Source organism: Vicugna pacos, unplaced genomic scaffold, assembly GCF_048564905.1.
Source record: "Vicugna pacos unplaced genomic scaffold, VicPac4 scaffold_19, whole genome shotgun sequence".
NCBI classification, from domain to species: domain Eukaryota; kingdom Metazoa; phylum Chordata; class Mammalia; order Artiodactyla; family Camelidae; genus Vicugna; species Vicugna pacos.
Genome location: NW_027328740.1, coordinates 63,843,384 through 63,987,562, shown reverse-complemented (window position 1 = coordinate 63,987,562; position 144,179 = coordinate 63,843,384). Strand labels below are relative to the sequence as shown.

At 42.3% G+C, this 144,179-nt stretch overlaps 1 protein-coding gene and 1 long non-coding RNA gene across 5 annotated transcripts; both read right to left on the bottom strand.

The window, feature by feature from the left end:
- Window positions 1-80,510: 80,510 nt before the first annotated feature.
- Window positions 80,511-140,154, bottom strand: LOC140693131 (trafficking protein particle complex subunit 9-like). 4 transcript variants are annotated; one of them, XM_072957207.1, is made up of 3 exons: window positions 139,638-140,154; window positions 108,197-108,320; window positions 80,511-80,796 (listed from the first exon to the last, which is right to left on the bottom strand). In XM_072957207.1, exons 1-3 carry the CDS (start codon window positions 139,883-139,885, stop codon window positions 80,773-80,775), a joined length of 396 nt encoding a protein of 131 aa, XP_072813308.1. In that variant the 5' UTR covers window positions 139,886-140,154; the 3' UTR covers window positions 80,511-80,772. The 4 variants fall into 4 exon arrangements, with proteins under 4 accessions (XP_072813308.1, XP_072813307.1, XP_072813309.1 ...); XM_072957206.1 differs by lacking the exon at window positions 80,511-80,796 and adding an exon at window positions 98,730-98,957; XM_072957208.1 differs by lacking the exon at window positions 80,511-80,796 and adding an exon at window positions 106,109-106,380.
- LOC140693196 (uncharacterized) lies at window positions 136,942-138,181 on the bottom strand. Its single transcript, XR_012068912.1, has 3 exons — window positions 138,086-138,181; window positions 137,730-137,793; window positions 136,942-137,209 (listed from the first exon to the last, which is right to left on the bottom strand). It is a non-coding gene; the product is annotated as an uncharacterized lncRNA (long non-coding RNA).
- Window positions 140,155-144,179: the final 4,025 nt, after the last annotated feature.

The following is a 144,179-nucleotide window of genomic DNA, read 5'->3' as shown; positions in this document are numbered from 1 at the left end:
CAGTAAATGACTAGCTGCTGCTACAATTCATATGGGAATTCGAGGGTCTCAGTAACAAAACAAGAACAATGTGAGAGGACTTGTAATTTTCAATTTCAAACCTTACAACTGTAACTCCAGGTGAGATTAGAGGCCATTTTTAAGTTATTACTGTGTTTATCCTTATTTTCTAAATTCTGTACCATGAATATACCTGTTAGAATAAGAAAAATAAAAAGTAAGATATATTTTAAAACATGCACAACAATTGATTCATTGGGAAAAAAATTATTTTAACTATAAAGAGGTAAATAAATATCAAGTGAAAAAGGACTACTTAAAAACTAGTGTGCATATACAATTTTCATAATTTGAAAACTGAAAAGCACAAACACATCAAGTTTCTAGGGAGACCAGTGAAACATACTAATAGTTATTTTCAAAAATTCTAATTGAACAATGAAATCTCAAGAAAGGCAAAATCCTAATTGGCAGCCAACTGCAAACACATGGAGAGCAAAGGCCTAGAAATCACAGCTCCTTTAACTCTGCTACTAACTCAATAGGAGAGGAAATTCCTCACTGAGGGGACAGTGGAATCCCATGCATAAGACAGGATACACAGTACAAACTGCTGTATTAGGGGAGTGTATTTCTTAGGAGAATTCTAAAGTTACAACATTGCTTAAAAACTATAAAAACACTGTCAGACAGATTAAAACACACAATCATATATATTATATACAAACATATGAAGCCTTCTCTCATGTTGCATAGAAATACAAACATATTTGTTCATTTATAGGCACTGATTAAATTATCCCAGTTGGAATATTTCAACTAAAACAAATAATCAATACTACACTCCTCTTGTCAAATCTACTTGATAAGTTATTCTGCTATATAACCACAAATTGTCTAAGATAGATCTAAAATTATTGAAAAAGATCTTTGTATGGTTCCTTGAATTCTTCTCAAAATTCCAAGCTTAATTTTAAAATAGATCTGAGCAGTATTTCTATATTATCTATTCCCTTATAAAATAAACAACACAGTCTATTGTCAAAATTCTGTCCTTACAATGATTCACGAGCACCGTATCCTCACAAAATTGCTGGACTGAAATGCACTATCCAGACACTGTGACCGAACCAATGAAACACAAGGAAGACAGTGACCCTATTCTGGAGGGCTTATAATCTGTGTCAACACCGGGGTTTTTATTTGATTGGTTTGATTGGGTAGCAAAATAAAATCAATCAAATACTTCCTTCTTTGAGCATTCTGTAAGTCATGACTGTTTTTAGTGTCATGAGCAGGAAAGACTTAAGCATGACTTGATTAGATCAACTAGCAACAATCATCACTGGAGAGTGAATAATAAAGAAGTTAACTGATAGCAATGCTTCTGCCTACATGAGACCTAAAATAAACCTACACTGGTTTCCGAAACGAAAATGAGGAGATGAGGTCCCCAATGAGAAAAGAAACTAACAAGAAATCAAAAAAGGAAAGACGTTTTCATTCACGATTCCAGGCAGTAGTGGAGCATGGTGGTGAAGAGCACAGTTGCTGGGGACAAACATGAGGGTCTGAACTCCCACAGCACTGGGTAGCTGTGACACTGATATTTCAGTGAAATTTTCTGCATCTCAGTCTTCTATCCATAGACTGGGGAGAACAACCACACCCATCTCCTAGAACGGTCCTACGAATTAAGTCATTTTAGATATACAAGTTTAAATGAAATAATTCAGATTTTAAATAATACCCCAAAAGCACAAGGAACAAAGAAAACAGAGATAAATTGGAGTTCATCAAAATTTAGAACTTTGCTTCAAAGGGCACCATCCAGAAAGTGAAAAAACAACACACAGGAGAAAACTTTTTCAAATCATTTATCTGATTAGGAATTTGTATCTCCAAATGTAAGGAAAAAAAAAAACTCCTACAACTCAACACTAAAAAGGCAACTCAATTCAAATGTGAATAAAGGATCTGAAAAGGTATTTTTCAAGGAAAATATACAAATGTTCAATAAGCACAATGAAACGATATTCAATATCATTAGCTGTAAAGGAAATGAAGTCAAAACCACTAGGAGAAACCGCTTCACACTCACTACAATAGGTTATAATAAAAAAAAGAATAACAAGCACCAATGAGGACACAGAGGAAGCGGAATGCGCAGCCCTTGCTGGTGAGGACGTAACACAGCGTGGCCACTTTGGAAAACAGCCTGGCAGGTCCTCAGAGAGTTGAACATTTGGTTTCTGAATGAACCAGAATTCTGATGTCTGGGCACACACGTAAGAGAACTGAAAACAAATGTCCACATAAAAACTCCTAAAGGAATGTTAACGGCAACACTACTCATCACAGCCAAAAAGCAGCAACAACCCAAATGCCTATCACGTGATGAATGGGTAAACAGTGGGGCCCAGCCATACAGTGGAATACTATTCAGGAATAGCGAAGCATAGAGCACTGACCCAGGCCACAACCTGGACAAACATTGAAAACGCTACTCAGTGTGAAAGAAGTCAGTCACAATAGACGGCTCCACTTACAAGAAGTGACTCGATTTACATGAAATGTCCAGCTCAGGCAAACCCACAGAGAGAAAAGTGGCTCCTTGGGGCTGGGGGAGGATGGGAAGATGGGAATGACTGCTTATGCATATGGGGCTTCCTGTTGGGGGGATGAAAATGTTCTAAGATTGAATGGGATGCACAATTCTGGGCATAGAGTAAAAACCGCTGTACATTTTAACGGGTGAATTGTATTAAAACTGTTAAGAAAAAAAGCACCTCTGGCCAGTACCTTCCATAGTAAATGCAAATTGCTAACTTTTGTTAGAGGAAGAAGAAACTGTCCTCAGCATGATAGCAGGAGATCAGCAAATGTGAGCTAACCGGAGTTGGACAAGAGCATTTCACTTGAAACAGTAGCTGAGTGTACATGAAATATTCAGAAATACGAAAATCAGTTTGACATTACGAAGAAACATTCTGCTTCAAATGCAGATCAAGTATTGGGCAAGCCCAGCAGCTACAAAAGTACAGAGAAGAAACTTGGTTCTTAAAACAAGCACCAGAGCCATCAAGGAAATCGTGGTGAGGAAAGCAGGCGGCAGAAAATCTGGAACAGTTTGCTACAAATAATTTCTCCACTGAAAATTTAAAAATAAAATGAAACTGATGAAATTCTCTGTTGACCTCACGTGAATGGGCTTCCTCTGGTGCTAGACTCTTCTGTAACCCCGATTGAAAGACTCAGGAAAATCAGCATGGCTCCTGGGAGTCCCCAAAGGACTGCCCATCAGCACGCTGACCACCATCAAATCTGCCAGCGTTGTATTACAGAGAAGAGACCAACTTCTGAAAGGCACAGGAAATGTTGAAAAGGGAAGAAAAGGCTGCAGTCAGTCCTGGGACAGAGGCCCTCTGAGCAGAGGCCAGAAGGCTGAAGGTGAACTGCAGTGGCCCTGGGGCAGGAAGGGACCACGAGGGAACAGATCTCAATTCTCTTCTCTGTCTTCATCTGGTAGGAGAGATAAAGCCTGCATCGTTCTCACCTGGAACTGTGGGTTCTGGCTGGCAGAAGTCTTACCGATATGGAATGATTATTCAAGACTCTGTGGAAAAAGTCAAGAAATCGAGAGGGAGTAGGGAGTCAACTCCAAGAGACTCTCAAATGCTCCCATATTTATTGTGTATAATCAAAGGAAAATTCATTAGCAGTTTTGTGATAGTAAGGAGGAACTTCGGGAAAGACAGGGTGAGGCAGAGATTGTAGAATACACAATGAGTACAAAGGATTAGTTTAATTTTAAGGAAGTAATGGGGTGAAGGGAACAAGATACATTTTTAGATATGTGAATTACAAAGCAGACCACCAGACCAGCCAGGTCCTTGTTTTGGGGATAATTGACTTTCTAACAGCACACAAGCCCAGCGTTTATAGCTGAGGGCCTCGGTCCTTGCTTTGCAACCAGCAGAGTGCTATCTAAAACCTCAGCTATTCAAACAAAGCATTGTCTCTGCTTTTTAAGGCAAGGAGACTGCAGTGAGGATGCACAGGTACTTGCTTACTAAGCAGTTTCTAAGCATACTTTTCTCTTCTTAAAGTTCACAGGCGGCTGGGGTGTGTTACAATTTGTTAACGCAATCATGGGCTCTCACATGGAACCATTATGGAGGACAGCCTAGGATGACAAATCCTGGCTGTCAGTCTTTTTCTGCCAGCTGCAGCCACTCTAGCAGGGACTAGACACATCCGTGAATAACGATCCTACATAACCACCGACACACTTAACTCCTGGTGCTTGAAACTTAATAGTAGCTCTACACAACTTACCGAAGAAAAGTTTCAGAAATAAAAGTTATTATAATCCCATTATATCTCATCATATTACTGATTTTTCTGATGGCTCTAAGCTGTTTCTACTTAGTAAAGCACCTAATTCTGCAGGTGAATTCAGTAATTCCCATTGGGCAAATCTAGCCAGCTTGGGCTCGCTAACTCCTATTAGTCAAATTCCGATAAACGTAATTGATTTCTTTGTTTATCAATTTCAGCCGGGAGGAGAGGAAGTGTCACTCTCTTCCTCAGCCCACCCTCAAATCTTTTCTCATCAACTCAGGCCTCCTGAAAACATAACAAAGAATTTTTTTCCCTTCTACTCTTTCCACAAACCCAACAGGAAACATTAGCTTGGAGAAATAATTAAACACAAATGTTAAAACAAAAATCTATAAACCTGAAGCAACCCCATCTCCGAATCATGATACACAATGACATGAGAGTAAGTGTGTCAGGCACAAAGCATGCGGGAGCCTGACCACCTGATTTTTTTCTTCAAAGGAAGGAAGGTTTTCGTATTTTTTATTATAATTCTTTGTCATTGCTTCTGATTATGCCAAAAAGTAGTTTATGAAATAATTATGCACTGCAATAACAGACATTTATTGTATAAATTAAAGAAGGCATTCAGAGGGGTAGGAAAACCCACCTCTGTAAAAAATGCAAAATTTCTTCCCTTGTTAAGAACACGTATACAAAATACAACAGAGAATTCAAATTCTTGTGGAGAAGAGCAAAAGTCACAGAACCAAAGCAAAGTCATTATAATGAGTCAATTCAAAATTCACTGGACAAACATGCTCAATGCATTCAAATAATATTAAAGGCACACTGCTAACCATTCACTTAATGATCTGCAGGCTACAGGAAGAATTTCCCTCTATAACAGACAAAAGAAATCAATAGGTTGCCCCAACAAACAAGGACCAAATAACAATCAGGTTTTTAACAGTTCTGATAAATCAGCATGTTCTAAAGATCAAAATCCAGAAATTTTAAACATTCATTCAAACCACAATGAAACAAGCCCTTAAAAAAAAGCCATAGAAACTAAGCACATAGATCATGTACATAGATCAATGAGAATTTCTTGTGCTGCTGGAAGAAAGAACAGGCAATAGCCTTTTACTTGAAAAATAAAACTACTTTTAAAGATAACTGCTAAAACACATTTCATCATTCATGTTGCCTTGAAAAATCTGAGGCACTTGTATCTGATCAGAAAAGCAATTCTGAGTAATACTAGGTTACAATTCAGTACCAATTTGCTTTAGAAGAAAAGAGAAATGAAAAGCTACTGTTTCTCATATCCTGCACAAAGTGTGTAGTGCCTCCTTGACTCTTTCTCCTCCCATTTTCTAAGCTCATTCTCCCCAAACATTCTGAAACAAGTATGAGAAGCTCTTATTCCCAATAATATGCCAAATGACAAACAATATCAATTTATTTGTGTATATATATGCCTAAACTTTGAACTGGAGGAGAAAGGTATCCGAAGCCTATATGGAACTTATTTCTACCTTCCTGAAATCACACACACAAACGTTCACACAGACACAGACACTTACCCCTGGATTACTGGGCACTTCACAAGCTTAGTACTTACAACTTCTAGAAGATAACTTTTTAGTTAGTTTAAAATACAAAACTGTCAGCTTTTGAAAGACTTGATCATCTGCTAAACCATCCAAATGCCAAAGAGACCCAACTAGCCTTCTCTGTAGAATGTAATTTCCCTTGATGGCAAAACAGACCCTAAGAATTACTGGATCAAAGATTCGTGTTTATCACTACCTATGATCGTTTTTAAGCACATTAACAGATTCAGAAATTATTTCTCAACAACAATTATTCTTATTAAAATAGCATACATGTTCAATTGTCTATACCGAGACTAGGTACCTTGATGGTGTTTAAGAGCTATTTTGTTTATTGCAATAGTTATTTTCAAGTGCAGACAAGGAGGGTGTGTATTACTCAGTTGTAAAACACCTGCTTAGCATGCACAATGTCCTGGCTTCATTCTGCATTACCTCCAAAAAATAAATAAAAATAAGTGCATATTTAAAAATAATAAAGTTATAAAAAAATGCAGACTAAAAACCACTGCAATCTATGGGCTACAATTATACAAAAAAAGTGTTTGTATCAAATATTGACTATATGCCAATCACAGAGACAACCACATATCACACCTGACCACCATCACGTGTGATTCTCAGCAACCCTACTAAGTAGACACGGATGAGGAACCCGGCTCCGCGGATGAGGAGATGGAGCTCGGAGGAGCCGGGGACGCTGACCGTCCTGCTCCCCGTGACGCCGCGTCAGCCCAGGGCAAGCGCTGACAGAGCTGCACTGAGGGGACACCCAGCTGCACGGAAGTTTGGGGCACTGGGGGGCCCCAGAAAACACTAAAAATTGTTCAGTGGAAAACCAGCTCAAATATATTACACTGTGCCGCATCCTTTAAAAAGGGAAAATGACTGAGACCTTTTTGATGCCTCCGTGTCCTTTCTGCCATCATCAATTATTTGCCCTCTCAGCATCACAAGTGATGAACTGGACCCCATATGAAGTGCACTCAGATAGAAGAGCTTTTAAAGTTATTTTATGAAGTTTGTAAGACTCTGTCTATGCCTCACACAGGCGGTCATCCAGCACTTCTCACCTGTGTGGACGTAAGACCTGAAATCACTCCTTTCTGCTTTTTAAAATCCCTTCATCTACTCCAGACTTTTCAACAGCAAAGAAGCAGCTCAACCACAGACAGTGGACAGCTTTTCACCAAACGGACTCGAACATCCCATCAGACAACCTGGAAGCCCTTTTCTTCTATTAAACCCACTTCTAGGTACTTCATCATTTTCTGATTGGTGGACTTGGCCTCTGACTGGCTTACTCAGAGAGCACCCAGCCTCACATCCGGGGGTGGGAGAGGACCCCACTGTTGGGGGAAATCAGTGCGGTTGGTGAAAATCCTCCAGCCAGGTCTGCTCGAGTTGAAGTGACACACGTTCTCAGAAATTATACCGTCAGCACCCCTGGGCTCCAATGGACTGATTTCACATTAACCAAACTCATCACACACTGATGAAAGAAAACCAGAAACTTAAATTACTAATGTAACAGAAGATGTGAAACTATGAACCAGACTGAAATATCAGAGTTCAACCATGAGTACATTTTCTCCTCCACCGCCCAATCACGGGCAGGCAGTCACATGGCAAACATGGACAGAAGCAGAGCAGGAAGGGATTCTAGATTAACTCAATGGACTAGATTTCTGTTATAAGAACTGATGTACTGCCTGGAAAACAATTAACGCTAATCACAGTGCACTTTCCGTGGACAGTGGCCAAGATACGACTATGAGCACCTGTGTAACTCTCCTTTCCCTGTCCTTTCTGGGCTAACTTATGCACAGGGGTACATAGATTCAGGGATACAGATAACGCTAAACACCCAAAGCCCATCTCTGGTAGCCTCAAAACAAGACAGCCAGGGTTTGAATACCAGCTCTGCCACTTACTAGTTCTGTGACTTTGGCCAACTTACTTACCCTCTGTATGCCTCAATTTTCACATTGTAAACCTGGGACAACAATCAAATCTTCCTTACTCGCTTGTTGAGAAGATTGAAGGATTCATTTCTGTAAAACTCTCAGAAAAGAATGTGGCACACTTTTGGTGCTCAACAAATGTTAAATTAATATCAAAGTGATTTACCAGTCTCACTTCTAATCATTTATGTGTTTCCTGGTTAGTCTAAGTCACAAAGAAAATCCTTATTTCTACTTTTATAAACTCTTGGGGAGCACCTTTTTCTTCTATCTCACCACCTGTTAAAACCGTGTGAGGGGATGCCTCCTAACCACTCCTCTGGGCTATGGAGAGTGCTTCTCCCTTCACACCCCTGGCCCCTGGCCCACAGCTAGCCTTCATCACAGTAACAGAGTGAGGTGTGAGTCTGGGAAGACAAGCAGAGCATTTGAAACCCTTCCTTTCCCTCCAGTGTTTGTTACCATTGGGAAGCACCCGGGATGCTCAGTTCCATGGCAGTAAAGCCCTGTGCATGAAGGGGCAGGTCCTCTCAAGGGAAGGCTCGCTGTGGCCCAGAGATATCTGGGACAGCGTGAGTCTCTAATTCTGGGACACAGTGTCATGACATGCATTTCCCACAGCCCTGAAGTTCATGGAGAATGTGGCTTCATCAGTAACAAAGAAGACATTTATAGCATGCCTACTTTTTTGTGTCATCTCTCAGTTGGCTGCTGGAGAGAACATGTGTATAAGTATTGGATCTCCTTAGGCCCCAACATATATGAAGTAACAAATAATTCTGTGGCTTAACGTTGGTTCAGGACGACTGTGTAACATTTCTTACTATGCTGATGCTTATTTATGGGTATAGGAAATATGGAACCTCCTCAAATATCTCTCATCATAAAACCAGCTTTTCTTATTTTCCTGTTTCTTAGTAATTGCCAAAGACTCTCAAATGATGGCTTCACACAAAACAGCAGCTAAAGTTTTTGAGCCCTCTTGACATACCAACTGTGGTAAACACTTTACAAAATTTCTAATTCTCACAATTCTACAAAGCAGATATGAATGTCCCCATCTCACAGATGAGGGAAAATCTCAAAATGAACTGACTCAGGCTCACGTGGCTCAGTGGCAGCGCGTGCACGCAAACCCAAGTCAAAAACTACACCCCTTCGTAAATGCACCAAATCTCCTACCACCAATTAACACACAGGGGCGGAGTCAATACTCAGGGAACTCAGTACACTTTTCAGCTTTAACGTGCTCCAGAGGCCGCTTCTAGCTTCTTTATAAAATCCCAGCTCACTGGTTTCTAACACTGGAAGACAAGACGAATTTTGCCATTGTTTGCAAAGCAAGTCTGAAATGTTCACAGTGACATGACAGAATAAAACTAAGATATAAGCAGAATAATTTTTCCAGGTAGACAGACATAATGGACATTGGGCTATTCTGAAACATTAAGCAAAGAAATCAAAATAAAATAACGTTGTTTAAGCCTTCTTTTACAAACAGGAAAATCAAGACTGTAAGAAAGTGCAACAGCGCCACCTATGGCTAAAAAGACCTTCCAGGTTGCCGGGAAAGATGCAACAAAAAAATTGCCTGTAGGATCAGAAACGAGAATCAGATAACTAAAAGCTTATGTAGCACATACTGCACTTTGCTTCCGGGGAAGGGAGGGGTATTCAGTATTTAATCTGATATTGCTAATACTCCTGAATATAAACAAAAGACATAGGCTCATGGAAACTCATCTTAGAAAAGGAAAGAATCCAGTCCAGCCACTTCATTTTACAGGAGGGGAAACTGAGACATGGGATCTGTCCTCCTGGCAATCGGCAGCAAAGCTCTCCTAGGCCTCATGTCTTGCACTGTAGCAAAAGCACTGTACTAGGCACTATATTCATAAGTCACGTTTGTATTTTTCCAACAGTAGGTTATCTAAGTATTTTGCAAAACACTTCTGAAAGAGCCAGGATATCATACAAGTTTATTGAAATACAGAAACATTTATTTGCATAATAAAACAGCATGAGCTTTATTCTCTCTATTAGAAAAGTGACAATGTCAAATCAATATTTTGATATTTTAAACCTGTTAAGAGTGCAGGAAATAAAATCAAAATTTAATCGCAAAAGAGAGAAGCTTATTCCCTAAAAATGATCAATGTGTATTTTACTAAACTTAATGGATCTGGTCAGAATCCCAAGAATTTAAATGTCTGAGTGGATGGTTACACGGCAACATAATTTCTCAGTTGTAACAATACATATTCAGTGTAATTAATCTTCAAGGTCATCTGATTAAGGCAATTTAACTAGTCCCTGTCTCACTAGAATGATACAGATTTCATTAAAACTTCATACTACACTAAAAAAAACTGAATCCTTGTTACTTTAAACCATATTCAAATATATCATATATACATATTGAATATGCATCAGAAATAAGGAAAACTCTTTAGTATTCAGAGTTGATCCTTCTAAAATATCTGTCATTGTGACAGCACACTTTTATTAATCACCTCTTAGGTTCTTTGTATACAAGGCTCCTAACTCTCACAGTCAGACAATTTAAAAGATATTACTCAAATTTCACAAATGAGGAAATGTACTTAAGCCATGAAAACAATTTACATTTTCATCAACAGGAAAGAGAAGAGTAAAGATTTTACTTACAATATTCACTGACAATCTTTTCTTCCATATTAAGACTACATAAAGCAACTCAGTCTTTGTAAGTATTTCTGTCAATAAGGGCCACTAGAGAAAAACAAGTAACATCCTTAGCACTGGTTGGACTTTCAAAGCCCTCTTCTCTTTTTCACTATAAGTATTTTTAATGTTGGGTTTTTAGTGCTTACAGAGCACTAAAAAAAAAATAATTAACTTTTTATATAATTACCTGAGAACTAAACATTTGTGAAAATGTACAATTTTAATTTATGCCACTCTGTCTCACATTCTCAATGGTGTCTCTCCTTTGAAGTCCTCATCTGGCTAAGATAACTAAAATCGGCCATTTATGGAGCCACAGGAATAAGGGTAACCACTTAATGGGAGGCTGATTAGAGGAGCAGTTGAGAATGCATAGTGTGCAGCCTGGATTCCAGCACCGAGCTAGCCACTGCCAGCTGCGCGTGATTCGGGACAAACTGCTCCATCTCTCAATCCCCCAGCTGCAAAAAAGGAGACACTGATACCTACCGTCAAACACCTGCTATGAAGTAAAACACGAGGATAGCATTTTAGACTTAGGTAGGTGTCCACTCAGAGCGAGTTTGGTCATTATGATGATGAGGATGGCTGTTAGTAAATTAAGCTAGGCCAAAAAGGAGAAATCACCTTAAAGGAGAAACATTTTATGTCAATGAGCATTTCTTTTTGGATGGATTGCAGAATATTCTATTGATTTTTTTAATAAAACAAGTTTTGTCCATTAATTATAGATTTACAGGTTCATGACAAGTCCCCAGAAAAAGAATTAGAGGCCTCTAACCTCTGAATACTAAGACAATAAAGTTTAAAAAAAATTACGGGGGAGATTATACCTCATTTTGGAGAGTATGTGCTTAGCATGCATGAGGCCCTCAGATCAGTCCCCATTAACTCCATTTAAAAACTAAGTTTTTTAAGAAATGGAGAATTAAAGCAAAAAGATGGAGGATTACAGAATTTTTAGAGACTCATCTCAGATTTTAGATTGGGAAGAAACCATCCATTTCTCAGAAGAAATCTTGAGAACTATGTAACCTGGATCTGAGATGTCTAGTCTTCTAACATTATTCATGAATTCATATTATCAAGTCTTAAAACTACCTGATAACCCACAGTGGTGATACTGATCATAAAAGCTGCCAATGCGGATCGAGCTCCGGCTAGGACTGCTCTGTTCTGACATCTCTGCCCCTGAGGCCTCACCAGGCTGAGAGCACTAAATTCGGTCATACATGAGCATCTCATGTAAGTCCTCCATTTGCGTTTCTCACTCTCCCCTCACCACTCCCTCTAAGGGAAGCACTGTTATCATCTTCCCCACCCGCATACAAGGCCACTGAGGCACAGAGACTAAACCCGTTCCAGGTCACATTGGCATTGAAGGACGTCTGTATTTCTGCTGTTTTGCTTTTGACAAAGGAACCTGAGATATCAATTCAAGGGAGACTGTTAAATAATCAAGTCTGTCAGGTCTTCACCTCAAAGAGCAGATGCTATAAATTCCTGATGTAGGATGAGGCTGCTGCCACAAAATGACTCAGCTAGAAATTAATATCCAAGATGAAGCAGTGGATACACGTAAATATTCACGACTGTCAACTCCGCTCATGGGTCTGGGCCCTTCACTGTCTGAACGGGGGTGAAATCCCCACCCGTGTCCGGGAGGGAAGCGTGGCTCTTCCCGGTCTCACCCAGGATTCACGGGCTATTTCCCCACACACACTGGCCTCAACGATTAAAAGCTGTCAAGATTTTTACACCATGCAAAACTAAAAGACATTTCTGCAGATGGAGCACTTCCTCAGGCTTAAATCTTTTTTGCCTACACTCAGCAAGGGGGAAAAATGAAACATGATTCTACAAAGTCTCTGGCCCTCACCACTCACAGGAGTAGAACGGCCACAGCACAAGATGACTCTTGACATGGCAGGATGAGAACAAATTAAAGCCGCCCTACAACAGGCACAACCAGACACAGCGCTCAGCAGTCTTCTGCACACTCACGGTTGTGCAGCCCTCACCACCATCTATTTCCAGAACACTTCATCACCCCAAAAGAATCCCCCTTTCACTAGCAGACACTTCCTAATCCCCCTCCACCAAGCCCCTTGCAACCATCACCTGCTCTCTGCCTCTGCATGTGCCTATTCCGGGCATTTCAGATCACTGAATTCAACAGTATGTGGCTGTTTGTGTCTGGTTCCTTTCACTTAATGTGCTGTTATCAAGGCTTGTCAACTTTGAAGTGGTATCAGCGTCTCTCTCTTTTTTTTTTTTTTTGGAAAACGTTAAAGATTATTAGAAGGTGGTAAGTACTATCAAAAAGAGTAGAGTGGAGCATAAGTGATTGGGTTTCAAAGGGAAAAGGGTGGGTTGAACAGTCAGGGTGGACTTTCCAAAACAGGTGGCCCTTTTCATTTTCCTCTTTTTTTTTCATTTTTATTCACTCTTACGTGTGAATAATGTTCCACTACATGGAGATACTACATTCTGTTCATCCATTCAACAGCTATGTATGGACGAGGTTCAGAAGAATGAGTGTAAGTGGTGACTAGCAGGGATGGCATTTAAGCAAAGGGCAAAATGTGCTTTCAAAAAAAAAGCCAACCAACAGAGGCACAAGGAAATTCACTGCGTTTCTGAGCAAAGTGCATGCTTGCTTCGGCAGGACTACCGTGCAGGGCTGGGGCGGATATTGGCAGGAATCACGGTGTGGGAGTCACCTGAGAAGACTCCTCACTGCAAGCAGCTCAACCAATTCTCCTCCCTCATCCTGTATTGTTAGAGCAATGTTTCTAGGTTACTCTTATTTCAAGTAATAGCAATTTACTGCACATCTGAACATCTCCATCAGACCGCATTACCTCCAAGCCACAGAAAATCATTCACGGACCAGAGCAGCTCCAGGATATAACGGTGATGGATCAGGGAGTCTTGCAGCATTCCAGCATGCAGGCACAAACCCCATATGTGCCCTGGTGATGTCCGGAAAATAAAATGCATGGAAATATCTCACTGCTGATACACGACATCTGCCCTCAAATTGCCCCAAAATCATGCTGGCAAAGCAGTACTCAACCCTCTCAGTACAAAAAAAAAAAAAAGGTAAGAAGGAAAATTAAGGCTCTTCCATTGAAAACCAGCAACCATCACTGCCAGTATCTGAGCTGGAATGCTCCTGACTTCGAAAACCACTGCGCATTTACTATTCAAACGTGAAACTCATATATGTATTTCACGTAGATGATATTGCAGTAGGATTTTTCTTTTCAAATTTTCCAGTTGCAAAATTAGCACAAGAAAGTTTATGCTTCAGGTTTAAAAAAAGTCAATTATCCTCCACTTTCTTAATTTTGAACTTACTATTATTTTATAAATGGGGCTATGCTGCGGATTTTAAACAAACTGTTTGATTTCTGCAAACAAGACCTTTATGATCTCACTATTTCAGAGCAAACTTTAACGATTCTTTGAGAGGTGAGGCCTGGGGGGCTCACTGACAGCTCTTTAAATACTGACAAGGATGTGCTATTAAGTAATGCAAAGGCTCTAACTCCACAGTAGCTCAGAAAGCAAAGAAACTACACCAAAAACTTACTTAAACAATTTTATATATTCCTATTCTTTCGAATATTAAATTTCTTAAAAGATATGATTTTTTTTGAAAAAGACAACAGCTGTATTAAATTTCCTCTCACCAAGCAATCTTTATCAAGAATAAAAACCCCTTTGGAAATCAAAATGACAGGACGTTTCTAGCTAAGTGAACATACAGAACTGAACACAAACTTAGATCCTATCAGATCTCACTCGAACGAGCTCAACAGCATCCTGGGCTACCCTGGAAATTAGCTCTTCCAAATTTCCAAATGGAAATTATCAGTTCCAAATGTTGGCTGAGCTAAGATCATCACACAAGGCAGGGAAAGAGAGAAGAGGGAAGTCCAGCTGGCGGCCTCCATCAGTTTTCTTGCAGCCACAAGGTTCCTCTAGGGCGGCCCCGCTAACAAGGCCCCCCATAAGGAAATCCGGCATCCACACTGCCCCTGACGTCCCCAAGCAGCCCCGACGCCCTTCTCCGAGCCTGTGAATGGTCTTCTAATGATCCCCCAGTTGGTGGCACCCTCCACCTCTTCCCCGCTACACACACACACAAAGCCACGACAGCCTTCCCAAATCACGAATTTGATTACATCACCCCACTTCAAACCATTCAGAGGCTCCCTGGTGGAATTCTATCCCCACTCCAGACCTTGCTCGCCCAGCCTCACCTCAGTACCCAGGTCCCCAGTGACCTCAGGGGCCCCCTGACCTGCTCCTACTTCCCACTTGCCTCCAGGCTCATTTTGACTGTTTCCCAAGGAAGCCTTCCCTCCCTCCAAAATCCACAATTTGTTCCTCTGTTCCTAGAATATTATAGGCTTAAGTAAACTTCTGACAATGCTAAGCTCTCAAGAAGCAAATACATTTTGCTTACTAATGTGGCTACATCCTCTCTCCCCTAGACTCAGAGAAGTGCGTGTGTTATGAATAAATAAATGACGGGGTGAGTCTCAAAGTGACAGACATAGCTACTCTCGCCCATCCCGACCCTTCTGTCTGTAGAATATCAGAAGCAAAACCAGAAGTACCTTTCCTAAGGGTCACTTTCTGATGACACCCTTCACTGTATACTGTGTCAGTTCTAGTAAAACCCAACCTCTTCCAAAGCTCTCCACCCCAGACTCTCTCCAGTGTCCTCCCCAGCAGGGGAACCCTCCACTCTGGACCACACAGGGCACTCTCCCCAGGTCCCCACGCCAAAAGCCTCCAAGCGCCTGCCCGGGCTGCACCTGCGACCTGAGCCACATTCTTGACTCCTTCTCCTGGCTGATTCTTACTCTGTCATCACAACTGAATGTAGAGCACATTTCTTCCAGGAAGTCCTCTCTGATAATGTCCTTTAGGTCTTGGCTGGGCTCCGTCTACAGCAGCAGTACATGGTGACCAACTGGGTAGTTGCCCCCTCCTTTGAGACCACGAAATCTTGGGGGCCACGTGGGAAGGAGTGAGAGATTGCAAGAGGGCTGGGGGAAGCAAAAAGCAAAAATCACAGCCCAAGTCCCAAATTCAAGGACAATTTCTCAGAAAAAATATAAACTATTTCACACGTGTGCAATTTGGCTAATATTTTTGTGGCTTGTGGACAGCAAGAACTTGGTGTTCTAGTCCAGAACCAAGGTTTCATGCAAAGAAATGTATACATTCATATCCAAAGGAAACCAGAGCTGCTCAAAAACAGTTTGCAGTTAGAATTGAAAGGAACTTTGATAAAGACAATCTCTCTCTCTTCTTTCTTTTCTGGCATCATATAATTTTAGAAGTATTTGCGAGACTAAGAGATGGCTACAGCCCGTGATTATGCACTGGAGTTTTTGAGGCTGAGGAAGCCCAGATTACATGCACTGTGTAAATGCAATCACACCAACACACTGATAGGTGCCGTGGTGGCGGAGCTGATGTTCCAAAGCAGGCAGCCTTATGCTGTAAGAGAACACTAAATAGAAAGGAAGAAATGCAATGTCCTGTACTCAATTTCATTTGCTATATGGGCCATTAACTGATAGTATATCTTGACTAATGAAACCCAAAAATAAATTGTCATGTCGATTTTCTTCATCTGATCGTTTTATGCTAAATTTGGATATTAAACCCTCACTCCATAAGTAAAGCTCAGGCTTATGCTGCAGCACAGCTACAGCCCGTGGAATAAAGCCAATCAAGGGAGAACTGGAGAGTTTCCCTTCAGAAGCTGCTAAGTGTGGTTTTGCACCTGTAGGTCATTTGCAACCACGTCATCGACCTAGGAGTAAGACCTAACCTAACATCTGTGGGGAGAAAAGCACTGCGGTGCTTCCGAACCAACAGAGAACACTGAGCTTTGTGAAACAGTCCTGAGGCACTTAAATCATACTTTTTCTGAAAGGCTCCAAAACTGACCCACTTCACCATTCCAGGTTCAACAGGGAGGTACCGGAATTAATAGAGAGTACATGCTCTTGAAGTCTGACAAGGCCATGCTTGAATTCGGCTACAGCACTTACTAGCCACTAAATGGACAAATTTCTGAACCCTTCTGAGAAGGCTTCCCAATCCGCAAAAGGGGGCTGCCACCGCCACCTGGGAGGCATGGATGTGAATGCAACACGCAAGTAGGGCGGCCGACTGGTACCTGACACGGGGCCTGGCTAGTTGCTTCCGCTGCCCTTCTCCCCCTTTGAAATTACACTGTTCCCCCGGTAAGGATCAAGCCCCCGGTACAGACTGCCCGTATCTTCTGTGTATCCCCGGATACATGCTTTACCCTTAGGAGCCAAGAAAAACAACTGCCTCCTCCCAAGACACTATCAATGTTCTTAAGGGTCTGGGTATTTTTTACTCTATTTTGCAGGGAGAGTATTCGAGAACTTTCCAAGCACCATTCTCCAGGTTGGCTCCCCTCACAGCGCCCATCCCTTCTCACCTCAGATACTTTGTATGATTGCCTTCTGTTCATGGGAAAGCAAGTCCGGTAGGGTGGGACTCCATAGGCCTCCATCCCTCCCTCACAGGTGAGTGTGACTACCTTGTCCCCACTCCAAATCCAGCTTCTAAGAAGTCTACCCTCCCGGACCCTGCAGCCTCTGCACCTTCCCAAGACACACACATAGCCACGACCCTCCCTTCAGATTTCTTCCTGGCTGGCCCTGCCCACCGCCCGGCCCCTTAAGGATAAACGCCATTAGTCGAAAAATCGCAAACGCCGCTGACTGACACAGCAAAGCTGCATGGTCCGGGCTTTCCTCCAAACCAGGCACAGCCCTGCCCCCCACAGCCTAATTCTGCACCTCTCGAGATGATCTAATTCACATGCAAGGCTGTGAACACCAGCTAAGAATGACGACCCCCAAAGTGTGTCTCTAGTCCGGCTCCTTCAACTGAGCCCCAGTCTCATAGACACCAGTGTCTCTTTGAAGTCCTAACTTGGATGACAAATGGCACCTTAAAAATGCCTCACGTCCACCATTTACTCTGGAATTTGATTCCTGGCATGTACCTCCCAGACTCCCCATTTTAGTAACAGCCCCAGTACCCATCTATGTGTTTGAGGTCACATTCAATTTCCCCTGTTCCCTCCCCCCGGCCCTGCCATGGAATCTGTCATGTAATTTCCTTCACTAAGCCCATCTCAAGTCTAGTTCTGCAGGGACCATGGCCGGAACCCCACAAGCTCACAGCATGGTGCAGTGAGTCACAGTCCTCCGTAGGTTACTCCCTGGAGGGGGAGGCATCTCCTGGCACGGGTCACCTCAGAAGGCACTGGATTCTCATAAAGGAGGCCCAGGAGAAGTTCTCACGTGGTCTGAGCTTTGAAGGGCCCGAGGTCCGGGGGAGCTCCTAATTAGCAGACACATTTGCCAGTGAGCAGGTGAGGATGCAGGAACTTAGGCAAGACTGTTCTCACTCCGACCCCTGGGCTCTCGGGAGCCACGGGAAGTGCCTGTGTCCAGGGTAGTACAGCCCGGCCATCACAGATACCAGTCTGCATTTGCCAACCTGGACAGCATAGACTCCATCTACTTGCGACACTTACTTCTGTTCTGTTCCCCACCCAGAATGTGATGGACTCATTCAGATAATCTGTCCTGACCCAAGCGAGACAAATTCAGTGAAAAATGAAGTGTCCACATTTGGACCAGAGCATGAAAGGAGCAACAATGTCTCATGGTCAGCATGATGGTGGTGGCCAAACCCTTCCACCAGGTGAGAAGAACCATGGTGGGGGTGAGAATCCAAGGTCCTAGGTCGGCCAAAGCATCTTCCTTCACGGTTGACTGGGGTGTTGGAGACTGACTACCACAAACTAAAAGAAGCCGTCAGTGGTGGACGCCAACTGCAACAGACACGGATTCAGCTCTTTACTGCCAACATGGGTTAAAAGTAAAGGCCACAGCAGGGAGGTCTGCACGGCTGCTGAGGCAAACCACAGACCCAGCTGTGAATGCCCACTGGCTGGAGCAGAGAGGAAGCTACGGCCCTTTTTGCAGTCCCTGTGTCCAAAAGATCCAGGTGAGCCAGGTACTTAGGAGAAGGTCATGTTGTCCTGATACTCAGAAAAGCCAGCCTCATAAAGGGAACAAAAGAGTGGCATGGATTTTAGACCCACTTCTGCCCCTTTATGAAGGCAAAGTAATGTAAATGGCATGGGGAAGTTGAATGCAAAGGAAAAAAAACTGACTGCTTCCTCCAACAGCGTCCCCTGCAGCTGTTCCATCCCGAGCCTGCCACTTCCTCATCAGTGACCGCCGGCCAGGAAGCGCCGTCACGCACGTCACACAGCGACAGCCAGGAACCGCGTGCCGAGCACGTTTGTGTAAAAGCAGGAATCGAGCAAAATGCTGCAGAGTTTGACCTTACAAGTTTAAATTCTCCATGAAAAGAATCCCTCAGCAGCCGCCTTAATCAATTCGCATCTCACTTCTTCAAAACAATCAAACAAGTTTAATAAGGGCGCATTTGTCACCAAATATAAGGAGGACCAAACATGTCCCTCAAAGCAAGGATTTTAACAGGTATCAAACACCAGTGGGTGATGTGCTAACAAAGCAAATATTCCAAAAAATTAGAAATTAAAAAGATGACTAGGATAATACACGGATCAAGGCATCTGTTAAGTTTTTGCTTTTTAAAGCGATGGAGACAGCACGAAGGGCGATCTGGCTATTCCCAATGCAGCGTGTGCACAGCCCACATTTTCAGAAGCAACAACATGCTCACTGGGCAGTACAAGAGAAAAATGAACGAAGAAAAAGGAGAAGAGGAACAAGAGATAATTAAAAACACACAAGAAGAAAAATGATTTTTACAGCATGTACATGAATTTACGAGAGTGTGTGAGGCCAGGGACGCGGGGACGGTGAGACCCACCCTCACCTCCTGCTCCAGGGGAGGCAGGGGCCTGAGGGGAGCGGCGCTGCCGGGGGACCCAAGTGTGGTCAGCGCCCCTAACCAAAACTCCAACTACATGCATCTAGGCAGCTTTTGAGCTACAAATTGTGGTCACATTTCAGGCTCACTTCCACCACGAGTAGCAGGAGAGAATTAGGCTCTTCTCCTGAACCAAAGCATTGCTTTATAAATTAATGACTGTGGAATAGAAAAAGCAACAATGGAATAAAATGACTGGAAGAGAATGTGCTTGACCCGAGCTCACTGGTCGCGTTAACTCACTGACATTAAGATGCTGGCTGAGCCCTTATGGTACCAGAACAGAAAGACCCACAAGGAGGGAGGTTTAATGCGCTGCTGTATTTGATGCCTGGAGCCATGCGTGGTACACGAGGTTCTGGGTAAACAATGGTGACAGTGTCTTCCACTATGGGCTAAGCACATATCCAGGTACTCCGCCAAATCCCAAGGGCAGACTTCAAAAGTCAAAATCAAGCTGACATTCTCTGGTGTGTTTTTAGACTCAGGGCAAAGCAGTTGCTGAGCAAAAATGTCACCAGTGCCTCCTATGACAAAAGAGGGGGCACTGGCCTGGGGGCTGGGGAAGGGCTCCGGGCTTCGACTGCTCACCCACCAGTCTGTCCAGGGGGAGAAGGTGGTCCCTGCTTATGTTGCACCGATGCACCTACCTTGACTGACGCCTTGGGACTCAGCAGGTGGTGACAGGTGAGGTGAACGGAGCCAGCCTTGGTGTACCATGGTGCTGGCAGCTATGCTCTCAGCAGTGCCCAGGTTCCTAAACCTGACACCTCATCTCCAAGGAGAAGAAGGGGAGTGCGGGCATGTAGATCACAGGGCCCTGTGAGGACAAGCACAGATCATGGACACGAAATGACTTGCCCCTTCCTTAAGCCATAGAGGTATGTTCGGGAGGAACAGAAAATTCATCCAGAGCCCAATAGGCACCTCACGCAGGTGGGACTCGGGTCCCCTCTGCCTATCACTCACAGGGCTGGTCTCGACATTCTTTTTATCAATTATCTGGCATCTTCTCCTCCAACTTACCAACAACCAGAAAGTAGAATCTGATCTTAGTTAAGTTCAAGAATCACAGAGCACCGCCTCCACAGCGGGCCCGGCAGCATGTACCAGGTCCTCCGACCGTCACCTGTGGGACCGCCATGAGCGATCTCCAGACTCAAGGACCGAGGCCGTAGGCTGGGGGGACACAGCTTCTCTCACTCTCCCCAGCAAAGGGGGACCACCTCTCAGCAAAGGCATCTCACCCTCTTCTGCATGAGGGACAGCACGATAGATACACGGGGAAACAGAGCAGAAGGTGGGAAGCCCAGAAGAGCTCGTCTGCACTTCCAAGGCAAAGTGGGGCCGTTGACTTAATCACAGTGACAAAGTGAGAATGAGCATTTCTCTGTTCTCTACCATACTCCGTGATACGCCTTTCCCTGCATTAGGAGTTAATTCGGAAGTCCCTGGCAGTGTTTCTGATATCCAAACCTGGCATGGTGGCTGTCGGGCAGGAAGAGAGGGCCTGAGCCTAACAGGTGCTGGGCCTGGGGGGCAGGAGACACTGGCTCCAGCCCCAGCTCAACCAGCGCCTCATTCTGCCTCTCGGGATTCAGCATCTCATCTATAAACAAAGGGTTGACACTGTCTCAGGACAGGCTTCCCAACAAAAATGAAATGAGAGCCATGTAAAGAAAGTTTCCCAGTTGCCACATTTAAAACGGTAAACAAAGAAACAAACCAACAAACAAAAAACAAATACTAGAAACAGATTTTAAGAACAGATCTTACTTAATCTACTGTATTTAAAATACTAACATTTTGACATGTAATCAATATAGGAAGTAACATGATAGTTAATATTCTTTTACTAGACAAGCCTCAGCGTCTGATGTGCATTTGACCTACAGCACATCTCAACACAGACCAGCCTCCTCCCCAGTGCTCCTAGCATCAGTGACTGTGGCTACTATATTGGACAGCAACTCCAGGGGTCCCACCAGTGGTCCTGGCTGAAAAGCGGGAGTAAGTGTCCACACTAACCCTAAAAGGATCTCTCTGAAACAAAGGCAGATTCACTTTTAAATGTCTGTAAACCGGCGGGCTGCCCCTCCCTCCCCCCTTGGCTACAAGACAGTCTTCTTCTTTGCTGATCCCTTTCTGGATGTAGGGAAGAAACCTGGCACACAGCCAGGGTGGACTGGTCTCCAGGGAAACTTACCTGCTGTCTGTCTTCAGTCCCATGACGTCCTCCTTCTCAAACGGGATGCAGAGGAGGGTGATCTTGTTCCCAGATATGTCGGGGGCCCCATCCAGCTACTTGGACTTGGGCAAGATGAGGAGTGACTCTGTGAAGTCCTCGATCCTCTTCTCCACCACCCTGCAGTCCTCGTAGATTGAAGGCCACGTTGGTGAGCGACTGCTCGGCTACCTCCCCATGCAACACAAAGACAAAGAGCTGAGAGTCATTAAGCGTGGTGTCATTCAGCTCCTCTGCATGTGGAGCTTCTCGAAGCCCTTGGCCGAGTGGCAGTCAGTAATGGTGACAAGGCCCACGACCTTGCAGTGGGTCTGGAAGTCGCTCCACCCATTCTCGGGCGCATAGTGGTGCCTGTAGTGGATACAGAGTGCCCACTGGGAGCCGCACGGGCTGGTCTGGCTCACCGAGGAGATTCGCTTATAGATGCAAAAGAAATTCTCCTCTGAGATGATCCCCACGGGTTGGAACACCACGGGAAGAGTCTCATAGTCCTCAGCACACTGCACGTAGTCAGGGATGCTGATGTTGCAGGCCCTGCTGAGAGGGGAGAGGAGATCGAGGTACATACTGTGCTGTGGGCTGTGGGCCCATCTGGGTTGCGGTGACCTGGTGTGTACCAGTCACAAGTCAAGGGAAGCCAAAGCAAATCCGGGGGTACAGTTTGTCCTCAGAGTCTGCACATGGCTACCGTAGCTCGGATCACATTACCCAGCTTTTGGTCCAGGCTTCCTGCCCCTGCAGTGTAGGGTCATTTCTTGTTTTCTGTTTCCAAGCACCTATCAAGGCCCTGATGGAAAATCACTGCTCAAAAATGCTGAATAAATAAATGAACAAAGGAACTGCTTTCCCCAACCCCCTTCAGCAGAATATAAAGAAATATAAAGATCAAAAGATCTGGATTTCTATCCAAATTATTTGAACTCCTAAGCTGCAGAATAATGGATAAGAAAACTCTCCTTGGGGAGGAAGGTACAGTTCAGTGATAGAGCACAAGCTTAACATGTACGAGATCCTGGGGTCAAAGCCCAGAACCTCATTTTAAAAAATTAAACAAATAAATAAACCTAATTATCCTTCTCAAAAAAATTTTTTAATTAAAAATTCAAAAAACACCTTCAATTGACACATCATTGTAAACTTGAATAAACTTCAATTAAAAAAAACTCCTTGACTTACAAGAATATATCTGGATTACACAAGTTTGCAAATGTAAAATGCCTAGGGTACCACCTTCATAAAAAGGAGGGACTGTACAAATTTACTATCTCTCCTTTATGAGCTATATTTCCTTTTGGGGGGATTATAACCTCTCAGAGTTAATTTTCTCAGATTAAAAAACAAACATTACCTGATTCTCAGTACTGCTGAAGAATCAGATAACCCTAAGAAAGCATCTGACACACAGAGGTTACTCAATAAATGTTTGTTGAATGAATGAATAAACAAACAAAGTGAATGCTGCTCCCTGCCACAGACCATCATAATGGTAATACCTGGAAATCCCAGGCCCACGTTCCACCCGACTCTACACTAACCCTGTGTGTTTCTCTAAGCCCCAGTTTAATCGTGAATAGAAATGAGGGCAATAACACAAACCTCAAATTGTTACTGAGTCAGTAATGAATTGTACCCCAACATTGCAAGATGGAACCATTAAGGAAAACTGGGCAAAGTGTCCATAGGCCCTTTTCATTTAATCTCTTAGAATCACATGGGAATCTACATTACATCTCAAATAAAAAGTATAATTTTTTAAAGAGGTTATTGAGGTTAAGTGAGCTCACTGTCTCAAAAAATGAACACACAGTACAAATAGGACAATGCCCAGCCCATGAGATACACTCGGTTAACATTCCCACTGAACCCACTGGTCCCTTCAACTTCAGAGCACAAGGATGGGTCCTCGTGGCAATAGGCCACTGCACCTGAAGCTAAGAAAGCTAATGGTGCCCACTACCAAGAGCCCCAGTCACCACCCTTGTTCTAATTTTCTATTTGTAATTTTTTTTATTAAATAGAAACTCCCAATTGCATAGCCTTCACCTGACCAGATATCATGATTGCAGCCCTTCAAAACCTGACCACAGAGAACATGATGGCAGCCCTTCTTGGTGAAACAATAAAATGAAAAGCCATTTCCACAAGATCTCTGTGTAAATCTACTAGGGAACTTCATCCTGGACTGAGGAAGAGGACTGGGGAGGAGGGGGCAATCTCAGGCACGGAGAACTATGGGCCACCTGTCCCACGATGGACTTTAGACTCAACCCTCACCCTCCAGGAACTTCAAAATACACACCGACAGAGTGCTATGGACAAGATTATTTTTTTTAAACAAATCCCTGGATCCCTAGCAGGTCTTTTTTCTACCAAGACACAAATGGCTTATGTGTATAATGTTTCACAAAAGCCCTAAAAAATTATCACCCCAACTTGACACATCAAGAAACAGAGGTAGAGAACTTTATCTCATTGTACAAGATTAGAAAGAGGCCATGTCAGACACCGTATTTAAATCGAAGCCCCTGCTCCAGTGCTCAAACTAGAAAGTGTGACATACTGCCCCTTTCCTGCCCTCTCCCTGCAATAAATCTCTGAAGAGTCTTTTCTGTGCCACCTGGAATCACAATCACATCAATTTTCCACAAAGAGCTATGTCACCCCTTGGAGGAATTATCAAAATCTAAAGGGTTGGTTTGAGAGAAGAGATTTGCATTTTCTTTTTCTCAAAGGAAACATGGCTTTAAAAGAAACTGAAAAGCACTTATCTAGTCTAAGCCCTCATTGTGCAGAGAAAGAAACAGAGTCTCAGAAGAGATGAGGAAAGGGCCTTATTAACAAATATAGCCTCATTGCAGCACCAAGCCAGCACTGGGCACTTCTGGAGGAGAATCTGGGAGGCCCAGGAGAATGAGTGTTAGAAATAGGAAAGAGAAGAAGCATACAAACTCCTGTCTCTACACCACCATACCATGAATTTCCACCAAATTACCCAGTATGGGTGCACCAAATATTAAGGTGGGCTAAACAGGTTATAGAAACCTGGAATTCTCAACCATAGTGGAAATTCCAACATTTACTATGCTTTTTCCCCAGTTCAAGCATCAACTCAGTGGACTCTCTGTACCAGGGACTACATGAGGCCTGGAGTTCTCCCAAATACAGATCTCTATTACCACGTGTGCAAACCACATAAAGGCCACCAGAAGAAAAGTGCCCACAGATAAGATGGAATTACTGAAACTGAAAACTGTTAACCAGCATATATTACTAGCAAAAGCGGTGCTGCTAGAAATCGACTCATGGACATAGAAAGCAAACTGTGGTTAGCAGGCAGGAAAGGGAGGATTAATGGATACACATTAATAAATATAAAATAAATGACAAGGACCTACTATATTGCACAGGGAACTATATTCAATTTCTTGTAATGAGTTTCACTAAAAACACTCTAAAACAAATGTATATACATATGCATATGTTTATAACTGAATCTCTGCTGTACACCTGAAACTAACATTGTAAATTGACTACACTTCAAAAAAATAATTTTATATAATAAGTAAAAATAAAAGCAACTCCATTAAGAAAAAATAAAAGAACACTCTATTCCCCTTAGCTGTAGGTGGTGGAGAATTCTGGTTGCAAGCACCAACTCCGCTGGATCATTCCAGCAGTGGCTGTCACTCTTTCTGACCCTCAACGAGACACTTGGCTTCACTGAGGTTACTTTTCTTTTCTGTGAAGGCTACAGTTGCAACTAACAATGTATAGAATCTCATCATTCACAAGCCCAACAAATAGCGAGGACTTCCCATGGGCCAGGCTCTGGACAAATGAAAAGATAGGGTCCCAGATATATTCATGGGTAGAAGAATTTTATTCCATAAAGACATTAATTCTTCCTGTTTTCATAGGCAGATTCATTGCAATTCTGATTAGAATTCCTACCAGATTTTTCATGGAATATAACAAGTTAGTTTATGGTCAGGAATAGCCAAGAAACTTCTTTAGAAACACCACTGGGGAGGGGTGGATAGGTCATTCATGTCCACTGGTCTTTCTGAAGTGATGAAAACGTTCTGGAATAATAATGGTTGCACAAATGTGAATATGGTAAAAGCTGCTGAATTGTACCATTTAAATGGATGGACTTCATGGTGTGTGAACTATATCACAATAACGCTGTTATATGAAAAAATATTTCCTGACAATTATTTTTCTGTTTATACCACTAGTCTGCCTCACAATTTAAGAAAAACAAAAAACCAAAACAAAACAAACTGTGCCAGGAGCTCTTTAGGACTGCAATGTCCCTGGGTCTCCAATGCCTCTGGTGGTGCTGTTCCTGTTAAAACACACTAGCTGGGCTGGGCTAGTTAGAGACTGTAACTATCTTTTTAAGATCTACGGTCTCACGTTTCACCCTGGGAGAGGGAAGGAAGGAGGATGTCACAACCTCATGCCTTCAGCTCATTTTTAAATGAACCAAGCCTTGCTTTCAACACTGTAAACCCTCGCAATATAAAAACACGTGACATCAACAAGCACCGCCATCATAACATCTGAAAGTGTTCAAGGTACTTACCTGGGGCAGAAACACTAAGGGAAGAGACCGAAGCTCGCTCAGCACTGACACTCCCTTTTCCGGACTCCAACTGGAGAAGCTGGGCGTCACAGCCTGAGGCTCTCAGCCCAGGGAGCAGCGCCCACGCCGCTGATCTGGTCCTCGGGGAGCGGGAAAGGGAAAGCAGAGGCGGTGGAAACGCTGTCTGCAGCCCCGCTCGGAGGCCAGCCCAAGCCCCAGCCCCAGCCGCCCGCCCCAGTCCATGTCCGCAGACACTGCCCGCCCGGGACACAGCCGGCCCAGGGGCGGGGACGGGCCGGCGGCCGAGGAGAGGCAGCCCGGGAGGAGAGGACTCACGGGTGGGAGAGGGGAAGGGGACGCCAGCCGCGGATTGAGGGGAGCCCGGCTGGGTGAGAGACGGCAGGGGCACACCTGGCCCTGGACAGGTGTGACCGAGGCGCCGGGGCAGGTGGCGCGGGCAAAGTGGTCTGGCCTGAGCAATTCAGCTGAACACAGGCTAACTGGCGCCCTGGGGGGCTGTGACAGGCGGACCGCCCTCCCGCAGCCTCCTGACCCCTTTCCCGGGGGCCCCCCAACTTGCAGTTCCACAGCCAGAGTCCCCGGCCCCAGGCAGGAGACAAAGGCCTTCCGGGTGACACAGCTGAGAAGCCTTTGGGCAGATCCCTGGCTTGGAGATGGAGCTTCCAACCAGCAGACCAGATAGCACCGACTGCGCATGCGCAGGAGGGCCAGCAATGTGCTCTTGGTTCTGTGAGAGAAGGTGGGACAGCGAGGGAGGGAGAAGATGAGAGCGGGTGGAGAGGAGGGTAACAGTGGGGGGAGACAGATGGACAGGAGGAGCAGAGAGAAGGGAGGACTCTGGAGAGGGGAGGGTCATAGCGGAGATGGAGAGAAAAAGATTTACCTCTGGGGCACCCCGAAGGAGGCAGCAAACCTGCCTCTGTACCCTTCTGTAACCCTTCAAGACCCGCAGCTGAAGTTTTACCTCCCTGATCCAGCCCTCCATCCGATGCTTCTGCAGAACAGCTACGGGTATCACTCCCGTTGCCCCCACGGGGAGCTAGGTTTCCTGTTGCTCTGGGAACCAAGCACCCGCAGGTGTTGTCACTCAGAACTACCTTGGGAAGAGTACATATTCCCCTTTTACACGCTGGGAAACAGGCAGGCACGATCTCTGCCTTAGCTCCACTGTCCCCGGTGTTGGGCTGGCGGGGAGCGGGGTGGTACAAGATCAGAGCCCCAGACAGAGCAGACTGCCTGAGTGTTGGTGCAGAGTCCCCATCCCTCCTGGATAAACCACACCCCACACTAGTGGAAACATCAAGGGCTCACAGTAGTTCCCTGGGTGTGGGAGAGCTGTCCTCATGTGAAGGAAAAGTCCAGCTGGACTAACAAGCTAAGTCACAAATCTAAGTGTGATAAGTGTCAGTTTACTGATCTAAATTCTGCTGGGTTAACTCGTAAATCTGAAGTTTATTGTCAGTTTATTGGGCTTACAACCTAACTCGTAAATCCAAGCTCAACAAGTGTCAGTAACTTGATCTATTACAAATTGATAAGCTCCAGTGTACTGATTCCTTGCTTTTTGTTGTTTGAGCCTTATTGGCTAATACCCCCTTACTTGTAATTAAGCCTTTAAAACCTCATGTGCACGTCTTGGAGGTGCTCAGAACTTCGGAGCAGAAGCCCCTCTGAGCCCGCCGGCATAATAATTCTGAGTACTCCAACACTCCGATTCGTGCTTGTTTCTTGGCTGGCCTGTTTCCATAACACTCAGCTCCAGTGCCCAGCTTTCAAGGTAGATAGGAGTGTTACCATGTCCAAATTCATTCTCCTCAGTGCAGAACAGGCCAATAAGTTGGGAGACCAGATGTTGGGGCATGGAATAGCAAGTTTCTGTAGACTTAGACGGCAAACTAATGTCCTGGAAAACCGTCTCCCCAAGTCACAATTCAGGATCCTTTCCTACGTGCTTGGTTGTTACAAACTTCTTAGTGTAGGAATCCCTTCTTGTTAGAATCCTTTGTTCTTGCAGCTATCTCCCTGGGTCAGATACCTGTCAACCTCCAACAAAACAAACTTTATTTTCTTTTCTGCAATTTGTTATCTTTTCATGAATGAAAAAGTGTTAAATATCCTTAAAGGTCAGAGCCTTCAGAATAGGCTCTTCTGTATATTTCAGGCTCTAGGCAACATTGTTTTAGAAGCAAAATGAAGCCTAGGAGACAGAGCATAGGGTTAAACTCAAAGGAACAGATCTAATATGGGGTCAGATTTGTTCTGTTTTATTACCCGGGCAGAAGCCACTTGAGGATTTAAATCACTTTAAGTTAAAAATAAGTAAAAGTTTAAAGGAATTTACACACATAGGTGGGAATGTGCAAAGCATACCTGGAAAAGCACCCAAAGGATAGTAAACAGTGGCATCTCCAGAGAGGGCTGAAAGAACAGAGGATGAGGGAAAACTTCTTTCACTTGTGTATTTTTGTGCTCTATTTGAGTTTTTTTTTTAACCATTTGCTTGTATTTCTTTTTCAGTTAAAAAAATGTGTAATGGAGCAAAGGAGTAACTAGCTTAGCAAATACAGTAGCCATGGAATCACTGAGTCATCCCTTTTGATTTAAGCCAGAAAGCATTTATTGACTCTCTCCAATGTGCTCATTCCTGTTTTAAGACTTCTTTTATTATTATTATTATTATTATTATTATTATTATTATTATTATTACTACTACTACTATTACTATTATTACTTTTATTTTATGAAATAATAACATGGAATACCTCACCCCTGCCCATGGCTGGTGGAAAACCAACTGGGTTTTAATTGAGTTGTTTTCCAAGGAGTAGAGATGTGTTATAAACAGAACACATCTTCAGGGCAAAACAGGCAGAGTGCTTCTCCAGCAGGCCAGATAGCTATGAAGGGTTTTCAACAGAGGCGCCCAGAAGCTGAGAGAGAAAGCCTCCAAGACACTACAAAAAGCTGCCCAAAATGCCTTCTCCATGGCACTACTGAACTAGGAAAGAACAAATCTGTCTCCATATTTGATCTGTTCCTTTGATTTTAACAAAGACAAGTTAATATACTCTGGTCTTTTCATGGGTTATGATGTCACAGAGGAGATGGACAGGTCAACAAGGAATCACTCTGCCGTGATCACGGAGCCGGGGAAAGGGATGGGCTGCAAGATGTATGATGCAGCCGCAAGTGTGCCCATACTTCTAGGCAGGTATCCAAAGTCGCCTCGACAAGGTGTCAAACACTTGGGCCCACGTCCTCATCAACAGACATGTATTAAAGAGAAACGGAAACATATAAAAGGCCAATACCCTTGCTGAGTACACCGTCCAAAGTGCAAAGTCTCAGTTTGACAACTGGCCATCTCTGTTCCCTGGGATTTATTCTTGGAGAACCTTAAAAACCACTCCTCTCTCCTCAAGAAGTGCTGCATATTTGTCCTATCTTTGGCTCAGGGATGGAGCACGTTCAAGTGAACTTTAATGTCTGCACAGATTTGACTGTCTTTCTCCAGGTTCACTTGTCCATTCCAAAGAGGCCTGAGCTAAGTCCATCCTCCATAAGATCAATTCCCTCCAGTGACAGATCATTGAGCCAGCAATTAAAAGCCAATTGAACAAGAATGTCCTCAGCTAAAAAGTTCACCCACCCTTCACTGTTTTCTTAATCTCTTCTCCTGGCTAATTGCAAAAGACTAACACCTCCCTCCACCAAGCTAACCAATTATGTCATTTTGTCTCCCCAAAGAGAAAGTAAGGTCCATAAAAGAGGAGACAACTGCATAGTCACCTCTGAATTCCTAGCATATAGTAATGTCAATAAATAGAACTATGATTATTGCTACTTTCCTTTAAAAGCTTTCTGGTTATTTGAATGAGACCTTGGAAGAGAGGTGTTTGCTGTCCAGTATCTTGATCCACAAGATTCTGGAGGCCTTTTTCGGAATGGCTGTTCACTGATTCATTCAAAACACAAGTTATCAGTCAAGGAGAAGCTGTGATTTTCTGCCAGGAGTTTGTGGTCCCTCTCATGCCAGAACAGCTTTAACCTATATCCTTACTTTGGATTTGTTATTTTTCCCGTCTTCCAGCAAAAGTGACTTTCCTTACTTTCTTGCCTTGAGGAATTTTTTTTTCCAATTTCACCCTTTAGTAAAGCAAGATTCTCGGGATGGGCTTGGCCCATAATATGATCACCCATCCAACTCCTAGTGTGAGAGGCCTGGGGCTCACCCCCTGCCCTCCTGTCAAGGCAACTGAAAATCAGTTTAGGAGCCAACCAGCACCCCAGGGCTTCTAAGGCTCGTGTATCTCCAAGAATCTCTGCTTTCTCGTTTGTCTTGGCTTCTGAAAATTTCCCCTCACTTTCTTGACAATTAGTTGTGCAGCTTGAAAGATGAGGAAGGAAGGTTTTATTTCTTAATCAGCAGTTTAAGGAACTTGTGTAATGAAGGTTTCCACGAGTTTCTAGAACCCTCCATTGCTGAGACAGAAAACACACTAGACATTTTCTAAATTTAGCTCTCATGTGCATTTTTTCTTTGCTTTTGTTTTCTTAACTGTTAACAGACATTTTTTAATTAAAAAAAAATAAGGCCCCAAATAGGATAGAACATTGAAGGGGCAAACAAAATTAAAGGGCAAAGACAGAAAAATGATAACTACTCTACAAAGTTAATAAAATACATACCCTATGTATCAGAACAGCAATTCTCAGTAACAGCTAATTGAAACATGATGATGAGGTAAAATTTCTCTCCTGTCAGGACATGGCCAACAGAATATACAATTAAACCAACAAACTAATATCTTAATTCTGGCGAGGTACAGAAGCCTACAAGCTAAATGTGTCTTCTTCTGGAAAAGAGGGAGACTCATCAGCTATTTTCTGTGGAGCCTGAGCCCACGGGGAGGACGGTGAAGTGAGCTCTGTAAGTACCCAGTTAGCAACGTGATTGATGAATAAATAGACGTGAGCTTTGATGACAGAGGTGATACTAATATTCATTTCTCCTGTAAAGTATGATTTCAAGTTCAGTGATCAATACTTCGGCGTCCTCACGTGTTGAGATAATAGGAAAATGCACAGCCTGGGCCCAGACTTCCTCTTTCAGCTCGTGACAATGCACTTAGATGTCTCAAGGTCACCTCCAACTCCACCTGCAAAGAGCTGACTTCATGGTGCTCCTCCCATAGCCGTCCCGCCCAGGGCACCTGGTCGGGGGGTAAGATCTCCCTGCCTCTCCCAACTCAGTCCCATCACTCACAGATGTGAATGGACTCCTCCTTCAGGGCCCAGATATCCTCAGTCACCAAGTCCCACCAACATCACCTGACCTACCTGGTACTCACTGGCACTCACTCAGCACTGACACTGTGATGGAGACCACGCTGCATACTGTGCACACGTCATCTCACTGGATCTCCACAACAGTCCTGGGAATTGGGTACATCACTGCTTCAATTGATTAGATAAATTGTTTCACTTCCTTGAGTGCGTCATCCAAAGTGACACGGCGACTGAGCCACAAGCCTGGGCCTGAAAACCACTTGAAAATTGAACACTGCTACACCTCGCAGACACTCTACTATGACTCATCACATCATCTCCTGCCGAGCCTTCTAAATGTTTCCAAGCATTCTACGAGACAAAAGTGAACTATGAGAGCACCCCACTCCCCTACTTAAAATCTGTCAATGACGGTCCACTGCCCTTAGGAGAAAGCCCCACCTGGCCTGAGCACAGCCCAACGGCTCAGCATCTGCATTCCCTGCGCGGCAGCGCCGCCTCACCCACCACGCAACTCTACCCATACCGTGTCCAGGACAGGGATGCTGACTTCGTACAACCAAGGACTTGTCTCACTCGAACAATGAACACCTTCTTCAGTGTTCATCTTCTTCATTGCTGACACTCAGAAAAATGTTTTCTTAGGATGAATCAATATCTTTTTCCTTACAATTTCCTATCATTGATAATGAGCCCCCACCAAAAGAGAGAAGACTTAATTCTCAGTCTCCTTATCAGTACAGTGAGAATAACAGGGAAATATGTGAGGTTTTAAGAGAAATAATATTCATGTGAGGCTGAGGGACAATTCCATCATACAGTAAGCACTCAATATGTGCTTACTTAATATTAATAAGAATATATTGCATTCTAGCAACTTTCAATCAATGTTTTATGACTTTGTCCAACCGACTACTGATAAACTGTTGGACGAGCCCCTTTGAGCAGATCAGCACAAGGGTACTAGGAGAGGTAAGCGCGGAATCCAGTTACAGCTGCAGCCACCCAGCAGTACGGGGAGGGGACAGTTTGCTCAAACTCTTACATGTTGCTTGAGCATTTAGTTGTCATTATTGAATAAAGACAGGTGTTCTTTAGTCAAAGCTCCTGAAACATAAATCTTCAAAGATTGATGCAAATTAGGTTTCAAGTACAACATTCTCACTAGAAATTATTTGAAAACTTTAGTCTTAGCTACTCTGCACATCAAAAGGGAATGTTCTTAATGTATCTGACTAAATACAACGAAAGGGTTGTTTAAAAGAAATTAAGAAGAAGCCATCCTGAATAAGCTCTCAGTATCATCTGCAAAAAGCCCCACCCAAGGGTCTCATTTCTCACTTCCACATAGGGGTTCAGGTAGCTTAATTGGGTCTTGGTTTCTTATAACACGGGGCAGGGAATAGTTGTGGATAGATATATGTAGCAAGTATATAGCTAGGGTATTTGCTGTAAAGGGATTCTAGAAATAAGAAGATTGATAATATAGTCCCACCCATAAGAAACTCAGCCTTTCCATTTACAACAGCATTAAAAACAAAATGAGAGATTCATTTAACAAAAATTTACAAGATACGTACATTGAAATATTTGAAGTATTACCAAAATAAATTTTAAAAGATCTACATATATGGAAGACATCCCAATTTCATGGAATCATAGACAATATTATTAAAAATGTTAAGACTCCTCAAAGTGATCTACATATTCAGTGGAATTCCTATCAAATTTCCAGCTGACTTCTTTGTAAAAATTGAAAAACTGATCCCAAAATTCATATGGACGTTCAAGGGGCAAAGGGCAGCCAAAACAACCATGAAAAAGAAGAGTAAGTCGGAGGACTCACTTTAAAGGGTAATAAAATGCTATAGTACTAAGTCAGTATGGTACTGGCATAAGTTTGGATAAATAAATCTATGAGACACAATAAAAACCCAAGGGGAAAAAACTTACATTTACAGAGAGTTTTCCACAAGGGGGCCAACAACACTCCATTAAAGAATAGTCTATTCAACAAATGGTGCAGGGACAGCTGGGTATCTGCAGGCAAAAGAATCAATCTGGAATCTGAACACTCATATTTTATATAACAAACAAAAATTAATTCAAAATAGATCACAGGCAGAAATGTAAAAGTTAAACCTATAAACTTTCTGAAAGAAGACACAGCATAAATATTTGTGGTCCTAGGATAGGCTTTGGTTTCCTAGATACAATACCAAGAGCACAAGTGATAGAAGAAAAAAGCAGGTAAACTGGACTTCATCAAAATTAAAACCCTTTTCTTATAAAGGACATCATCAAGAAAGTGAAATGACAGGGGAAATGGGTATCTCAAGTGATAGAGTGTGTGCTTAGCAAGAAAAATAAAATAAATCAATACATCTAATTATCACCCCTGTAAAGAAATTGTTTTAAAGTTTAAAAAAAATATAGTGAAAGGACAATGTGCAGAATAGAAGAAAAATTTTGCAAAGCATGTATCTAATAAGAGAGCAGCATCCAGGATATATAACAAATGCTTACAACTGAGCAATACAAGAAAATAGACCCAAATTTTAAATTTACCACGAATTTAAATAGATATACAAATGGCCAATAAGCATATGAAATGATGCTCAGCATCACTAGCCAAATCAAAATTAAAATGAGATCTCATTTTACACACACTAGGATGGTTATAACCAAAACACGGACAATAACAAATGTCATTCAGGAGGCAGAGAAACCGCATTTGCGGCCAGAGGAAAGGGACAATGGTGCAGCTTCTTTGGAGAAGTCTGGTATTTCCTCAAAAGCTTAGAGTTATATGGCTCAGCAATTCCACTCCTACATATAGAGTCATCCATCAGTATCCTCGGGGGGTTGGTTTCAGGAACCCCACACCCTGGAAACCATAATCCAAGGATGTTCGAGTCCCTTTACAATCAGCCATCTGGATCCATGTAGTGGAAACTACAGGTATGGCGGGCCAAATGTACAGCCAACAGAATGAAAACAAATTCTCATAAAAAATTTCACATCAATATTCATAGCAGTATCATTCAGAGTAGCCAAAAGTTACTAACAATATCCATCCATCAATGAACGGATAAACAAAATTACCAAGAATAGGCCCACAAACTTTTGGTCATTGAATCTTTGCCAAAGGAGGTGAGAACATACAATGGAGTAAAGGCAGCCTCTTCAGCAAATGGTGTAGGGAAAACTGCACAGCTGCATGTAAATCAATGAAGTTAGACTACTCCCTCACAGCATACACAAATATGAATTCAAAATGTGTTAAAGACTTAACCATGCAGACAAGACACTATAAACCTCTTAGAAGCAACCATAGGCAAAACATCTGACATACATCTAAGCAATGTTCTCCTAGAGCAGGCTACTCAAGCAATAGAAAAACAAACAGAAATATACAAGTGGGATCAAATTAAACTTACAAACTTTTTCATAGCTAAGGAAAGAGTAAGCAAAACAAAAAGACAACCAACCTATGGAATGGGAGAAAATAGTTGCAATAAATGAAACTGATAGGGGCTTAATTCCCAGAATATGTAAACAGCTTTTACACTTAATAAGAAAGAAAAACAAACAATTCAATTCAAAAATGGGCAGAAGTCCTAAAGAAACATTTCTCCAATGAAGACGTACAAATGGCCAGTAGGCACATGAAAAAATGTTCAATATCATTCTCAGAGAAATGCAAATCAAAACTGCAATCAAGTATCACCTCTAACCAGTCAGAATAGCCATCATTCAGAAGTTCACAGACAATAAATACTGGAGAGGCTGCGGAGAATTGTGAACACTCCTACACTGTGGTGGGAATGTAGTTTGGTGGAGCCATTGTGGAAAACTGTATAGAGGTTCCTCTAAAGGCAAAAACTTGGCCTCCCATATGAATCAGCAATCCCACTCCTGGGCATATATCTAGAAGGAACCCTAATTCAAAAAGACACCTACACCCCAATATTCACAGCAGCACTATTTACAATAGCAAGACATGGAAACAACCTAAATGTCCACTGACAGATGACTGGATAAAGAGGATGTAGCATATTTGTCCAATAGACTACTATTCAGACATAAAATAATAATAAAATAATGCCATTTGTAGCAACATCAATGGACATGGAGAATGTCATTCTAAGTGAAGTAAGCCAGAAAGAGAAAGAAAAATACCATATGAGATCGCTCATATGTGGAATCTTAAAAAAAAAAAAAGAAAGAAACAAAAAGATAAACTTATCTACAGAACAGAAACAAACACAGAGTCATAGAAACCAAACAATGGTTACCAGATGGGAGAGGGTGTGGGAAGGAATAAATTGGGAGTTCAAGATTTGCAGATACTGAGTATGTAAAGAATAAACAACAAGTTTATACTATATAGCACAGGAGAATATATTTAATTTCTTATAGTAACGTATGATTAAAAAGAGTATGAAAATGAATACATGTATGTTCCTATTTAACTGAAGTGTTGTGCTGTACACAAGAAACTGACACAACATTATAAACTGACTAGACTTCAATGAAAATATATTTAAATAGACCAAAAACGAAAACAAAGAAAAAGGATACTATCAATCAAAAAGAATAAAGTAGTGATTCAGGCTACAATATGGAAGAACCTCGAAACGTTATGCTAAAATAAGCCAGACACAAAAAGGCAAATAATGACCTTTAAGGTGAACTGTATCTAAGCGTTTATTGTACTACTCCTGTAAATTTTCCGGAGGTTTGAAATCTATCAATATCAAAATAAAATGTATTATACTTTAAAAACTTAAAACGCTTCCTCACAGGAGGGCTTTAATTATTAAATGCAGAAACGCACGCAAACCTCTTGGAACAACACTTTGCATGTCCACACACAATCACTGCTGTCACTGCCACTCAGAGGGTGGTGCCAGTGCTGATGAGAGCTGCCTCCACTCGCTCCCCTGCAGACAGTTGTGAGGGCTTGAGCTCTGACAGGCAGGGTGAGCGTGAACCTGGGTCAGACACAGCCACGTCCCAGACTCTGCGTTACCCAAATTTCTTATACAAACTGCAACATGTAATGTAAACACGCTAGAGGGATGTATCATACAACACAGGGAATACAGCAATGTTTTAGAGTAATCATAAATGGAGCATCTATTGCACACCTGAAACTACTATCATATTTTAACTCAGCTATAACTTTATAAAAAATTAAAAAATAATTTTAAAATGTTATCACTTTAATATTCAATTCGGTTTTTAAGTAACTACTAAACAGCTTAGAAAATATAAAAGCATTTAATTGTGCTGTTGGTTTACATATTTATTTACATTCAGACTCTTGCTTAAAGAGAATTTAAACAATTTTTTTAAACACAGCTTAACAACCAAAACAACAAAAAGGCAAAACTGAGAGTGAAGAGAAAATTGAGATTCAATAGTTAAATGAAACCTTGGGGAGATAAACTCATAAAAATGGATTCCATGAAGTCAGGGCAAATGTTAAAGGCCGACTAGGAATTCAGCTGTAAGATTCTTGGCAGCTAAAGTAAAAAGAAAAAGATGATGGGGCGGGAGGTAGAGCGTGTGCTTAGCGTGCAAGGGGTGCTGGATTTAAGACCCAGGGCCTCCACTAACAGATAAATACATCTAATTAACTTCCCACCAAAACAGCCCCAAAGAAAAGAAAAAGAGAAATTTCTTTCCCAAAAAACCCTGATATTTAATTTGGTTTAAATACTTAAGAAAAGTAAAAAAGAAAAATAGAAAAGATAAGTGACACTGTGAAGAAAAAGCCCAGCTGGGCTAACAAGATAAGTCACAAATCTAAGTGTGATAAGTGTCGGTTTACTGATCTAAGTTTTGCTGAGCTACCTGGTAAACCTGAAGTTTAGTGTCAGTTTACTGGGTTAATAAGCTTACTGGTAAATCCAAGGTCAACAATTGTCAATAACGTGATCTTTTCCAAGTTGATAAGCTTCAGTGTACTGATTCCTTCCTTTTTGTTGTTTGAGCCTTATTGGCTAAGAGCACCATACTTGTAATTAAGCCTATAAAACTTCATGTGCAGGTCATGGAGGTGCTCAGAGCTTCAGAACAGAAGCCCCTCTGAGCCCGCCAGCGTAATAAATCTCATTACTCCCACCCTCTGAGTGGTGCCTGTTTCTTGGCTGGCCTGTTGTTTCAATAACAACACAAGCAATAATACCCGTGAGATAAGTCTGTGGTAGCTGCTGGCAGGTCCCCATGTCTCACGTGGGAAAATCTGAAACATCATTCTCAACACTCAGAGTCATCATAAGCCCACCCCACCCATCCTGCTGTTAAATGCAGGAGCACAGGCAGGGCCCGGCCTTTGCTGTCTCTGTGTCAACACAGTGAGACAGGATAGAAGGGGGCAGAGCACAGCCATTTAAGTAAGGCCACAGCAATTAACACCAAAATGGTGAAGGATTCAACCCCCAATAGGCCTTGAGTCTCAGGATGAAGAGATTTAACTTCTAGCAGAGCTTGAGATTCAGTAAACACCCATTGTAATAGTAACATGGTGAATAACATGCCCCAGGCACCATGGCGGTCAAAAAGCTAGCCACAAAATGTCACAGGGTGGGAAAAGGCCAACTCCCTGGGAATCCCAACCCCTTGCCCTAAGGCTGGTCCTTCTACTTATTAGCATATGAAACCACCAAGCTCAAGAAAACAAGCAACACAGCGCCACCTCGCGGTCACCACTCTCTCACCCTCTTCGGAGAAGACCCACACTGTCTGTGGAGTGTGTACCTACTTTTAATCTGAGCATCAAACCCCCACACCTCGTGACGTTTCTCTTGCATTTCAATGTATCTCTCTGAATAAATCTACCTTTAATCAACACTGGCTTGCTCTTGAAATTTTTACTGCACGAAGCCAAGGAACAAAATCCGATGGGGCACATCTCAGGGGCTCAACCAAAGCATGGGACACAGCCCTTCTCATGCCCCACTTTTTTTATTCTTGTATCAACAGGACTGGGCTGTAAAGGGAAGTCTGAAGCCCCAGCTAAGGGACAGAAGCAGCCTCCAGAGCTCCAACTGGCGGCCAGCCTCTCCCCCAACATGGGCCTTGGCGTCTGCCCGGTTCTCTGTGTTTCTCTGTTGTGCTGACTCCCCAGCCTGACAGCGTACTCCTAGGCCTGTCCCCACAAAACGCTTCTCTCCAAAATACAAGCACATCATGTCAGAATCCTCTTGTTCAACCAGTAAATTTTCAGCCCATTTTTTTCCTCCCCAATAAAGTATCCAACTGTCCTCCCTCCCATCTCACCACTTCTTTCTTTGTGAGAAATCTGTACTCGCCAAACTCCATCCTGAACGAAGGTGCCTTGCTGGTTGGGACCGGGATGTTTCTTTCTCACACAGCATGCGTCCTTTCACTTTCCCCTTGTTACCTTTAAAAAGCCTTTCCTGAGTCACCCACCCCTCTGATTCTGAACTTCACAAAGTGCTGAGTTTGCAGTCACTGTGTGCATACCTCCCAGGTTTTGACTAGGTTTCCTACGCAAGATCTTCATTAAGGAGCTGCATCAAGAAGTTTAAAGAGGTTATTCATACATCTGAGCGGAGGAGCCTGCAAAAAATTAAATGGCTTTGAAGAGAGAGTTAACCAGGGACAGAGAATTCGCAGGTCCTAGTCAAAAGTGTCATGAGGCAAAATGTTCCTCAAAGGCTCAGAGTGGCTCCTGGACATGGAGTCGGCAGGGAGGAGGTGACAGGCATTGAGTGGGGTGAGTGATACAGGGCACACTCCCCCAGCTGGGGAAGAATAGGTTTTTTTCTAGTTTTCCAAACAATTTCTTACTACCTATTTCTCCTATTGTCACATACTATTTCCTACGAATTAAGCATATCAATGTCAGTTATTTGGGCCACTTGGGAGAAGCTACACGATGCCATTCACAAGGCTGGGTATGACAGCCACACCAGTCTAGGTTGAAAGACCAGTGGGGGTATTTCCATGGTATAAAAGGGCATGCAGCAAACTCCACAGCTTCAATGACCTCATCTCAAAGGTGGGGCCAATAAAACTACCAAGCAAAGTGCGTGGTGATTATGGCCGACATCTTTTTACTAGGTAATTGCCCGAGACAGCTGCCGCTTAATGAGGAATGAGTACAAACATTGAGGCCCTGTCTACCTGGCCACACGCGCCCTGCCTTCCTGCTTTGGTGCAGCAGCAGAGCTTGTTTAGCTGAGATGAACGCCCCCAGAGTAGCCCCGAAGGGAAAGTTCCCAGCTCTACACGGCGAGGCCTGTTCCTTCCTTTCTCAGAGCTGATCACAGTTTGCAGTCGTCTCTTTTTATGTTTATCCCTTTTGTAACTGCCTTTCCTCCAGAGTTTTTCCTCAAGCAGCACAGGGCCAGGTGTGTCTTGCGGCCTGCCGGATATTCTGGGCTGAGAAACAGCCGATCCCAGATCTGGCTTTGGTGCTGAACGGAGAGGGCACAAAGCCCAGGGGACCATGCTGAACCGAGGCCCCTGAACCCAATATTATGGTCTGACTTTGGGCAAATTACACAGTCTTCTTTACCCTGAGATTCCTCATCTGTCCATGAAAATAACTGTCCATGGCACACAGATTTACAAGGATTAAAGTAAATCACCGAATTCACAACCTAGCCAAGGGGCTACCAGTGCATCCTCATCAGACAAATACAGCCTTTACGGCTCTGACACAAGCCAAGCGTCGTGGCAGCACAAATTGTACACTGCTAAGTTCCAGTGTTTTAAGTGCTTCATGAGTGCTATAATACTCTTTAGAACATACAAAATTCCCAGGAAGAAACGGATATTATCATGCCCATTTCACAGATTCTCCAACAGGTTAAGAGAGTTTACATTCTAGTCCAAGGCCCAATGGTGAGGAAATGGCGATTTAAACAAGAATCTGGGCCCAGGCCTTCGCTCCATCTCTATCCCATCCACCTGACCACTTTCCTATGAATTCCACCTGTCCAATACCGAAGTTTGCAGCCGGCCAGCTCTTAAATGCAATGTGTGCCACCGTTTGTCAATGTTGGTTAATAACCATAAACACTTCTCAGAAAGCACTTCAGAAAGAAAAGTTGGACTCACGTCCCTGCCCACAAAGAAGAGGAACTCTGCCTTGCCTTCTCCTGTAACGTGCAGAAACCCTTCCCATTCACCACTGAATCCTTTTGTATGCCTCCTCCGTGTTTACGTTTGCACACGTCTTATTAAAGTAAAAGGTACCTGTAGTAATTCCATCTCGGTTCCTTTCCAAGTTTCCAGATTATCCATAATCAGTGTAATATCATAATTTCCTGTGAAAAAAATACTACAATGTGAATGAAAATACTGCAACCATGTCACTAAACAAAGAATGCTGAAACCAAGTCATCAGCGCTGCCGCCACCCCCCAGTGAAGACAGGCCTGCAGCCACTCACAACGGTGCCCTCTGAGCAGACTCAGAATAAGAAAAGACAGATTACTGGCCTTAGATATCTAGGTGCTTGTCTAAAGAATATATTCAGTGAGCCCAAATGTTTGCTTCCTCCCATATATTGAAAAGCACTAAATTCTTGAACTTGAGATAACTGGCTTTCTTTAGATAACAAGCAATGTTTTATTGTTCCAATTACCTGGTCTCTGTTGTAAAGCTCCTATATATCCTAGCTCTTCTCAACCTCTTCTGAGCAGTCCGTCAGAGTGATCTGAGTGGCTGTCATCCCGGCTAGAGTCCTCCCGCCAAATAAAACATAACTCTAAACTTTTAGGCTGAACATGTATTTCAGTCAACAGTTTTGACCACCATGAAGGGACCCAGAGCAGACTTCTCTCCACCTGGACTCTCCGAGTAACCGGAGCCTTGGTACCAGCAGTGGCCCTTTGTGCCCATCCGCCTCCTCGGGGAGTCCAGATGAATTTGTGTGAGTCTGTCCTGGTTCTCGGATCTCCCATATTGATTGATGGTCCTGAGTTTTATTTGGCAGTGTATCCAGGTACCTGGCCCCCCAGTTGAAAGAGTGGGGGGAATTACCCACCCAGTGGAGACATGCTGGGTGGGGCCTTGTTGAAAGGTAACAGGAAATACCCACCTTGAAGAGACGCCCGATGTGGAGCTGGTGGAAATATACATGGAAAATACTCACCCAGTGGAGATGTCCTGAGTGGGTCCAAGCTGAAAGACACTGGGGTCAGGACTGGGTGTTTAGGTAAGAGGCTGGTCTAATGCTTTCTTCAATTTGGTTACCTGCATTGAATTTTTCAGTATAAAAGTAAAAGTCTTATGAAGAACCTTTCAATTCCAAAAATGGGACCCTCTTCCTGGCTGATAACAGCTTTCTTGGGTGAGAAAGAAACTTGAAGGAGTGGTAGAGGCAAAGACATCATGTCACAGAGTTGTCCCTGTGGGAAATCTTACTAGCAATTTTATTATGACAACCTTGCCTTAGAATGGGGCATAGAACTTTCAAAAAAAAAAAGAAAAGGAATGAAAAGAAAAAGAAATGACAAATTGCCAGCCTCCAACTATTATCCCAGCCAGGTTTATATACGTAGAAAACTTATAACTTTAATTGGGAACTAGAAAAAAAAAACTCACTGTGAAAGTAACTAACCAGGCCTGATAAAAACATTTTTTGGAATTCTGAACTCATAAAAACAAAATCCCCTTTAGGGGGAACTTGGATTTCTCTTCCTGTGTCCTTGTAATATAAACGTTTTATATTTCTCTGGGTATTTTATGTGTGTGTATGTATGTATGTATGTGTTTCCTTTTTTTTAAAGGAAATCTTGGACTCTGCCATGCAAAAGGTACAAATATTGTGCACATATGGTGGCCATGCAAGTAAATTGGGATTCTCAACAATCCTTTGATTGTACCATTTTTCAGACATTTTGCCATCTTAACCTTTTATGCATCAGCCTGGACCACAAAGGCCTTTAGCTTCTGCAGAGTAAACTTTTGAATTTTATTTAGGCAACACCCCCACCCTCATGTGGAAAATCCTCTTCATCTTTTTGGTTTAGATATATATATATATATATATATATATATATATATATATATATAAGTTGATGGCCATATGATGGATCCTTTAATTTGGAAAAGCTTTTAAATTGGTGAAAGTTGAAAGAGCTCTCAATATAAACAGCTGTTTTCTTGGTACCTATTAAAATCAAGTTTAAAGATAGAAAAATATATCTAATGGTTAACCTAAGAACTTAGGTAAAAAAAAAACTGGTTTGAAAAGCTACATTTGTGTTTTTCCTTTCCCATCAATGGTTTTAGGGATGCTAATAAAAACTTTGAACAATTAATGTTAATTAGGTTGAATAACTGGAAAATAGATTGTAAAAATTTCGATTTTTTCTTAATGAAAAAAAAAAGTTAAGGGGCTTATCCCAAATGGATAATTATTTTTATATTGTTATTTTGAATGAGATAAATAAAATGGACAATTTTGGATTTAGATGCATGATTTTGATACTACACTACGTAAAATTAAAAAAAAGGCCAAAGGGATCACCTACTGCCCCCCAACATTCAAGTTCAAACAAGTCTGTTTTATTTACCACAGTTTAATATGTATGTATGTATAGGGCTAAAATATACATACATATATATATATATATATTTATATACTGAGATACTTCATCAATGATTGGGACAACAGACCAATTAATCATATTAAAAATTGGGAAGGGTGTAAGCTCTTTGGCTCAAACTTGGGGATCCCAGAGAGTTTTCTATAAAATTAGATACAATGCACAAAAACAAACAAAAGAAAGGCTTCTGGCACTCCTTCTAGAAATAAAAATTATTCATTAAACCTAATAAATATTAAAATTAAAGGTATAAGTTTTAATAAATTTTAGATAAAAGTTTCTAAAATTGGTATATTTAAATCAGATTTATATAAACCTTTTACTTAATTATGTTGTGGGATAACTATGTTTTAATGGAAAACCGATTCACCTTTTTGGTATTATAAGGCTGGGCACATATCTGTCCCTCTGAAAATATTGAATGTACAAAGTAAAGGAAACCAATAGAGTTACATGAGCCGTCCAATATAACGTAAAATTTAAAACTAGTATTCAGTGGCTAATAAAAAATATAATAAGAGTTTTACCCTGAGTTTAACTTATAACAAGGGAAAGAGAACTTGCTTAATGCCTTATGCAAGCTTTGGAAGACAAGATAAAGTAAACTTTAAAGTTTTAATACATGGAATTCTTTGTTTACAGCTCTTCACACTGATACAAAAAAGCAAATTAAGGAGATGCAATTGGGACTGGGTGACAGAGCAGTTGTCTGGAGAACTGGACGCGTGTGTCTTTGTCTTGCATATCAGAAATGTAAATACAGCAGTGACCTAGGGGTGAGCCTAATTAGCTCAACGAGATAAAACTTTAGGCCAAAGAAATTTTTCGCATTTTAAAACTGAGAACTCTGACGGGTCCTTCATACATTGTCAAGAAATCTTTAATGTCTGTTTCATACATAGTAAGCCTTAGTGATCTGAGCAAGCAAATTCAGCTTACTCCAACTATTATTATCCCTATCTCATAGGTAAGTTTTAAAGTCAAGGTATGAGATCTCTAGCTTTTGTCTCTTTATAAGCTGGCGTACACATTATATATGTGAGATATTTCTATAGCTAAAAAAAAAAAACACAAAGTCAAAGAGCTCTGCTTAATTGATGTAAAGACTAAGAGGTTACAATTTAAGTATTTTTAAAATAAAAACTGACCAAATTTACCTTAAGGTTCACGTGAACTGGAAAATATTCAATATTAAGATAATATTTGATATTGTTTTGTTTAAGTATGTTCTAATTAATATAGACATCTTTAAAGTCATCAATATTATGTATAATACCTTTACTGTACCTAGGTTTAATGAAAGTCAAATAAGATCCTGTTACATTCATTGCAGATTTGTCAAAAAAAGTATTAATATGGTGTGGTAAAATTTTAAGTAAATTTAATGCAAATGAGATGAGAACTTTGGGTAAATTCTTTCAAATACATTTTTAAAATGTATGCATAAGATAATCTCTAAATCTTTGGTATCTTTAAATTCTAGAGTTGTGCTAAATTAAGTTAAATGATAGGATTTTATTAAATAGCTATGCCATTTTCAGATAAAATAAGATTGAAATATGAATTACATAACATTTAACTTCCTCTTACAGAGAAACTAAAGGTGTTTAGAAATATTAATAAATGGTTGGTGCCACACTGAAATAGTCTCTATTATTAAGGGAAAGATCTCATTATCCTAGGAAAGTAAGATAAATCTGTAAGGGAAGATACAAGAAATGGAATTATATTTTGTTAATGAAAAATGGTGACATTGTACTGAAGCTGGTTACTTCTGAATGGAAGAGAAAATAAGGGGCACACTAATATGAATATAGAAAGCTGTGGAAGGCTTGTGGAAGAGGAAACCTGAGGAAAGGGTTTTGTACGTGGTCGAAATTGGCTAAGTTTAGAATCAACTTGGTCAATGTAAATGAATCTCAGAGGTAAGCTGGTACAAGAATAGAATTGGTTTTCTCGCTGTTAAGAGGACGAAATTTTCTTAAAATGATAATCCACCCTCAGAAACAAATTGTAAAACTTCTTATACCACTTAACTGATCTGTTCTGCCTTTACCTTTGACGAATTATCTTGTTAATGAATAAGTACTACTTTACAGTGATCTATATGTTTATCTGACCAAGTGTTTGAAATCTTTCAAAAAGCTCCCCAAGTATCAATTTTTAATTAAAGTTCTTTTAATCTCCAGTTAAGTTTGGGATGCTACAGAGGGCCCCTGAAACATCCCAAAGAGAGATTTTAAACTAGTAAATTTCATTTGGCATGTTAAATAACATGGTATTGTCAAATGAATAATAAGTCTTCCTAGGTTATATTGTATGAGAAAATATTAATATAGATATTACAGAAATTTTATGGACTCCCTAAAATTCTGGTATATCTGAAATGTTACCAGTCATAATTCTGGTTATTGTGACCAGGTTACATTACCAATTATAGTGTAATGGTGTTTTACCATGCTTTTAAATCTTTTGTCACTTATAGACAGTTAATTGTTTTCTTCTGATGATTTTGCAAAATGCTTGCTCTTCAAGAAGATTTACTGGTTTCGAATAAACTTCAAACTATACCACTGAACTAAACTGGGGAAGAAATTTTAAAGGTCTAAAGAAAACTCTGATTAAAAGAATTAGTTACATGGGACTGAGTAAACTGATGAATATGGTTATAATTTTTGATTTTGTCTGAAATACTACTCGCTTTAAACCTGTTTCCCAGACATAAAGAATCTCTTCTCCTTAAGCTAGTTATGATTCACAGCAATTTGATAAATTATACCTATGTAAGCAGCCTTGGAACAGTTATATTTTCTATCTGATCCCTCAAGAGACTAAAAACTCTTAGGTCCCCAGTGGCTCTATCAGACAAATTAGGAAGATCATCTCCTAACAGATATAGGAATCTCAATGCACTTTAAGGAATTTAACTAGAAAATAATTTACCTAAATCTGTACGGCAGAAATCCATGTCAAGCCCTTGACGTGGCTTTCCTGGCCTTAGAAAACCTTATTAACATTCTACCCTGAGACTCCTTATTTAAAGTTCCAACACAGCCAATTTAAAAAAGCCTATATGATCAAATAATCAGAATTAACTTGTAAACAAATAAATCTTTATTTGGCTATGTTTGAGAAAAATGAGGGTAACTTTATAGAGAAAAAAGTTTATATTTTAGTGGATATTAAATTCTAGTTTTGTTAATTGAAGTCTTTATTTAGTAAGACACTTCCCAGATCATTCCTTTCTGTTATGTGAAATTGCTGAAAAGTTTAATTGAATTATTAAAAGGATACCCTAGCTTTGTTTCTGAACCTCAGTAATCTAACTTTGGGTAAAGTTCCAATGCCCCATGACCTACAGCCAGGGGATTATACATCCTGGAACAGGCATGACTTAAAGAACTGTCTCCAACCTGAATGGAAGGACCCTTTATCATGTATGCTTAACTAGACCATACACACCAAAGCTGAAGGAAACGGACTTTCAGATTCATTTCCTATAAGAAACATTCCCTGCAGTGCAATGGCCTATAGAGCACTGCCCACCTTAAAGCAATGCCCAACTGGAGAAAAAGCTACCATGTCAGGATGAGAAGACGACATCTGAGGTAGACAGCTAACCCAAGACATTGGACCAGGCCTGTATACTAATTACTTTGACAATTTCTCCAACCTTTGATTATGAACTACAACAATTGTTAAGTTTATGGTAAATTAACTATGTCTATTACTTCTGTTTTACCTTGGTGGGTTTCCCTACTCCAGGTATCTAACTAGATAGCCCTGAGAAACGTTATTCTAAAAAGAAATTATAGTTCTATTTAGGCCACTGTTCATCTTACATGGTGGGAGACATCACCTGGCCAATTAATAACTTCCCTGAGCCTGATCATAAATATGAACTTCCTCATAAGATCATTCAGACTCAATCAGAAACACAAGCAAAATTTTAACCCAAAATATAACTTCTCGAGTATTAAATTCTTACTCGTGACATTATTAACGTTACTAGCTGTATTACTTATATACTGTCTATTTTATAAAATTGTTGTCTCTTACATTTCCCAATGCGTAACTAGGCCTACAAGATTGATGATGGCTAAGCATCTTGAAGAAATAGATTAAACTTAGAACCCTGCATAAAATAAATTTAATAGTGTGATTCTAGGTATGGGAATAAGCAACGAAGGGCAAACATTTCCTGGATCAAAATAGACTAGTAAGACAGGCGATCCAGAGAACTTTCAGTATCAACAGGGCCTGTAAAAAAACCAAACACCTTGAATGGCAGCTCCGAAGATTCTTCACCTGAACTAGGAATGAGCCATTCTAGCACCGTGGGACAAAATTGGTCATGAAATGTCTCTCAAAATATTGGTCGAATTTAGGACCATGGGGGAGCACTGTGAATGAAAATACTACAATGTGAATGAAAATACTGCAACCATGTCTGTAAACAAAGAATGCTGAAACCAAGTCATCAGCGGGTGCTGCCAGCCCCAGTGAGGACAGGATTGCAGCCCAGCCTCTCAGCCACTCACAGGGGTGCCCTCTGAGCGGACTCAAATAAGAAACAACAGGATACTGGCCCTAGACAGCTAGGTGCTTGTCAAATGTGTGGATTCAAAGACCCAAATGATTGCTTTATCCCATACATGGCTAAGCACTAAACACTTGAACTTGAGATACCTGGCTTTCTTTAGATAACAAGCAATCTTTTATTGTTCCAACTACCTGGTCTTTGTTGTAAAGCTCCTATGTAATCCTAGCTTCTCCCCTACTCTTGGGAGCAGTCTCTCAGAGAGTTCTGAGAGGCGGTCATCCTGGCTCGAGTCCTCCCGACAAATAAAACATAACTCTTAAATTTTAGGCTGCATGTTTATTTCAATCAAGTCCCAGAATAGACACAAATCGTCAATTCTGTAAAGGGACACACAGGAACCAAAAGCGTGTATTAGTCACGAAAATCTACGGCTCCCTCTTTCTTCCTGTCATTATACAATCCCACCAGAACTCATTATTTTGCTGTTTGCTAATCTGGGAACAAAACTCAGACAAGAGTCAACTCTGCAGAGTGCCCTGCTGGGGAGAACCCCCCGCAGAAGCAGGGCTGGCTGCCTGCCCTCCCGCACGCTCTGCTGACCCCTAGTGTCCACCGAGGAGACCAGGCCAACAGAGCTGTTCCCAACAGCTGCAAAGCCTCACATATTAAATAAAAACATTTTATTTTATACGCTGTGTTACGTATATACCCATCTCTGAAAACAGCTTTGCCAGAAGCCCAAATCTTCAGCATTAATCTGCGAAGACAATTCCGGTCCCCAAGGGAAAACAAGTCTTAAGACGATGCTAAGGCCTCCAAAGACCTCTCCACGACCATCAGCCAAACTGCCTGTAGGTCTGCTGCTGCAGGCGGCTGCATGTCTGTTTTTAAATCAACTCCTTTTGCCCTCGGGTGCTACAGTTTCCTTCTATGCCCTCCCATCTCAGGGTAAGAGCAGCCGCTGCAGAACCTTGCAGGGCAGCACTGACAAGACAGGACACAGAGGATCAGAGCTAAACTAAGCCTTCTGATGACACGAGCTTGTCACTGTGTCATCTTTAGAGATGAAGATATATATAGAGAGAGGTAGGGTGATATTGCTCAAAGTCACACAGATAATAAGTGACAAAGTCTATAACTCTGCTCCTCCCTCCAGCGTGACGCCCCAGCTGGGACGCCCACAGAGTTCTCTCGTGCCTGCCTGAACAGTCCTTTATTGTCACTCATGACTCACCACAGGGTCTGTACCTAGCCTGCCTTTTCAGCATGTTTTCCCTCCAGTCTCTTAGAAACAAGGCTGCTCGGGCCACTGTATGACTTCCGTCTCCCCGAAACCTCTGTTCTCTGGCTGGTCTTGCCTGTGCATCCGGCCTCCTGCTCAGAGGCTCTTCCCCCCTGCAGGAGGACGTTTCTACTCTCTGCAGGGACACCCCTTCAGGGGAGCCCTCTTCTCGCCATCAGCACGGCAGGTGTCCCAGGCCACACCCCGAACTGCCCCATTAGGACTGGGGGTGCCCAGGTCTGCTAGTCAGACCAGCAGACTCAGAGCCAGGGATTATGCCCGGGTCACCCTGCAAACCTACTGCCCGCCTCACAGCCCCCAGCCAGCAGGTCAGCTGGAAGTCACAGTAGGTGCCCCACCCAATCCAGAAGCCTCTTCATTTGCCAGCACCGCTGATGACTGGTCTCCAATCTTTGGTCATTTTCGCACAAAACAGCACCATCTACTGTGAAGCGGGTGGTTTTCGCTTCTGCGCACCATCCTTACTGGAAATGTTATGGGAAACCAAAACGCCTTTTTCTCAACACTTTTCTGATGACACCCTCCCACCCACAATAATCTCATGCTCAAGAGCTTTGGATCCACGTGATTTTGTTTCCCTTACGCTAAGTGGCTCAAAACACTGCGGGATTTTTTCTCTTTTGAGGGTATTTGTACTCAGTTTCTCGCCTTTAATCTGTTTTTGTCTCTCTCTTCAGTATCCCTAGGAGTTGCCACCTCTTACTCCCTTCAGCAGCCTCCCTCCCAACAACTAGTCTAGGAAATCAGCTGTGATGAGGGGCCCGGGGTCCGTCACAGAAGATGCAACTAAGACAGAGAGGCTACATAATTTGCCGAAGAAATCAGCTTCAACCCCCAACAGTGTGTGTCACGTCTCTGTTTAATTCTTATGCTAAGAAAGTTAACGTTTTGTAGATTATGTTTATAAACAGATGAAGTATGAAAATACATACAATGACACACATCAACGCTAAGATGTTCACTAACTCCACTATTTTGTTTCTATTAAAAAATTAAAAACTCCTGCAGTCAATATAGCAAATTGTTACTGGGTTTTAAATCCAGAATATAGATGGGTTAAGTGTGTCATTACTCATACTTATTTGTATGTTCACAAGACAAAAAGATTTGAAAGCCTCTCCCCCCCCCCGACACACTACGGGCTCTCACCTGAGCTCCAAGGCCACACATCTAACAGCCTTTCACTTTACCCACAGCTGAAATCATCAGATTTCCCCCAGAGCTCCCGCTGCAGCTTTCCCTCCTCAGAGCACAGCAGGACCATCATTTACCTCATTAATCCACCCAGAAACCTGGGCCTTACTCCATCCTACCTTCACAGACAGCATTCATCCTTTCCTTTTTAACATCAAAACATGCCTTCAATCTGTTCGCTTTTACCCAGTGACCGTCCCACCGCTCAAGATGAAGCCACCAACACTGCCCACCTGGACTCACGAGTCTCCAAAGTGGCCCCTCAGCCGCTCTCCCCTACTTGAGACAAATGGGATTGTGTCACTCCCAACCTTTTTGGACACTTTTCAAACCCACTGTTCTTAGAAGAAACTCCAATTTCTTCACCTGGTGAAGGTCTTTGCAATCAAACTGTCAGCTCAGGGAGGGCAGGACCCGCCGTCTCCCCTCGGCCCCACCCTCTGGCAGAGCATCATCTTGGGAGGACCTGCTGAGCTACACCAGCCTGTGTTCTAAACCTGGTCTTGAGTTCTTAGGAAACTGCTTCACTTATCCATACAAATCCAAGGTAGATTAGAAAGATTTTAGTTATTGAGCGAGACTATTGATTTGGGGATTTTGCACTAGCAACCTGCAAGGACATGTTCTAATGATTCTGTCTTCTTACAACAACACCCAGATTTAAGTAGTATTTGTGGAATATCTTCAGAGTAAAAGGGACTGTACTTTTACAGTTTATGTATTGTAACATGAACAACCCTGACAGGGTCACAAATGGAACCGCTTCACAAGTGACAGAAGACAGGTGAGAGGCATATAGCAACAGTTCACAAAGAAGGTATGAGTAAAGTTGTTTCTCCAACCCCCGAAAAATTTCCTCCAAGAACCGAAAACTCTGAATTTTGAAAGTAAAATACTATCATATAAAGAAATAAAATAAATAATCCTCTTCATCAGGGTGTTAAGATCTGACTGCAGAGTTTTCAGCAGGCCATACTGAATCCTAGCACAGAAAAATCTGATGGACTAGTGGTGAGTAAGTTCCAGGAAAACGGCAGCAATTCCTCCACTTGTAAGAGGACACACACTCAATTATTGAAGGTGATTGTAAACCACATGCTGAAGAAATTCAGAAGATTCAGGCACCGCTTCTAGATGGTGATGACACGGAAGGACGGCTTGGATGCATGCTTCTAACTGAGTCACCGGCATTCTTACACTGCAGGGGGAAAAGGAGGCCCTCAGCCAAGACCAGAGATTTTCCTGTCATGCCTCCCAGGCCATGCCTCGGGGACTCAGTGTCCTGTATCCGTCCGGCCCCAGGCAAGGACCCGCAGCGTGGCCCACCCAAGCAGGAGGGGCACTGTGCTTGAGAAAGCCCATCCCAGATGGGAGCAAGAGTGGCTGGTGGGGTTGTGTGAACCCATAAATGCTCATAGAAATACACCTGCATACATTCAAGTGATAAAATTAAGGGTAGCAGGCTATTTAACAAAATTTCAATTGTCAGTTTTAATGTTACCATTCCTTTTCTCTTGCCCCCTGCACTCTGAGACAGGCTTACGCTCTCTCACACCTGCAGCTCTGATGCAATAGTTGTGAAATCATTTTACTTTGCTGCAAGTGTCTTTGCTCCCCGTGTTGCTGTGACTGTCGTCTCTTAACACAGTCAGGTGTCTTCCTGGATCTCTCCCTGATTTCCTTCCTCCTGCTTCTCAGATCCTGAGATAAAGAACCGGTGAAGGCACATGACTAGAAAAGGCACTGTGGACTTGACCAAAGTCCTCAGTGACCCCTAGATGAGTGCCTCTCACACCTTACCTTCGATTCTCAAGGTTCTGCCCAGGGTGACATCCAGACCGGAGAGAGTCTTGGGCCCATTTAAAAGCTGTGTGGCTTGGGTGCGGGAAAAAGTGCAGCAGCTGGTTCCGTAGCCAGGCCCCTCCCCACCTCTGCTCCTCTCTTACCCGAGGCCCCGCTGCCAAGCCCTCAGGCTCCCTGACGTTCTGTCCTTCTCTTCTACTCTACTCCAAGCCCTTTTCCTCTTCCTGTATTCCCTGATTATCCCCAGCTGGAGTGATTTTTCCATCACAGTATCTGAAAAATTTTTCTGCAGCTGAAAAAGAGGTCTGAAGAGGTCAATGCACATATGCTGGTTCCTGAAGAGATCCCCTGTTTAGGGTCACTCTCACCAACAGTCACGGGACATCAGACATGTTGCAGGGTCGGCCACCCCCAACAAGAGTTTGCTGTGACACCAAGGAATGCACAGCATCCCTGTCACAAAGGTGTATTTGACACACTCATCCGTTATTAAGAAGCAAAAGTAAAAAAAATTTGCTCATGTTTCTTACTAAAATTATTTATGAGGTAGAAAAAGAGATTGCAATACAAAAGAACAAATTTGACTCCATGTTAGATGTGTTCAATTATTTTTAAACCTGTACCCTGTTTTCTAGGCTCAGACTTGATATCTCTGCACCTTTTGTAAAAGAAAGTTGCCTTTAGCTTGAAATATCCAGGCTAGGCTATTGTCCGGGCTCTGATCTTTAAGGATGTTAGCTCTTCTACACTTATGAAGAGATGGCAAGTTGCAAAATAGAGAATAACCTTTGTTTTATTTTGGAGTGTTTACGGGGGCACCATAATTTGACCGACATGGACAGCTGCAAGTACACAGGATTACAAGGAGAAACAATTTGTACAGCAAGAAGTTTGCAACAACCAACCACATCCCCAGTGCTTGTTAGTATAAAAGGAGACTGAATTCTGACTTGGGGTAGAGAGTTCCCCTGGATATCAGTATGCCATTTTCTGGGTATGCCAGCTTTTCAAATAAAGTCACTATTCCTTACTCCAACATCTCATCTCCCGATTTATTGGCCTCTCATGCAGCAAGCAGAACGAGTTTGGACTTGGTAACAAAATGACTGCATTAGAGGTAGTATATCTCCACTGTTTCCTCATTTCCAGTATGTCACAGCCTATCAATTTTATATGCTGTTTAACAACACAACCAAAATACCTATTATACGGAATTGATTCCAGGGAAATAAAATTATTTCTACTCCTTCAAAACTTTTTTCTTTTCTATTTTATTTTGTTTTGCTTATTGAAAAGAAAATTCAAATCATTTATTTCACGTATTTTTATAGCTACATATTGTAAATACTACAAAGATATTTAAATTGCAATAAAAATTGTCCGTATATTAGTATAAAGATATATACACAATCAATGCAGATTAGGAAAGGAGTGGATATTTACTGAATATCCACTGCACATCCAGTCTTTTACAAGCATATCCTGGAATATAAGCTCTGTTATTCATGGGCCCCCCACCCCCATTCTCACTGCCAAGACCCTTAGTAATCAACTACCAAGGCATAAGCATAGAACAACGCGATCATTATTTTAGGTATAAATGAGGGAATTAGCTCATTCAATTCTAGAACAGAAACCTTAAAATAAATACTGAACTTATTTACAGATAAAGACAATTGGACACAAAGAAGTACAGCTTCTCCCCCCAAGTCACAAAGATAATAACTAGTAAAGGCAAGATATGAACTCATCTGCCTGATTCTAAAAACTAACTTGGAAATCCCATTCGACTCTGGATGGTCCAGCAGCACAGCCTATCACCCTATCTTTGTTCAGATCTAGCTTTAGACAACCTGAGACAGCACACCATTCCTATGGAACTCGAGGGCAAATGATAACAAAAAGGATTTTATATTCAGTAGTTACTTAGGTCTCATTTATATAAAGTGTCAGCAGGTCAGCAGAAAACTCTGGAATATATGAGTGGGTCCAGAGTTTTTGCTGATAAGAAACTCAATCTATCAGGATAGAGTGACCTTCCCATGAGAGGTCTCATGAACATAAACTAAAGGCAGCTGAGCAATGAAAAGTAGCAAGACCATGGAACTCAAGAAACAACGATCCCTGCCATCCCCTTCCCAGTTGCCTCCTCACCCTTGTGGACAAGATGGCAGAAGACCCAGGTTCTTGTCCAAGTTACACCAACATGGATTCTCACCCATAAAATGTTACGACTCTATGCTGCCTTAAGTCTTTTCCAACTCAAATATGATGACACCAATATCTCAGCAGGATGTCTATGTCTCCACTTTCTCTCTTCTATTAGGAGACTATATCTATGTCCAAAAAGCAGAAATCCAATTAAAAGCACCATGCACAAAGCCTGGTGAAAGTCTACATAACAGACTTTGTCCTCACGCTCAGTGAATGAAAACTCATAAAAAGTGGTCCTTCTCCCTCTGCAAGTGGGAGGTAGCCTGATTGTGTGTTTGTGTGTGTGTGTGTGTGTGCACGCGCATGTGTGTGTGTAAATCAAATACAATGTATTCTGGGATGTGTACAGATTTTTTTATGTTACTCTCATTTCATGAGGATGAGACAACCTTTAAAGTAATTTGAATCTAGTGTTCTGAGAGAGTCTCAGGCTGTTTTGGTGGAGGAGGGGAAAGGGGAAAGTAAAGGAGGAAAGAAGTAAATGAAGCAAAGGATTAAGAATACTGCTAAGGAAAGGCAAGACATTAATTTTGTTCCTACTTGCATCACACACAAATTAGGGACCAACTTTCCCCCATGTCTTGTCAAGCACTGAGTTGTAGAAGAAGAGGCGACAGCCCATTTCTCACTGAGCTTGTGACTGTACGTGGCATCTTATAGACATAAATTATTTACCCTGATCAAACACTCTAGCAGCAGGCCGTAATTCTCCTATTTTGAGAGACAGGAAAACAAGAATTGAAAGAGGGTATATAACTTGACAAAAGTCAGAGGACCAGTAAATTAAAGAGGATGAATTCAAACTCAGATCTGAATGCAGAGTCTGATCTTCCCACTCCCATGTTTCGAAAATCCTTAACACAGGCTCCCCAGCTCCTCTGCAGTGTTCCTGGCACCAAGCATTTCCCATGGCGATGGTCTCCAGTTCACACAGACACAGCGTTCTGTGCAGCCAATAACCTCCAATCGACCTTGATAATCTACCTGCCACGCCCACCAGTCTTCACCATACAGGCAGGAAAGCTGGCTTTTAAGTGCATCCAAAGCCATCCCTGGTTTATCCTGGACTCTTCAGCGGCTTTTCCAGTGTAAAGGCAGCCATGAAAATGCTCACAGTTTGTACATGAGCCACACTACCTCTCTCCGTCTGTCTCCCCACCTATACTACTTAGCTATGACCATTTTGAAAATCTTACAAATTTTTAAAAACAGAAAAGAAAGGATTCTGTAACAAGTATTTAATACTTACAAGTTTAAATGAGAAGTTACAAAGTGAGTATTCACAAACCGAATCTGCCTTCCTAGGTGTCAGTTTTAACAGTTAAAAAACATAAGAGCAAAAAATTCTCACGTACAAAATTAACAAAAACATCAACAATAATCTGGAATAAACTCAAAAACAATGCCCATGTTGTACATGCAGAAAGTACAGGAATGTACTGAGGGGTGAAGTAAGAGGTGTGAATGTAGAGACATCAACATATTGTATGGAGGAAAGCAGTTTTGTAAAGATGTACGTTCTCCTAAAGATAATTCAAAACTTACTAAATAATCCCATGACAACGCTTATCTGTTTTGTTTTTAACTAGAAAAAAGTAGTTTAGAATTCTTCAGGAATAATAAAGTCATAATACTAGCCAAGAAAATTAGGGATGGAAAAAAAATCAAAAAAATTGTGCTGTCAGATATTAAAAAAGTTTTTACAATATGTAACATATAGTGCTGGAGTAAGAACGTAAGATTGACAGAAATTAACCGCGTTCTCAAAAAGAGACTCTAGTGTACATAAGTATTTTTTACAGGTGGGATTTCAAATCAAAAAGCAAAGTATGAATTCAATAATTGTCTTGGGACAATCAGAGAATCCCCTGGAAAAAACAAATTCTATTCCAGTCATTATGACAACAAGAAAAATTCCAGATAGTGATGTAAATATTAGAAAGTACTAGTAACAGCAAATACAATCCTTTGCTCATATTAATTCAACTTCTCCTCAGTATAACAAGTACCATTATCATCTCCAACTTAGAGATTAAAAATATCTACACAAGAGCTTTATAACATTATAAGAAAGTATTTCTAAGAATAATATCAAGGATAAAACCCAAAAAGAAGACAATTACTACCTTAAGATTAGTTTGGGCCACAATAAAAATGAACCTACTGAACAAAATGAAAGGCTAGAAATTACAAGAAAAAGCTCTGTGATACATGTTGATGAAGACATGGGGTTAATGTTCATAACAAACAAAGAGCTGTCACAAAGCAACAAGAAGCTCCCTCACTTAAATGTGTGCAAAGGACAAAAGGGATCATTCACTTTTTAAAAGTCAAATGGCTAATGAGTGAAAAATGCTTAATACATCACTGGCGATCAAGTGCAAACTAAAACAATGAAAAAGCAATTTTGCTCATCATATTGGCAAATATTTTTAAAAGATATTCTAGCTAGTGTCCATCGTTGAGAGAACAAACTGTGAGCGATCTTTTTGGAGGACGACATGTCAAAGGATATGTAAACTCTGAAAAACTTTTGTACACACAGACTGAACTCCACTTTTAGGAATCGTTTCATTTAGAAAAAAATCAGTTCAAAAAGATGTACTCATCAGAGCATTTACACAGCACTGTTTACAATGGTGAGAAGAAAAGCTGAAGTGAAATCATATCCAGCAATAGAGAATTGGTTCCATAAGTTATTCTACATCATTACATTCCCCACTGGAGAAGGAATTCCAAGTCAATTGAAAGGGCCTGTGATGCATGTAATTGTCACATCCAGGGACTAAATTTCCAGAAACCTTAACTAAAGGAATACTTATACAAGATCACAGGAATATTTGTACAAGAAGTATGCCAGTCAAACACCCTTTCTGACAGTGGAAGATGGAGAAAACTTAAGTGTCCACCATCAAGACAATGATGTGGTAAATCACGGCGAGCTTTCGGCACTAAAGTTCTGGTGTTTCGGCGTGGTCCAAGGCCTTGTCCACAGTACTCTCCCACGAAAGGTGTCCTTGCACAAGAGACCAAACCTGCACATTAGGAGACCCCTCCACTCTATCTGAAAGGACCGGGTGAGTCTGGAGGGGGAGGACGTCTATGAAATACCCCTGAGTGAATAAAGCGAGCTGCAGAAAACATATAGTATGGTCTTATTTTTCAATAAAGCATATATATACACACACATATACATAGATTTCTCATATACGTGTATGTATGTATGTGTATATATATATGACATTGGCATAAAGGTCATGAAATATATTCACCACATTGTCAGCAGTTTTTACTCTCAGGAAAAAAGGGGAAGGGATGTAGGGGCCTTTCGGTACAACCACAGTTCTCTTTTCAGTATTTCAGTTACATATACATGGAATTTAAAAGTTTATTTAGTCCGAAGTAAAATGGACGATGCCTCCACAAGACAGAATGCTATACTGGTCATTAAAAATCATGCCATGGGAGACAGAATATTGTAGAAAAACGTGTAATAAGCCAAATGGAAAATGGAGGTCTCCACACAGTTAACAGGCACAGAGTGCTTGCTCGTTTTTATGACAGAGGTAATACACACTGATGAAAAGAACAGAAAAAAGATATTAAAGTGTTAATTATAATCTCTGAGTAGTGGAACTAGGATAGACACTTTTGCCCCTTTTTTCAGACTTTTATATTAAATACACATTATTTTTCATCTGAAAAAAGCATTTTTAGACGTCTAGTACCACACATAGAAAAAAATACACGAGTACTTACAGAAACAAATAACTAGGAGACACCGTAGCAACGTCACACATTGTAGAACGGGCGATCCTGAATAACACCACACAGTTACATAAGGACCCACAAAGTGAGAGCACCTGCTGTAACAGGGCGTGGCCCCCTTCTATTTGTCAGTTGTGTCTTCAGGGCTGAGGCAGTTCTCAGCACGGCCAGTGTCAGTGCTGGTGTCTGGATGGATGCCACTGAAGGTGAGGGCACCTGCAAGCCGAGAGGAAGAACAGAAATCATCCTCTGCTTTTTCTGTCTTGTTTCTTTGTTACTTTTAAAGAGAAGCGTAAATAAGATAAACTGAATCTTCCCTACTGAAATTTCAGTAATGAAACCGTTTTTAAAGTGTTCACAACTTATATTCTGCCTATGACTGTCTTTTCAACAAAGCATCATATTTATTAAATGTTAATTAACTCAGTTAATTAACTACCTGTTGAAACCTATTAAAGAACATGAAATGCACTATGTAAAACTACCACGCCTGTGGTGACTACCTTATTTGTCTTGACGGCAGTGCAGTCAGCCCCCACCATCCCGTGGCCCTGAGCTCCTGATGCTGGAAAGAGATCACGCTGCCGCCTCAGATGGAGAGAAAAGGTGAAAGCATTTTCTGAAATCTACAGCACTGATAAAACATGACTGACAAATCCCAGGTTCCTTTGACGCTATCATTTTCTGTTTCTGGCCAACACCCGTCAATGAGCAGAATCACCCTATTCCCGAGCCATGGGACTCACGTGGGAAGCAATTTTGGAGAAATTTCCAGGAATAGAATGTAACCAACTATACATAGAACTCTGAAAAAGAAAAGATGCAATACTCTGATTTTGGAAGACACCCAAAATATTCTCCTAAACATTAGTAGCTGGAAAGGCTGGGCTTCTCCTAAGCCACTTATTTATTTCACAGCCAGTGAGCATCTCCCACAAATCCTGCTTCACTGTGTATGCTGGGAGCCACAGGCATACTGCTGCTGTCGATCTTATCAATCACAAGGCAGAGGAGTGTTTCTCACTCCTGCAACCCTCACACAGGCTCACCTCCTAACCTCACTGTCTGAACTTGACCCCATTTTCTCACCTGTTTATTTGGTATCTGTTCTTCTGTAAGCTGCTTGAAATGCTATTTGGAACAAGTCAGAAGAATGAGTGGGTAGATAAATGGACAGATGGACAACTGAGAGATTGGAAGACAAACAGAGAGACTCCAAGAAAAGGGGAACAAAGAAAATTTCCTATTGCAAAACCCTCTTCTAGTCAGGGAAGAAAACCACCACTGAGAAATGTGAAGAGGCAGGTAGCTTAGGACTGTTTCCTGGATTCCATGAAAAGTCACACCAAGAGATGAGAGGGTAGAACTATAAATAATAAAAGAAAAAGAACATGCATGCTTGAAAAATATATCTACACTATGTACTTTCTAAAGAATAGATTCAAATCAGCACGGCCCAATAACACAATCCTTGGGTATTTACAGAAGTGAGAACCCCATCTCCAAACCACAAGGCATCCCTTTGGAGCACTGAGAGTCTACACGGGGCAGTCATAAAGCTGTCACCGCAAAAGCTATGTGATCCTGCAAATAGGAGGAACGAGCAGCTGTGCTCGGGCTGCCCACGCACTTCATTTACACCCCACAGCACCTCTACGGGTGGGGGACGCCTAGGGAGCCCAGTCTCTGCAGGACAGAAAACTAGTCCTGGAGAGGCTAAGCCGACCTACCAGTTCTCCATCTCACATGACTGGTCACTCCAGAGCAGGGCTTGAACTCGGACCCACGTTTTTAACCACAGTACTACCGAGCTTTATGTGCTTTTTATGTGTATAATACATTTGTTTCTGGCATGAAAGTGTATTTAATAAATGATTGGTTGTCTTGTCTATCTCATTAGCACAAAATCTTAATACTGTTGAATTTTACTCTTTTCCCCTGGAGAAAGGAACTGAAAGAGTGGTGGTCAGAATGAGGTGGGGCTCCATTCTTTATCTGTTACCTCATCTCATCCAAGTCCCCAAACAGGGAGAAGGAGCAAATGTTCTCTTCATCTTTTAAAGAGAGAGCTCCACTGATGGTGACTTACTCAACTCCAAAACCAAGTCTGGGGGAAGGGCACATGCAGCAACGAAAGCAGTATCACCTGTAGGAAGGCGAAAAGCGCTCAGGGGATGGCTCAGGGTTCAGCCTAATTTAATTTCAATCGATAAAAGAATAACACAATCTAAAAATACTAGCATGCAATGGATTTTCTCTTTCTTGATATCTAGCAAGTTTCCACAGCCCACATGTAACATTATCATGAAATAGTGAAAGGTAGAGTCCACAGACAAGGAAAATCAATGCCACAGGCAGGCTGAAACCCAGGCTGGAGGAAAGGAAGATAAAGGGCATAGTTAAGAAGAGGGGAAAGTCTGGGAAAAAGAAATCATCACAAGGACTCTCAAGCATCATCCAACAATCATAAAATCATTCATTCAAGACAGAGTTATTTAGGTCCTATTTTGTGCAAGATTTTACAGCGGGCAAAGAAAGACCGCAGCATAAATGGTGTCAGCAAGTGGCGGGGCTATAATACAATTCGAATCCCGGTACCTTGCACACTTGTCCTTAGTGTAAATGCAAAAAAATAAAGTAAAATAATACTATGTAAACTCTACGCAATCTTGAAAAAAAATAAATAAGACCTAAATAGCTGGACAGACATACCACGCAGTTTCCTGGATCAGATGACAGCGCTCTTGGGATGGCAGTGCTCCCCAGAGCGATCCTTATACCCAACGTGTTCTCGATCACAATCCCAGCGGGCTCCTCTGCAGTAACTGACTAGCTGCTGCTACAATTCAAATGGGAATTCGAGGGTCTCAGTAATCAGAACGTACTTGAAAAAGAAGAACAAAGTGAGAGGACTTGTAATTCTCAATTTCAAACCTTACAACTGTATCTCCAGGTGAGATTAGGGGCCATTTTTAAGTTATTACTGTGTTTATCCTTATTTTCTAAATTCTGTACAATGAATATACCTGTTAGAATAAGAAAAATTTAAAGTAAGGTATCTTTTAAAGCATGCACAACGATTCATTCATTGGGAAGAAAATTATTTTAACTATAAAGAGGTAAGCAAATATCTAGTGAAAAAGGACAACTTAAAAACAAGTGTGCATTTACAATTTTCATAAATTGAAAACTGAAAAGCACAAACACATCAAGTTTCTAGGGAGACTGGTGAAATACATTAACAGTTATTTTCAAAAATTCTAATTGAACAATGAAAACTCAAAGGGAAAATCCTGATTGACAGCCAACTGCAAACACGTGGATAGCAAAGGCCTAGAAATCACAGTTCCTTTAAATCTGCTACTAACTCAAAAGGAGAGGAGATTCCTCACTGAGGGGACAGTGGAATCCCTCGCATAAGACAGGATACACAGTACAAACGGCACAAGATACGGGGGTGATTTTCTTAGAAGAATTCTAAAGTTACAAAATTGCCAAAAAACTATATAAACACTGACAGACAGATTAAAACACACAGTCATGTATATTACATATAAACATATGAAGTCTGCTCCCATGTTGCATAGGAATACAATCATATTTGTTCAATAATGGGCACTGATTAATTTATCCCAGGTAGAATATTTCAACTAAAACAAATAATCAATATAACACTCATTTTGTCAAATCTACTTGATAAGTTACTCTGCTATGTAACCATATATCTAAGATATATCTAAAATCAGTGAAAAACATCTTTGTATGGTATTTGAATTCTTCTCAAAATTCCAAGCTTAATTTTAAAATAGATCTGAGCAGTATTTCTATATTATCTTTTCCCTTGTGAAATGAACAACAGAGTCTGTTGTCAAAATTCTGTCCTACAATGATTCATGAGCACTGTATCCTCAGAAAACTGCTAGACAGCAAGGCACGATCCAGACACTGTGACCAAACAAATGAAACACAAGGAAGAGAGTGACCCTATTCTGGAGAGCTTATATTATGTGCCAACACAGGGGTTTATATTTGATTGGTTTGATTGGGTAGCAAAATAAAATCAATCAAGTACTTTCTTCTTTGAGCATTCTGTAAGTCATGACTGTTTTTAGTTTCATGAGCAGGAAAGACTTAAGCATGACTTGATTAGGTCAACTAGCAACAATCATCACTGGAGAGTGAGTAATAAAGAAGTTAACTGACAGCAATGCTTCTGCCTACATGAGACCTAAAATAAATCTACACTGATATCTGAAAGGAAAATGAGGAGATGAGGTTCCCAATGAGAAAAGAAACTAACAAGGAATCAGAAAAGAAAGACATTTTCATTAACGATTCCAGGCAGTAGTGGAGCATGGTGGTGAAGAGCACAGATGCTGGGGACAAACATGAGGGTCTGAACTCCCACAGCACTTAGTAGCTGTGACACTGATATGTCAGTGAAATTCTCCGCATCTCAGTCTTCTATCCATAGACTGGGGACAACAACAGCACCCGTCTCCTAGAACGGTCCTACGAATTAAGTTATTTTATATATACAAGTTTAAATAAAATACCTCAGATTTTAAGTAATACCCCAAAAACACAAGGAACAAAGAAAACAGAGATAATTTGGACTTCATCAAAATTTAGAACTTTGCTTCAAAGGGCACCATCCAGAAAGTGAAAAAACAACAGAGAGGAGAAAATTTTTTCAAATCATTTATCTGATTAAGAATTTGTATCTCCAAATTAAAAGAAAAACAAACCTACAACTCAACAATAAAAAGGCAACTCAATTAAAAGAAGGATAAAGGATCCGAAAAGGTATTTTTCTAGGAAAATATACAAATGGCCAATAAGCACAATGAAACGATGTTCAATATCATTAGCTGTAATGGAAATCAAGTCAAAACCACTAGGAGAAACCGCTTCACACTCACTACAATGGGTTATAATCAAAAAAACTGTAAAAAGCACTAATGAGAACACAGAGGAAGCGGAGCACGCAGCCCTTTCTGGTGAGGACGTAACACAGCGTGGCCACTTTGGAAAACGTCCTGGCACGTCCTCAGAGATTTGAACATTTGGTCTATGAAAGACCCAGCATTTCTGCTCTCTGGTCACACACGTAAGAGAAGTGAAAACAAATGTCCACATAAAAACTTCTAAAGAAATATTCACGGCGCCATTACTCATCACAGCCAAAAAGCAGAAACAACACAAATGACTATCACCTGATGAATGGGTAAACAGTGGGGCCCATGTAGTCAGTAGAATATAATTCAGCAATAGCAAAGCATAGAGTACTGACCCAGGCCACAACGTGGACAAACATTGAAAACGTTACCCAGTGTGAAAGAAGTCAGTCACAATAGACGGTTCCATTTACATGAAATGACTCATTTTACATGAAATGTCCAGCACAGGTAAATCCACAGAGAGAGAAGAGTGGCTGCCTGGGGCTGGGGGAAGATGGGGAAGTTGGGAATGACTGCTTGTGCATGCTTGGGCTTCCTGTTGGGAGATGAAAATGTTCTAAGATTGACTGGGATGCACAATTCTGGGCATAGAGTAAAAACCACTGGTGAATTGTATTAAAACTGTTAAGGACAAAAGCACCTCGGGCCAGTACCTTCAAATAGTAAATGCAAATTGCTAACTTTTATTAGAGGAAGAAGAAACTGCCCTCAGCATGAAAGCAGGAGATCAGCAAATGGGGGTTAACTGAAATTGGACAAGAGCATTTCATTTGAAACAGTTGCTGAGTGTACACGAAATATTCAGAAATAGGAAAATCAGCTTGACATCACGAAGAAGCATTCTGCTTCAAATGCAGATCAAGGATTTGGCAATTCCAGCTGCTACAAATGACAGAGAAGAAACCTGGTTTTAAAAACAAGCACCAGAGCCAACAATGAGATGGTGGTGAGGAAAACAGGTGGCCAGATATCTGGAAAAGTTTTCTACAAATAATTACTTCACTGAAAATTAAAAAAAAAAAATGACAGTGATGCAATGCTGTGCTGGCCTCACGTGAATGGACTTCCTCCGGTGCTCGACAGTTCTGTAACCCCGAATGCGAGACTCAGGAGAATCAGCATGGCTCCTGGGAGTCCCCAAGTGACTGCCCACCAGCACGCTGACCACCATCACATCTGCCAGTGTTGTATTGTAGAGAAGAGATCAACTTCTAAAAAGCCCAGGAAATGTTGACAAGTGAAGAAAAGATTGCGGTCAGTCCTGGGACAGAGGCCCTGAGAGCAGAGGCCAGAAGGCTGCAGGTGAACTGGAGTGGCCCTGGGGCAGGAAAGGACCACGGAGGAGCAGATCTTAATCCTCTACTCTCACTCCCTCAGGTAGGAGAGATAAAGTCTGCATCCTTCTCACATGGAACTGTGGGTTCCGGCGGGCAGGAGTCTTACCTAAAGGGAATGATTACTCAAGACTCTGTGAGAAAAGCCGAGAAAGCGAGAGGTATTAGGGAGCCAACTCTACGAGCCTCTCAATTGCTCCCATATTTATTGTGTATAATCAAAGGAAAAATTCATTAACAGCTCTGTGATAGTAAGCAGGAACTTGGGGAAAGAAGGGATGAGACAGAGATTGTTGAATCCACAATGAGTAAAAAGGCTTAGTGTATCTTTAGGGAAGTCATGGGGTGAGGGGAATAAGGTACAGTTTTTAGATATGTGAATTACAAAGCAGACCACCAGACCAGCTGGGTCCTTGTTTTGGGGATAATAGACTATCTAACTGCACACTAACCCAGAGTTTATAGCTGAGGGCCAGGGTCATTGCTTTTCAATGAGCAGAGTGCTATCTAAAACCTCAATTATGAAAGCAAAGCATTGTCTCTGCTTTTTAAGGAAAGGAGAAAGGAGTGAGAATGCACAGGCACTTGCCTGCAAAGCAGATACTAAGCATATATTTTTCTTCTTAAATTTGACAGGCGGCTGGGGTCTGTTAAAATTTGTTAACATAATCATGGGCTCCCACATGGAACCATAATGGAGGACAACCTAGGGTGACAAATCCTGGCTCTGGGCCTTTTCCTGCCAACTTCAGCCACTCTAGCAGGGTCTAGTCACATCCCTGAATAACGATCCTACAGAACCACACGCACTCTTAATTCCTGGTGCTTGAAATTTAATTTTAGCTCTACACAACTTAAAGTTGAAAAGTTTCATAAGGAAAACGGTATTATATTCACTTTATATCTCATCATAGGACTGATTTTTCTGATTCCTCTAAGCTGCTTCTTCTTGGTAATGCACCTAATTCTGCAGGTGAATTCAGTACTTTCCTTTAGGCATAACTAGCCTGTTTGGTCTCGTTAACTTCTATTGGTCAAATACCGATACACTTCATTGAGATCATTGTTCATCAATTTCAGCTGGGAGTAGAGGGAGTATCACTTTGTTCCTCAGCCAACCCTCAACTCTTTATCATCAGCAACTCAGGCCTCCGGAAAACAGAAAAAAAGCATTTGTTTCCCTTCTACACTTTCAAGAAACCCAACAGGATACATCAGCCTGGAGAAAGACTTCATCACAAATGTTAAAACAAAAATCTATAAACCTGAAGCAACTGCATCTCCGAATCATGACACACAATGACATGAGAGTATGGGTGTCAGGCACAAAGCATGCATGAGCCTGACCACCTCATTTCTATTTTTCAAAGGAATGAAGGTTTTCCTATTTTTTATTATCACTCTGTCATTGTTTCTGATTAAGCCAAAAACTAGTTTATGAAATAATTAAGCACTGCAACAAAAGATTTTTGTTGTATCAATGACAGAAGGCATTCAGAGGGGTTAGGAAAACCCACCTCTCTAAAAAATGCAAAATTTCCTCCCCTGTGAAGAACACATATACAAAATGCAACAGAGAATTCAGACTCTTGTGGAGAGGAGTAAAAGCCACAGAAACAAAGCAAAGTCATTACTATGAGTCAATTCAAAATTCACTGGACAATCATGTTCAATGCATTCAATGAAATTTAAGGGCACACTGCAAACCATTCACTTAATGATCTGCAGGCTAGAGGAAGAATTTCTCTCTTTAACAGACAACAGTAATCAATAGGGTGCCCCACCAAACAAGGACCAAAGAACAATCAGGTTTTTAACAGTTCTGATAAATCAGCATGTTCTAAAGATCAAAATCCAGAAATTTTAAACATTCATTCACACCACAATGAAACAAGCACTTAAAAAAACAAAAAAAAAAACCCGCAGAAACTAAGCACATAAATCATGTACCTGGATAAATGTGAACATCATGCACTGCTTGAAGAAAGAACAGGCTATAGCCTTTTACTTGAAAAAAAAAAACTACATTTAAAGTTAAATGCTAAAATACATTTCATCATTCATGTTGCCTTGAAAAATCTGAGGCACTTGTCTCTAATCAGAAAAGCAATTCTATGTAATAGTATGTTACAATTCAGTGTCAGTTTGCTTTAGAAGAAAAGAGAAAAGAAAAGCTACTGTTTCTCATATCCTGCATTAAGTGTGAAGTGCCTCCCTGCCTTTCTCCTCCCATTTTCTAAGCTCACGCTCCCCAAGCCTTCTGAAACAAGTATTAGAATGACTTATTCCCACCAATATGCCAAATGACAAAAGAACATCAATTTATTTGTGTAAATATATGCCTACATCTTAAAGTAGAGGAGAAATATATCAGAAGTCTATATGGAACTTCTTTCTACCTTCCTGAAATCACACACACAAACGTTCACACAGACACAGACATATTCCCCCTGGATTACTGGACACTTCACAAGCTTAGGACCTAAAACTTTTACAAGATAACTTTGTAGTTAGTTTAAAATACAAAACTGTCAGCTTTTGAAAGCCTAGATCATCTGCTAAACCATCCAAATATCAAAGAGACCCAATTAGCCTTCTCTGTAGAATATAATTTCCCATGATGGCAAAACAGACCATAAGAATTACTGGATCCAAGTCTCATGTTTATCACTAGCTATGATCGTTCTTCAGCACATTAACAGATTCAGAATTGTATGTCCCAACAAAATTTATTCTTATTGAAATAGCATACGTGTTCAATTGCCTATACAGAGACTAGGTCCCATGATGGTGTTTAAGAGCTATTTTGTTTATTGCAATATTTATTTTTAAGTGCAGAGAAGGAGGGCGGGTGTTGCTCAGTTGAAGACCACCTGCTTAGCATGCACAATGTCCTGGCTTCAGTCCCCAGTACCTCCAAAAAAATAAATAAAAATAAGTGCATATTTAAAAATAAAAGTTAAGGTATAAAAAAATGCAGACTAAAATCACTGCAATCTAGGACCCACAATTACAATAAAAAACAAGTGTTTCTATCAAATATTGACTATATGCCAATCACAGACACAATCACAAATCACACCTGACAACCATCACGTGTGATTCTCAGCAACCCTACTAAGTAGACACGGATGAGGAACCCGGCTCTGCGGATGAGGAGACGGAGCTCGGAGGAGCCGGGGACACTGACCGTCCTGCTCCCCGTGACACCGCGTCAGCCCAGGGCAAGCGCTGACGGAGCTGCTCTGAGGGGACACCCAGCTGCATGGAACCTTGGGGCACTGACGGCTCCCAGAAAACACTAAAAATTGTTCAGTGAGAAACCAGCTCAAATATATTACACTGTGCCGCATCCTTTAAACAGGGAAAATGACTGAGACCTTTTTGATGCCTCCGTGTCCTTTCTGCCATCATCTGTTACTTGCCCTCACAGCACGACCAGTGATGAACTGGACCCCATACGAAGTGCACTCAGATGGCAAAGCTTTTAAAGCTGTTTTATGAAGTTTGTAAGACTCTGTCTATCCCTCACACGGGCGGTCAACCATCACTTCTCACCGGTGTGGACGTACAACCTTAAATCACTCCTTTCTACTTTTTAAAATCCCTTCATCTAATCCAGACTTTTCAACAGCAAAGTAGCAGCTCAACCACAGACACTGGACAGTTTTTCACCAAATGGATTCGGACAGCCCATCTGACTACCTGGAAGCCCTTTTCTTCTATTAAACCCACTTCCAGGTACTTCATCAATTTATGATTGGTGGACTCGGCCTCTGACTGGCCTACTCAGAGAGCTCCCAACCTCACATCCGGGTGTGGGAGCGGGCCCTGCTGTTGGGCGAAATCAGTGAGGAAGGCAGAAATCCTCCAGCCAGGTCTGCACGGCTAAATTTGCCACAACGTGCTCAGAAATTATACCGTCAGCACCCCTGGGCTCCGATGGAGTGGTTTCACATTAACCAAACTTATGACACACTGATGCAAGAAAACCAGAAACTTAACTTATTAATGTAACAGAAGACGTGAATCTATGAACCAGACTGAAATATTAGAGTTCAACCATGAGTACATTTTCTCCTCCATGTCCCAATCACGGGCAGGCAGTCACATGGCAAGCATGGATAGAAACAGAGCAGGAAGGGTTTCTAGATTAACTCAATGGACAAAATTTCTGTTATACGAACAGATCTACTGCCCAGAAGACAAAGAATGCCAATCACGGTGCACTCTCCGTGGACAGTCGCCGAGACACGACTATGAGCACCTGTGTAACTCTCCTTTCCCTGTCCTTTCTGGGCTAACTGATGCACAGTGGTATAAAGATTCAGGGATGCTGATAACAATAAACACCCAAAGCCCATCTCTGGGAGTCTCAAAACAAGACAACCAGGGTTTAAATACCAGCTCTGCCACTTACTAGTTCTGTGATTTTGCCAACTTACTTACCCTCTGTGTGCCTCAATTTCCACACTGTAAAACTGGGATAACAATCAAACCTTCCTTACTCGCTTGTTGAGAAGATTGAAGAATTCATTTCTGTAAAATTCTCAGAAAAGAATGTAGCACATTTTGGGTGTTCAACAAATGTCAACTTAATAGGAAAGTGATTTACAAGTCTCTTTTCTAATCATCTTATGTGTTTACTGGCTAGTCTAAGTCCTTAAAAAAAATCCTTATTTCTCCTTTTATAAACTCTTGGGTAGCACATTTCTCTTCCATCCCACCACCTGGTTAAACCGAGGAAGGGGATGCCTCCTAACCACTCCTCTGGGCCATGGAGAGTGCTTCTCCCTTCACAACCCTGGCCCCTGGCCCACAATTAGCCCTCCTCACACTAACAGAGTGAGGTGTGAGTCCGGGGAGACAAGCAGGGCATTTGAAACCCTTCCTTTCACTCCAGTGTTGATCACCATTGGGAAGCACCTGGGATGCTCACCTCCATGGCAGGTCAGCCCTGTGCATGAAGGGGCAGGTCCCCTCAAGGGAAGGCTCGCTGTGGCCCAGAGCTACACGGGACAGTGTGAGTCTCCACTTCTGGGACACAATATCATGACACGCATTTTTCCACAGCCCTGAAGTTCATGGAGAACGTGGCTTCATCAGTAACAAAGAAGACATTTATCGCCTGTCTACCCTTTTGTGTCATCTCTCAGTTGGCTGCTGGAAACAACATGTGTATAAGTATTGCATCCCCTTAAGCCCCAACATATATGAAGTAACAAATAATTCTGTGGCTTAACGTTGGTTCAGGGCGACTGTGTAACAGTTCTTACTCTGCTGATGCTTAATTATGGGTTTGGGAACTATGGAACCTCCTCAAGTATCTCTCATCATAAAACCATCTTTTCTTATTTTCCTGTTTCTTAGTAATTGCCAAAGACTCTCAAATGATGGCTTCACACAAAACAGCAGCTAAAGTTTTTGAGCCCTCTTGACATACCCACTGTGGTAAACATTTTACATAATTTCTAATTCTCATAATTCTACGAAGCAGATACGAATGTCCCCATGTCACAGATGAGGGAAAAACTCAAAACGAACTGACTCAGGTTCAAGTGGCTCAGTGGCAGCGCGTGCACGCAAACCCAAGTCAAATCACTACACCCCTTCGTATATGTACCAAATCTCCTACCACCAATTAACACACAGCGGCGGAGTCAGTACTCAGGGAACTCAATACGCTTTTCAGCTTTAAGGTGCTCCAGAGGCCGCTTCTAGCTGTTTTATAAAATCCCGGCTCACTGGTTTCTAACACTGGAAGAAAAGTCCGATTTTGTCACTGTTTGCACAGCAAGTCTGAAATGTTCACAACGAGATGATAGAATAAAACTAAAATATAAGCAGAATAATTTTTCCAGGTAGACAGACATAATGGACATTGGGCTATTCTGAAGCATTAAGCAAAGAAATTAAAATAACGTTGTTTAAGCCTTCCGTTACAAACAGGAAAGTTAAGACTGTAAGAAGGTGCAACAGCGCCACCTATGGGTAAAAAGACCTTCCAGGTTGCTGGGAAACATGCAGCACAAAAATTGCCTGTAGGATCAGAAACGGAAATCAGATAACTAAATGCTTATGTAGCACATACTGCACTTTACTTCGGGGGAAGGGAGGGGTATTCAGTATTTAATCTGATATTGATAGTACTCCTGAATATAAACAGAAGACATAGGCTCATGGCAACTCATCTTAGAAGAGGAAAGAATCCGGTCCAGCCACTTCATTTTACAGGAGTGGAAACTGAGACATGGGTTCTGTCCCCCTGGCAATCAGCAGCAAAGCTCTCCTAGGCCTCATCTCTTGCACTGTAGCAAAAGCACTGTACTAGGCACTATATTCATAAAAGTCACGTTTGTATTTTTCCAACAGTAGGTTATCTAAGTATATTGCAAAATACTTCTCAAAGAGCCAGGAAATCGTACAACCTTGTTGAAATACAAAAACATTTATTTACATAATAAAACAACATGAGCTTTATTCTCTCTATTAAAAAAGTGACATGTCAAATCAATGTTTTGATGTTTTAAACCTGTTAAGAGTGCAGAAAAAATCAAAATTTTCTTTAATCACAAAGAGAGAAGCTTATTCCCTGAAAATGATCAATGTGGATTTTACTTATCTTAATGGATCTGGTCAGAATCCCATGAATTTAAATTTCTGAGTGGATGGTTACACGGCAACATGAATTCTGAGTTGTAACAATACATATTCTGTGTAATTAATCTTCAAGGTCGTCTGCTTAAGGCAATTTACCTAGTCCCTGTCTCACTAGAATTATACAGATTTCATTAAAATATCATACTGCCCTAAAAAGTAATAAATCCTTGTTACTTTATACCATATTCAAATATATCATATATATACATATTGAATATGCATCAGAAATAAGCAACACTCTTTAGTATTCAGAGTTGATCATTCTAAAATATCTGTCATTGTGACAGTACATTTTTATTAAGCACCTCTTCAGTTCTTTGTATACAAGGCATCTAACTCTCACAGTCAGACAAGGTAAACAATATTACTCAAATTTCACAAATGAGGAAATGTACTTAAGCCATGATAACAACTTACATATTCATCAACAGGAAAGAAAAGAGTCAAGATTTTACTTAGATTGCTCACTGACAATCTTTTCTTCCATATTAAGACTGCCGTGCAGGGCTGGGGCGGATATTGGCAGGAATCACGGTTAGGGAGTCACCTGAGAAGACTCCCCACTGCAAGCAGCTCAGCCACTTCTCCTCCCTCATCCTGTATTGTTAGAGCCATGTTTCTAGGTTACTCTTATTTCAAGTAATAGCACTTTAACTGCACATCTGATCATCTACATCAGACCACCTTACATCCAAGCCACAGAAAATCATTCACTGACTGTACCAGCACCAAGACATAATGGTGATGGATTAGGGAGCCCTGCAGCATCCCAGCCTGCAGGCACAAACCCACATGTGCCCTGGTGATGTTCAAAAAATAAAATGCATGGAAATATCTCACTGCTGGTACACATCTGCCCTCAAATTCCCCCAAAATCATGCTGGCAAAGCACTACTTAACCCTCTCACTACAAAAAAAAAAAAGCTAAGAAGGCAAATTTAGGCTCTTCCATTGAAAACCAGCAACCACCACTGCCAGTAACTGAGCTGGAATGCTCCTGACTTCAAAAACCACTGCACAGTTACCTTTCAAACGTGAAAGTCATATATGTATTCCACATAGATGATATTACAGTAGGATTTTTCTTTTCAAAATTTCCAGTTGCAACGTTAGCACAAGAAACTTTATGTTTCAGGTTTAAAAAAATTAATTGTCCTCCACTTTCTTAATTTTGAACCTATTATTATTTTATAAAAGTAGCTATGCTGCTTATTGTAAACCAACTTTTTGATTTCTGCAAAAAAGACCTTTATGACCTCACTATTTCAGAGCAAACTTTAATGATGTTTTGAGAGGTGGGGCCTGGGGCGCTCACTAACAGCTTTTTAAATACTGACAAGGATGTGCTATTAAGTAATGCAAAGACCCTAAATCCACTTTAACTCAGAAAGCAAAGAAACTACACCAAAGAATTACTTTAACATTTTTATACATTCCTATTCTTTTGAATATTAAAGGTCTTAAAAGATATGATTTATTTTGAGAAAGACAACAGCTGTATTAAATTTCCTCTCACCAATAAAGCAATCTTAATGAAGAATAAAAACCCCTATGGAAATCGAAATGACGGGATGTTTCTTGCTAAGTGAACATGCAGATCTCAACACAAGCTTAAATCCTATCAGATCTCACTTGAACGAGCTCAACTAACTCCTGGGCTACCCTGGAACTTAGCTCTTCTGTTCCAAAGTTAGCTGAGCTAGGATCATCACACAAGGCAGAGAAGGAGAGAAAAGGAAAGTCCAGCTGGCGGCCTCCATCTGTTTTCTTCCAGCCACAAGGTGCCGCTAGAGCGACCCCGCTATCAAGCCCTCCCCATAAGGAAATTCGGCTTCCACACTGCCCCTGCCGTCCTCAAGCAATCCCGACGCCCCTCTCCCAGCCTGTGAATGGTCTTCTAATGACCCCCCAGTTGGCGGCATCCTTCCCCTCTTCCCCGCTATACACACACACACACACACACACACACACAGAGCCACGGCAGCCTTCCCAAATCACAAATTTGATTACATCACCCCCACTTCAAACCCTTCAGAGGCTCCCTGGTGGAATTCTAGCCCCACCCCAGACACTGCTTGCCCAGCCTCACCTCAGTACCCAGGTCCCCAGTGAACAAAGTGGCCCCCTGACCTGCTCCTACTTGCCACTTGCCTCCAGGCTCATTTTGACTGTTTCCCAAGGAAGCCTTCCGTCCCTCCAACCTCCCAAATTTTTTCCTCTGTTCCTAGAACATTCTAGGGTAATTCAACTTCTGACAATGTAAGCTCACAAGAACCAAATACATTTTGCTTAATAATGTGGCTGAAACTTTTCTCCCCTTGACACTCAGAAGTGCGCGTGTTATGAATAAATGAATGATGGGATGGGTCTCAAAGGGACAGACATACCTGCTCTCTCTCGTCCCGACCCTTCTGTCTGTACAATATCAGAAGCAAAACCAGAAGTACCTTTCCTGGCGGTCACTTACTGATGACGCTCTTCACTGCCTACTGTGTCAGTTCTAGTAAAACCCAACCTCTTCCAAAGCCCTCCACTCCATACACTCTCCAGTGTCCTCCCCAGCAGGGGCACCCTCCACCCTGGATCACACAGGGCACTCTCCACGGGTCCCCACACAAAAAGCCTCCAGGCCTCTGCCCGGGCTGCACCTGCCACCTGAGCCACATTCTTGACTCCTTCTCCTGGCTGACACTTACTCTGTCCTCACAACTGAATGTAGGGCCCATTTCTTCAAGGAAGTCCTCTCAGATAATGTCCTTTAGGTCTTCGCTGGGCTCCATCTATAGCAGCAGTACATGGTGACCAACTGGTTGTTTGCCCACTCCTTTGAGACCACGAAATCTTGGGGGCCACGTGGGAAAGAGTGAGAGATTAAAAGAGGGGTGGGGGAAGCAAAAAGCAAAAATCACAGTCCAAGTCCCAAATTCAAGGATACTTTCTCAGAAAAAAGTATAAACCATTTCACACGTGTGCAATTTGGCTACTATTTTTGTGGCTTGTGGACAGCAAGAGCTTGGTGTTCTAGTCCAAAGCCCAGATTACATGCAAAAAAATGTATATATTCATATCCAAAGGAAACCAGAGCTGCTCAAAAACAGTTTGCAGTTAGAACTGAAAGGAATTTTGATAAAGGCAAACTCTCTCTCTCCCTTCTTTCATTTCTGGCATCCTATAATTTTAGAAGCATTTGTGTGACTAAGAGATGGCTACAGCCTGTGATTATGCACTGGAGTGTTTGAGGCTGAGGAAGCCCATATTATATTCACGGTGTACATGCAATCACACCTACACACTGATAGGTGCCGTGGTGGTGGAGCTGATGTTACAAAGCAGACAACCTTATTCTGTAAGAGAACTCTAAATAGAAAGTAAGAAATGCAATGTTGTGTACTCAATTTCATTTGTTATATGGGCCATTGACTGATAGTATACCTTGACTAATGAAACCCAAAAATAAATTGTCAACGTCGATTTTCTTCACCTGACCGTTTTATGCTAACTTTGGATATCAAACCCTCACTCCATAAGTAAACCTCAGGCCTACGCTGCAGCACAGTTACATCCCGCGGAAGATAGCCGAACAAGGGAGAACTGGAGAGTTTCCCTTCAGAAGCTGCTAAGTGTGGTTTTGCACCTGCACGTCATTTGTAATCAAGTAATCAACAAAGACGTAAGATTTAACAACTGTGGGGCGAAAAGCACTGCGGTGCTTCAGAACCATCAAAGAACGCTGAGTTTTGTGAAACAGTCCTGAGGCACTTAAATCATACTTTTTCTGAAAGGCTCCAAAACTGACCCACTTCACCATTCCAGGTATAACAGGGAAGTACTGGAAACAGTAGAGAGAACATGCTCTTGAAGTCTGACAAGGCCCTGCTTGAATCCTGCTACAGCATTTACTAGCCGCTAAAGGAACCAATTCCTTAACCCCTCTGAGAAGGCTTCCCAATCTTCAAAAGGGGGCTGCCACCGCCAACCTGGGAGGCATGGGTGTGAATGCAACATGCAAGTAGGTCGGCCGACTAGTACCTGACATTGGGCCTGGCTAGTTTCCCTCCGCTGCCCTTCTCCCCCTTTAAACATGCACTGTTCCCCCAGTAAGGATCAAGCCCCAGGAACAGACTGCCCATATCATCTGTGTATCTCCGGATACATGCCTTACCCTTAGGAGGCCAGAGAAACAACTGCCCTCTCCCAAGTCACTATCAATGTTCTTAAGAGTCTGGGTATTTTTAACTCTATTTTGCAGGGAGACTATTCCAGAACTGTCCAAACACCATTCTCCAGGTTGGCTCCCCTCCCAGCGCCCATCCTTTCTCACCTCAGATACTCTGTATGATTGCCTTCTGTTCATGGGAAAGTGAGTCCGGTAGGTTGGGGACTCCCCAGGCCTCCCTCCCTCCCTCACAGGTGAGTGTGACTACCTTCTCCCCACTTCCCACTCCAACTCAAGCTTCAAAAAATTCTACCCTCCGGCACCCTGCAGACTCTGCATCTTCCCAAGACACACACGTGGCTACGACCCTCCCTTCAGATTTCTTCCTGGCTGGCCCTGCACACCGCCCGGCCCCTTAAGGATAAATGGTATTATTCGAAAAATCCCAAACGCCGCTGACTGACACACCAAAGCTGCATGGTCTGGGATTTCCTCCAAACCAGGCACAGCCCTGCCCCCCCAGCCAATGTCTGCACCTCTCGAGATGATCTAATTCACATGCAAGGCTGTGAACACCAGCTAAGAATGACGACTCCCAACGTGTATCTATAGTCCGGCTCCTTCAGGTGAGCCCCAGGGTCACATACCAGAGTGCCTCTTTGAAGTCCTAACTTGGATGACAAATGGCATCTTAAAAATGCCTCATGTCCACTATTTACTCTGGAATTCGATTCCTGGCAGGTACCTCCCAGGCTCCCCATTTTAGTAACAGTCCCAGCACCCACCTATGTGTTTGAGGTCACATTCAATTTCCACTGTTCCCTCCCACAATCCCTGCCCCGGAATCAGTCCTATTATTTCTGTCACTAAGCCCATCTCAAGTCTGGTTCTGCAGGCACCATGGCTGTAACCCCACAAGCTCACAGCATGGTGCACTGAGTCACAGTCCTCTGTAGGTTGCTCCCTGGAGGGGGAGGCATCTTCTGGCATGGGTCACCTCAGAAGGCACTGGATTCTCACAATGGAGGCCCAGGAGAAGGGACTCAAATTACTCCCGTGGTCTGAACTTTGAAAGGCCCGAGGTCTGGGGGAGCTCCTAATTAGCAGACACACTTTCCAGTGAGCAGATGAGGCTGGAGGATCCCAGGCAAGGCTGTTCTCACTCCGACATCTGGGCTCTCGGGAGCCACGGGAAAGGCCTTTTTCCAGGGCACAGCTCGGCCATCACAAATCCCAGCCTGCATTTGCCAAGCCGGACAGCCTAGACTCCTACTTGCGACACTTATTTCAGTTCTGTTCCCCACCCAGAATGTCATAGATTCATTCAGATATTCTGGCCTGTCTCAATCGAGACAAATTTAGTGAAAAATGTAGTGTCCACATTTGGACCAGAGCATGAAAGGACAAACATGGCCTCATGGTCAGCATGATGGTGGTAGCCAAACCCTCCCACCGGGTGAGATGAACCAGGGTGGGGGTGAGAATCCAAGGTCCTAGGTCTGCCAAAGCATCTTCCTTCACGGCTGACTGAGGTGTCGGAGACTCACTACCACAAACCTACGACAAGGCCGTCAGTGGTGGACGTCATCTGCAACAGACACGGAGTCAGCTATTTACTGCCACCATGGGTTACAAGTAAAGGCCGCGGCAGGGAGGCCTGCACGGCTGCTGAGGCAAACCACAGACCCGGCTCTGAATGCCCACTGGCTGAAGCAGACAGGAAGTTACGGTCCCCTTTAGCGGTCCCTGTGTCCACGAGATCCAGGTGAGCCAGTTACTGAGGAGAAGGCCATGTTATCCTGATATTCAGAAAAACCAGCCTCGTAAAGGGAACAAAAGAGTGGCATGGATTTTAGACCCACTTCTGCCCCTTTATGAAGGCAAAGCAAAGTAAATGGCACGGGGAATTTGAATGCAAAAACAAAACAAAACAAAACAAAACAAAACGGTGAATGTTTCCTCCAACAGCGTCCCCTGCAGCAGCTCACCCCAGAGCAGGCCACTTTCTCACCAGTGACTGCCGGTCAGGAAGCGCCGTCACGCATGTCACACAGCGACAGCCAAGAACGGCGTGCCGAGCACGTTTGTGTAAAAGCAGGAATCGAGAAAGATCCTGCAGAATTTGACTTTACAAGGTTAAATACTCCATGAAAATAATCCCTCAGCAGCAGCCCAAATCAATTCGCATCTTACTTCTTCAAAACAATCAAACAAATTTAATAAAGGCATATTTGTCACCAAATATAAGGAGGACCAAACAGGTTCCTCAAAGCACGGATTTTAACAGGTATCAAACACCAGTGGGTGATGTAGTAACAAAGCAAATATTCCAAAAAATTAGAAATAAAAAAGATGACTAGGATAATACAGGGATCAAGACAGCTGTTAAGTTTTTGGTTTTTAAAGCGATGGAGACAGTACGGAGGGCGATCTGGCTATTTCAAATTCAGGGTGTGCACAGCCCACATTTTCAGACGCAACAAGATGCTAACGTGGCAGTACAAGAGAAAAAGGAATAAAGAAAAAGGAAAAGAGGAACAAGAGAAAATTAGAAAAACACAAGAACAAAAATGATTTTGACAGCATGTACAAGAATTTACGTGAGTGTGTGAGGCCAGGGACGCGGGAACGGTGAGAACCACCCTCACCTCCTGATCCAGGGAAGACAGGGGCCTGAGGGGAGCGACGCTGCCAGGGTACCCCAATGTGGTTAGCGCCCCTAACCAAAACTCCACCTACATGCGTCTAGGAAGCTTTTGAGCTATAAACTGTGGTCGCATTTCAGGCTGGACAATTTTACTCACTTCCAACAAGAGTAGCAGGAGAGAATTAGGCTCTGCTCCTGCACCAAAGCATTGTTTAAAAAATTAATGACTGTGGAATAGTAAAAGCAACAATGGAGTAAAAGTGACTGGAAGAGAACGTGCTTGACCCTAGCTCACTGGCCGTGATATCTCACTGACTTTCAGATGCTGGCTGAGCCCTTATGGTACCAGAACCGACAGACCCACCAGGAGGGAGGTTTAATGCGCTGCTGTATTTTCATGCCGAGGGCCATGGCTGGTACACGAGGTTCTGGGTAAACAATGGTGACAGTGTCTTCCACTATGGGCTAAGCACACATCCAGCTACTCCGCCAAATCCCAAGGGCAAACTTCAAAAGGCAAAAACAAGCTGGCATTCTCTGGTGGCTCTGCAGACTCAGAGCCAAGTAATTGGTGAGAAAAATGTCACCAGTGCCTCCTATGACAAAAGAGGCACTGGCGTGGGCCTGGGGCAGGGCTCCAGGCTTCCACTGCTCACCTACCAGTCTGTGCAGGGTGAGAAGGTGGTCCCTGCTTATGTTGCACCGATGCACCTACCTTGACTGACGCCTGGGGGCTCAGCAGGTGGTGACAAGTGAGGTGAACGGAGCCAGCCTCGGTGTAGCACAGTGCTGGCAGCTATGCCCACAACAGTGTCCAGGCTCCTAAACCTGACACTTCATCTCCAAGGAGCAGAAGGGGAGTGCGGGCATGTAGATCACAGGGCCCCGTGGGACAAGTACAGTTCATGGCCACGACATTACTTGCCCCTTCCTTAAGCCATAGAGGTATGTTCGGGAGGAACAGAAAATTCATCCAGAGCCCGCTAGGCACCTCACGCAGGTGGGACTTGGGTCCCCTGTTCCTATAACTCACAGGGCTGGTCTGGACATTCTTTTTATCAATTCTCTGGCATCTTCTCCTCCAACTTACCAACAACCAGAAAGTAGAATCTGAGATTAGTAAAGTTCAAGAATCACAGAGCACCGCCACACAGCGGGCCCGGCAGCACGTGCCATGTCCTCCGACCGACACCTGTGGGACCACCATGAGCGCTCTCCAGACTCATGGCCCAAGTCCACAGGCCAGGACGACACAGATTCCCTCACTCTCCCCAGCAAACAGGGACCACCTCTCGGCAAAGGCATCTCACCATCCTCTGCACGAGGAACAGCACGATAGATACACGGGGAAACAGAGAAGAAGGTGGGGGGGTAGGCAGCTCAGAAGAGCTCGTCTGCACTTTCGAGGCAAAGTGGGGCCCTTGACTTAATCACAGGGACAAGGTGAGAATGAACATTTATCTGCTCTTTCCCATACTCCGTGATACGCTTTTCCCTGCATAAGGAGTTCATTCGGAAGTCCTTGGCGGTGTTTCTGATGTCCTAACATGGCATGCTGGCTGTCGGGCAGGAAGAGAGGGCCTGAGCCGAATAGGTGCTGGGCCTGGAAGGCAGGAGACACCGGCTCCAGCCCCAGCTCAACCAGCGCCTCTTTCTGCCTCTCGGGATTCGGCATCTCATCTATAAACAAAGGGATGAGACTGTCTCAGGACAGGCTGCCCAACAGAAATGAAATGAGAGCCATGTAAAGAAAGTCTCCCAGTTGCCACATTTAAAATGGTAAACAAAGAAACAAACTATCAAACAAAAACAAATACTAGAAACTAATTTTAAGAACAGATCTTACTTAATCTACTGCATGTAAAATACTATCATTTTGACATGTAATCAATATAGGAAGTAACAAGATAGTTTATATTCTTTTACTAGACAAACCTCAGCGTCTAATATGTATTTGACCTACAGCACATCTCAACACAGACCAGCCTCCTCCCCAGTGCTCCTAGCATCAGTGGCTGTGGCTACTCTATTGGACAGTGACTCAAGGGGTCCCACCATGGTCCTGGCTGAAAAGCGGGAGGAAGTGTCCACATTAACCCTAAAAGGATCTCCCTGAAACAGAGGCAGATTCACTTTTAAATGTCTGTAAACCGGCGGGTTTCACCTCCCTCCACCTTAGCTACAACACAGTCCTCTTCCTTGCTGATCCCTTTCTGGATGTAGGGAAGAAACCCGGAACACAGCCAGGGTGGACTGGCCTCCAGGGAAACTTACCTGCTGTCTGTGTCCAGTCCCATGATGTCCTCCTTCTCAAACGGGATGCAGCGGAGGGTGATCTTTGTTCCCAGAATTGTTGGGGGCTGCATCCAGCCACTTGGACATGGGCAAGATGAAGAATGACTCAGTGAAGTCCTCAATCCTCTTCTCCACCACCCTGCAGTCCTCTTAGATTAAAGGACACGTCGCTGCCCGGCTGCTCGGCTACCACCCCATGCAGCACAAAGACAAAGAGCTGAGAGTCATTAAGCGTGGTGCCATACAGCTCCTCTGCACATGAAGCTTCTAGGAGGCCTTGGCAGAGAGGAAGTCAGTAATGGTGACAGGGCCCACGAACTTGCGGTGGCTCTGGAAGCTGCTCCACCCACTCTCGGGTGCATATTGGTGCCTGTAGTGGATACAGTGTGCCCACTGGAAGCCGCACGGGCTGATCTGGCTCACTGAGGAGGTTCGCTTATAGATGCAAAAGAAATTCTCCTCTGAGATGATCCCCTCTGAGATGATGGTTGGACCACAACGGGAAGAGTCTCATAGTCTTCAGCACACTGCACGTAGTCAGGGATGCTCATGTTGCAGGCCCTGCGGAGAGGGGAGAGGAGATCGAGGTACATACTGTGCTGTGGGCTGCGGGAGCATTTGGGATGCAGTGATCTGGTGTGTACCAGCCAGAAGGCAAGGGAAGCCAAAGCAAATCCGGGGGTACAGTTTGTCCTCAGCGTCTGCACATAGCTCGGATCACATTACCCAGCTTTTGGTCTATGCTTCCTGCCCCTGCAGAGAAGGGTCATTTCTTGATTTCTGTTTCCAAGCACCTAGCAAGGTCCTGAAGAGAAGTCACTGCACAAAAATGCTGAATAAAGAAATGAACAAAGGAACAGCTTTCCCCAACCCCCTTCAGCAGAATATAAAGAAAAGGACCACAGTAGGATCAAAAGATCTGGATTTCTATCCAATTTATTTGAACTCCTAAGCTGCAGAATAATGGATGAGGAAACTTGCCTTGGGGAGGACTGTACAGTTCAGTGGTAGAGCACGAGCTTATCATGTACGAGATCCTGGGGTCAAACCCCAGTACCTTATTTTAAATAATGAAACAAATAAATAAACTTAATTACCTTCCTCAAAAAATATTTTTAATTCAAAATTAAAAAAACATCTTGCAATTGACACAACATTGTACACTTGACTATAATTCAATTAAAAACAAAATCCTTGCCTTACAAGAATATATCTGGATTACGGATGTTTGCAAATGTAAAATGCCTAGGGTAACACCTGCATAAAAAGGGTGGAATGTACAAATTTACTATTGCTCCTTTATGAGCTATATTTCCTTTGGGGGTTTATAACGTCTCAGAGCTAATTTTCTCAGATTAAAAAAAAGAAAACATTACCTGTTTCACCATACTGTTGAAGAATCAGATAACCCTATGAAAGCATCTGACCCACAGAGGTTACTAAATAAATGTCTGTTGAATGAATGACTAAACAAGCAAAGTGAATGCTGCTCCCTGCCACAGACCATCATATTGGTACTGCCTGGAAATCCCAAGCCCAAGTTCCACCCGTCTCTACACTAACCATGTGGGTGACATGGGCAGGCCTGTGTGATTCTCTAAGCCCCAGTTTAATCGTGAATAGAAGTGAGGGCAATAACACAAACTTAAAATTGTTAGTGAGTCAGTATGAATTGTACCCCAACTTTGCAAGATGGAACCATTAAGGAAAACTGGGCAAAGAGTCCATAGGCCATCTCCATACTGTCTCTTACAACTAACTACATGGGAATCTACATTATATCTCAAAATAAAAAGTCTAATTTTTTAATGAGCTTATTGAGGTTAAGTGAGCTCACTGTCTCAAATAAGGAACACACAGTACAAATAGGACAATGCCCAGTCCATGAGATACTCTCAGTTAACATTCCCACTGAACCCACTGGTCCCTCAAACTTCAGAGCAAGAAGATGGGTTGTCGTGGCAGGAGGCCACCACACCTGAAGCTAAGAAAGCTAATGGTGCCCACTTCCAAGAGCCCATGTCACCACCCTTGTTCTAATTTTCTATTTGTAATTTTTTTTTATTAAATAGAAACTCCCAATTGCATAGCCTTAACCTGACCAGACATCATGATGGCAGTCCTTCAATACCTGACAACACAGATCATTAAGGCAGCCCTTCTAGGTGAAACAATAAAATGAAAAGCCATTTCCACAAGACTTCTGTGTAAATTTACTAGGGAAATTCATCCTGGACTGAGGAAGAGGACTGGGGAGGAGGGGGCAATCTGGGGCACAGAGAACTATGGGCCACCTGCCCCACGATGGAATTCAGACTCAGCCCTCACCCTCCAGGAAATTCAAAATACACACCGACAGACTGCTATGGACAAGGTTTTTCTTTTTTAAACAAATCCCTGAATCCCTAGCAGGTCTTGTTTCTACCGAGACACAAATGAATTATGTGTATAATGTTTCACGAAAGCCTAAAATATTATCACCCCAACTTGACACATCAAGAAACTGAGGTAGAGAAATTTATCACATTGTACAAGATTAGAAGAGGCCACGTCAGTCTCTGTACTTAAATCCATGCCCCTGCTCCAGTGCTCACACTAGAAAGTGTGACATACTGCCCCTTTCCTGCCCTCTCCCTGCAATAAGTCTCTGAAGAGTCTTTTCTGTGCCACCTAGAATCACAATCACTTCAGTTTTCCACAAAGAGCTATGTCACTCTTTGGAGGATGTGTCAAAATCTAAAGGGTTGCGATGGGAGGAGAGATTTGCATTTTCTGCTTCTCAAAGGAAACATGGCTTTAAAACAAACTGAAAAGCACTTATCTAGTCCAAGCCCTTATTGTGCAGAGGAAGAAACGGAGGCTCAGAACAGATGAAGAAAGGGCCTTATTAATAAATATTGCCACAGAGCAGCACCAAGCCAGCCCTGGGCCCTTCTGGGGGAGTACATGGGAGGCCCAGGAGAATGAGTGTTAGAAAACGGAAAGAGAAGAAGCATACAACTCCCTGTCTCTACACCACCATAACATGAAGTTCCACCAAATTACCCAGTATGGGTGCAGCCAACATTAAGGTGGGCTAAACAGGTTATGGAAACCTGGAAGCCTCAACCATAGTGGAAATTCCAACGTTTACTATGTTTGTTCCCCTTTTCCCGACTCCACCAGGAGAAGCTGGGCGTCACAGCCGGTGGCTGTCAGCCCAGAGAGCAGCGCCCACGCCACTGAGCTGGTCCTCAGGGAGCAGGAAAGGGAGAGGAAGGCAGCCTGGGGGTCGCGGGGCAGGGAAAGTGGGGCGGGGTTGGAAACGCGGTCTGCAGCCCCGCTCGGAGGCCAGCCCCAGCCCCAGCTACCCCGTCCATGTCCGCAGACCCTGCCCGCCCGGGACACAGCCCGCCCAGGGGCGGGGACGGGCCGACGGCCCAGGAGAGGAAGCCCGGGAGGAGAGGACTCTCGGGCGGGAGAGGAGAAATGCACACCAGCCGCGGACTGAGGGGAGCCCGGCTGGGTGGGAGGCGGCAGGTGCACACCTCGCCCTGGACAGGTGTGCCTGGGGCGCCGGGGCAGGTGGCGCGGGCAGAGGGCTCTGGCCCGAGCAATCCAGCTGAACACACGCTGACTGGCGCCCTGGGGGGCTGTGACACGCCGACCGCCCTCCCGCAGCCGCCTCACCCCTTTCCCGATATCCCCTCACCTTGCACTTCCACAGCCAGAGGCCCCGGCCCCAGGCAGTAGCCAAAGGCCTACAGGGTGACAGAGCTGAGAAGCCATTGGGGCCGATCCCCGGCTCGGAGCTGGAGCTTCCAACCCGCGGTCCAGCTGGCAGCAACTGCGCATGCGCAGGAGGGCCAGCGATCCGCTCTGGGTCCTGAGAGAGAAGGGGAGCCGAGGGAGGGAGAATAGGGGAGGAGGAGGGGAGGCGGGGAAAAGTGGAGGGAGACACATGGACAGGAGGAGCAGAGGGAAGGCAGTTATCTGGAATTGGGAGGGGAGTAACAGAGATGGGGAGAAAGCGTTTTACCTCTTGTGGCACCCCGAAGGAGGCAGCAGTCCTGCCTCTGTACCCTTCTGTAACCCTTCAAGACCCGCAGCTGAAGTTCTACCTCGCTGGTCCAGCCCTCCACCCGATGCCCCCACGCGGAGCTTGGTTTTCTGTTGCTCTGGGAACCAAGCACCCGCAGGTGTTGTCGCTCAGAACTAACTTGGGAAGAGTACATATTCCCCTTTTACATGCTGGGAAACAAGCAGGCACGATTTCTGCCTTAGTCCCACTGTCCCAGCTGTCGGGCTGGAGGGGAGCGGGGTGGTACAAGTTCAGCGCCCCAGACAGAGCAGACTGCCTGAGTGTTGGTGCATAGTCCCCATCCCTCCTGGGTAAAACACACCCCACACTTGTAGAAACATCAAGGGCTAACAGTAGGTCCCTGGGTGTAGGAGGTGTCCTCATGTGAAGGAAAAGCCCAGCTGGCTAACAAGCTAAGTCATAAATCTAAGTGTGATAAGTGTCGGTTTACTTCTCTAAGTTTTGCCAGGCTAAATCTTAAGTTTAGTGTCAGTTTACCTGGCTAACAAGCTAACTCGTAAATCCAAGCTCAACATGTGTCAGTAACGTGATCTATTACAAGTTGATAAGCTCCAGTGTACTGATTCCTTGCTTTTTGTTGTTTGAGCCTTATTGGCTAATACCCCCTTATTTGTAATTAACCCTTTAAAACCTCATGTGCACGTCTTGGAACTGCTCAGAACTTCGGAGCAGAAGCCCCTCTAAGCCCGCCGGCATAATAAATCTGAGTACTCCAACACTCCGATTGGTGCTTGTATCTTGGCTGGCCTGTTATTTCCGAAACTCTCAGTTCCAGTGCCCAGCTTGCTAGGTAGATAGGAGTGTTACCGAGTCCAAATTCATTCTCAGTGCAGGACAGGCCAATAAGTTGGGAGACCAGCTGTTCGGTCATGGAATAGCAAGTTTCTGTAGACCCAAATGGCAAAATAATGTCTTGAAAAACCATCTCCCCAAATCACAATTCAGGCTCCTTTCCTACATGCTTGGTTGTTGCAATCTTCTTGGTGTAGAATTCCTTCTTGTTAGAATCCTTTGTCCTTGCAGCTATCTGCCTGGGTCAAATCTTTGTAAACGACCAACAAAGCAAATGTTATTTTCTATTCTACAATTTGTTATCTTTTTATGAATGAAAAGTGTTAAATATCCTTAAAAGTCAGAGCCTCCAGAAAAGGCTCTCCTGTATATTTCAGGCTCTAAGCAACATTGTTTTACAAGCAAGATGAAGCCTAGGAGACAGAGCATAAACTTAAATTCAAAGGATCAGATCTAATATGGAGTCACACTTGTTCTGTTCTATTACCCGGGTAGAAGCCACTTGAGGATTTAAATCCCTTTAAGTTAAAAATAACTAAAACCTTAATGGAATTTACATACATAGTTGGGAATGTGCATAGCATATATGGAAAATCACCCAAAGGATAGTAAACAGTGGCATTACCAGGGAGGGCAGACAGAACAGAGAATGAGGGAAAACTTCTTTCACTTGTGTATATTTGTGCTCTGTTTGAATTTTTTGAACCATTTGCTTGTATTTCTTTTTCAGTTAAAAAAATATGTGTAATGGAGCAAAGGAATAACTAGCTCAGCAAATACAGCAGCCATGGAATCACTGAGTCATCACTTTTGATTTAAGCCACGAAGCATTGATTGACTCTCTCCAATGTGCCCAGTGCTGTTTTAAGACTTCTTTTATAATTATTATTATTATTATTACTACTACTACTATTGCTATTACTATTTATTATTATTATTATTTTATGAAATAATAAGAAGGTACCCCTCACCCCTGCCCATGGCTGGTGGAAAACCAACTGAGTTTTTTTGAGTTGTTTTCCAAGGAGTAGATATGAGTTATAAACTGAAAACATATTCAGGGCATAATAGGCAGAGTGTTTTTCCAGCAGGCCAGACAGCTATGAAGGGTTTTCAATAGAGGCGCCCAGAGGCTGAGAGGGAAAGCCACCAGGATCCTACAGAAAGCTGCCCAAACTGCCTAGTCCATGGCACTACTGAAATAGGAAAGAACAAATCTGACTCCATATTTGATCTGTTCGTTTGACTTTAACAAAGCCAAGTTAATACGTTCCGGTCTTTTCATGGGTTATGATGTCACAGAGGAGACGGACATGTCAACAAGGAACCACTCTGCCGTGATCACGGAGCCGGGGAACGGGATGGGCTGCAAGATGTATGACACAGCCGCAACTGTGCCCGTGCTAGGCAGGTACTCAAAGCCGACTCAACAAGGTGTCAAACACCTGTGCCCACGTCCTCATCACCTGACATGTAATAAAGAGAAATGAAAACCTATAAAAGGCCAATAACCTTGGTGGATATACCGTCCAAAGGGGAAAGTCACAGTTTGACAACTGGCCTTCCCGTTTCCCTGGGTTTTATTCTTGGAGAACCTTAAAAACCACTCCTCTCTCCTCAAGAAGTCCTGCATATTTGTCCTATCTTTGGCTCAGGGATGGAGCACGTTCAGGTGAACTTTAATGTCTGCACAGATTTGACTGTCTTTCTCCAGGTTCACTTGTCCATTCTAAAGGGGCCTGAGCTAAGTCCATCCTCCATAATTTATATTCCCTACATTGACAGCTCATTGAGTCTGCAATTAAAAGCCAGCAGAACAAGACCGTCCTCAGCTAAAAAGTTCACCCACCCTTCACTGCTTTCTTAATCTCCTCTCCTGGCTAATTGTAACAGACGAACACCTCCCTCCACCAAGCTACCCAACTATGTCATTTAGTCTCCCCAAAGAGAAAGTAAGGTCCATAAAAGAGGAGACAACTGCATAGTCACCTCTGAATTCCTAGCATATAGTAATGTCAATAAATAGAACTATGATTATTGCTACTTTCCTTTAAAACCTTTCTGGTTATTTGAATGAGACCTTGGAAGAGAGGTGTTTGTGGTCCAGTATCTTGATCCACAAGAATCTGGAGGCCTTTTTCGGAATGGATTTTCACTGATTCATTCAAAACACATCTTCTTAATCAAGGAGTAGCTGTGCTTTTCTGCCAGGAGTTTGTGGTCACTCTCACGCCAGAAGAGCTTTAAAATATATCCTTACTTTGGATTTGTTATTTTTCCCCTCTTCCAACAAAATTGACTTTCCTTACTTTCTTGCCTTGAGGAAATTTTTTTCCAATTTCACCCTTTAGTTAACCAAGATTCTCGGGATGGGCTTGGTCGATAATATGATCAGCCATCCAACTCCCAGTGTGAGGGGCCTCGGGCTCACCTCCTACACTCCTGCCAAGGCAACTGAAAATCAGTTCGGGAGCCAACCGGCATCCCAGGGTTTCTAAGGCTCGTGTATCTCCCAGAATCCCTGCTTTCTCGTTTGTCTTGGCTTCTGAGGATTCCCACTCTCTTTCTTGACAATTAGTTGTGCAGTTTGAAAGATGAGGAAGGAAGGTTTTATTTCTTAATCAGCATTTTAAGGAACTTGTGTAATGAAGGTTTTCATGAGTTTCTAGAAACCTCCATTGCCGAGACAGAAAACACACTATACATTTTCTAAATTTAGCTCTCATGTGCATTTTTTCTTTGGTTTTCTTAACTGTTAAATGATATTATTTAATTAAAAAAAAATAAGGCCCCAAATAAGATAGAACATTGAAGGGGCAAACAAAATTAAAGGGCAAAGACAGAAAAATGATAACTACTCTACAAAGCTAATATAATCCATGCACTATGTATCAGATCAGCAATTCTCAGTAACAGCTAATTGAAACATGATCATGAGGTAAAACGTCTCTCCTGTCAGGAGATGGCCATAAGAAAATAGAATTAAAACAACAAACTAATATCCTAAGTCTGACGAGGTACAGAAGTCTACCAGCTAAATGTGTCTGCTTCTGGAAAAGAGGGAGAGTCACCAGCTCTTTTCTGTGGAGCTTGAGCCCAGGGGAGGACGGTGAAGTGAGGTCAGTACGCACCCATTTAGCAAAGTGACTGATGAATAAAGAGACCTAAGCTTGGATGACAGACATGATACTACTATTCATTTGTCCTGTAAAGTATGTCTTCAGTTTAAGTGATCAATACTTCGGGGTCCTCAGGGATTGAGATTATAGGAAAATGCACAGCCCGGGCCCAGATCTCCACTATGAGCTCGTGACACTGCACTTAGATGTCTCAAGGGCACCTCCAACTCCACCTGCAAAGAGCTGACTTCACGGTGCTCCTCCCAAAGTCGTCCTGCCCAGGGCACCTGTTCGGGGGGTAAGGTCTCCCTGCATCTCCCAGCTCAGGCCCATCACTCACAGATATGAATGGACCCCTCCTTCAGGGCCCAGATATCCTCAGTCACCGAGTCCCACCACCCTCACCTGACCTACCAGGTACTCACTGGCACTCCCTCAGCAGTGACTGTGTGCTGGGGACCACGCTGCACACTGTGCACACGTTACCTCACTGGATCTCCATAGCAGTCCTGGGAGGTCGGTGCATCATTGCTTCAATTGATTAGATAAATTGTTTCTCTTCCTTGAGTGCGTGACCCAAAGTGACACGGCTTCTGAGCCACAAGCCTGGGACTGAAAACAACTTGAAAATTGAACACTGATACACGTCGCAGCCACCCTACAGACTCATCACATCACCTCCTGCCGAGCCTTTTAAATGTTTCCAAGCATTCTGTAAGACAGAAGTGATCTACGAGAGCACCCCACTCCCCTACTTAAAATCTGTCAATGACGGTCCACTGCCCTTTGGAGAAAGCCCCACCGTGCCTGAGCACAGCCCAATGGCTCGGCATCCGCGTTCCCTGAGCAGCCGTGCCGCCTCATCCACCACGCAGCTCTACACGTGCCTTGTCCAGGACAGGGATGTTGACACCGTACAACCCGGGGCTTGTCTCACTCGAACAATCATCACCTTCTTCAGTGTTCAACTTCTTCATTGCTGACACTTAGAAAAATGTTTTCTTAGGATGAATCGATATCTTTTTCCTTACAACTTCCCATCATTGATAATGATCTTCCTCCAAAATAGAGAAGACCTAATTCTCAGTCTCCTTATCTGTAAAGTGAGAATAACAAGGAAATATGAGAAGTTTTAAGAGAAATAATATTCATGTGAGGCTGAGGGACAATTCCATCATACAGTAAGCACTCAATATGTGCTTACTTAATATTAATAAGGGTATATTGCATTCCAGCAACTTTCAATCAATGTTTTATGACTTTGTCCAACAGACTACTGACAAAATTTAGACGAACCCCTTTGAGCAGATCAGCACAAGCTTACTGGGAGAGGTAAGCGCTGACTCCAGTTACAGCTGCAGCCACCCAGCACTACGGGGCGGGGGCAGTTTGCTCAAACTCTTACATGTTGCTTGAGCATTTAGTTGTCATTATTGAATAAAGACAGGTGTTCTATAGTCAAAGCTCCTGAAACATAAATCTTCAAAGATAGATGCAAATTAGGTTTCAAGTACAAAACTCTCACTAGAATTTATTTGAAAATCATAGTCTTAGCTACTCCGCACATCAAAAGGGCATGTTCTCAATGTATCTGACTAAATACACTGAAAGGGTTGTTTAAAAGAAATTAAGAAGAAGCCATCCTGAATAAGCTCTCAGTATCATCTGCAAAAAGCCCCACCCAAGGGTCTCATTTCTCACTTCCACATAGGGGTTCAGGTAGCTTAACTTGGGTCTTGGTTTCTTATAACACGGGGTGGGGAATAGTTGTGGATAGATTTATGTAGCAAATATAAACCTAGGGTATTTGCTGTGAAGGAATTCTAGAAATAAGAAGATGGATATATAGTCCGACCCATAAGAAACTCAGCTTTTCCATTTACAGCAGCATTAAAAATAAAATGAGAGATACATTTAACAAAAATTTACAAGATTTGTACATTGAAATCTTTGAAGTATCACTAAAATAAATTTTAAAAGATCTACATATATGGAAGATATCCCATTTTCAAGGAATGATAGAAAATATTATTAAATACGTTAAGACTCCTCAAAGTGATCTACATATTCAGTGGAATCCCTATCCAAATTCCAGCTGACTTCTTTGCAAAAATTGAAAAACTAATCCCAGAATTCATATGGACGTGCAAGGGGCCCAGGACAGTCAAAACAACCTTGAAAAAGAAGAGTAAAGTAGGATGACTCACTTTAAAGTGTACTAAAATGCTATAGTACTAAGTCAGCATGGTACTGGCATAAGGTTGGATAAATCAATCTATGAGACACAATAAAAACCAAGGGGAAAAAACTTACATTTACAGACAGTTTTCCACAAGGGGGACAACAACACTCCATTGAAAGAATAGTCTATGCAACAAATGGTACAGGGACAGCTGGGTGTCTGCAGGCAAAAGAATCAATCTGGAATCTGAACACTCATATTTTATATAACAAATAAAAATTAATTCAAAATAGATCACAGACAGAAATGTAAAAATTAAACCTATAAACTTTCTAAAAGAAGACACAGTATAAATCTTTGTGGTCTTAGGATAGGCTTTGGTTTCCTAGATACAATACCAAGAGCACAAGTGATAGAAGAAAAAGCAGATAAACTGGACTTTATCAAAATTAAAACCTTTTTCTTACAAAGGACATCATCAAGAAAGTGAAATGACAGTGGAAATGGGTATCTCAAGTGATAGAGTGTGTGCTTAGCAAGAAAAATAAAATAAATCAAAATATCTAATTACCTCCCCTGTAAAGAAATTGTTTTAATGTTTAAAAAAATATAGTGAAAGGACAATGTGCAGAGTAGAAGAAAAATTTTGCAAAGCATGTATCTAATAAGAGAGTAGCATCCAGGATATATAACAAATGCTTACAACTGAGCAATACAAGAAAATAGACCCAAATTTTAAATTTACCACGAATTTAAATAGATATACAAATGGCCAATAAGCATATGAAATGATGCTCAGCATCACTAGTCAAATCAAAATCAAAATGAGATCTCATTTTACACCCACTAGGATGGTTATAACCAAAACATGGACAATGACAAATATTGTTCAGGAGGCAGAGAAATCTCATATGAGGCCAGTGGAAAGGCACAATGGTGCAGCTTCTTTGGAGAAGTCTGGTATTTCCTCAAATGCTTATAGTTATATGGCTCAGCAATTCCACACCTACATATAGAGTCATCCCTCAGAATTCTCGGGGGGGTGGTTTCAGGAACCCCACACCCTGGATACCATAATCCAAGGATGTTTGAGTCCCTTTATAATCAGCCATCTGAATCCATGTAGTGGAAAATACAGATATGGTGGGCCAACTGTACAGCCAACAGAATGATAATATATTCTCATAAAAAATTTCACATCAATATTCATAGCAGTTTCATTCAGAGTAGCCAAAAGTTACTAACAATATCCATCCATCAATGAACGGATAAACAAAATTACCAAGAATAGGCTCACAAACTTTTGGTCATTGAAACTTTGCCAAAGGAGGTGAGAACATACAATGGAGTAAAGGCAGCCTCTTCAGCAAATGGTGTAGGGAAAACTCAACAGCTGCATGTAAATCATTGAAGTTAGACTACTCCCTCACAGCATACACAAAAATGAATTCAAAATGTGTTAAAGACTTAAACATGAAGACAAGACACTATAAATCTCTTAGAAGCAACCATAGGTAAAACATCTGACACATCTAAACAATGTTCTCCAAGAGCAGTCTACTCAAGCAATAGAAAAACAAACAAAAATATACAAATGGGATCTAATTAAACTTACAAACTTTTTCATAGCTAAGGAAAGAGTAAGCAAAACAAAAACACAACCTACCTATGGAATGGGAGAAAATATTTGCAATAAATGAAACTGATAGGGGCTTAATTCCCAGAATATGTAAACAGCTTTTACACTTAATAAGAAAGAAAAACAAACAATTCAATTCAAAAATGGACAGAAGTCCTAAAGAAACATTTCTCCAATGAAGACATACAAATGGCCAGTAGGCACATGAAAAAATGTTCAATATCATTCTCAGAGAAATGCAAATCAAAACTGCAATCAAGTATCACCTCTAACCAGTCAGAATAGCCATCATTCAGAAGTTCACAGACAATAAATACTGGAGAGGCTGCGGAGAATTGGAAACACTCCTACACTGTGGTGGGAATGTAGTTTGGTGGAGCCAATGTGGAAAACTGCATAGATGTTCCTCTAAAGAAAAAAATTGACCTCCCATATGAACCAGCAATCCCACTCCTGGGCATATATCTAGAAGGAACCCTAATTCAAAAAGACACCTACACCCCAATATTCACAGCAGCACTATTTACAATAGCAAGACATGGAAACAACCTAAATGTCCACTGACAGATGACTGGATAAAGAGGATGTAGCATATTTGTCCAATAGACTACTATTCAGACATAAAATAATAATAAAATAATGCCATTTGTAGCAACATCAATGGACCTGGGGAATGTCATTCTAAGTGAAGTAAGCCAGAAAGAGAAAGGAAAAAACCATGTGAGATCGCTCACATGTGGAATCTAAAAAGAAAAAAATAAAACAAAGAAACAAAAAGATAAACTTATCTACAGAACAGAAACAGACACAGAGTCATAGAAATCAAACTATGGTTACCAGAGGGGAAAGGGTGTGGGAAGCAATAGTTCAAGATTTGCAGATACTGAGTATGTAAAGAATAAACAGCAAGTTTATTCTGTATACCACAGGAGAATATATTTATTATCTTATTGTAACGTATGTTTAAAAAGTGTATGAAAATGAATACATGTATGTTCCTATTTAACTGAAGTGTTGTGCTGTACACAAGAAACTAACACAACATTATAAACTGACTAGTCTTCAATGAAAATATATTTAAATAGACCAAAAACGAAAACAAAGAAAAAGGATATTATCAAACAAAGACTACAAAGTACTGATTCAGGTTACAATATGGAAGAACCTTGAAACTTTATGCTAAAATAAGCCAGACCCAAAAAGCCAAATAGTGACCTTTAAGGTGAGCTGTATCTAAGCGTTTATTGTACTACTCCTGTAAATTTTCCTGAGGATTGAAATCTATCAGTATCAAAATAAAATGTATTATACATTAAAAACTTAAAACGCTTCCTCACAGGAGGACTTTAATTATTAAATGCTGAAACGCATGTAAAGCGCTTGAAACAACACTTTGCACGTCCACACACAATCACTGCTGTCACTACCACTCAGAGGGTGGTGCCAGCGCTGATGAGAGCTGCCTCCACTCGAATCCCTGCAGACAGAAGTGAGGGCCTGAGATCTGACAGGCAGGGTGAGCGTGAACCTGGGTAAGACCCAGCCACGTCCCAGACTCTGCATTACCCGACTTTCTTATACAAACTGCAACATGTGTAATGTAAACATGCTTGAGGGACGTATCTTACAACACAGGGAATACAGACAATGTTTTACAGTAAATATAAATGGAGCATCTATTGTACACCTGAAACTAATATCATATTTTAACTCAGCTATACCTTTATAAAAAATTAAAAAATAATTTTAAAATGTTATCACTTTAATATTCAATTCGGTTTTTAAGTAACTACTAAACAGCTTAGAATATATAAAAGCATTTAATTGTGCTGTTGGTTTACATATTTATTTACATTCAGACTCTTGCTTACAGAGAATTTAAACAATTTTATTAAACACAGCTTAACAACCATAATAAAAAAAAGGCAAAACTGAGAATGAAGAGAAAATGGAGATTCAATACTTAAATGAAACCAGGGAGAGATAAACTCATAAAAATGGATTCCATGAAGTCAGGGCAAGTGTTAAAGGCTGACTAGGAATTAAGCTGTAAGATTCTTGGCAGCTAAAGCAAAAAGAAAAAGATGATGGGGCGGGTGGTAGAGCGTGTGCTTAGGGTGCACGGGGTCCTGAAAGTAAGCCCCAGGGCCTCCACTAACAGATAAATACATCTAATTACCTCACCCCCCAAAAGAGTTCCAAAGAAAGAAAAAGAGATATTTCTTTCCCAAAAAACCCTGATATTAAATTTAGATTAAATACATAAAAAAAGAAAAATAGAAAAGATAAGTGACACTGTGAAGGAAAAGCCCAGCTGGGCTAACAAGCTAAGTTACAAATCTAAGTGTGATAAGTGTCGGTTTACTGATCTAAGTTTTGCCGGGCTAACTCGTAAATCTGAAGTTTAGCGTCAGTTTACTGGGTTAATAAGCTAAATCGTAAATCTAAGGTCAACAATTGTCAGTAACGTGATCTTTCCAAATTGATAAGCTTCAGTGCACTGATTCCTTGCTATTTGTTGTTTGAGCCTTATTGGCTAATAGCCCCATGCTTGTAATTAACCCTATAAAACCTCATGTGCAGGTCTTGAAGGTGCTCAGAGCTTCGGAACAGAAGCCCCTCTGAGCCCACCAGCATAATAAATCTCAGTACTCCAACCCTCTGAGTGATTCTTGTTTCTTGGCTGGCCTGTTGTTTCTGTAACAACAAAAGCGATGATGCCCGTGAAATAAATCTGCGGTGACTGCTGTCAGGTCCCCATGTCTCACGTGGGAAAATCTGAAACATCCTTCTCACCACTCAGAGTCATCATAAGGCAACCCCACCACTCCCGCCATTAAATGCAGGAGCACAGGCAGGGCCCAGCCTTTGCTGTCTCTGTGTCATCACAGTGAGATAGGATGGAAGGGGGCAGAGCACAGCCATTCTAGGAAGGCCACAGCAATTAACATCAAAATGGTGAAGGATTCAAACCCCAATAGGCCTTGAGTCTCAGGATGAAGAGATTTAACTTCTAGCAGGTCTTAAGCTTCAGTAAACACCCATTGTAATAGTAACATGGTGAATAACATGCCCCAGGCACCATGGCAGTCCCAATGTTAGCTACCAAATGTCACATTGTGGGAAATGGCCAACTCCCTGGGAATCCCAGCCCCTTGCCCTAAGGCTGGTCCTTCTACTTATTAGCATATGAAACCACCAAGCCCAAGAAAACAAGCAACACAGCGCCACCTCGCGGTCACCACTCTCTCACCCTCTTTGGAGAAGACCCACACTCTGTCTGTGGAGTGTGCACCTACTTTTAAACTGAGCATCAAACCCCCACACCTCGTGAAGTTTCTCTTGCATTTCAATGTATCTCTCTGAATAAATCTACTTTTACTCAACACTGGCTTGCTCTTGAATACTTTACTGCATGAAGCCAAGGAACAAAATCTGGTGGGGCACATCCCAGGGGCTCAACCAAAGCCTGGGACACAGCCCTTCTCATGCCCAACGTTTTTTATTCTTGTATCAACAGGACTGGGCTGTGAAGGGAAGTCTGAAGCCCCAGCTAAGGAACAGAAGCAGCCTCCAGTGCTCCAATTGGCGGGCAGCCTCTCCCCCAGCATGGGCCTTGGCGTCTGCCCAGTTCTCTGTGTTTCTCTGTTGTGCTGACTCCCCAGCCAGACAGCGTAATCCTAGGCCTGTCCCCACAAAACCCTTCTCTCCAAAATACAAGCACATCATGTCACAATCCTTTTGTTCAACCAGGAAATGTTCTGCCCACTTTTTCCTCCCCAATAAGGTACCCAACTGTCCTCCCTCCCATCACACCACTTCTTTCTTTGTACTCTGCACTCGCCAGACTCCATCCTGAACCCAGGTGCCTTGCTGGCTTGGACTGAGACGTTTCTTTCTCACACAGCCTGCATCCTTTCACTTTCCATTTGTTACCTTAAAAAAGCCTTTCCTGAGTGACCCACCCCTCTGATTCTGAACTTCACAAAATGCTGAGGTTGAAGTCACTATGTCCATACCTCCCAGGTTTGGCTAGGTTTCCTTCCCAAGATCTTCATTAAGGAGCTGCATCAAGAAATTTAAAGAGGCTATTCTTACATCTGAGCGGAGGAACCTGCAAGAAATTTAAATGGCATTGAAGAGAGAGTTAACCAGGACAGAGAATTCGCAGGTCCTAGTCAAAAGTGTCATGAGGCAAAATGTTCCCCAAAGGCTCAGAGTGGCTTCTGAACACGGAGTCTGCAGGGAGGATGTGACAGGCAGTGAGTGGGGTGAGTGATAAAGGGTACACTCCCCCAGCTGGGGAAGAATAGGTTTTTTTCTAGTTTTCCAAACTATTTCTTACTACCTTTTACTCTTATTGTCACATACAATTTCCTACGAATTAAGCATATCAATGTCAGTAATTTGGGCCACTTGGGAAAAGCTACACGATGCCATTCACAGGACTGGGGCATGACAGCCACACCAGTCTAAGTTGAAAGACCAGTGGGGGTATTTCCAAGGAAATCACTGGCATGCAGCAAACTCCCCAGCTTCAATGACCTCATCTCAAAGCTGGGGCAAATAAAACTACCAAGGAAAGTGCGTGATGATTATGGCCGACACCTTTTTGCTAGGTAAGTGCCCGTGACACCTGCTGCTTAATGGGGAATGAGTACGATCAATGAGGCCCTGTCTACCTGGCCACACGCGCCCTGCCTTCCTGCCTTGGTGCAGCAGCAGAGCTTGTTTAGCTGAGATGAACGCCCCCAGAGCAGCCCCGACGGGAAAGCTCCCAGCTCTGCACGACGAGACGTGTTCCTTTCCTTCTCAGAGCTGATCACAATTTGCTGTCGTCTGTTTTTATGTTTATCCCTTTTGTAACTGCCTCTCCTCCGGAGATTTTGCTCAAGCAGCACAGGACCAGGTGTGTCTTGTGGCCTGCCGGATATCCTGGGCAGGGAAACAGCCAACCCCACATCTGGCTCTGGTGCTGAAAAGAGAGGGCACAAGGCCCAGGGGCCCATGCTGAACAGAGGCCCCTGCACCCAAAATTATGGTCTGACTGGGCAAATTACACAGTCTTCTTTATCATGAGATTCCTCATCTGTCCATGAAAATAACTGCCCATGGCACGCAGAGTTACAAGGATTAAAGGAAATCACCAAATTTACAACCTAGCCAAGGGGCTACCAGTGCATCCTCAAGAGACAAATGCTGCCTTTACGGCTCTGACACACGCTTAGCGGGGCGGCGCCACACAGTGAACACTACTAAGTGCCAGTGTGTTAAGTGCTTCATGTGTGCTATAATACTCTTTAAAACTTACAACAATCCCAGGAAGAAACGAATATTATCATGCCCATTTCACAGATTCTCCAACAGTTTAAGAGAGTTTACATTCTAGTCCAAGGCCCTATGGTGAAAAAATGGCAATTTAAACTGGAATCTGGGCCCAGGCCTTGGCTCCATCTCTATCCCATCCACCTGACCACTTGCTTATGAATTCCACCGGTCCAATACACAAGTTTGCAGCCGGCCATCTCTTAAATGCAATGTGTGCCACCGTTTGTCAGTGTTGGTTAATTACCATAAACAGTTCTCAGAAACCACTACAGTAAAGAAAAGTGGACTTAAGGAATTCTGCACTGTGTTGTCCTGTAATGTGCAGAAACCCTTCCCTGCACCACCAAATCCAAGTGTATGCTTCCTCCATGTATATGTTTGCACACGGCTTATTAAAGTAGAAGGTACCTGCAGTAATTCCATCTCGGTTGCTTTCCAAGTTTGCAGATTATACATAATCAGTCTGTGAACGAACATAGTACAATGTGAATGAGAATACTGCAACCATGACAGTAAACAAAGAATACTGAAACCAAGACATTAAAGGCTGCCACCACCCCCCAGCTAGGACAAGCCTGCAGCCCAGCCGCTACAGCAACTCACAATGGTGTCCTCTGAGCAGAATCAGAATAAGAAAAGACAGGCTACTTACTGGTCTTAGATAGCTAGGTGCTTGTCTAAAAACTGAATTCAGTGAGTCCAAATATTTGCTTCCTCTCATACATACAAAAGTACTAAATTCTTGAACTTGAGATACCTGGCTTTCTTTAGATAACAAGCAATCCTTTATTGTTCCAACAATCTGGTCTTTGTTGTAAAGCTCTTATATATCCTAGCTCCTCCGCAACCTCTTTGGAGTAGTCCCTCAGAGAGATCTGGCAGGCTGTCATCCCGGCTCGAGCCCTCCCGCCAAATAAAACATAACTCTTAACTTTTAGGCTGCACATGTATTTCACTCAACAGTTTTGGACACCTTGAAGGGACCCACGGCAGACTTCTCTCCACCTGGACTCTCCGAGTAACCGGAGCCTTGGTACCAGCAGTGGCCCTTTGTGCCATCCGCCTCCTCGGGGAGTCCAGATGAATTTGGGTGAGTCTCTCCTGGTTCTCAGATCTCACATACTGGCTGATGATCCTGAGTTTTATCTGGCGGTGTATCCAGGTACGTGGCCCTCCAGTTGAAAGAAATTGGGGTGAATTACCCACCCAGTGGAGACATACTGGGTGGGGCCTGGTTGAAAGTTAACAGGAAATACCCACCTTGAGGAGATGTCCAAAGTGGGGCTGGTGGAAATATATGAGGAAAATACTCACACAGGGGAGACATCCCGAGTGGGTCCAAGTTGAAAGACACTGGGTTCAGGACTGAGTGGTTAGGTAAGAGGCTGGTCTAATATTTTCATCAATTTGGTTACAACCATTGAATTTTTCAGGATAAAAGTAAAACTCTTATGAGGAACCTTTCAACTCGAGAATTCGGACCATCCTCCTGGCTCGTAACAGCTTTCTCGGGTGACAGAGAATCTTCCAGCAGTGGTAGTGACAAAGACTTCATGCCACCAAGTTGTCCCTGTGGGAAATCTTACCAACAAATTTATTCTGGGAACCCGACCTTACAATGGGGAATAGAACATTCAAAAAAAAAATAAAGAAAAGAAAAGGAAAGAAAAGAAAAAGAAATGACAGATTGCCTGTCTCCAACTATTACCCCAGCCAGGTTTATGTACATACAAAACTTACAACATTAACTGGGAGTAAGAAAAAAAAACTCACTCTGAAAGTAATTGACAGGCCTGATAAAAACATTTTTTGGAATTCTGAACTTATAAAAACAAAATCCCCTTTAGGAGGAACTTGGATTTCTCTTCCTGTGTCCTTGAAATGTAAATTTTTTATCTTTCTCTGGGTGTATTAAGTGTGTGTATGTATGTATATATATATTTACTTTATTTTTTAAAGGAAACCTTGGACTCTGTCATACAAAAGGTTCAACAATTGTGTACATATGGTGGCCATGCAAATAAATTGGGATTCTAAGCAATTTTTTGATTGTACCAATTTTCAGATATTTTGACATCTTAAACTTTGCTGCATCAGCCTGGACCACAATGGCCTTTAGCTTTTGGAGAGAAAAACTTTGAATTTTATTTAGGCAACACCCCGACAATCATGTGGAAGAGCCGCTTCATTTATTGGTTTAAAATCACTATATATATATATATATATATATAATTTATATATATATTTATATATATATAAATTGATGGCCATATGATGGATCTTTTAATTTGGAAAAACTTTTAAATTGGGGAAAGTTTTAAGAGATCTCATTATAAACAGCTGTTTTATTGGTACCTATTAAAATCAAGTTTAAATGTAGAAAAGTATATCTAATGGTTAACCTAAGAACTTAGTTAAAAAAATAAAACTGGTTTGAAAAGCTACATTTGTGTTTTTCCTTCCCAATAAATGGTTCTAGAGATGCTAATAAAAACTTAGAATAATTAATGTTAATTAAATTGAATAACTGGAAAAAAGATTGTAAAAATGTCGAAAAAAAAGAACGATAAGAATCTTATCCCAAATGGATAAATATTTTTTTATGGTTATTTTGAATGAGATCAATAAAATGGACATTTTTGGATTTACATACAAGGTTTTGATACTACGCTACGTAAAGTTAAAAAAAAAGGACCAAAAAATCACCTACTCCCCCCCAACATTAAAGTTCAAACAAGTCAGTTTTATTTACCACAGTTTAAAATATATGTATATATAGACTGAAATACTTGATCAATGATTGCGACAACAGACCAATTAATGAAATTAAAAATTGAGAAGGGCCTAAGCTCTTTGGCTGAAACTTGGGCATCCTAGAGACTTCTATAAAATTATATACAATGCACAAAAAAAAAAAATGCTTCTGGCACTCCTTCTAGAAATAAGAATTATTGATTAAACCTAATAAATATAAAAATTAAAGGTATAAGATTTAATAAAATTGAGATAAAAGATTGTGAAATTGGTATATTTAAATGGTCTTTATACAATCCTTTTGCTTATGTTGTGGGATATGTTTCAGTGGAAAAACGCTTCCCCTTCTAGGTATTATAAGGCTGGGCACATATCTGTCCCTCTGAAAATATTAATTGAACAAAGTAAAGGAAACCAGTAGAGTTACATGAGCAGTCCAATATAACGTAAATCTAAAAACTAATATTGAGTGGCTAATAAAAAAATATAATTAGTTTTACCCTGGGTTTAACTTATAACTCAAGGAAAAGAGACCTTACTAAATGCCTTATGCAAGCTTTGGAAGACATGATTCAGTAAACCTTAAAGTTTTAAAACATGGAATTCTTTGTTTACAGCTTTTCTCACTGACACAAAAATTAAGGAGATAAAATTGGGTCTGGTTGACAGAGCAGTTCTCTGGGGACCTGGAAGAGCGTGTCTTTGTCTTGCAGATCAGAAATATAAATACAACAAACAGTGACCTAGGACTGAGCCTAATTCCCTCAACGAAATAGAACTTAAGGCCAAGAAATTTTTGGCATTTTAAAACTCAGAACTCTGACGGGCCCTTCAGAGGTTGTGAAGAAATCTTAACTGTCTGTTTCATAAATAGTATGCCTTAGTGATTTGAGCAAGCAAATTCAGCTTACTGCAACTTTTATTATACCTATCTTATAAGTAAGTTTTAAAGTGAAGCTATGAGATCTCTAGCTTTTGTCTGATTATAAGCCAGTGTACACATTATAGTGGTGAGATATTTCTACTGCTAAAAAAAAAAGTCAAAGTGAAAGAGCTCTGCTTAATTGACGTAAAAAAATAAGAACTTAAAAATTAAGTATTAAGATAAAAACTGAACAAATTGACATTCAGCATCGCGTGAAATGGAAAATATTCAATATTAAGATAATATATGACATTGTTTAGTTTAAGTATGTTCTAATTAATATAGACATCTTTAAAGTCATCAATATTAAGTATAATACCTTTACTGTACCTAGGTTTAATGAATGTCAAATAAAATCCTGTTATATCTGTTGCAGATTTGTCAAAAAAAAGACAGTATTAATGTGGTGTGGTAAAATTTTAAGTAAATTAAATGCAAATGAGATGAGAGCTTTGGGTAAATATTTAATATATATTTTTAAAATGTATGCTTAAGATAATCTCTAAACGTTTGGTATCTTTAAATTCTAGAGTTGTGCAAAATTAAGTTAAATGATGGGATTTATTAAATAGCTATGCCATTTTGAGATAAAATAAGATTGAAATATGAATTACTTAATATTTAACTTCCTCTTACAGTGAAACTAAAGGTGTTTAGAAATATTAATAAATGGTTTGTGCCACACTGAAAAAATCTCTATTATTAAGGGAATGATCTCAGTATCCAAGGAAAGTAATATAAATGTGTAAAGGAAGATGTAAGAATGGAATTATATTTTGTTAATGAAAAATAGTGACTTTCTCCTGAAGCTGGTTACTTCTGAATGGAAGAGAAAATAAGGGACACACTAATATGAGTATAGAAATCTGTGGAAGGCTTGTGGAAAAGGAAACCTGAGGAAAGTGTTTTGTACGTGGTCAGAATTGGCTAAGTTTAGAAACAAATTGGGCAACGTAAGTGAATCTTAGAAGTAAGCTGGTACAAGAATAGATTTGGTTTTCTCTCTGTTAAGAGGAAAAAATTTTCTTAAAATGTTAATCCACATTCAGTAACAGATTGTAAAACTTCTTATACCACTTAGCTGATCTGTTCTGCCTTTAATTTTGATGTATTTTCTTGTTAATGAATTAGTACTACTTTACACTGTTCTATATGTTTATCTGAGCAAGTGTTCTGAAATCTTTTAACAAGTTCTACAAATATCAAATTCTAATTAAAGTTCTTTTAATCTCCTGTTAAGTTTGGGATGCTACAGAGGGCCCCTGAAACATCCCAAAGAGAGATTTTAAACTAGTAAGATTCATTTGGCATGTTAAATAACATGGTATTTTCAAATGAATCATAAAACTTTTAAGGTTATACTGAATGAGAAAATATTATTAATATAGATATTATAGAAATTATATGGACTCCCTAAAATTCTGGTATATCTGAAATGTTACCAGTGATAATTATGGTTATAGTGAACAGGTTTCTTTATCGATTATAGTGTACCGGTGTTTAACCATGCTTTTAAAACTTTTGTCATTTATAGACAGTTAATTGTTTTTTTCTGCTGGTTTTGCAAAATGCTTTCTCTTCAAGGAGATTTACTGTTTTCTAATAAATTTCAAACTATAGCACTGAACTAAACTTGGTAAGACATTTTAAAGTTCTAATGAAAACTCTCATTAAAAGAATTAGTTACATGGGACTGAGTAAACTGGTGAATATGATTATAATTTTTGATATTGTTTGAAATACTACTGGCTTTTAACCTGTTTCCCAGACATAAAGAACCTCTTCTCCTTAAGCTAGTTATGGTTCACAGCAATTTGATAAATTATACCTATGTAATCACACTTGGAACAGTTATCTTTTCCCTCTATCTGATCCCTCAAGAGACTAAAAACACTTAGGTCCCCAGTGGCTCTATCAGACAAATTAGGAAGTTCATCTCCTAATAGATATAGGACTATAAAGGTATTTTAAGGATTTTAAAGAGAAAAGAATTTACCTAAATCTGTAAGGCAGAAACCCATGAAAAGCCTTGACGTGGCTTTCTTGGCCTTAGCAAACCTTAGCATTCTACCCTGAGACTCCGTATTAAAACTTCCAACACAGCCAATTTAAAATAGCCTATATTATCAAATAATCAGACTTCACTTGTAAAGAAATTAATCTTCATTTGGTTTTATTTGAGAAAACTAAGGGTAACCTTAGAGAGAAAAAAAGATTATATTTTAGTGGATACTAATTCTAGTTTTCTTAATTGAGGTCCATATTTACTAAGACACTTCCCAGATCATTCCTTGCTGTTATGTCACATTGCTCTACAGTTTAATTGAATTATGAAAAGGATACTCTAGGTTTGTTTCTGAAGCTCAGTAATCGATCCTTGGGTAAAGTTCCAATGCCCCAAGACCTGCAGCCAGGGAATTATACATACTGGAAGAGGGATGACTTAAATTACTGTCTCCAACTTGAATGGAAGGGCCCTTTATCAGGCACTCTTAACTAGACCATACACACCAAAGCTGAAGGAAACAGACTTTCGGATTCATTTCCTATCAGAAACAGCCCCTGCAGTGCACTGGCCAATAGAGCACTGCTCACGTTAAAGCAGTGCCCAATTGGAGAAAAAGCTACCAGGCCAGGATGAGAAGAAGACGACATCTGAACTAGACAGCTGACCGAAGGCACCGGACCAGGCCTGTATAACAATTACTTTGATAATTTCTCCAACCTTTGATTATGAACTACTCCAATTGTTAAGCTTATGATAAATTACCTATGTCTAGTATTTCTGTGTTACCTTGGTGGGTTTCCCTACTACAAGGCTCTAACTAGATAGCCCTCAGAAACATTATTCTCAAAAGAAATTATAGTTCTGCTTAGGCCACTGTTGATCTTACAAGGTGGGAGACTTCACCTGGCCAATTAATACCTGCTGTGAGCCTGACAATAAATATGAACTTTCTCATAAGATCAAACTCAATGAGAAACACAAAATTTTAACCCAAAAATACAACTTCTCAACTATTAAATTCTTACTCGTGACCTTATTAACGTTACCAGTTGTATTACTTATATCCTATTTTATAAAATTGTTGTCTGTTACATTTCCCAATGTGTAACTAGGCCTACAAGATTGATGATTGCCAAACATCTTGAAGAAACAGATAGAATTTATAACTTTGAATAAAATAAATATAATAGTGTGATTCTAGGTATGGGAATGAGCAATGAAGTGTAAACACTTCCTGGATCATAATAGACTAGTAAGACAGGTGATCCAGAGAACTTTTAGTATCAACAAGGCCTAATAAAAAAATCTAACACCTTGAATGGCATTTCAGAAGATTCTTCACCTGAACTAGGAATGAGACATCGTAGCACCGTGGGACAAAACTGGTCATGAAATGTCTCTCAAAATATTGGTCGAATTAAGGACCAAGGGGGAGCACTGTGAATGAAAATACTGCAACCATGTCAGTAAAAAAAGAATGCTGAATCCAAGTCACCAGCGGCTGCTGCCAAACTCCAGCGAGGAGAGGCCTGAAGCCCGGCCTCTCAGCCACTCACAGAGATGCCCTCTGAGCGGACTCAGTGTAGAAAGTACAGGATACTGGCCCTAGATAGCCAAGGGCTTGCCAAAGGAATGAATTCAATGACCCAAATGTTTGCTTCCCACCATACATAGAAAAGCACTTAATACTTGAACTTGAGATATCTGGTTTTCTTTAGATGAGAAGCAATTTTTTTATTGTTCCAATTACCAATTAGCTTCTATATATCCTAGCTCCTCCCCTACCTCTTGGGAGCAGTCCCTCAGAGTGATCTGAGAGGCTTTCATCCCGGCTCGAGCCCTCCAGCCAAATAAATCAAATCCCTTAACATTTAGGCTGAACGTTTATTTCAATGAAGTCCCAGAATAGACACAACTCATCAATTCTGTAATGGAACACACTGGATCAGGAACCAAAAGCGTGTTCTAGTCCCGAAACTCTACGGTTTCCTCATTCTTCCTGTCATTATACAATCCCTCCAGAACTCATTAACTTTCTGTCTACTCCTCTGGCAACCAAACTCATAGAAGAGTCGACTCAGCAGAGCGCCTTGCTGGGGAGAAACCCCGCAGCAGCTCTGCAGGCTACCTGCGCTCCCGAATGCTCTGCTGACCCTTGGTGTACTCCGTGGGGACCAGGCCAACAGAGCTCTTCCCAACAGCTGCAAAGTCGCACAAGTTAAATAAATCACTTTATTCTATACGATATTTTACGTATATATCCATCTCTGAAAACAGCTTTGCCAGAAGCCCAAAGCTTCAACATCAATCTGCAAAGGCAAATCCGGACCCCAAGGGAAAACAAGACTTAAGATGACGCTAAGGCCTCCAAAGTCCTCTCAAGGACCGTCAACCAAACTGCCTGCAGGTCTGCAGCTGCAGGCGGTTACATGACTGGTTTTAAAGCACCCCCCTCCTGCCCTCGGGCGCTACAATGTCCCTCTACGCCCTCCCTTCTCAGGGTAAGAGCAGCCGCTGCAGAACCTTGCAGGGCAGCACTGAGAGGACTGGACAAAGAGGATCAGAGCTAAACTAAGCCTTCTGATGACAAGAGCTTGTCACTCTGTCACTTTACAGATGAAGATATATAGAGAGAGGTGGGGTGATATTACTCAAAGTCACACCGCTAATAAGTGGCAAAGTCTATATCTCTGTTCTTCCCTTCAGCGTGACGCCCCAGCTGGGAAGCCCACAGGGTTTTCTCGTGTCTGCCTGAACAGTCCTTTCCTGTCACTCATAATCCAATACAGGGTCTGACTCTAGCCTGTCTTTTCAGCATCTTTTCCCTCCAGTCTCGCAGGAACAAGGTGGTTTGGGCCACTGTATGATTTCTGGCTCCCAGAAAACTCAGTGCTTAGGCTGGTCTTGCCTGTGCATCCGGCCCCCTGCTCAGAGGCTCTTCCTTCCCTGCAGGAAGACGTTCACACTCTCCACAGGGACACCCCCTCAGGGGAGCCCTCTTCTCGCCCTCAGCACGGCAGGTGTCCCAGGCCACATCCCGAGCTGCCCCATTAGGACTGCGGGTGCCCAGGTCTGCTAATCAGACCAGCAGCATCAGAGCCAGGGAGTATGCCCGGGCCACCCTGTAAACCTACTGCCCTCCTCACAGCCCCCAGCCAACAGGTCACCTGAAAGTCACAGCAAGTGCCCCACCCAATCCAAAGCCTCTTCATTTGCCACCACCGCTGATGACTGGTCTCCAAACGTTGGTCAGTCTCGCACAAAACAGCACCTTCAACTGTGAAGCAGGGGGTTTTCACTTCTGCTCCCCATCCTTACTGGAAACGTCAAGGGAAACGAAGAGGCCTTTTCTCAAAACTTTTCTGATGACACCCTCCCACCCACAATACTCATATGCTCAAGAGCTTTGGCTCCACGTGATTTTGTTTCTCTGACGCTAAGTGGCTCAAAACACTGCGGGATTCTTTCTCTTTTGAGGGTATTTTTACTCAATATATCGGCTTTAACCTGTTTTTGTCTCTGTCTTCAGTATCCCTAGCAGTTGCCACTTCTTATTCCCTTCAGCAGCCTCCCTCCCAACATCTAGTCTAGGAAATCTGCTGTGATGAGGGGCCCGGGGGCAGTCACAGAAGATGCAACTAAGGCACAGAGAGGCTACATAATTTGCCCAAGAAGATCAGCTTCAACCCCAAACAGTGTGTGTCAAGGCCCTCTGTTAAACTCTTACGCTAAGCAAGCTAACTTTTTGTAGATTATGGTTATAAACAGATGAGGTATAAAAATACAAACAAGGACACACATCAATTCTAAGATGTTCCTTAACTCCAATATTTTGTTTCTATTTATTTCTATTAAAAAAAATTAAGAACCTCTGCAGTCTGAATAGCAAAATGTTTCTGGGCTTTAAATCCAGAATATAGAGGTTTTAAGTGAGTCATTACTCATATTTATTTGTATGTTCACAAGACAAAATGATTTGAAAGTCCCTCTCCCCTCCCCCTACTCACTACTGGCTCTCACCTGAGCTCCCAGACCACACATTTAACAGCCTTTAAATTTACCCACAGCTGAACTCCTCAGTTTTCCCCCAGAATTCCCTCTGCAGCTTTCCTCCTCAGATCACCGCAGGAGCATCATTTACCTCATTAATTCACACAGAAACCTGGGCCTTACTCCATCCTACATTCACAGACAGAATTAATCATTTACTTTTTACCATCTAAACGTGCCTTCAATCTGTTCGCTTTTACCCAATGACCGTCCCACCGCTCTAGTGGAAGCCACCAACACTGCGCACCTGGACTCACGAGTCTCCCAGGTGGCCCCACAGCCACTCTCCCCTACTTGAGACAAATGGGATTGTGCCACTCCCGTGCTTTTGGGACTCTTTTCAAACTCACTGTTCTTAGAAGAAACCCCAATTTCTTCACCTGCTGAAGGTCTTTGCTATAAAATTGTCAGCTCAGGGAGGGCAGGACACCCCCTTTTCCCTCGGCCCCACCCTCTGGCAGAGCATCAGCTTGGGAGGACCTGCTGAGCTACACCAGCCTGTATTCTAAACCTGGTCTTGTGTTCTTAGCAAACTGCTTCACTTATCCATACAAATCCAAGGTAGATTAGAAAGATTTTAGATGTTTAGCTAGACTATTGATTTGGGGATTTTGCACTAGCAACTTGCAATTATATGTTCTAATGATTCTGTCTTCTTAAAACCACACCCAGATTAAAGGAGTATTTGTGGAATGTCTTCGGAGTAAAAGAGACTGTACTTTTATAGAATTTATATTTTATAACATGAACAACCCGGGCAGAATCACAAATGAAACTGCCTCACAAGTGACAGAAGACAGGTGAGAGGCATAAAGCAACAGGTAGCAAAGATGTTAACAGCAAAGTTGATTCTCCAACCCCACCAAAATCTCCTGAAAGAATCATTCTGAAATTTAAAAGTAAAAGACTATCATATAGAGAAATGAAATAAATAATCCTCTTCATCAGGGTTTCATGATCTCACTCCAGATTCTTTAGCAGGCCATACTGAATCCTAGCACAGATAAATCAGATGGACTAGTGGTGAGAAATTTCCAGGAAAAGTGCAGTAATTCCTCCACTTCTGTAAGGACATGCACTCACCTGCCGAAGGTGAAAGTAGACCGCATCCTGGAGAAACTCGGAAGCTTCCAGGCTCCGCTTCTGGATGCCGAGGACACGGACAGCTTGGAAGCATGCTTCTAACTCAGTCACCGGCATTCTTACACTGCAGGGGAAACGGAGGACCCCAGTCAAGAGCAGAGATGTTCCAGTCGTGTATCACAGGCCGTGCCTCGGGGACTCAGTGCCCTGCAGCATCCCGGCCCCAGGCGAGGACACGCAGCGTTTTCCACCCAAGCAGGAGGGGCACTGTGCTTGAGAAAGCCCATCCCTGATGGGGGCAAGAGGGGCTGGTGAGTTTGAGTGAACTTGTAATTGTCCAAAGAAATATGCCTGCATTCATTCAAGTGATGCAAACAACAGTATCAGGCTATTTAACAAAATTTCAATTGTCAGTGGAAATTTTGCCATTCCTTTCCGCTTGTCCTCTGCACTCTGAGACAGGCTTAGGCTCTCTTACACCTGCAGCTCTGAAGTAATAGTTGTGAAGTCATTTTACTTTGCTGCAAGTGTCCTCACTCCCCGTTTCACATTTTCTGTCCTCTCTTAACACAGTCGGATATCTTCCTGGATCCTTCCCTGAGTTCCTTGTTCCTCCTCCTCAGATCCTGAGATAAAGGACAAGTGAAGACACATGACCAGAAAGGCACTGTGGACTTGAACGAAGTCCTCAGTGACCCCCTAGGTGAGTGCTGCCCACCCCTTACCTTCGATTCTCAAGGTTCTGCCCAGGGTGACATCCAGCCCAGAGAGGTGGCCCAGGTCAATTAAAACCTATGTGGCTTGGGCGCGGGGACAGGTACAGGAGCTGGTTCCGGAGCCAGGCCCCTCACCACCTGTGCTCCCCTCTCTCCCGAGGTCCCGCTGCCAAGTACTCAGGATCCGTGATCTTATGTCCTACTCTTCTACTCTACTCAAACACTTTTCCTTTTCCTTTTTCCCCTAACTATCCCCAGCTGGAGTGATTTTTCAATCACAGTATCTGAAAAAATTTCCTGCAGCCGAAAAAGAAGTCTCCAGAGGACAATGCCCATATGCTGGTTCCTGAAGAGAGCCCCTGTCTAGTGGGACCCTCACCAACACTCACGGGGCATCAGACATGTTGCAGGGTTGGCCACCCCAACAAGAGTTTGCTGTCACACCAGGGCCCGCACAGTATCCCTGCTCACAAAAATATTGTTGGCCCACTTATCGGTTATTAAGAAGCAAAAATACAAAATTGCTCATGTTTCTTACTAAAATTATCTATGAAGCTGAAAAGGGAATTGTAATAAAAAAGAACAATTTTGACCCTATGTTTGATCTATTCCTTTGGCTTTAAACCTGTGCCCTGTTTTCTAGGCTCAGACTTGGTAGATCTGCACCATTTGTAAAAGAAAGTTGCCTTTAGCCTGAAATCTACAGGAAAGCCTATTCTCCTGGCCCTGATCTTTAAAAATGTTAGCTCATCTGCACTTCTGTAGAGATGACATGTTGCAAAATAGAGAATAACCTTTGTTTTTTTGGAGGTTTTATAGGGGCACGATGATTTGATCCACATGGACACCTGCAAGAACAGCGGATTCAGAGGACAAACAATTCATGCAGCAAGAAGTATGCAACAATCAACCACAACCCAGCCCCTTTTTATTATAAAAGGAGATTGAATTCTGACTTGGGGAAGATGGATCTCGAGGATATCAGTCTGCCGTTTTCTGGGTCTGCCAGCGTTGCAAGTAAAGTCACTATTCCTTGCTCCAACTCCTCATCTCCCAGTTTATTGGCCTGTCATGTGGCAAGCAGAACGAGTTTGGACTCGGTAACAAAATGAGTGCATTGGAGGTAGTATTTATCCACTGTTTCCTTGTTTCCAATATGTAACATGTACATCATTTATGATCTAGTGCAAATAATTCATCAAAGACAACCACAAAAAGAAAGTTTACTCACCTAGCTATCAACACTGAAGTCACAACCTGTCAATTTTATATGCTGTTTAACAACACAACAGAAAAATATAATATAGGGAGTTAATTCCACGGAAATAAAATTATTTCTACTCCTTCAATACTTTTTCTTTTCTTTTCTATTTTATTTTGTTTTGCCTATTGAAAGGAGAATAATAGTCAAATCATTTTATTTCACGTATTTTTGTTATAGTTACATTCTTTAAATACTACAAAGATTTAAATTACAAAAACAAATTGTTCGTAAATTAGTATAAAGATATATACACAATCAATGGGGATTAGGAAAGGAATGGACATTTACTAAAAGTCCACTGCAATCCAGTCTTTTACAACCATATCCTGGAATATAAGCTCTTTGATCCAGGGGGCCCCACCCCCTTTCTCACTGCCGAGTGCCTTAGTAATCAACTACCAAGGAACCATCATACAACCACGCGATAAGTACTTTAGGTATAAATGAGGGAATTAGCTCATCAATTCTAAAACAAAAACCATAAAATAAATACAGAACTTATTTACAGATAAAGAAAATTGGAACTCAAAAAAGTAAAGTTACTTCTCCAAGGTCACAAAGCTAATAACTGGTAAAGACAAGATTTGAACTCATCTGCCTCATTCTAAAAACTAAGGTGGAAAACCAATTCGACTGGGGAGGGTCCAGCAGCACAGCCTATCACCCTATATTTGTTCAGATCTAGCCTTAGACAGCCTGAGACAGCACCCCATTCCTATGGAACTTGAGGGAAAACAATAACAATAAGGATTTTATATCCAGTGGTTTGTTAGGTCTCATTTATATAAAGTGTCAGCAGGTCAGAAGAAAAACTCTGGAAAATATGAGTGGGTCCAGAGCTTTTTGCTGATTAGAAACTCAGTCTATCAGTACAGAGCGACCTTTCCATGAGAGGGCACATGAACATAAACTAAAGGCAGCTGAGCAATGAAAACTAACAAGACCCTGCAACTCAAGCAAGAAGGATCCCTGCCATCCCCCAACCAGTTGCCTCTTCACCCGCGTGGACACGATGGCAGGAGACCCAGGTTCTTGTCCAAGTTACACCATCATGGATTCTCACCCATAAAAAGTTACGACTCTATGCTGTCTTAAGTCCCTTAAAACTCAAATATGATGACACCAATATCTCAGCAGAATATCTATGTCTCAACTTCCTCTCTTCTAAGAGGAGAATATTTCTATGGACACAAAGCAGAAATCCAATTTAAAAAACCATGCACGAAGCCAGGCGAAATTCTGCTCAAGAGACTTTGCTCTCACGCTCAGTAAATGAAAACTCAGAAAAAGTGGTCCTTCTCCCTCAGCAAATGGGAGGTAGCCTGATGTGTGTGTGTGTGTGTGTGTGTGTACGTGTGTGTGTGTAAATCAAATACAATCAAGTCTGGGATGTGTACAGCTTTTTTTGTCACTGTCATTTCATGGGGATGAGCCAACATTTAAAGTAATTTGGATCTGGTGTTCTGAGAGATTCTCAGGAACTTGGTGGAGGAGGTGAAAGAGAAGAATAAAGGAGGAAAGAGGTACATGAAGCAAAGAAGTAAGAATACTGCCAGGGAAAGGCAAGACGTTAGTTTTGTTCTTCCTTGCACCACATATAAATTAGGGACTCGCTTTCCCCTGATGACTTATCGAGCACTGAGTTGCAGAAGAAGAAGCGACAGCCCAATTCTTACTGAGCTTGTGACTGTACGTGGCATCTTATAGACACAAATCATTTACCCTGATCGAACACTCTAGCAGCAGGCCGTAATTCTCCTGTTTTGAGAGACAGGAGTTCAAACAGGATGTATAACTTGACAAAAGTCAGAGGACCAGTAAACTAAAGAGGATGAATTCAAACTCAGATCTGAATGCAGTCTGAGCTTCCCACTCCCAGGACTGGAAAATCCTTAACACACAGGCTCCCCAGCTCCTCTGCAGTGTTCCTGGCACCAAGCATTTCCCATGGCAATGGTCACCAGTTCTCACAGACACAGCGCTCTGTGCAGCCAATGACCTTGATCAGACCTTGATCATCTACCTGCCACGCCCACCAGGCTTCACCATACAGGCAGGAAAGCTGGCTTTCAAGTGCATACAAAGCCATCCCTGGTCTAATCTGGTCTCTTCTGTGGCTTCTCCAGCCTAAAGGTAGCCATGAAACTGCTCACAGTTTGTACATGAGCCTCACAACCTCTCTCCATTTGTCTCCCCACCTATACAACTTAGCTAAGACCATTTTGAGAAACTTGGACACAAATTTTTAAAAACAAAAAAGAAAGGATTCTGGAACAAGTACTTAATACTTACAATTTTAAATGACAAGTTACAAAGTGAGTATTTACAAATCTAATCTTCCTTTCTAAATGTCAGATTTAAGCATTTAAAAATATAATAGCAAAAAATTCTCACAAAATTGACAAAAACATAAACAATAATCTGGAATAAATTCAAAAATAATGGCCATGTTCTAAATGGAGAAACTTCAGGATTCTACTGAGGGGTAAAGTAAGAGGTGTGAATGTAGAGACATCAACAAATTGCATGGAGGAAGGCAGTTTTGTAAAGATGTAAGTTCTCATTAGAATAATTCAAAACTTACTAAAAATTCCCATGAAAACGCCATTCTGATTTTTTTTAACTTGAACAAAATATTTTGGAATTCTTCAGGAATAATAAAGTCATAATTCTAGACAAGAAAATTTAGGATGGAATAAAATAATCAAAAAAAATTCAGACTGCCAATTATTAAATAAATTTTTACAATATATAACATATGGTGCTGGAGTAAGAAAGGCAGATTGACAGAAAGGAACCATGAGCTCAAAAAGAGACTCTAGTGTACATAAGTATTTTGTACAGGTGGGATTTCAAATCAAAGAGAAAAGTATGACTTCAATAATTGTCCTGGGACAATCAGAGAATCACCTGGAAAGAATAAATCCTATTCCTGTCATAAGGAGCAGAAGATAAATTACAGACAGTGATATAAATATTTAAAAGTACTAATAACAGCAAATACAACACTTTGCTCTTATCAACTCAACTTACCCTTACATTAACAAGTACTATTATCATCTCCATGTTAGAGATTAAAAAAAACCTACAGAAGAAATTTATTCCATTATAAGAAATTATTTCTAAGAATAATGTCAAAGATAAAACCCATAAGGAAGACATTTACTATCATATGAATATTTTGAGACACAACCAAAATAAAAAACCTCCTGAACAAAATGAAAGGCAAGAAATGATAAGAAAAAGCTCTGTGATACATGTTGATGAAGACAAGGGGTTAATGTTCATAACATACAGAGAGCTGTCACAAAGCAACAAGAAGCTCCTTCACTTAAATGTGTGCAATGGAAAAAAAGGTATCATTAATTTTAAAAAAGTCAAATGGCTAATGAGTAAAAAATGCTCAATACCTCATTGGTCATCAAATGCAAACTAAAACAATGAAAAAGCACTTTTGCTCATCATATTGGCAAATATTTTTAATACATATTCTAGCTAGTGTCCATTTGTGGGAGAACAAACCATGAGTGACATTTTCGGAGGACGACATGTCAATGGATATGTAAACTCTGAAAAACTTACGTACACACTGACTCAACACCACTTCTAGGAATTGTTTCCTTTAGGAAAAAAAAAATTCAGTCCAAAAAGATGTACCCATCAGGGCATTTACACAGCACTGTTTACAATGGTGGGAAGAAAAACTGAAGTGAAATCATATCCAGCAATAGAGAATTGGTTACATAAGTAATTGTACATCTTTTCATCCCCCACTGGAGAAGGAATTTCTAGAGTCACTTGAAAGGAGTCTGTGATGAATGTAAATGTCACATCCAGGGACTAAATTTCCAGAAGCCTTAACTAAAGGAATACACATACAAAATCATAGGAATGTCTGTACAAGAAGGATGCCAGTCAAACATCCTTTCTGACAGTGGAAAATGGAGAAAACTTAAGTGTCCACCATCAAGACAATGATGCGGTAAATCACAGCGACCTGCGAGCACTGAGGGAGCCAGCGTTTCGCCGTGGTCCAGGGCCTTGTCCACAGCATTCTCCCACCAAAGGTGTCCGTGGACAAGAGACCACACCCGCACTTCAGGAGAACCCTCCACTCTTTCTGAAAGGACTGGGTGAGTCTGGAGTGGGAGGACGTGTATGATATACACCTGAGTGAATAAAGCGAGCAGCAGAAAAACATATAGTATGGTCTCATTTTTAAATAAAGCATATATACACACACGTATATATAGAATTCTCATATGTGTGTATATATGTATGTCATAGGCATAAGGGTCATGAAATATATATACCAAATTTTCAACAGCTTTTACTCTCAGGAAATAAGGGGAAGGGAGGTAGGGGCCTTCCTGTACCACCACAGTTCTCTTTTTAGTATTTCAGTTAAGTATACTTGGAATTTAAAAGTTTATTTAAGTCCGAAGTAAAATGGACGATGACTCCACAAGACAGAATGCTATACTGGTCATCAAAAATCATTCCATTGGAGATAGAATATTGTAGAAAAACATATAATAAGCCAAATGGAAAATGGAGGTGTCCACACATTAAACAGGCACAGAGTGCTCTCTGGTTTTTTATGACAGAGGTGATACACACTGAAGAAAATAACAGAAAAAAGACGTTAACGTGTTAATTATTATCTTTGAATAGTGGGACCAGGATAGCAACTTTGCCCCCTTTTTCAGACTTATTATTTTAAATGCACATTCTTTTTCATCTGAAAAAAGCATTTTCAGGTGTGTAGTACCACGCATTGGAGAATAATACATGAATACTTAGAGAAACAAGTAAGTAGGAGACAAGACAGCAGCGTCACACAATGTACAACGGGCGATCCTGATTAACACTACACAGTTACATAAGGACCCACAGAGTGACAGCACCAGCTCTAACAGGGCGCTGCCCCCTTCTATTTGTCAGCAGTGTCTTCAGGGCTGAGGTAGTTCTGAGCACGGCCAGTGTCAGTGCTGGTGTCTGGATTGATGCTACTGGGCGTGAGGGCACCTGCAAGCCGAGAGGAAGAACAGAAACCATCCTCTGCCTTTCCTGTCTGGTTTCTTTGTTACTTTAAGAGAGGCATATATAAGATAAACTGTGTATCTTCCCAAATGAAATTTCAGTAATGAAATGGTTTTTAAAGTCTACACAGCTTATATTCTGCCTATAAATGTCTTTTCAACAAAGATCATATTTATTTAATGTTAATTAACTCAGTTAATTAACTTCCTGTTGAAAAATTCTAGTAAAGAACATGAAATGCCGTATGTAAAAGAACCACACCTGCAGTGACTAGCTCAGCTGTCTTGACGGCAGTGCAGTCAGCCCCCACCATCCCGTGGCCCTGAGCTCCTGATGCTGGGAAGAGAGCACGCTGCTGCCTCAGATGGAGAGAAACTGTGAAAGCATTTTTTGAACTCTACAGCAGTGACAAAACATAACTGACAAATCCCAGGCTCCTTTGAGGCTCTCATTTTCTGTTTCTGGCCAACCCCCGTCAATGAGCAGAACCACCCCATTCCCGAGCCATGGGACTCACGTGGGAAGCAGTTTTGGAGAAACTTCCAGGTATAGAATGTAGCCAACTATATGTAGAACTCTCACAAAAGAAAAGATGCAATACTCTGATTTTGGAAGACATTCAAAATATTCTTCTAAGCCTAAGTAGCTCAGCCACTTCTTTATTTCACGGTCAATGAGCATCTCCCACAAACCCTGTTTCCCTGTGTTTGCTGGGAGCCTTAGGCACACTCTTGCTGTCCATCTTGTAAGTCACAGGGAAGAGGCGTGTGTCTCACGCCTACAACCGTCATAAAGACTCGCCTCCTAGCTTCACTGTATGAACTTGACCTCATTTTCTCACCTGTTTATTTGGTATCTGTTCTTCTGTAAGCTGCCTGAAACGCGTTTTGGAACATGTCAGAAGAATCAGTGGGTCGATAAATGGACAGATTGAGAGGTGAGAGATGGGCAGACAGACAGAGAGTCTCCAAGAAAAGGGAACAAATAAAATTTCCTATGCAAAAGCCTCTTCTAGTCAGGGAAGGAAACCACCACGGAGAAGTGTGAAGAGGCAGGTAGCTTAGGGCTGTTTCCTGGATTCCATGAAAAGTCACACCAAGAGATGAGAGGGTAGAATTTTAAATAGTAAAAGAAAAAAAGCACGTATGCTTGAAAAATATATCTACATTATGTATTTTCTAAGGAAGAGATTCAAATCAGCGGGGCCCAATAACACTATCCTTGGGTATTTACAGAAGTGAGAATCCCATCTCCAAACCACAAGGCATCCCTTCGGAGCACTGAGAGTCTACACGGGGCGGTCATAAAGCCGTCACAGCAAAAGCTATGCGATCCTACACTTACGAGGAACGAGCAGCTGTGCTCGGGCTACCCACGCGCATCATTTACACCCCACAGCACCTCTACGGGGGGGTCGCCTAGTGAGCCCCGTCTCTGCAGGACAGAAAACCAGTCCTGGAGAGGCTAAGCCGACCTACCATTTCTCCATCCCCCAGGACTGGTCACTCCAGAGCAGGACTCGAACTCGGACCCACGTTTGTAACCACGGTACTACCGTACTTTGTGTGCTGTTTGTGTGTATAATACATTTGTTTCTAGCATGAAAGGATATTTAATAAATGATCGGTTGTCTTGTCTATCTCATTAGCTCACAATCAATCTTTATACTGTTGAATTGTACTCTTTTCCCCTGGAGAAAAGAACGGAAAGAGCGGGGTTCAGAATGAGGTGGGGCCCATTCTTTATCTGGTAACTCATTTCATCCAAGTCCCCAATGAGAGAGAAGGAGCAAATATTCTCTTCAACTTTTAAAGAGAGGGCTCCAGTGATGGTGACTTACTCAACACCAAAACCAAGGCTGGGGGCAGGGAACATGCAGCAACAAGAGCAGTATCACTTGTAGGAAGGTGGAAAGAGCTCATGGGAGGGCTCAGGGGGTCAGCCTGATTTAATTTCAATCGAAAAAAGAATAACACAATCTAAAAATACTAGCATGAAATGGACTTGCTCTTTCTTGTCATCTAGCATGTTTCTACAGCCCATATGTAACATTATCCTGAACCAGTGAAAGGAAGAATCTTCAGGGAGGGAAAATCAATGCCACAGGCAGGCTGAAAACCAGGCTGGAGGAAAGGAAGAGAAAGGGCATAGTTCAGAAGAGGGGAAAGGCTGGGAAAAAGACATCATCACAAGGACCCTCAAACATCAATCAACAATCATATTATCATTCATTCGAGAGAGTTACTGACGTCCTATTTTGTGCAAGATTTTACAGAGGGCCAAGCAAGAGTGCAGCGTTCATCGTGGCAGCAAGTCACGGGGCTGAAATACACTTCTGATCCCGGTACCTTGCACACTTGTCCTCAGTATAAAGGCAAAGAAAAATAAAGTAAAATAATGCTCTGTAAACTCAAAACATTGTTGAAAAAAATTAAAGAAGACCTAAATACCTGGACAGAGACACCACGCACATTCATGGATCAGAAGACAGCGCTCTTGGGATGGCAATGCTCCCCAGAGCGATTCATTCATACAACGTGGTTTCGATCACAATCCCAGCGGGCTCCACTGCAGAAACTGTCTAGTTCTGCTACAATTCATATGGGAATTCTAGGGTTTCAGTAACCAAAATATACTTGAAAAAGAAGAACAAGTTGATAGGACTTGTAATTCTCAATTTCAAACCTTACAACAGTATCTCCAGGTGAGGTTAGATGCCATTTTTAAGTTATTATTGTGCTTATCCTTATTTTCTAAATTCTCTAAAATGAATATAACTGTTACAATAAGAACAATAAAAAGTAAGGTATCTTTTAAAACATGCACACCGATTCATTCATTGGGAAAAAATATTTTAACTATTAAGAGATAAACAAATATCTAGTGAAAAAGTACTACTTAAAAACAAGAGAGCATTTACACGTTTCATAAATTGAAAACTGAAAAGCACAAACAATTCAAGTTTCTAGGGAGACCGATGCAACATATTAATAGTTATTTAAAAAAATTCTAATGGAACAATGAAAACTCAAGAAAGGGAAAATCGTGATTGACAGCCAAAGGCAAACACATGGAAAGCGAAGGCCTAGAAATCACAGTTCCTTTAACTCTGCTACTAACTCAATAGGAGAGGAAAGTCCTCACTGAGGGGACAGTGGAATCCCATGCAAAAGACAGGATGCACTGTACAAACTGCACTAGAATCGCGGGTGATTTTCTCAGAAGAATTCTAAAGTTACAACATTGCTGAAAAACTATGAAAACACTGACAGACAGATTAAAATACACAGTCATATATATTATATAGAAACATAGGAAGTCTGGTCCTATGTTGCAAAATAATACAAACATATTTGTTCATTTATGGGCACTGATTACTTTATGAAAGTTAGAATATTTCAACTAAAACAAATAATCAATAATACACTCCTCTTGTCAAATCTAGTTGATAAGTTACTCTGCTATGTAAACATAATGTATCAAAGACAGATCTAAAATTTGGGAAAAAGAGCTGTGTATGTTTTCTTGAACTCTTCTCAAAATTCCAAGCTTAATTTTAAAATGGATCTGAGCAGTATTTCTATATGATCTTTTCCCTCGTGAAATGAACAACACAGTCTGTTGTCAAAATTCTGTCCTTACAATGATTTATGAGCACCATATCCTAACAAAACTGCTGGACAGCATGGCACTATCCAGACACTGTGACCAAACAAATGAAACCCAAGGAAGACAGTGACCCTATTCTGGAAAGCTTGTAATCTGTGTCAACACCGTGGTTTTTATTTGATTGGTTAGAAAAATAAAATCACTCAAGTACTTTTTTCTTTGAGCATTCTGTAAGTCATGACTCTGTTTTTAGTGTCATGAGCAGGAAAGACTTAAGGATGACTTGATTAAGTCAATTAGCAACAATCATCACTGGAGTGTGAGTAATAAAGAAGTTAAATGTCAGCAATGCTTCTGCCTACATGAGACCTAAAATAAACCTACACTGATATCCGAAAGGAAAATGAGGTGATGAGGTCCCCAATGAGAAAACAAACTAACAAGAAATCAAAAAAGGAAAGACTTTTTCAATAACGATTCCAAGAAGAAGTGGAGCATGGTGGTGAAGAGCACAGATGCTGGGGACAAACATGAGGGTCTGAGCTCCCTGTCACTGAGCTGTGACACTGATATGTCAGTGAAATTTTCTGCTTCACAGTCTCTTATCCATAGACTGGGGACAAAAACAGGACCTGTCTGCTAGAATGGGTCCTAAGAATTAAGTTATTTTATATATAAAAGTTTAAATAAAATACCTCAGATTTTATATAATACCCCAAAAGCAAAAGGAACAAAGAAAACAGAGATAAATTGGAGTTCATCAAAATGTAAAACTTTGCTTCAAAGGACACCATCCAGAAAGTGAAAAAACAATAGACAGGAGAAAACTTTTTAGAATCATTTATCTGATTAGGAATTTGTATCTTCAAATAAAAAAAAAACCCTAGAACTCAACAATAAAAAGGAAACTCAATTAAAAAGTGAATAAAGGATCTGAAAATGTATTTTTCAAAGAAAATTTACAAATGGCCAATAAGCACAATCAAATGGTGTTCAATATCATTAGCTGTAAAGGAAATCAAGTCAAAACCACTAGGGGAAACTGCTTCACACTCACTACAATAGGTTATAAAAAAAAAAGTGAACAAGCACTAATGAGGACACAGAGGAAGCGGAGCACGCAGCCCTTGCTGGTGAGGATGTAACACAGCGTGGCCACTTTAGAAAACAGCCTGGCAGGTCCTCAGAGAGTTGAACATTTGGTTTATGAATGACCCAGCAATTCTGCTCTCTGGGCACACACGTAAGAGAACTGAAAACAAATGTCCACATAAAAACTCCTACAGGAATATTCACGGCGCCATTACTAGTCAGAGTCAAAAAACAGAAACAACCCAAATGTCTATCACATGATGAATGGGTAAACAGAGGGTCTCAGCCATACAGTGGAATATTATTCAGCAATAGCAAAGCATAGAGTACTGACCCAGGCCACAACGTGGTCAAACATTGAACACGTTACTCAGTGTGAAAGAAGTCAGTCACAATAGACTGTTCCACTTACATGAAGTGACTCGATTTACATTAAATGTTCAGCACAGGTAAATCCACAGAGAGAGAAAAGTGGCTCCCTGGGGCTGGGGGAGGGTGGGGAAAATGGGAATGACTGCTTGTGCATATGGGGCTTCCTGTTGGGGGATGAAAATGTTCTGAGATTGACTTAGATGCATAATTCTGGGCGTAGAGTAAAAAGTGCTGCACATGTTAATGGGTGAATTGTATTAAAACTGTTAAGGAAAAAGAACCTATGGCCAGTACCTTCAAATAGTAAATGCAAATTGCTAACTTTTAATACAGGAAGAAGAAACTGCCCTCAGCATGAAAGCAGGAGATCAGCAAATGTGTGTTAACCGAAATTGGACAAGAGAAATTCACTTGAAACTGTTGCTGAGTGTTCACGAAATATTCAGAAATAGGAAAATCAGTTTGACATCACCAAGAAGCCTTCTGCTTCAAATGCAGATCAAGGTTTTAGCAAGCCCAGCTGCTAGAAATGATCAGAGAAGAAACCTGGTTCTTAAAACAATCATCAGAGGCAACAAGGAAAAGGTGGTGAGGAAAGCAGGCGGCCGAATACCTGGAACAGTTTGCTACAAATTATTTCTCCACTGAAAATTTAAAAATAAAATGAAAGTGATGAAATACTCTGTTGACCTCACGTGAATGGGCTTCCTTCGGGGCTCGACTGTTCTGTAACCCTGAATGAGAGACTGAGGAAACAGCATGGCTCCTGGAAGTCCCCATGTGACTGCCCACCAGCACGCTGACCACCATCACATCTGCCAGGGTTGAATTGTAGAGAAGAGACCAACTTCGGAAAGGCACAGGAAATGTTGACAAAGGAAGAAAAGGCTGCGGTCAGTCCTGGGACAGAGGCCCTCTGAGCAGAGGCCAGAAGGCTGCAGGTGAACTGTAGTGTCCCTGGGGCAGGAAGGGACCACTAGGGGAGCATATCTCAATTCTCTTCTCTCTCTCCCTCGGGTAGGAGAGATAAAGCCTTCATCGTTCTCACCTGGAACTGTGGGTTCTGGCTGGCAGAAGTCTTACCGACACGGAATGATTACTCAAGACTCTGTGGAAATAGTCAAGAAATAGAGAGGGAGTAGGGAGCCAAATCCACGAACATCTCAAATGCTCCCATATTTATTGTGTATAATCAAAGTAAAAAGTCATTAACAGCTACAGTGTTGATAGTAAACAGAAACCTGGGGAAAGAAGGGATCAGACAGAGATTGTAGAATCCAACATGAGTACAAAGGCTTAGTGTATCTTTAGGGAAGTCATGGGGTGAGGGGAGTAAGATATATTCTTTAGATATGTCAATTACACAGCAGACCACCAGAGCAGCTAGGTCCTTGTTTTGGGGATAATAGACTATCTAACTGTACACAAGCCCAGTGTTTATAGCTGAGGGCCTAGGTCATTGCTTTGCAATAAGCTGAGGGCTATCTAAAACCTCAACTTCGCAAGCAAAGCATTGTCTCTGCTTTTTAAGGCAAGGAGACAGCAGTGAGGATGCACAGGCGCTTGTTTGAAAAGCAGTTACTAAGCATATTTTTTTCTTCTTAAAGTTGACAGGAGGCTGGTGTCTGTTAAAATTTCTTAACCCAATCATGGGCTCCCACATGGAACCATTTTGGAGGACACCCTAGGATGACAAATCCTGGCTCTAGGCCTTTTCCTGCCAGCTTCAGCCACTCTAGCAGGGTCTAGGCACATCCCTGAATAACGATCATACAGAACCACCCACATTCTTAATTCCTGGTGCTTGAAACTTAATTTTAGCTCCACACAACTTAACGTAGAAACGTTTCAGAAATAAAAGATATTATAATCATTTTATATCTCATCATTTTACTGATTTTTCTGATTGCTCTAAGCTGCTGCTTCTTGGTAAAGCACTTAATTCTGCAGGTGAATTCAGTACTATCTTTGGGCATAACTAGCCAGTTTGGTCTCGCTAACTTCTATTGGTCAAATACCGATACACTTAATTGATTTCATTGTTCATCAATTTCATCTGGGAGGAGAGGGAGTATCACTTTGTTTCCCAGCCCACACTCAGCTTTTTATCATGAGCAACTCAGACCTCCGGAAACCAAAAAAACGCATTTGTTTCCCTTCTAAACTTTCAACAAACCCAACAGGATACATCAGCCTCGAGAAAGAATTCAACACAAATGTTTAAAGAAAAATCTATAAACCTGAAGCAACTCCATATCCGAATCATGATACACAATGACATGAGAGTAAATGTGTCTGGCACAAAGCATGGGTGAGCCTCACCACCTGATTTTTATTCTTCAAAGGAAGGAAGGTTTTCCTATTTTTTATTATCACTCTGTCATTGTTTCTTATTAAGCCAAAAACTAGTTTATCAAATAATTAAGCACCGCAATAACAGATTTTTGTTGTATCAATTACAGAATGCATTCAGCGGGGTAACGAAAACCCACCTCTGTAAAAAATGCAAAATTTCTTCCCCTGTGAAGAACACGTATACAAAATGCAACAGAGAATTCAAACTCTTGTGGAGAGGAGCAAAAGCCAAAGAAACAAAGTCATTAATGTGAGTCAATTCAAAATTCACTGGACAATCATGTTCAACGCACTCAATGAAATTTAAAGGCACACTGCAAACCATTCACTTAATGATCTGCAGGCTAGAGGAAGAATTTCCCTCTTTAACAGACAACAGTAACCAATAGGGTGCCCCACCAAACAAGGATGAAAGAACAATCAGGTTTTTAAAAGTTCTGATAAATCAGCATGTTCTAAAGATCAAAATCCAGAAATTTTAAACATTCATTCACACCACAATGAAACAAGCACTGAAAAAAAAAAAACAAAAACAAAAAACCCGCAGAAACTAAGCACATAAATCATGTACCTGGATCAATGAGAACTTCGTGTAACGCTGGAAGAAAAAACAGGCTATAGCCTTTTACTTGAAAAAATAAAACTACTTTTAAAGATAACTGCTAAAACACATTTCATCATTCATGTTGCCTTGAAAAATCTGAGGCACTTGTATCTGATCAGAAAAGCAATTCTGAGTAATAGCAGGTTACAATTCAGTGCCAGTTTGCTTTAGAAGAAAAGAGAAAAGAAAAGTTACTGTTTCTCATATTATGCATGAAGTGTGAAGTGCCTCCCTGCCTCTTTCTCCTCCCGTTTTCTTAGCTCATGCTTCCCAACCCTTCTGAAATAAGTATGAGAACGACTTATTTCCACCAATATGCCAAATGACAAAAGAATATCAAGTTATTTGTGTAAATATAAGCCTACATCTTAAAGTAGAGGAGAAATATATCAGAAGTCTATATGGAACTTCTTTCTACCTTCCTGAAATCACACACACAGTCATTCACACAGACACAGACATATTCCCCCTGGATTACTGGGCACTTCACAAGCTTAGGACTTACAACTTCTAGAAGATAACTTTGTAGTTTGTTTAAAATACAAAACTGTCAGCTTTTGAAAGCCTTGATCATCTGCTAAACCATCCAAATATCAAAGAGACCCAATTAGCCTTCTCTGTAGAATGTAATTTTCCTTGATGGCAAAACAGACCCTAAGAAGTACTGGATCCAAGTCTCGTGTTTATCACTAGCTGTGATCATCTTTAAGCACATTAACAGATTCACAAATGTATGTCCAAACAACATATATTCTTATTGATATATTATACGTGTTCAATTGCCTATACAGAGACTAGGTCCCATGATGGTGTTTAAGATCTATTTTGTGTATTGCAATATTTATTTTTAAGTGCAGACAAGGAGGGTGGGTGTTACTCACTTGTAGACCACCTGCTTAGCATGCACAATGTCCTGGCTTCAGTCCCCAGTACCTCCAAAAAAATAAATAGACATAAGGTCATATTTAAAATAAGAATATAGTTATAAAAAATAGACTAAAAACCACTGCAATCGAGGAGCTGTAATTACAATAAAAAAACTAGTGTTTCTATCAAATATTGACTATATACCAATCACAGAGACAACCACAAATCACACCTGATAACCATCACGTGTGATTCTCATCAACCCTGCTAAGTAGACACGGATGAGAAACCCGGCACTGCGGATGAGGAGACAGAGCTCGGAGGAGCAGGGGACGCTGACTGCCCTGCTCCCCGTGACACCACGTCACCCCAGGGCAAGCGCTGACAGAGCTGCACTTAGGGGACACCCAGCTGCATGGAACCTTGGGGAACTGGGGAGTCCCAGAAAACACTAAAAATTGTTCAGTGAAAAACCAGCTCAAATATATTACACTGTGCCCCATCCTTTAAAGAGGGAACATGACTGAGACCTTTTTGATGCCTCCATATTCTTTCTGCCATCATCAGTTACTTGCCCTCACAGCACGACCAGTGATGAACTGGACCCCATATGAAGTGCACTCAGATGGCAGAGCTTTTAAAACTGTTTTATGAAGTTTGTAAGATTCTCTATATGCCTCACACAGGCGGTCACCAATCACATCTGCCCGGTGTGGATGTACCACCTGAAATCACTCCTTTCTGCTTTTTAAAATCCCTTCATCTAATCCAGACTTTTCAACAGCAAAGAAGCAGCTAAACCACAGACAGTGGACAGCTTTTCACCAAATTATTCGAACAACACATCAGACTACCTGGAAGCCCCTTACTTCTATTAAACCCACTTCCAGGTACTTCATCATTTTCTGATTGCTGGACTTGGACTCTGACTGGCCTACTCAGAGAGCTCCCAGCCTCATATCCGGGGGTTGGAGACGACCGTTTTCTTGCGGGAAATCAGTGAGGAAGGCGGACATCCTCCAGTCAGGTCTGCACGGCTAGAAGTGCCACAACTTTCTAAGAAATTATACCATCATTACCCCTGGGCTCCCATGGACTGGTTTCACATTAACCAAACTCATGGGACATTGATGCAAGAAAACCAGAAACTTAACTTAATGTAACAGAAGACGTGAAACTATGAACCAGCCTGCGATATCAGAGTTCAACCATGAGTACATTTTCTCCTCAACGGCCAAATCCCGGGCAGTCACATGGCAAGCGTGGACAGAAGCAGAGCAGGAAGGGTTTCTAGATTAACTCAATGGACTAAATTTCTGTTATACAAACAGATCTTCTGCCTGGAAAACAATTAATGGCAATCACGGTGCACTCTTCTTGGACAGTGGCCGAGACACGACTTTGAGCACCTGTGTAACTCTCCCTTCTCTGTCCTTTCTGGGCTAACTGATGCACAGACGTACAGAAATCCAGGGATGTAGATACATCTAAACACCCAAAGCCCATCTCTGGGAGCCTCAAAACCAAAGAGCCAGGGTTTAAATACCAGCTCTGCCAGTTACAATCTCTGTGACCATGGCAAACTTACTTACCCTCTGTGTGCCTCAATTTCCACACTGTAAACCTGGGATAACAATCAAACCTTCCTTACTCGCTTGTTGAGAAGATTGAACGATTCATTTCTGTAAAACCCTCAGAAAAGAATGTAGCACATTTTTGGTTCTCAACAAATGTCAACTTAAAAATACAGTGGTTTACAAGTCTCCTTTCTAATCGTCTTCTGTGTTTCCTGGCTAGACTAAGTCCCAAATAAAATCCTTATTTCTCCTTTTACAAACACTTGGGGTGCACCCTTCTTTTCCATCCCACCACCTGTTTAAACTGAAGGAGGGGATGCCTCTTCCCACTCCTCTGGGCCATAGAGAGTACTTCTCCCTTCACACCCCTGACCTCTGGCCCACAGCTAGACCTCATCACACTAACAGAGTGATGTGTGAGTCCGGGGAGACAAGCAGGGCATGTGAAACCCTTCCTTTCCCTCCAGTGTTGACCACCATTTGGAAGCACCCAGGATGCTCAGATCCATGGCAGGACAGCCCTGTGCATGAAGGGGCAGGTCCTCTCAAGGGAAGGCTCGCTGTGGCCCAGAGAAAGCTGGGACAGGGTGAGTCTCTAATTCTGTGACACAGTATCATGACACGCATTTTCCCACAGCCCTGAAGTTCATGGAGAATGTGGCTTCATCAGTAACAAAGAAGACATTTATCACCTGCCTTGTCTTTTGTGTCATCTCTCAGTTGGCTGCTGGAGACAACATGTGTATAATTTGGATCCCCTGAGGCCCCAACATATATGAAGTAACAAAAAATTCTGTGGCTTAACGTTGGTTCATGGCGACTGTGTAACAGTTCTGACTCTGGTGATGTTAAATTATAGGTACAGGAATTATGAAACCTCCTCAAATATCTTTCATCATAAAACCAGCTTTTCTTATTTTCCTGTTTCTTAGTAGTTGCCAAAGACTCTCAAATGATGGCTTCACACAAAACAGTAGCTATAAGTTTAAGAGCCCTCTTGACAAACCCACTGTGGTAAACACTTTACATAATTACTAATTCTCACAATTCTACAAAGCAGATACGAGCATCCCCAAATCACATGCAAGGGGAAAACTCAGAAGAAACTGACTCAGGCTCACGTGGCTCAGTGGCAGCGCGTGCACCCAAACCCAAGTCAAAGCACTTCACCCCTTCGTATATGCACCAAGTCTCCTACCACCAATTAACACACAGCGGCAGGGTCAATACTCAGTGAACTCAACACACTTTTTACCTTTAAGTTTCTCCAGAGGCCGCTTCTAGCTGTTTTATAAAATCCCGGCTCACTGGTTTCTAACACTGGAAGAAAAGTCCGATTTTGCCATTCTTTGCACAGCAAGTCTAAAATGTTCACAGCGAGATGACAGAATAAAACTAAGATATAAGCAGAATAATTTTTCCAGGTAGAGAGACATAATGGACATTGGGCTATTCTGAACCATTAAGCAAAGAAATCAAAATAAAATAAATTTGTTTAAGCCTTCTTTTACAAACAGGAAAATTAAGACCGTTAGAAAGTGCAATAGAGCCACCTATCGCTAAAGAGACCTTCCAGGTTGCCTGGAATGGTGCAACACAAAACTTGCCTGTAGGGTGAGAAAGGAGAATCAGATAACTAAAAGCTTATTTAGCACACACTACACTTTGCTTCGGGGGGAAGGGAGGGGTATTCAGTATTTAATATGATATTGCTAATACTCCTGAATATAAAAAAAAGACATAGGCTCATGGAAACTCATCTTAGAAGAGGAAAGAATTCAGTCCAGCTACTTAATTTAACAGGAGGGGAGACTGAGATCTTGGATCTTTCCTCCTGGCAATCAGCAGCAAATCTCTCCTAGGCCTCATGTCTTGCACTGTAGGAAAAACCAACAGATCTGTACTATGCCAATATTCATAAAAGTCAAGTCTGTATTTTTCCAACAGTAGGTAATCTAAGTATCTTGCAAAATATTTCTCAGAGAACCAGGAAATAACACGTTTGTTGAAATACAAAAACATTTATTTACATATTAAAACAGCATGAACTTAATTCTCTCTATTAAAAAAGTGACATTTCAAATAAAAATTTTATATTTTAAAACCTGTTAAGAGTGCAGAAAAAAAATCAAAATTTTCTTTAATCACTAAATAGAGAAGCTTATTCCCTGAAAATGATCAATGTGGATTTTTCTAAACTTAATGGTTCTGGTCAGAATCCCACGAATTTAAAAGTCTGAGTGGATGGTTACACGGCAATATGAATTCGGAGTTGTAACAATACACATTCTGTGTAAATAATCTTCAAGGTCGTCTGCTTAAGGCAATTTAACTAGTCCCTGTCTCACTAGAATGATACAGATTTCATTAAAACTTCATACTGCACTAAAAAAAAACTGAATCCTTGTTAGTTTAAGGCATATTCACATATATCATATATATACATATTGAATATGCATCAGAAATAAGCGACACTATTTAGTATTCAGAGTTGATCCCTCTAAAATATCTGTCATTGTGACAGCACAGTTTTATTAAGCACCTCTTGGGTGCTTTGTATACAAGGCGTCTAACTCTCACAGTCAGACAAGGTAAACGATATTACTCAAATTTCACAAATGACGAAATGTACTTAAGCCATGAAAACAACTAACATATTCATCATCAGGAAAGAAAAGAGTCAGGATTTTATTTACAATACTCACTGACAATCTTTTCTTCCATATTAAGACTACATAAAACCATTTCAGTCTTTGTAAATTTTTCAGTCAATAAGCACCACTAGAGAAAAACAAGCAATATCATTAGCAATGATTGGACTTTCAAAGCCCACTCCTATTTTGCACTATAATCATTTTTAATGTTTTTTTTAGTGCTTACATAGCACTAAAATAAAGAAAACATAAAGTATTTAAGTCATTACTTGAGAATAAAACATTTGTGAAATGTACAATTTTAATTTATGCCACTCTATCTCACATTCTCACTGGTGTCTCTCCTTTGAAGGCCTCATCAGGCTGAGATCGCTAAAATCGATCATTTATGGACTCACAGGGGTTCGGGTAACCACTCAACGGGAGGCTGATTAGAGGAGAAATTGAGAATGCATCCTGGGCAGCCTGGATTCCAGCACCGAGCTAGCCACCGCCAGCTGCGTGTGATTTGGGACAAGCTGGCCCATCTCTCAATCCCTCAGCTGCAAAAAAGGAGACACTGATACCTACAATCAAACACCTGCTATGAAGGAAAACATGAGGAAAGCATTTTAGCCTTAGATAGGTGTCCACTCACAGCGAGTTTGGTCATTATGATGATGAGGATGGCTGTTAATAAACTAAGATAGACCAAAAAGGAGAAATCACCTTAAAGGAGAAACATTTTAAGTCAATCAGCGTTTCCTTTTGGGTGGATTGCAGAATATTCTATGGATTTTTTAAATAAACTAAGTTTTGTCCATTAATTATAGATTTACTGGTTCATGGACAAGTCTCCAGATAAAGAATTAGAGGCCTCTGACCTCTGAATACGAAGAAAGTAAATTTTAAAAAAAATCAGGAGGGAGATTATACTTCATTTGGGAGAGTATGTGCTTAGCAAGAATGAGGCCCTCAGTTCAGTCCCCATTAACTCCATTTAAAACCTTTGTTTTTAAGAAATGGAGAATTAAAGCAAAAAGATGGAGGAATACAGAATTTTTTTAGAGACTCATCTCAGATTTAAGATGGGGAAGAAACCATCCATTTCTCAGAGGAAATCTTAAGAACTATGTTAATTGGATCTGAGATGTCTAGTCTTCTAACATTATTCATGAATTCATATTACCAAGTCTTAAAACTACCTGAAAACCCACAGTGGTGATACTGATCGTAAAAGCTGCCAACGTGGATCGAGCTCCGGCTACGACTGCTCTGTTCTGACATCTCTGCCCCTGAGACCTCACCAGGCTGAGAGCACTAAATTCGGTCATTCATGAGCATCTCGTGAAAGGACTCCATTGTGCTTCTCACTCCCCCCTCACCATCTGAGGGAAGCAGTGTTATCATCTCCACCCGCAGATAAGGCCACTGAGGCATAGAGACTAAACCCGTTTCACGTCACATTGTTATTAAAGGATGTCTGTATTTCTGCTGTTTTGCTTTTGACAAAGAAATCTGAGATATCAATTCGAGACTGTTAAATAATCAAGTCTGTCAGATCTTCACCTCAAAGAGCAGATACTATAAATTCCTGACGTAGGATGAGGCTGCCGCCACAAACTGACTCAGCTTGAAATTAATATCCAAGATGAAGCAGCGGATACACGTAAATATTCACGATTGTCAACTCTGCTCACGGGTCTGGGCCCTTCACTGCCTGAACGGGGGTGAAATCCCCACCCATGTCACGGAGGGAAGCACAGATTTTCAAGGTCTCACCCAGGCTTCACGGGCTGTTTCCCCCCACAGACTGTCCTCAAAGATTAAAAAGCTCTCAAGATTTTTACACCATACAAACCCTAAAGACATATCTGCAGATGGAGCACTTTCTCAGGCTTAAACATTTTTTGCCTACACTCAGCAAGGGGGAAAAAAGAAACATGACTCTGCAAAGTCTCTGAGCCTCACCACTCACAGGAGTAGAACGGCCACAGCAGAAGATGACCCTTCACATTGCAGGATGAGAACAAAATAAAGCTGCCCCAAAAACAGGCACTCCCAGAGACAGCGCTCAGCTGCCTTCTGCGCACTCACGGTTGTGCAGCCCTCTCCACCATCTATTTCCAGAACACTTCATCACCCCAGAAGAAACCACCTGTCACTAACAGTCACTCCCTAACACCCCTCCACCCAGCCCCTTGCAACCATCACCTGCTCTCTGCCTCTGCACGTGCCTTTTCTTGGCATTTCAGATCACTGAAATCAACAATATGTGGCCGTTTGTGTCTGGTTCCTTTCACTTATCATGCTGTTATAAAGACTCGTCCATGTTGAAGTGGTATCAGCATCTCTGTCTTTTTTTTTTTTTTGAAAACGTTCAAGTTTATTTGAAGGTGGTAAGTACTATCAAAAAGAGTAGAGTGGAGTATAAGGGATTGGGTTTCAAAGGGAAAAGGGCGGGTTGAACAGTCAGGGTGGACTTCCCAGAGCAGGAGGCCTTTTTCATCTTCGCTTTTATTATTTTTTTTAATTCACTCTTACGTCTGAGTAATGTTCCACTACATGGAGATACTACATTCTGTTCATCCATTCAGCAGCTATGTATGTTCCAGGTCCAGAAGAATGAGTGTAAGTGGTGACTGGCAGGGATGGCACTTAAACAAAGGCAAAGATGTGCTTTAAAAAAAAAAAGACAACCAACAGAGGCACAAGGAAATTCACTGCGTTTCTGAGCAAAGTGCTTGCCTGCTTCAGCAGGTCTACCGCGCAGGGCTGGGGCAGATATTGAAAGGGATCACTGTGAGGGAGTCACCTGAGAAGACTCCCCACTTCAAGCAGCTCAGACAATTCTCCCTTATCCTTTATTGTTAGAGCCATTTTTCTAGGTTTCTCTTATTTCAAGTAATAGTACTTTAAGTACACATCTGATCATCTGCATCAGACCACCTTACCTCCAAGACACAGAAAACAATTCACTGACCGCAGCAGCTCCAGGACATAATGGTGATGGATCAGGGAGTCCTGCAGCATCCCAGCCTGCAGGTACCAACCCCAGATGTGCCCTGTTGATGTCCAGAAAGTAAAATGCATGGAAATATATCACTGCTGGTGCATGACTTATGCCCCCAAATTGCCCCAAAATCATACTGACAAAGCACTACTCAACCCACTCACTACAAAAAAATTAAAAAGCTAAGAAGGCAAATTTATGTTCTTCCATTGAAAACCAGCAACCGTCACTGCCAGTATCTGTGGTGTAATGGTCCTGACTTCAAAAACCACTGCGCAGTTACTTTACAAACGTGAAAGGCATATATGTATTCCATGTAGATGTTATTAGAGTAGGATTTTTCTTTTCAAAATTTCCAGTTGCAACATTAGCACAAGAAAGTTTATGTTTCAGCTTTAAAAGAAAATCAATTATCTTCCACTTTCTTAATGTTGATCCTATTATTATTTTATAAAGGGAGATATGCTGCAGATTATAAACCAACTGTTTGTCTTCTGCAAATAATAGCTTTATGACTTCACTATTTCAGAGCAAACTTTAGCGATTCTTTGAGAGGTGGGGCCTGGTGCGCCCACTAACAGCTATTTAAATACTGACAAGTATGTGCTATTAAGTAATGCAAAGGCTCTAACTCCACATTAACTCAGAAACCAAAGAAACTACACCAAAACCTTACTTTATCATTTTTAAATATTCCGATTCTTTTGAATATTATATTTCTTAAAAGGTATGATTTCTTTTTGAGAAAAACCACAGCTGTATTAAATTTCCTCTCACCAAGAAAGCAATTTTTATCAAGAATAAAAACCCCTATGGAAATCCAAAACACGGGACGTTTCTAGCTAAGTGAACATGCAGATATGAACACAAACTTATGTCCTATCTGATCTCACTCGAACGAGTGCAATAAAATCCTGGGCTACCCTGGAACTTAGCTTTTCTGTTCCATATGTTGGCTGAGCTAAGATCATCACACAAGGCAGGGAAGGAGAGAAGAAAGTCCACCTGGCGGCCTCCATCTGTTTTCTTCCAGCCACAAGGTATCGCTAGAGTGGCCCCGCTAACAAGCCCGCCCCATAAGGAAATCTGGCATACACACTGCCCCTGCGGTCCCCAAGCAGCCCAGACAAACCTCTCCCACTGGTCGTCTCCCAGCCTGAGAATAGTCTTCTAATGACCCCTCCAGTTGGTGGCACCCTCCTCCTCTTCCCCGCTACACACACACACACACAGAGCCAGGGCAGCCTTCCCATAGCACAAAATTGATTACATCAACCCCACTTCAAACCCTTCAGAGGCTCCCTGGTAGAGTTCTAGCCCCACCCCTGACCCTGCTTGCCCAGCCTCACCTCAGTACCCAGGTCCCCAGTGACCTCAGGGGCCCCCTGACCTGCTCCTAATTCCCACTTGCCTCCAGGCTCATTTTGACTGTTTGTCAAGGAAACCTTCCCTCCCTCCAACCTCCCCACTTTGTTCCTCTGTTCCTAGAACATTCTAGGCTAAGTCAACTTCTGACACTGCTAAGCTCCCAAGAAGCTAATGCATTTTGCTTACTAATGTGGGTCCACCCTCTCTACCCTAGACACTCAGAAGTGCACGTGTTATAAATAAATGAATGACGGGGTGGGTCTCAAAGGGAGAGACATACCTGCTTTCACCCATCCCGGCCCTTCTTTCTGTAGAATATCAGAAGCAAAACCAGAAGTACCTTTCCTGAGGGTCACTTCCTGCTGACAGCCTTCACTGCTCCCTGTGTCAGTTTTAGTAAAACCCAAGATCCTCCAAAGCCCTCCTCCCTGGCCCTTTCCAGTGTCCTCCCCAGCAGGGCACCCTCCACCCTGGACCACAGATGGCAGTCTCCACGAGTCCCCAACCACAAGCCTCCAGGCCTCTGCCCGGGCTACACTTGCCACATGAGCCACATTCTTGACTCCTTCTCCTGGCTGACTCTTAGTCTGTCCTCAGAACTGAATGTAGAGCCCATTTCTTCCAGGAAGTCCTCTCTGATAATACCCTTTAGCTTGTGGCTGGGCTTCTTCTACAGCAGCACTGCATGGCAACCAACTGGTGTTTGTCCACCCACTCCTTTGAGACCATGACATCTTGGAGGCCACGTGGGAAAAAGGAGTGAGATGATGAGGGGTGGGAAGAGCAAAAAGCAAAATCAGAGCCCAAGTCCCAAATTTAAGGATCCTTTCTCAGAAAAAAAGAATAAAATGTTTCATACATGTGTCAATTGGCTACGATTTTTGTGGCTCATGGAAAGCAAGAGCTTGGTGTTTTAGTCCAAGAACCAAGTTACATGCAAAGAAATGTATATATTCATATATAAAGCAAGCCAGAGCTGCTCAAAAACAGTATGCTGTTAAATTCCAAAGGAACTTTGATAAAGGCAATCTCTCTCTCTCTCTTTTTTTTTTTTTTTTGGAATCATATAGATTCAGAAGTATTTGCATAACTAAGTGATTGCTACAGCCCATGATTCTGCACTGCAGTGTTTGGGGCTGTGGAAGCCCAGATTACATGCACTGTGTAAATGCAATCACACCAACACACTGACAGGGGCCCTAGTGTCTGAGCTGAATTTTCAAAGCAGACAACCTTACAATAGAACACATTTGTAAGTAGAAAGTAAGAAATGCAATGTTCTGTACTCAATTTCATACGTTATATGGGCTATTAACCAACAATGCATCTTTTCTAATGAAACCCAAAAATAAATTGCCAACGTCGATTTTCTCCATCTGATCGTTTTATGTTAACATTGGTTATCAAACCCTCACTCCATTCGAAAACCTCAGGCCTAAGCTGCAGCAGAGTTACATCCCACGGAAGACAGCCTATCAAGGGAGAACTGGAGAGTTTCCCTTCAGAAGCTGCTAAGTCTGGTTTTGCACCTGTACGTCATTTGCAACCACGTTATCGTCAAAGGAGTAAAACCTTACATCTGTAGGGTGTAAAGCACTGCAGTGCTTCCAAACCATCAAAGAACGCTGAGCTTTGTGAAACAGTCCTGAGGCACTTAAATCGTACTTTTTCTGAAAGGCTCCGAAACTGACTCACTTCACCATTCCAGGTACAACAGGAATTAGTAGAGAGAACATGCCCTTGAAGTCTGACAAGGCCATGCTTGAATCCTGCTCCAGCATTTACTAGCCACTAAACGGAACAATTCCTTAACCCCTCTGAGAAGGCTTCCCAATCTGCAAAACGGGGCTGCCACCGCACACCTGGGAGGCATGGATTTGAATGCAACACGAAAGTAGGGCGGCTGCCTGGTACCTGAAACGGGGCCTGGCTAGTTTCCTTCCGCTGCCCTTGTCTCCCTTTAAACTTGCACTGTTGCCTCTGGTAAGGATCAAGCCCCAGCAAGAAACTGCCCGTTTCTTCTGTGTATCCCCAGATATATAACTTACCCTTAGGAGGCCAGAAAAACTGCCTCCTCCCCAGTTACTATCAATATTCTTTAGAGTCTGGGTTGTTTTAACTCTATTATACAGGGAGACTATTCTAGAACAGTCCAAGCACCATTCTCCACTTTGGCTCCCCTCCCAGCACCCATCCCTTTTCATCTCAGATCCTGTATGATTGCCTTCTGCTCATGGGAAATCGAGTCCGGTAGGGTGGGGACTCCCTAGGCCTCCCTCCCTCCCTCAAAAGTTAAGTGTGACTACCTTCTCCCCACTCCCCACTCCAAGTCCAGCTTCTGAGTAGTCTACCCTCCCAGACCCTGCAGACTCTGCAACGTCCCAAGACACACACGTGGCCACGAACATCCCTTCAGATTTCTTCCTGGCTGGCCCTGCCCACCACCCGGCCCCTTAAGGATAAATGGCATTGCTGTGAAAATCCCAAACGCCGCTGACTGACACACCAAAGCTGCATGGTCTGGGCTTTCCTCCAACCGAGGCACAGCCCTGCCCTCCCCCACCCTCAGTCTGCACCTCTGGAGAAGTGCTAACCCACATGTAAGGCTGTGAACACCAGCTAAGAAGGACGAATCCCAACGTGTATCGCTATTCCGGCACCTTCACCTGATCCCCAGGCTCATAGACCCGAGTGCCTCTTTGAAGTCCTAACTTGGATGACAAATGGCATCTAAAAAATGCCTCATGTTCACCATTTACTCTGGAATTCGATTCCTGGCAGGTATCTCCCAGGCTTCCCAATTTAGTAACAGCCCCAGCACACATCTAGGTGTTTGAGGTCACATTAAATTTCCCCTGTTCCCTCCCCCCGGCCCTGCCCTGGAATCAGTCTTGTTATTTCCGTCGCTAAGCCCATCTCAACTCTGGTTCTGCAGGGACCACGGCCGGAACCCCACAAGCTCACAGCAGTGTGCAGTGAGTCACAGTCCTCTGAAGGGTGCTCCCTGGAGGGGGAGGCATCTCCTGGCAAAGGTCACCTCAGAAGGCACTGGATTCTCACAAAGGAGGCCCAGGAGAAGGGACTCAAGGTTTGTCCGTGGTCTGAGCTTTGAAGGGCCTGAGGTCTTGGGGAGCTCCTAGTGAGCAGACACAGCTGCCAGTGAGCAAAAGAGGATGGAGGAGCCCAGGCAAGGATGTTCTCACTCCGACCCCTGGGCTCTCAGGAGCCACAGGAAAGGCCTGTGTCCAGGGCACAGCCCAGTCATCACAGATCCCAGCCTGCATTTGCCAACCCAGACAGCCTAAACTCATTCAACTTGCGACACTTATTTCTGTTCTGTTCCCCACCCAGAATGTGATGGACCCATTCAGATATTCTGTCCTGACCCAAGCGAGACAAATTCAGTGAAAAATGAAGTGTCCACATTTGGACCAGAGCATGAAAGGAGAAACAATGTCTCATGGTCAGCATGATGGTGGTGGCCAAACCCTTCCCCCGGGTGAGATGAACCATGGTGGGGGTGAGAATGCAACGTCCTAGGTCGGCCAAAGCATCTTCCTCCACGGCTGACTGAGGTGTTGGTGTCTCACTACCACAAACTAACGACACGGCCGTCAGTGGTGGAGGTCAGCTGCAACAGACACGGAGTCAGCTATTTACTGCCAACATGGGTTAAAATAAAGGCCGGTGCAGGGAGGCCAGCACGGCTGCTGAGGCAAACCACAGACCCGGCTCTGAATGCCCACTGGCTGAAACAGAGTGGAGCCTTCGATCCCCTTTAGCGCTCCATTTGTCCACCAGGTGAGCCAGCCTCTTCGGAGAAGGCTATGTAGTCCTGATACTCAGAGAAACCAGCCTCCTAAAGGGAACAAAAGAGTGGCATGGATTTTAGACACGATACTGCTCCTTTATGAAGGCAAAGTTAACTAAATGGCACGGGGAAGTTGAATGCAAAAAAAAAAGTGACTGCTTCCTCAAACAGCGTCCCCTGCAGCTGCTCACCCCCGAGCCGGCCACATCCTCACCAGTGACCGCCGGCCTGGAAACGCCGTCACGCACGTCACACAGCGACAGCCAGGAACCACATGCCGAGCACGTTTGTGTAAAAGCCAAATCAAGCAAGATGCTGCAGACTTTGACTTTCCAATTTAAATACTCCATGAAAAGAATCCCTCAGCAGCAGCCTAAATCAATTCACATCTCACTTCTTGAAAACAAACAAATTTAATAAGGGCGCATTTGTCACCAAATATAAGGAGGACTAAACAGGTTCCTCAAAGCAAGGATTTTAACAGGTATCAAACACCAGTGGGTAATGTGCTAAGAAAGCAAATATTCCAAAAAATTACAAAATAAATAGATGACTAGGATAATACATGAATCAAGTCAGCTGTTAAGTTTTTGCTTTTTAAAGCGATGTAGACAGTACGGTGGGCGATCTGGCTATTTCCAATGCAGGGTGTGCACAGCCCACCTTTTTCAGACGTAACAACATCCTCACTGGGCAGTACAAGAGAAGAAGGAAAAAAAGAAAAAGGAAAAGAGGAACAAGCGAAAATTAGAAACACAGAAGAACAAAAATGACTTTGACAGCCTGTACAAGAGCTTAGTTGAGTGTGTGAGGCCAGGGACGCGGGGAAGGTGAGACCCACGCTAACCTCCTGCTCCAGGGAAGGCAGGAGACTGTGGGGAGCGGCGCTGCCGGGGACACCAACGTGATCAGCTCCCCTAACCTAAACTCCACCTACATGCATCTAGATAGCTTTTGAGCTACAAAATGTTGTCGCATTTCAGGCTGGACAGTTTTATTCACTGCCACCAAGAGTAGCAGGAGAGAATTAGGCTCTGATCCTGCACTAAAGCATTGCTATATAAATTAATGACTGTGGAATAGTAAAAGCAACAATGGAGTAAAACTGACTGGAGAAGAACGTGCTTGACCCGAGCTCACTGGCTGCGTTATCTCACTGACGTTCAGATGCTGGCTGGGCGCTTATTGTACCAAAACAGAGAGACCCACCTGGAGGGAGGTTTAATGCGCTGCTGTATTTTGATGCCGAGAGCCATGCCTGGTACACGAGGTTCTGGGTAAACAATGGTGACAGTGTCAACCACTATGGGCTAAGCACACATCCAGCTACTCCGCCAAATCCCAAGAGCAGACTTCAAAATGCAAAAACAAGCTGGCATTCTCTGGTGGGTCTACAGACTCAGAGCCAAGCAGTTGCTGAGCAAAAATGTCACCAGTGCCTCTTATGACAAAAGAGGAAGCACTGTCCAGGGGGCTGGGGCAGGGCTCCAGGCTTCCACTGCTCACCCACCAGTGTGTGCAGGGGGATAAGGTGGTCCCTGCTTACGTTGCACCGATGTACCTACCTTGACTAATGCCTGGGGGCTCAGCAGGAGGTGACAGGTGAGGTGAACGGAGTCAGTCTGGGAGAAGCCCGGTGCTGGCAGCTGTGCCTTCAGCAGTGCCCAGGCTCCTAAACCTGTCACCTAATCTCCAAGGAGCAGAAGGGGAGTGCGGACATGTAGATCACAGGGCCCTGTGAGGACAAGTACAGATCATGGCCACGACATGCCTTGCCCCTTCCTTAAGCCACAGAGGCATATCCGGGGAGGAACTGAAAATTCATCCAGAGTTCGCCAGACACCACACGCAGGTGGGACTCGGGTCCCCTGTGCCTCTCACACACAGGGCTGGTCTGGACATTCTTTTTATCAATTCTCTGGAATCTTCTCCTCCAACTGACCAACAACCAGAAAGTAGGATCTGATCTTAGGTATGATCAAGAATCACAGAGCACCGCCTCCACAGCGGGCCCAGCAGTACGTGCCAGGTTCTCTGACCGTCACCTTTGGGACCGCCATGAGCGCTCCCCAAACTCAAAGCCCGAGGCCGTAGGCCAGGGGGATACAACTTCCCTCACTCTCCCCAGCAAAGTGGAACCACCTCTCAGCAAAGGCATCTCAACCTTTACTGCCCGAGGGACAACACGATAGACACATGGGAAACAGAGCAGAGGGTGAGGGGGTAGGCTGCCCAGAAGAGCTCGTCTGCACTTCCGAGGCAAAGTGAGGCCTTTGATCTAATCACAGGGGCAAAGTGAACAGGAACCTTTCCCTGCTCTGTCCTATACTCCGTGACACAACTTTCCCTGCATAAGGAGTTCATTCGGAAGTCCCTGGCGGTGTTTCTGATGTCCTAACCTGGCATGGTGGCTGTCGGGCAGGGAGAGAGGGCCTGAGCCTTGCAGGTGCTGGGCCTGGGAGGCAGCAGACACTGGCTCCAGCTGCAGCTCAACCAGCGCCTCGTTCTGCGTCTCGGGATTCAGCATCTCATCTATAAACAAAGGGATGAGACTGTCCCAGGACAGGCTGCCCAACAGAAATGAGATGAGATCCATGTAAAGAAAGTTTCCCAGTTGCCACATTTAAAAATTAAACAAACAAACAAAAAAACAAATATTAGAAACTGATTTTAAGAACAGATCTTACTTATTCTACTGTATGTAAAATACTATTATTTTGACATGTAATCAATATACAAAGTAACAAGATAGAATACATTCCTTTTTCTAGACAAGCCTCAGCGTCTGATGTGCATTTGACCTACAGCACATGTCAGCTCAGACCAGCCTCCTCCTCAGCGCTCCTAGCATCAGTGGCTCTTGCTACTCTATTGGACAGAAACTCCAGGGGTCCCACAGTGGTCCTGGCTGAAAAACGGGAGGAAGTGTCCACACTAACCCTAAAAGGATCTCTCTGAAACAAAGGTGGATTCACTTTGAAATGTCTGTAAATCGGCGGGCTGCACCTTCCTCCACCCTTGGCTACAAGACAGCCTTCTTCCTTGCTGATCCCTTCCTGGATGTAGGGAAGCAATCCGGCACACAGCCAGGGCGGCCGGTCCTACAGGTAGGCTTACCTGCTCTCTGTGTCCAGTCCCATGAAGTCCTCCTTCTCCAACAAGGTGCAGAGAAGGGGGATCTTGTCTCCAGACTTGTTGGGGGCCCTATCCAGCCACTTGGACTTCAGAATGATGAAGAGTGACTCAGTGAAGTCCTCGATCCTCTTCTCCACCAGCCTGCAGGCCTCGTAGATTGAAGGCCACGTCGGTGCACGTCTGCTCTGCCACCTCCCCATACAGCACAAAGACAAAGAGCTGAGAGTCATTAACGAGGTGCCATACAGCTCCTCTGCACGTGGAGCTTCTCGAAGGCCTTGGCCGAGAGGCAGTCGGTAATGGTGACAAGGCCCACGACCTTGCAATGTGTCTGGAAGTTTCTCCACTCATTCTCGGGCGCATAGTGGTGCCTATAGTGGATACAGAGTGCCCACTGGGAGCCGCACGGGCTGATCTGGCTCACCAAGGAGATTCGCTTATAGATGCAAAAAAATTTTCCTCTGAGATGATCCCAACGGCTTTTACCATCACGGGGAGAATCTGTTCGTTCTCAGCGCACTGCACGTAGTCAGGGATGCTCATGTTGCAGTCCCTGCAGAGAGGTGAGAAGAGATCGATATACATACTCTTCTGTGGGCTGTGCGCCCCTCTGGGTTGCAGTGACCTCGTGTGTACCAGCCAGAAGGCAAGGGAAGCCCAAGCAAAGCCGGGGGTACAGTTTGTCCTCAGCGTCTGCACATGGCTATTGTAGCTCGGATCACATTACCCAGCTTTTGGTCTAGGCTTGCTGCGCCTGCACAGCAGTGTCATTTCTTGTTTTCTGTTTCCAAGTACCTAGCCAGACCCTGATGCAAAGTCAGTGCTCAAAACTGCTGGATAAAGAAATGAACAAAGGAACAGCTTTCCAAACCCCTTTAAGTAGAATATAGAGAAAAGAACCACAGTGGGATCTAAACATCAGGATTTCAATTCCAATTTGTTTGAACTCCTAAGCTGCAGAATAATGGGTAAGAAAACTTGCCTTGGGGAGGAGGGTACAGTTCAGTGGTAGAGCACGTGCTTACCATGTACGAGGTCCTGGGTTCAAACCCCAGTACCTCATTTTCAAAAATGAAACTAATAAACAATCATACTTACCCTCCTCAAAAAATATTTTTAATTCAAATTTCAAAAAACATCTTGCAATTGACACAACATTGTAAACTTGACTATACTTCAATTAAAAAAAAAATCCTTGCCTTACAAGAATATATCTGGATTACGCAAGTTTGCAAATTAAAATGCCTAGGGTACCACCTGCATAAAAAGGGGGGACTGTAGAAATTTACTATCGCTCCTTTATGAGCTATATTACCTTTGGTGGGGGTTATATCTTCTCACTCTCTTTAAAAAAAAGAAAACTTAACCTGATTCTCATTACTGCTGAGGAATCAGATAACCCTATGAAAGCATCTGACCCACAGAGGTTACTCAATAAATGTTTGTTGAATGAATGAATAAACAAGCAAAGTGAATGGTGCTCCCTGCTATAGACCATCATAGTGGTACTGCCTAGAAATCCCAAGCCCAAGTTCACCCAACTCTGCACTAACCATGTGGGTGACCTGGGCAGGCCTGTGTGCTTCTCTAAGTCCCAGTTTAATCGTGAATAGAAATGAAGGCAATAACACAAACTTCAAAGGGTTAGTGAGTCAGTAATGAATTGTACCCGAATTTTACAAGATCGAACCATTAAGGAAAACTGGGCAAAGAGTTCATAGGCCCTCTCCATATTATCTCTTACAACTACATGGGAATCTACATTACATCACAAAATTAAAAGTCTAATATTTTAAAGAGTATATTGAGGTTAAATGAGCTCACTGTCTCAAATAAGGAACACACAGCACAAATAGAACAATCCCTAGACCATGAGATACACTCAGTTAAATTTCCCACTGAATCCACTGGTCCCTCCAAATTCAGAGCACGAGGATGGGTCCTCGTGGCCAGAGGCCACTGCAACTGAAGCTAACAAATCTAGTGGTCCCCACTTCCAAGAGCCCTTCTCACCAACCTAGGTCTAAGTTTGTATTTGTAATTTATTTTTCTTTTTATTAAATAGAAACCCCCAATTGCATAGCCTTCAGTTCACCAAAACCTGACCACAGAGATCATGATGGCAGCCCTCCTTTGTGAAACAATAAAATGAAAAGCCATTTCCACAAGACCTCTGTGTAAATCTACAAGGGAACTTCATCCTGGAATGAGAGGAAGAGGACTGGGGAGGAGGGGGCAATCTGGGGCACAGAGAACCAAGGGCCACCTGTCCGACGATGGACTTTAGTTTCAACACTCACCCTCCAGGAACTTCAAAATACACACAGACAGAGTGCTATGGACAAGATTTTTTTTTTTTCAAAGAAATCACTGACGCCCTAGCAGCTCTTGTTTCTAAAGAGACACAAATGGATTATGTGTATAATGTTTCACAAAAACCCTAAAATACTATCACCCCAACTTGACACATGAATAAACTGAGGGAGAGAAGTTTATCACATTGTGCAAGATTAGAAAGAGGCCACATCAGACACTGTATTTAAACCCAATCCCCTTCTCCACTGCTCACACTAGAAAGTGTGACATACAGCCCCTTTCCTGCCCTTTCCCTGCAATAAATCTCTGAAGAGTCTTTTCTGTGCCACCTGGAATCGCAATCACATCAGTTTTCCACAAAGAACTTTGTCACTCCTTGGAGGACGTATCAAAATCTGAACAGTTGGGATGGGAGGAGAGATTTGCATTTTCTGTTTCTCAAAGGAAACATGGCTTTAAAAGAAACTGAAAAGCACTTACCTAGTCTACGGTCTCATTGTGCAGAGAAGGAAACGGACGCTGAGAAGAGATGAGGAAAGGGCCTTATTAACAAATATTGCCTGAGTGCAGCACCAAGCCAGCCCTGGGCACCACTGTGGGAAGATCTGGGAGGCCCAGGAGAATGAGTGTTAAAAAAAGGAAAGAGAAGAAGCATACAAGGCCCTGTCTCTACACCACCATACCATGAAGTTCCACCAAATTATCCAGTATTGGGTGCAGCCAAAATTTAGGTGGGCTAAAGAGGTTATAGAAACCTGGAAGTCTCAATCATAGTGGAAATTCTAACATTTACTGTGTTTTTTTCCCAGTTCAAGCATCAGCTCAGTGGGTGCTCTGTACCAGGGACTACACGAGGCCTGGAGTTCTCCCAAATACAGATCTCTGTTACCACGTGTGAAAACCACATACAGGCCCACCAGAAGTAAAACGCCCACAGATAAGATGGAATTACTGAAACTGAAAGCCGCCAAGCAGCATATATTAACTAGGAAAAACGATGCTGATAGAAATGGACTCATGGACATAGAAACAAACTGTGTTTAGCAGGCAGGAAAGGGGGGATTAACAGATACACATTAATAAATATAAAATAAATGACAAGGACCTGCTATATAGCACAGGGAACTATATTCAAGTTCTTGTAATGAGTTGTACTAAAAACAATCTAAAACTTATGTATATACATATGCATCTGTTTATAACTGAATCTCTCCTGTACACCTGAAACTAACATTGTAAGTTAACTACACTTCAATAAAAAATAATTAGAAAAATAAAAGCAAGTCATTAAAAAAATAAAAGAACACTGTAATCCCCTTAGCTGTAGGTGGTGGAGAATTCTGGTGGCAAACACCAAGTCCACTGGATCACTCCAGCACTGACTGTCACCCTTTCTGACCATCAGAGTGTCACTTGGCTTCACTGAGGTTACTTTTCTCTTCTGTGAAAAGCTACAGTTGCAACTAAGAATGTATAGAATCTCATCATTCACAAGCCCAACAATTTGTGAGGACTTCCCATGGGCCAGGCTCTGGACAGATGAAAATTTAGGGTCTCAGATATATTCATCGGTAGAAGAAGTTTATGCCATAAAGACATTAATTATTCCTGTTTTTATAGACAGATTCAATGTAATTCTTATTAGAATTCCTACCAGATTTTTCATGGAATGTAACGAGTTAATTTATGGTCAGGAACAGCCAGGAAACTTCTTTAGAAACACCACTGGGGAAGGGTGGATAGGTCATTGATTTCCACTGTTCTTTCTGAAGTGATAAAAAACGTTCTGGAATAATAATGGTTGCAGCACTGTGAATATGCTAAAAGCTGCTGAATTGTACCATTTAAATGGATGAACTTCATGGTGTGTGAACAAAATCACAATAAAGCTGTTATATGAAAAAAAAATATTTCTTGACAATTATTTTCCCCTCTATACAACTAGTCTGCTGCACAATTTAAGAAAAACAAAAAGCCAAAACAAACCAAACTGTGCCAGGAGTTCTTTAGGACTGCAATGTCCCTGGGACTCCAACGCCTCTGGTGGTGCTGTTCCTGTTAACACACACTAGCTGGGCTGGACTAGTTAGGGACTGTAACTATCTTTCTAAAATCTACTGTCACACGTTTCACCCTTGGAGAGGGAAGCCTGGAGGATGTCACAGCCTCATGCCTTCAGCTCATTTTTAGCTGAGCCAAGCCCTGCTT

Bases quoted from the DNA above. Each gene is read 5' to 3' on its own strand.
- LOC140693131 (XM_072957205.1), bottom strand. From the start codon at position 139,885: ATGACTCTCAGCTCTTTGTCTTTGTGCTGTATGGGGAGGTGGCAGAGC. The intron at 108,321-139,637 runs GTAAGCCTACCT...TTTCCCCTGCAG, and splicing joins GGACTGGACACAGAGAGCAG to TGTAAGAATGCCGGTGACTG. The intron at 108,108-108,196 runs GTGAGTGCATGT...TATCTGTGCTAG, and splicing joins TCTACTTTCACCTTCGGCAG to GATTCAGTATGGCCTGCTAA.